The 138,527-nt window shown below is 43.6% G+C and overlaps 3 protein-coding genes across 3 annotated transcripts; all 3 read left to right on the top strand.

The window, feature by feature from the left end:
- The first annotated feature begins 3,799 nt into the window (after positions 1-3,799).
- MMP8 (matrix metallopeptidase 8) lies at positions 3,800-14,818 on the top strand. The gene is made up of 10 exons (XM_025465721.3): positions 3,800-4,022; positions 5,550-5,794; positions 6,432-6,580; positions 6,668-6,793; positions 9,231-9,392; positions 10,670-10,787; positions 11,528-11,661; positions 12,139-12,292; positions 12,964-13,067; positions 13,228-14,818. The coding sequence occupies exons 1-10, from the start codon at positions 3,888-3,890 to the stop codon at positions 13,329-13,331; spliced, it is 1,431 nt and encodes a 476-aa protein (XP_025321506.1). The 5' UTR covers positions 3,800-3,887; the 3' UTR covers positions 13,332-14,818.
- Positions 14,819-18,557: 3,739 nt separating this feature from the next.
- On the top strand, positions 18,558-31,721 carry MMP27 (matrix metallopeptidase 27). Its single transcript, XM_025465722.3, has 10 exons — positions 18,558-18,707; positions 19,535-19,773; positions 20,784-20,932; positions 21,025-21,153; positions 26,467-26,628; positions 26,808-26,928; positions 28,164-28,294; positions 29,305-29,464; positions 30,412-30,515; positions 31,459-31,721. Exons 1-10 carry the CDS (start codon positions 18,606-18,608, stop codon positions 31,698-31,700), a joined length of 1,539 nt encoding a protein of 512 aa, XP_025321507.1. The 5' UTR covers positions 18,558-18,605; the 3' UTR covers positions 31,701-31,721.
- A 42,098-nt stretch (positions 31,722-73,819) lies between these two features.
- MMP20 (matrix metallopeptidase 20) lies at positions 73,820-121,312 on the top strand. The gene is made up of 10 exons (XM_025465723.3): positions 73,820-73,945; positions 81,233-81,480; positions 84,676-84,824; positions 86,498-86,623; positions 87,390-87,551; positions 89,866-90,007; positions 99,923-100,059; positions 101,432-101,588; positions 120,166-120,269; positions 121,212-121,312. The coding sequence occupies exons 1-10, from the start codon at positions 73,820-73,822 to the stop codon at positions 121,310-121,312; spliced, it is 1,452 nt and encodes a 483-aa protein (XP_025321508.1).
- Positions 121,313-138,527: the final 17,215 nt, after the last annotated feature.

Raw genomic sequence — 138,527 nt, forward strand, 5'->3', positions numbered from 1 at the left:
GCGCACACGTGCAGTTCCCCCAGCAGCGTTCGGCCAGCCCTGCTGCTGCTGTGATTTTACCGAGACCACCGGTGCTCTGCCCAGGGGTGTCTGACTCACCCAAGTGTGTCCGGTTGCACTGAGTGCCGGGCACGGAGGGAAATGGCATGGAAGCGATTTCATCACCCAGTGGCTTAACTGTGAACACTTCCCTTTCTGGAAAAGAAAAGCCTTCCTAGCACACTAACTCCACTCGCAGGACAGACAATGGCCTCCCCGCAGGAGGTCACCATACTGGAGGCCCACACCAGCTCTCTGCCACCCTGTGTCCTCTACCTTCCTGATGATGCTGAGCGAGCGAGGGAGGGAGGTGCTGGCGTGTCGGCGGGGGGCGGGGGGGGGCTGCAGGGGAAGATGAGGCTCAGAACATCCGAGGTGAGCTGCTAAAAGTCGCACAAGCAGGAAGTGGGAGAATTAAAGCTTGAGCCCAGTTAGTATCATTCCAAGTGCAGTATTCTTGCCCCTTTCAACACAAATGACCCCAACAATGATCCTGTTAATGCGATCAGTGTGTCAACCTCCATCCTGCTCACCAGCATTCACAAATGCACATGGACAGGAATCCTGCCTTTGTTCACGTGAACCCGATGAGCCACGTGCCCCTGGGCTTAGGGCACCCTGCCTCCTCTGCTGGGTCCCGGTCCCCATTAGCAAACTGACTCCCCCTCCCAGATCCCAGCACACGTTGATGCGTCCAGGCGGCTTCCCTGTGACCTACGCGCATCCCAGCTGGCTGAACACCAACCCCCCTTTCTTTAATGAAAGAGAAAACCAACTAAATTTCGCAATTAGTTTCATCTCTTTGGGCCTAAATAGCAAAACTGAGACATTAAAACACAACTTGCCATCTCTGCTGTGGGCAGCACTTCAGATCATTGGACAATGTTGCTGCCAGAGGGGCTTGGCGTTAGGGAAACGGATCCTGCCTTATCCAAAACTCCTGTTCCGTGGAGCAAAGCCTTCATTTTTAATACATCATTTGCTTTTTTTCCCCCCTCTAGTAACTTGACTCAAAAGGCCAATAGCCCCCAAGTTCACACTAAGGTTTAAATGACTGGAGGTCGATCCTTTCCCTGTAGGAGGTTTTCACAGGGGAGAGGGCCTAAGGGACCGCTGGGCTCCAGGCGTCAGCAGGAGTGAGACAGGGACACCAAGTGGGCACGTGGCAGCCAGGCATAAAGAAAACAGAAGCTGCAGGCACTGGAAACCCATGTGTCCCTCTCCGCCCCTCGCTGGGGCTCCAGGAGCACAGGTGACCTGTGGTTTCAGTGTCCGAGGATAGCACAGGGGTTCCACAGGTCCAGACGCAGCCACACGCTCCCCTCAGGCAATCTGTGCCACCTGCCAGCACGCAAAGTGTCTGTGTGCCCAGGCCGCCCTCATGACCGAGGCTCACAGCCCTACTCTCCTTACCCATCTCATCGCTCCCTTGCCCCCTCACCTCTGGCAAGCCCTCGTCCTCCATATGTGAGTCTTGCTTGTTTTGATTTTTTGATTTTTTCGACTCTACACAAAAGTGAAGTCATGGTGTTCGCCTCTCTCTGTTGGACTGACGTCTCTTAAATGCGAGGCCCTCCGCATCCAGCCACGTTGTCACAATGGCGAGGTCTCACTCTTGTTGTGGCTCTGTAGTATCCTTGTGCACACTCCATATCTTCCTTACCACCTCTGGATGGGTGCAGGTGGCTTCCAGCCCTCGCAGTAAACCCATGCTGCAGTAAACGTCTGCAAGTGGTCTTGTTGTTCCTCGTTGGTCAATACCCAGAAGTGGATTACTGGAGCACATGGTACTTCTGTTTTCATTCATTTCATTCATTCAAGTTGTATTTAACACAAAATTACACAGACACCACCAGGTTTGGATCCTTGTCTAAATCACTTATATTACATTCAGGAGAAAGTACCTTCATGAACCTTGTGCATAAACCAATGTGTCATCTCCATAGGCTAGACCAATGTTAAGGCATTCTTATTCGGTAAAAAAAAAGATTTTCTCACTAAAGACCTAATGTGGAGGAAGCCACAGCCTGATTAAGTTGTGCCCCAGGGATGGTTGGCATGATCATGACCTCAGGACAGCTTGAACAGCCTGGGGGTGGGCAGCTTGCCCGTGCATACAAGGAATGCATTGTCACATCTCTGCATATCCACATTCTATTTCCCCTCCAAGGTCCAGCTCAATGTCGGCCTCCTCCATGTGGCCTTCCTTGATTGTGCCTCCCTCCACCATTGCTTTTTCCTCCACACTGCTGTAGCATTTCATCTACTGCTATTAACTTATCTCTAATAAGCTAATACCCATCACAGCACCTGGCACGTGGTAGGTGGCAGCGAATGTTTGTGTGAATGCAGGAATCTATGTCATGAATATTAATCTACTGCCCAGATATGCTCTAACCCTAGACATGTTTTTTGGGGGGATTTTTACAAAGCTTGTGAGAAACCTTAAGAGGGACCTGAAGTCTTTACCATAGCATCTCAAACAAAAACATTACTTACATACTAACACGTCCTGGATCACACACATTGATGCAAACATTTATACGCAAAATACCTGTCCTTGCAGAATATATAAATACACATAAGTGAGCACATACAAATATATACATCGTGACCTCATCTCACACACATAGAGTCAGAATAGGTGAAACAGGTGACATGATTTTAGAACATGCCTCTGGGCCCCTGGCCTGTATGGTCACCTGGTCTGTAAACCCTCTCCCGAGGCCTTTTCCCCGGGGGCACATACACCACCTCTCATTCCTCCTCTGTGAGCACCAGCCAGGGTCCCTGCTCCACCATGGGAGGGTTTAATGTGGCCAGATGGAGTAGCCATCAGCTCAGGCTCTCTGGGACCGAATCCTAGCCTCCCCCCACCACTCAGCATGTGACTTGCACAAATCCTCTTACTTCCCTGGATTTTATTTCATTTGCAAAATGCAGAAACACTAGCATCCTGCCATAATATATGTACAGCGTGGATGTTGGGGACATAATAAATAATAATTAATAATTAATAATAATAAATATTAGATTTTTTTATAATAAATTTATTTTTTATTGGTGTTCACTTTGCCAACATACAGCATAACACCCAGTGCTCATCCCCTCAAGTGCCCCCCCTCAGTGCCCGTCACCCATTCACCCCCACCCCCTGCCCTCCTCCCCTTAAATATTAGATTGTTATTATCAGTGTCAGCATTGCTGTCTTCCTCCTTCCCATTGCAGCCTGTGCAATCTGGATTTTCTCTACTACACTGATTACACAGTACATAGGTTTCTCTACTACACTGATGCCAAAACCACATCCTCCAGAAGCTGCTCTAGGACCCCTATGCTAACCCTGCATGGCGACCACAGTCCCAGGCACACAGTCCTCCCAGCAAGGGTGGCTAAGTACAGTTCTCCTCCAAACGGGCTCTGTGGTACCAGGATAATGACGCTAACCCAACAAGGTGCCTGCATGAGCTAATACAGCCTCTGCACCTTCCCACCTAGAAAATGCAAACCCACAGCCAAGTGCTGGTTATTACCCTCTGGAGCAATTCCCCAAGTCTTCTCCTACATCAGACAGCTTTGCAAAAGTAAATCTCTAACCAAAATCCTAAGAGCAAAGAATAGCAAATTGCACTATTTTTTTCTGTCGAAAGATCCCCCGCCCCCTGTTGAGGAATACTAAATCACATTAGAACATCGCAACAGTGTCAGAGCGTAAATAACCTGCGTTACTTCACATTCCTGATGTGTGGCAATTGTTCAAGACATGGCTTTTATAAGGGGTCAGAAGAGAGAGCCGTGAGTGACACAGGACCCGGCAACCCTGAGGGACCCAGGAGAGGAAGGCCAGGATGGCAGCGTTTGCAGATAAGGCCACGTTGGACCTGAGGAAGCTCCCACTTCTGCTCCTGCTCTGCGTGCAGCTCTCACACACCTTTCCAGTTCGAGGGGAGTCCCCAGAAGAGAAGAGCACACGAGTTGTTCAGGTAAACCCACCCGCCAGCAGGTGGTGGTTGACGTGCTGGTTCTTACGAAACTGTGTGGGTTGTTTCTTCTTTTTAGTTAAATCAGCCTGAAAGGAGTTATATGGATGTTTAGTTTGGGCTCAAACATCAGGAGTCCAGAGGGTTCCTCGCTGGGCTCTTTGAACTCTGGGAAGATACTGCTGTCGAGCTGCCCCCAGCCAGGGATCCCGTTCAGAAGGAATGGTCTTAATTATAAAAGTAGGGGATTTTCTTTCTGACTCACCTAAGATTTTCCTCAGCCATTATAGGCACCCCAGTCACCATGTCTGGTGCCATCTCTATGGACTTGTCCTGAAGCCAGAAATCTCAGGTGGACCAGAGACCACAAGGACAGGAGATTAGAAGGAACTAGAAGTCAGTTTGTGATGCAGTGAGATTTCCTACATCTGATTATGTATATAAACGTTTATGAAGCAAAACCAACGGTTACTTTCCATTGTAGGAAAGTTGGACCAAATTTTGAAGAAGCACCAGAGAACGCTGTCAGAGAATTTGTTGCGCACAATTTCCTTAGCTTTGCAGTTATAGAAAAGTAGTATTCTTTTTGGTTTTTTTCCTTTTCCTTTCTTCTTACACATCCCCTACAGTGATCTACCCCTGGGCTAGAGGCTGGAGCCCCGTGAGCCTTGACTCTGTGCATGACTGAGCATTTGAGTCGTCCTCATGGCATTCCTGGGATCAGCTGTTATTATTCCCACTTTAGAGACCAAAGTGGATCTTAAATCAGTTAAATGACATGTCCAAAAATTCAGTTAATCTGTGGCAGAGCTGAGATTTGAACCCAAGCCTCTCTGAATCCAGTAAAAGCACAAAAGTGCTCTGTCTTGTGTCCCTTGCCAAGTGGAAGGTGTCCCTGGGCTGCTTAGGGTGAGAGAAGCCTCAGAACTGGTTTCCTCAGCAGCGTCAGTCCCTTCCAGAGGAGCTGTGGTGGGTAAATGGCTAATGTCAAGGATGGTGCTGTTACCCCAAACCCAGTTTGCAGTTCTTCTTGTGAAATTTTCAGTTCTCATTTAAGAAGCACCAGGGAGGTCTGGGATCTGAGTTGTCATCTTGGCAATTTCCTTCCATCTGTGCACACCCGTGTCTTAGGATGATTACATCTTCTCCACAGTATTGGAAAGATAGTTAAAAGAGAATTTTCATTGATGCAATTAATACCTCAAGAAATCAGTAGCCAGTGCTATTTATTTTTTATAAAAGGAGCCAGTCTCCCGACTGTGTACTAGCACTTTGCATGGGGACTTGGGCTTCATCCCTTATGAAATACCTGCTTTCATGTATAAACACTAACTGGAACACTGGATGTAAGGGGGCCGTTCTGGCCCATCGTCCCTGTTCCCTCAAAGTCGACCCCCAAATCCGTGTGTTTGCTCGTCTCTCAGGGTGTTAGTCTGTCAAAAGTCTGCAGTGACTTAGAGAGGATACAGAATGCCCAGAGAACTGCAGGAATCACCCAGCCAGTCCCCTCCCATATTTGTCTTTGCCCAGGACTACCTAGAAAAGTTCTACCAGTTACCCAGGAACAGATTCCAGTCTGAGAGGAAGAACAGCACCAGTGTGATTATGGAAAAGCTCAGAGAGATGCAGCGATTCTTTGGGTTGAACGAGACGGGGAAGCCCAATCAGGAGACCCTGGAGATGATGCAGAAGCCTCGCTGCGGAGTGCCCGACAGCGGTGATTTTATGTTAACCCCGGGGAACCCCAAGTGGAAACAAACTAACCTGACCTACAGGTGATGGCTCCTGGGACCCAGAATCTGACGGGGGTGTTTATGGAGCATGTGTGATGTGCCAGGCACAGTCCCAGGATGTGGGATGCAGGGGAGACAGGTGTCCCTGCCCTGAAGAGCCCAGAGTCTTGTGTGAAAGACCACAGACCCCAGAGGCCTCCTCACCCCACAGCCTGATAATTCTTGTCCTTCTCCAGCAATCTCAAAAGGATGATGGCAACATTAGGCTGCCTCTCTATGAATTCCATTAAGGACTCAAACGAGGCTCGCTCATTGCTGAAGAGACTATAGCCCCACCTCCCTGCATCTTAATGATGACAGTATGATCCCCAGTATCTGTTCAATACTCTGATTTGCTCAGTACTGAGCTTCACACATACTTAATCCCCACAACTACCCTATGAGAGGGCTACTATTTTATGATCATCTTATGAATAAAGAAATGTTTTAGATTTAAAGATAAGGAGTGAGCTGCCCAGAAGCCACATATGTCTGCAGCCCTGAGTCCCGCAACTGCTCGCAGACCCTCTCCAGGGGCAGCTCGGCATAGACCACTCACTCCTAAATGGAGAAGCTTGGTCTGCTGATGGGTGGCTCTTCTAAACCATAATGAATCCTTCTCCCGTTTTCTCATTTGAAGGATTATTAAGTACACCCCACAGTTGTCAGAGGCCAATGTGGAGACAGCTATTCAGAAAGCCTTTCAAGTATGGAGTAATGTATCACCCCTGACCTTCACCAAGGTCTCACAGGGAGAAGTGGACATCAGGATCTCTTTCGTCCAAGGAGGTGGGCTTGCAGCTGTGGTGCTCATACTTGCTTTCCCTGGCTGAGCTGAGACTCCACAGGCACCCCATGCAGACTGCTCTATTTCAGATCATGGTGACAATTCGCCATTTGACGGACCCAATGGAATCCTCGCTCATGCCTTTCAGCCGGGCCAAGGTATTGGAGGAGATGTTCACTTCGATGCAGAAGAAACATGGACCGAAAATTCTAGCAGTAAGTCAACCAAAGTCATGTCAACAGGCAGCTTCTAAATATGTGTTTCTCACATAAGAAACTCCCCTTGGACACACACACCCAAATTCTGCTAACATTTCAAACTCACACAAGCTGACCACTTTAAATTTTTGCTACCTCATAATACTAAGTCAATTCAGGTTTCAAAAAGTCCTAAGGCTAATTACTGACCGTGTTTTCCTAGGGCAGAAATTAGAAATCTACAGACTATGGCTAAATCCTGCCCGGTCCTGTTTGTATAAATAAAGTTTTATTGAAACAGCCACCTTTACTTGCTTCTGTATTGTCTATGGCTATTCTCACCATACAACAGCAGAGCTAAGTACTTGCTATGGAAACCACATGGCTCACGAAGCCTGAACTACTTACCATCTAAACCTTCACAGAAGAAGTTTGCTGACCACTACTTTTGGGTATATGTTTTTTTTAATATTCTGAAATTTCATGATGTATGGAGAAGGTCCTTATTTTTGAAAATTCAGAAATAATCAGGTTCATTTAGAAAACTATTCCACTTAGAAAACAGTCACCGTCCTTTTGGTCGAGTTATTTCATCTTCAGGGAGCTCTTTCTCGGTGGTTGCTCTTATGGGACAAACCACCCCTTTCAGGAGAAGACCTGAAGGGAAGAAATGGGGATGAGTAAGGAATATCCAGGCCAGGTGGAACTTCACAAGGCCACTGGGCAGCAATATACCACAGAACACTGTAGAAAACAAGAAAGGAAACTTTTATCTTTGCTTGGGATCTGCTCCTCCCACCATTTTCTCAACATATACATTGTGTTTATTTCACCCAAGTCCCTGTACTGGGAGCTGTGTGAACCCAAAGATAAATATCTCTCTCCACTACTTTGGATCTCTGTTCCCCTCCCCACTGGTCCATGTGGTCGTCACCTCTTACTTGAACTAAATGATCCAAATTCCCACCTGGACTGTCAACCTCCAATCTCTCCTACCTTGAAGTTTTCCCAGCATGCCAGCAAAATTTGCATTTGGAAAGTCCATCTCAGATTATGTTACCCTCTTGCTTAAAGTCCAAGTGTTACATTTCTGGACCCGTAACACTCAAATTCCTCTCCTTGGCATTCAAGGCTCTTGTTCGTTTGCAAACTCGTCTTAACACCTGTCTTCCTGTTTCACACTCAGAAGCCACATTGCACATTCACTGTTCCTACATCACACCATGTATTCCCAACCTCCCTACATTTGCTCACGTTACACCCCAAGTTCCTCCTTTCAAAATCTCTTTCTCTGCTCTGCCATATGCTTCCCCATCTTGACTTCCAGCAGAAATGGGGACTTTCTCCTCAGAATGCCAACAGCCTTTGTTTCTCTTTCTCTAACTGTTCTCCTCATTGTGCTGTGCCATTCACGTTGTTGGCGTACATCTCCCTCTCTCAACTGTGCTTCATGACAGAACCCCCAGAGCCCCTCACAACCTACTCCAGGCCCTCAAAAATGTCTTCTGAGATGTATTCAGGAATGCAAAAAATGCAAGGATGTGATGATCAAGAGAAAGGGTCTAGGAGCATGGATAGAATTTCATGAGGCTAATTATAAATAGGAAGTTGAATGCTCTCGTCTGAGCACAGGTCATGTCATCAACCTGGATTTGACCTCAGCTGTACCTCTTATCAGTTGTAAGACCTTTAAAGAGGTATCCAAAATCCATGGGCTTCAGTTCCTTTACTGTAAAAATATTTCTAATGATACTTCACACCAATGTTGTGAGGACTGAATAATATTACACTTCCCAGCATATAGAAAGTACTCTTTTTTGTTAAGGGGGGCATGTAAGAAAATGCATGGTGTGTTTATGGGATGACCAGAATGAGGCAAGTCAAGCCCTCAAGTGTCTGCTGGGCAAGGGAAGGTCCTTGGACCAGGCCAAGTTGTAAGGGCTCCATCTGACAGAAGTGTGAGCCTGGGAAGGGGGTTCCCAGCTGGGAAAAGCGCTGCTCCTGGAAGTTAAAGATGGCAGAAGGAGCAGGGTTTTTCTCTTTCAAACAAGGGGGAAGATGGAGAGTCCTTGAAGATGCTTTGAGAACTCAGAATCAAGAAGGAGCTGGTGCTGGCTGATGGGTGACCAGGGAGGGAATGCAAGTCCATTTGCATCTGAGGCTACGCACAGCCCGGCATGTTTCTTCTCTAACTACCTGTGTGCTGAGGCTCTACTCAAGGGGCTGAGGGCCTGGGAGGCTGGAGAGGGCTGTGGGGCATCCCAAGACCATGGCGGCCCTGTCATCCCTCCTCTCAGCCTGAGGTCCACACCCAGGGAAGGGAAAATGAAAAAGACATGTGTGGAAAATATGGTTTCTCCAGCACTGTTAGCTTGGAAGCTGCAGTCCTTGAGGTTCCACTGTCTCCACCCTTGGATCCACTTGAAGCCACTCACCATGCATGCTTGTGTTTCAGATTATAATTTGTTTCTTGTTGCTGCCCATGAAGTTGGCCATTCCTTGGGGCTCTCTCATTCCACTGACCCTGGTGCCTTGATGTATCCCAACTATGTTTTCCACGACCCCAGCACCTACACCCTCCCTCAAGATGACATCAATGGCATTCAGACCATCTACGGTAAGAGCGTGGGAAGAACCTTGAGTACATGGTGAGGTGTGGGCATATCTGGGATGTTCTTTGCAGTCTTGTCCATGGTAGTGGAAGTTGGAGGGTACCCAGAGGTCTGTCTGGGGTCTGTCAAAGGTGGCAGGTGCACACTACAGAGTAACACTCAGTGGGGACACCACTGAATTAGATGTACAGGTGACAACCACATAGAAGTGTCTTTAAAACATTCTGCTTCGTAGAAAAGAAACAAGATAATAATACATATTATACTGTGTTTAAATTACACAGTATTTGATTCCACAAATATCAGATGCATGTAGGCAAAGCAAGGCATGTCAAGAAACATGCTCAGCAGAAGATACATATTGCAGGTAATAGAACTGTTGTCTGTAGAGGAGGGAGGGGATGGGAATGGAGGGTGCAGGAAATGAACGTTTCTTAAAGATGTGGCTTATGCTCTTCAGGGAGGGAGATGGAGGCCTTGGCTCTGAGACAAGTAGGGACCATCATGTGTCCCCTCCCCCTGCCCTCCTGACCCCAAAGGCCGTAAGAACAGGGCACCCAAGAGAAGGTTGGAGCATCTCTAGGTCCCTGTGGAGGGAGGAGAATGGGGAGAGCACCACAGAACCAAGCATACCAGCACAACAACTCGGGGCTTCCTTATGACGATAGAACTTTCCAGAACAATGAGACTCACAGTAGCTTCCTCTCTTTCCTGACTCCTTTCACCCTGAAAAAACCTCCTTCCTTTTCCCTCCACATTTTACATTCTCTTAACTATTAGCCTAGCCATTCATTCAACAATGAAAAAACACATGAAGACGCAAATACCTACAGGAAAAAAAATTGCTAACATTTGGCTTAGATTTATGCTATAGGACAAAAGATGAACATTGGTTCCTTTCCTGAAGTTGGGAGTTGGTGAGACAGCTGGGAGTGGATACCAAGGGACAGAAATCCAGGAGGAACCAAGAAACGGGACAGGACAGAATTAGGATTTTAAAGTACAGGGAGGGGAGGAGGATGCACAGAATTCAAATTATTTTCTTTCACAACATAACCTGCACTTATCTCCAGAAATCACCTCTCTTATTTGAAATGATAATAATGAGGTTAAGAGAGTCTAAAACCTTGTGGGATCGTCTGATAGGAATTTTCGTCTTGCGAAAACCCTTCCCCTTCCTGGAAGAGCCCAGGTACTCCAGGAGTCACACTAGACTTAACCTTATAAAAAGATTTTCTTTCTTTTCTTTTCTTTCTTCTCTTTTTTTTTTTTTTTTTTTGAGGTCCTTCAAGCAACCCTGTCCAACCAACTGGACCAAGCACACCCACAACTTGTGACCCCAGACTGACATTTGATGCTATCGCCACACTCCGTGGAGAAATACTATTCTTTAAAGACAAGTATAAGATTGAACTATTTCTTCCTTTATCTTAATTTACTGGCATAACTTAGAACTGGATTCTAATCAAACCCCATATTACACATCACTCAGCTTTTCCTTCAAATTCTGGGCTTGTACACCTCATTGCAATAGATTGTGTTTTCTGGGTAACTCAAAACATCCAGGAAAATTTAAAAAACAAAAAAACCTCAAACACACATAAACATTCAGATGTAAGTGATAGCATAACAGACATGGGTCCAGCTGCTCGGGAATGCCACACACGGGTTTCCCAGACACAGAAACATCATCCAGTCCCACCCACATTCAGTCCAGTAAAAGAGACTATCCTGGGATAAGCTGCGGTGAGGGGGGTGAGTCATTTCACTGGTTGGATTTTTCAATTTTCCATTGGCCACTTGTGATTGTGTGATCGGGACCAGATCTACTCCTATTGCTTTTGCTGGAATATTCTAAAAGTCTCAGCATTTTGTAGGAATACCAGTGAGACTTGTCAGGGTGTGAGGAGGACAGGACAGACATAATCACAGAAGGTCACTCCTAGGACCTCCTCTAAAAACTGCCAAGTACCCAGCTTCACCATAGAGCCCTGGCTGCGTGTTGGCTATGATGCTCACAAGCGGTTCGGTGGCATTGTCCTACCGTCCCGGGGGTCTGGCCGGGTGGGCAGTGGTGCAGCACACAGAGGGGCCGCCCACTCACATGTCCTGTGTGCCCTTCTCCCTTTTGCTCTGCTAGGTACTTCTGGAGGAGGCACCCACAGCTGCCAAGAGTGGAACTCAACTTCATTTCTCTGTTCTGGCCATCCTTGCCTGACGGTATACAGGCGGCCTATGAGGATGTGGACAAGGACCTCGTTTTCCTGTTTAAAGGTAATTGCCTATGGTCCTCATCCTGTTTTAGTTGTCCCTGAAGCAAGGGGGAGACTTCCAGAGTGAGGGGAGGTGAGCCGAGGAGAGCATGTTAGTGCTGGCCAGACACGGCTTCCCTCCTCAGCCCTGTTGGCCCACCTACAGAATGAGAACACCTGTAGTGTTCCTCCACCCAGGTATGACAGCCTATGAGTCCCCACAGCTGGCATATCGTCTCTGCATAGGAGGCTCACAACATGAGATAGTCCCCCAGCTGTGGGGCCGGACATGCCTGGCTAAGAAGCAGGACTTGTTCAGGTGCTGGGACCGTGAGAGCTCTTCCAGCCCATGAACTGAACTTGACCACCATGGTCTTTTAAAGGCTCTTGTTCCATTGTTGTTTCTGTGGTGAATTTACACAAAGACTAAGAAGTGGTAGCATATCATGTCATAGGAACAGAAGAACCGTATCTGATCTGTGACCTGACTCGTTGGCAGGCAGCCAGTACTGGGCTCTGAGTGGCTATGATATCAAGCAAGGTTATCCCAAGGATATCTCAGACTACAGCTTCCCAAGCAGCGTCCAAGCCATCGATGCAGCTGTTTACTACAGGAGAAAAACCTACTTCTTTGTAAATGACCAAGTCTGGAGGTAAGGCAAACTACTATTTCAGCTGGAGATCGAAATGTATCTACAGACCACCAACACCCTGCCATGCGATGGCTTTAAGATACTCAGGAGATCTTTGGTGGGCATTCTTCTTGGCAAAATGCTCAGTGTTCCAATGGATTTTGAAAGTGTAATTTTATAAAATTTAAAAGCCTTCCCAATGGTACTGACAATTCTATGTCAGGAAATAGAACAAATCTTAATAACACACCAGGATGAAATGCAAAAAAAGTTAGGAGTTGAATTCTAACACACTCAAGAAAATGCTATTCAGGTAGTTTACAGAATGTGGTGCCACATGGAACTTATTATCTCAATATTCAGAGAGGGTGGGGGGCAGAGGGGAAGGGAGAGAGACTGACTATGTGCCCATTAAGGAAATCTTCAGAAAATAGAAACCCTTCCTTTGGAAAACAATTTGTGCTACCCATCAGATGCCTGTTTTAGTGTTGATGCTACCCACATATTTTATAAATAGAACATACCCTTACGTAGAGAAGTTCACCATCCTTAGGCCCAGGAAATAAGACGTTATGAAGACTGAATGAGGAAGTAGGTGTGAAGACACTTTGCAGAGTATATGCACTTTAAAGAAAACTATTGTCGCTATATACTATACTGGTTTTACAACATGGGACATTTTTTTTCATCAGATATGATAACCAAAGACAGTCCATGGAACCAGGTTACCCCAAAAGCATAGCAAGTATCTTTCCAGGAATAGAAAGCACAGTTGATGCAGTTTTCCAGCAGAATCGTGAGTAGAAAAAAAAACTAATAATAAATTTGTTTACATTTTTAAAATAGCACATTTGCATTTAAATGTTTTATTGGAACAGGCATGGGGTGTCGTCAGTTGAAAAATATCTGAGATTTACCAGCTGATTGAATACATTATTTTTTTTTTTTTTTCACAGACGTCTTCCTTTTCTTCAGCGGACCAAGATATTATGCATTTGATCTTGGTGCTCACGAGGTTATTAGGGTTGGTAGATCCAACAGATGGCTCAACTGTAGATAAAGCTGAATCAGAGTCACACATGTTGCATCCACTTTCTGCATGTGGAAGGAAAGCCTAGTTTGCATATCCATTTTCTTCTCTCCTGTTTATACTTTTCTCAACAATAAGTAATGTCATTTGTTCTCATTGTCTTCATTGGACCTGCCGTCAGTGAAAATACATTTGGAGCGTCCCATTGTCTCCAGGGCTGATTGAGTTCCTACGGATTCCATCTCAAGAGAGGAAATGAAGCCTTCCTTGTCACCTGACTATTCACTATTTCTTCACTTGCTTACCTAGCTTCTAAAATGCTCGTCTATAGCTAAGTCTTAAACATATCTTAAGCGAATCTGCTACATACAATTCAGCACTGGTTTTGGTGAGACTTAGAGACCATAAACAACATCAACAGCACCTCTTGCCTTTACTGAAAATGTGGTGCTATTTTCCACTCTTGAAAAAAAAATATCGTTGAACTATGTTGTGCCTTGAATTGTATCCCCCCAAGAAAGGTTGAGGTCCTAATCCTAGGTACTATGAATATACTCAATTTGGAAGTAGAGTCTTTGAAGATGCAATTAGTTAAAATGAGGTTCTACTGCAGGGTGGATGTAGGGACCAATGTCCTTGTAAGAAGAAGAACAACACAGACACGTAGTGGACATGTCTTTGTCCATGGGAATGATGGACAGACATGGGAATGATGCAACTACAAGCCAAGAATGGCCAGCAACCACCAGAAGCTAGAGAGGCAAGGAAGGTTCTTTCCTAGAACCTTCAGAGAAAAGAATTTTATCCTCCCAATGCCTTGGTTTTAGACTTGTGGCTTCCAGAACTGAGATAGAATAAACTGGGTTCTTTAAGCCACCAAGTCTATGATACTTCCTTATGGCAGCCCTTCCTTACGGTAGCCGGACATCTACCGGCGAATACAATATGTCTGCACTTAAGAAAACCAACACCAAATGACAAAATTGAACCCTCAATAAAGAGTATTGTCATCTTCCCCGAAAAGGGGCAAAAAGAGGAGGTACCACTTTCTCTTCTGTCTCTTCCCTGCTCTGTCCTCTTAGAGTCCAAGCAAATGTGTTGGTGTTTGGATCTGTTCCTTATTTCTTCTTTTCCAAGAATACTCAGGTGGGCACACTCTGCTCATAAGTGGAATTTACCACAAAAACAGTGCTGGGCACAAAATTCAATGAATCTCATTAAACTAAATAAACTAAGCTGAGATGTACACATTTGATAGTGGTTCTTTTCTGTCAGGAACCATAGGATTCTGAGACCATAATGACTAATACAAACATCAAAATCATTATAATGTCATATTTGCAGTTGTTAGAATATAATGCAGCTTATTATACATTAAATGAATTTTAAGATATATTTATTACTAACACATTCTATCTTCTTTTTCTGTCAGTTTTTAAATCTCACAGGTAATTAATTTAGTAATTTGGTACCTTACTTTGGTTCAACATTTATTAAATAAGTTCAAAATAAATAAATGACTGGCTTGTGATCTATAATTTCTTAAGACATTACCACATATTTCATACAAAGTATAAAAACAAATAGCAAGTTTCAGTATATTTGCAACCATTTATTTTCTTGTCAGAATTATAACATTGACATGAATTTTTAGGTACTATTTCCACTTATAAAATATTTTATAAATATTCAACTTCCTTTACAGATTCCTCAAATATGTTAGCATATTTTTTCTCAACTTATTTTATGAGGATAGGATATATTATCATTTCATTCATTCATTCATTTATTCAACAATAAATAATCACCTACCTTTCTCAGGTACTGTGCTAGGGAAAGTGAGAGATAAAAGTAATTCATTGCATCAGTCTAACAAGTGCAAAAGAATGTAAGAACAGAGTATTTCATTTTTTAACATTAGAGTCAATTTCAGACTATCATAATTTCAGAGACTTCTTATGTCCATTTTTACAAGCATGAAGATGGGAGATTCAGAACACCTGCTAGGTGTGCTAGCTAGTTATGCTAGGTTCTTGTCCCAAACCTCATGTATATACACATTTTTGAGATGAGAACTGAGTTCTTATTATTTCTTTAACTGTATTTCAGAGTCCTAGGATGTGAACACCAATGTAAAGTGAAACAAAGAATTCAAAAATTATTCCTTTTTTTTAAAGTTATCTTCTTAATGATATGCGGTATTTTCTGGCCATTACACTGAGGTTTTATATGAATACAAGAGCTCCAAGAATCTAGGCTTAGATCTTAAATAATGAGATTATTTTTATCTTAGGTTAAATTTCTTTGAAAGCAAAGCCTAAGTCCAGCCCTTGGTGCAGTTATTTGACTGGGGATGTGTTCCTGGGAAGCAAGAGTGGGGAGGCAGACAGAATGAGTTAGAGGGGAGAAAAGTCAATACAAGGGTGCTGTTGAGGCTTCTACAATGGGCAACCAGGGCTCGATGTCAGTTGCACCTCCTGAGAAGCCTACCCAACACTGTTCAATTGTTCAGATCTGGAAGGGACGGGAGGCTGACGCATTCAACCTTCAGTTCCCTCCTGCATAGGTTGGCTCTAGGATAATGCGCTGGGAAGGAAACAGAAAGCCAGAGGCATCTCCTACATTTTCCATGATGGGAGATTCAAATAATTGGAAATTGGGGAAGTCTTCTCTGGAGAAATTTAACAGCCCAAGAAAGAAGATTTATAGATACTGACAGGGTAGAAATGTCAACATGGTAGAGGTCACTAATGGTCTCATTAACACCTCCCCCCCCTCCGCCTTTGCTGTGATAAGACCCCAATTTCATTTGAGGTAGTAATACATCCAGCAAAAAGAATACATTTTGTGGTTTTTCTTATAGCTAGATGTGGCCAATGTTTAATTTCTTGCCAAAACGCATACAGACTATTATGTGGGCCTCTGGAAAGAGACTGGGAATTTCCTTTCTCTGCCATCCTCCTTTCTGCTGCCTGTAATGCTGATGCAACCATCAGAGCCTGAGCAGCCACTTGGAGACCACGAGGCATTGCACTGAGAAACCCTTGCAGCCAGGTGGATGTTACCCGCACCCTCAGGGGTGGAGAGTTGCCATACAAGCCCTGGGTTTCAATCTGTGCTTCCAAATGTGAGGGAGAAATAAGCTTTAATTTTATAAAGCAATTATCAAGTATTTTGAATACTCTGTTATACTCAACCAAATCTTATCCCAACTAATGCATCACATGAACATCTGGAACCTACCCTGCCTCTCTGAAGGGAAGGTCATCGGTTGGCAAGCCCTGTCCATGCTCACAGGGCTTCCAGTCAGCACTCTGGTCTCTCATTCTTAAATAGATTGCACAGCACAAAGTCTCCAAACATGTGAAAAAAATCTTCTAATGCAAGAAACTGGCACCCAGAAAGAAACTTTGAAGAAATAGAGACAATTCTGGGAGCAAAAGAAAATTTCAAGACAAACTTAAAAATAGTAAACATTCTCAAAAGATAAGACATATTCTATGTCCAAAAACCACTAACAAAATGCAAGAAAAGAAAAGAAATAAAGTATTCAGATAACTGAAAGAGCTCTTGGAAACTAAACAACTGGGAGGGGAAAATAATGTTGGCAGAAAGTAATAAAAGATATATCAGAAGCATGGAGGTTCAATCCACGAAGTCCAACAGATATGTATTCCATAAAGGGAAAGAGAAAATCAAGAGGAAAGAAATTATCAAAGAAACAACAGGAAAATTTTCTTGAAGTTTTCATAATGAAAGGGGCTGCTTACTGTCCAGCAATGTTAATGCAAAAAGAAAAAGAAAAAAGAAAAGAACATCACATCAGGATACACCATAACAAAATTTCAGAATATCTGCATAAAGAGAATATTTCCAGCATTTTTCAGAAGAAAACATATCAAGAATCAGAATTAAAGACTTCCCAGCAACAAGTCAGAGAACACTAAAAACCAATGGACTGTACTCACTTGAAGAGTGAACGTTAGGTATGTGAATTAGATGCCAACACGTTCTCATCTGCCTGAGATGGGAAGTGGCCTGTTTGGGGAAGGGAAGGAGACCTGGTCTGCTCAGCTGTTTCTGGGCTTCTCTATTCTGAGGGAGCTGGGCTATACAGCCAATGGTCTGCAGTGTCGGGAAGGCCTGCAGTTGTCAGGGCTGGCCTCTACCAGAAGGGAAACCCAACTGATGGGGGTGAGAAAAAGCCCAACCGTGCCTGCTCTTGAGAGAATATCCTACTGCGCCCACATTTTGAAGAAATGTCCTGCAGCTCAGAACTAACAGTGATAAAAAGGACTTTCATTTTCAAAAAAAAAAAAAAAAAAAAGACTTCCCAGCAACTAGATTCTAGAAAACAATGGAAGGGGGCCTCTAACATCTAACGTTCTAAAGAAAATTTATATCAGTCTGACATTCTAGAGACACACTCTCAATCAGGTGCCGGGATGGAATAAGGACATTCTTCGGCATGAAAATATCCAAAACATTCATTTTCCTCGCACCCTTCAGAGTGTCCGTTCCCATCTCCCTCAGCTGTGTACATGTACATGTGCTCTAGTTGGCCATATCCACAGCAGTTCATTTCTGCTGGGCTAACTGCTTCCTGTGCCCTCCCTCCCACACCCTCTGTGCTATCCAAATCCTACCTATTCTTCAAGACCCAGAGGAAGCCCCACCTGGCTGAAGCTACCGAGGCAACCCATCAGCTTTGGCTCTTCTCACACTCTGGAATCCTCAGTGTACATTTTGCCACTTGCCTTGGTTTTGTTTGGCATTAATTTCTGTACAAGTTTGAATTCCCCAACAAGATTGGAATGGCATCTTATCCATGCTTCAATTTATGGTGGCAGGCAAATAGCAGATGCCCAACAAACATGGGATGTTTATATTGGGGTAATTTGGGTAACCCCAAATGACTCCTGATTCAATTGTCTTTTCGTGATACCCTTCTATCCAAGATACTCTGGAGTTTCATTTAAAAAAATCACTTTATAAACTCTCAAGAATTTCAAAAATAAGAAAATCTCCAACTTTGCAAGGACAGCAGTAACTTGGAGGCTGACTTCCTATTATATATTCAGTTCAATAATGAACAGTGATTGTGTTTATTCAAACACTACAGATCATGATTGCAAAATCAAGTTAACCTAAGGGGAAAAAAAAGCATATCATGACACACTTCATGGCAAATGTTCTTTTCTGTTATTAATTAAATGATGATACAAGCCAATTCATGCCACGTCTTGCTCTTGTTTTCTAAATTCTGTGGAAACAGAAACAGGCTTCGACAGAAAAGAGAGAGGAATGAAGAGCCTTCTGCTTCAATTTTTTCTTTTTATAACGTTTTCATCTGCATTTCCTACAGAACAAAAGATGGACACTGAAGAAAACATGCAACTGGCACAGGTACTGTCTCAATACATGTTAATAATGACTATCAATGAAAATTAACTTTACTGATTGCCTTGGAACCTAAAATGGCAACAAATTCCTACAAAAGATTCCTGTACTTCCCCTTAGCTCTGAGGACACCAAGTAACCGAGTGTGGGGTGGAGGGTGAGTGGGGTGGAAACGGAGTACTTGCTGCCACTTCAAGCAATGGGTCCGAGTGAAGGCAGAGGCAGGAGAAAGGGGACATCCCTGGGAGAAATGGGGATCTCTCCATTTCTATATTTCTAAACATTTCTAAATCATTTGGGAATTTCTGTACCAGCCAGGAGGTCCTAGCTACAACCTTAGATCCTCTTACTCCTACATGCATGAAAAATACTTTGCCTTGAAGATTTCTTCTAAAAATCAGTCCAGTGAATTTGCCATATTTGGTTAAAATAATTAAATTTGCAAAATAAAAAAACACACATCTCTTCTAGAATTTGTTTCAAGGAAACATCAAAATGAAAGTAGCAGCAAAACTGTGTGAGATATGTGATCTTTAACATGTAGAAGCAGCTGATTGTCTTCTGTAAAGGTTTGGAGTTTTATGGGCTGTGTGGTGTAGATAATTTTGGTCACACAGTTCAGCTACTTCCTGGAAATGAAAAGGCAGGATGACTCTTCCTTTCTTCTTTCCTCCTCACTCCTTCCCTCCCCTGACTCCTGACTTCTTTCTCCACCACACCCACCCACCCCCACACACACACACTGCCAAAAAACATTTCAGGCAATTTTGTTTTGTCCTGAGATACAGATTTGTTGTCCTGTAGTCTGTACCCTTTTTTGTCTTTTTGGTCAGGCGTATCTCAACCAGTTCTACTCTCTTGAAATAGAAGGGAGTCATCTTGCCCAAAGCAAGAACAAGAGTCTCTTAGTTGGCAAAATTCGGGAAATGCAAGCATTTTTTGGATTGACAGTGACTGGACAACTGGACTCAAACACTCTTGAGATCATGAAGACACCCAGGTGTGGAGTCCCTGATGTGGGTCAGTATGGCTACACCCTTCCAGGGTGGAGAAAATACAACCTCACGTACAGGTAATGCTTCTGCACACTTATTTCCCCCTCATCCCAAACACAGGAACATGATCTCCAAGGAACAATAATAATAGTTTATTTTATAGAGCACTTCCCTGGTGCATGGCCCTTCACAGATCTCATTTATTCTATCCAGTCTTACCAGCGACTGGCTCTGGCCGATATGCTTTAATCTCTAGCCTCTGCCACTTGCATATATATTCAAGACAAGAAGCACTGTCAGATGGCAGCACAGGCAGATGGCTGAAGATATGGCTGGAGTATGCTCAAGTACAACCAGTTCATGTTAGCGACACTTCTGGGTCAGAGTCATCAAATTTCAGATGGACCCGGGGGTGAACTGGGGCCTTTGCTCCCAGGCACCTCAAGGAAAGGCTCATTGGCAGAAAGATGATGATGTGCGCTTCCGGCCTGAGTCAGTGGCCTTGACTGTTGCTCCCAAGCCCTACTGGCAGACACCGAAGGGTACTTCTCATAGCTCTTCCTTCACTTTATTGAGTCTTAGGAATTAAAAATAGCTTCAGCAAGATAGGGAATATAAACCAGAGGAAAATCTTTTCCTGAGTAACTAACTCTTTAAGGCTCTCAAGAGAGACTCTTAATACATGATGCATGTGTAAGACTGATTTCCACAAGCCATCTGAGAAAGCAGATCTCCATTCTATCGAGGATGCATTGATAATACATTCACGTACACAGCAAGCATGTACATGTGATTAATGCTCTCCTACTCAGAATATGATCTTAGGAAAGTCACTGAACCTCTTTGATTCCCATTTGTTAAAGTGAGGGGATATACTACCTGATCAGGAGGGCAGATGCAGGATTGGATCATACAGAATATGTAAAAGTGCTTGATTGAAATCGTAAGGTATTATACCAATGCAAGAATAGTAGGATACTAGAAGTTACTGCAGCACACAATTGATAAGAAACCATCTTCTTTTTGTCTGTGTGCCTACATGCATGTGTAACCCCCAAGTGATCTGGTTTTTTTAATTTTTTTTAAGAATTGTAAACTATACTCCAGATATGGCACGAGTGGATGTGGACAAGGCTATCCAGAATGGCCTAGAAGTGTGGAGTGGAGTTACTCCGCTGACATTCACCAAGATTTCCAAGGGGATTGCAGACATCATGATTGCCTTTAGGACCCGAGGTAAGATTTCCAGCAGAGATAAAAGAACAACTATTTCCATCTCAGGAGATATGAAGAGGCTGACCTTTTCCCTCCTGTGAACTGTATCTCAGTCCACGGCTGGTGTCCTCGTTATTTTGATGGCCCCTTGGGAGTCCTCGGCCATGCCTTTCCTCCTGGTCTGGGTTTGGGTGGAGACACTCACTTCGACGAAGATGAAGATTGGACAAAGGATGGAGCAGGTGAGCCCAGTTTTCTTCATGAAAAATTTTTATTATTCTAAGAAATCCCTGAAATAGCTTTGCAATGAGTTGCTTTTCATCTCCCAATTTCCCCACAGTTTGCCATATTCCAAGATGACATTGATGAAAGTGTTCAATCTATTCAGATAATTGTGCTTGTACAGGTCAGAGCCTTAACCACACAATACCCTCATGAAGGTGCTAATCCTTCTATGATCTGAGCATTCATTCATACACCCACAATGCCTGAAGGTCCACCATGTGCCTGGAACTGTGCAAGGCATTGGACAGACCACAGACTTATACTAGAAAAGTTCTAACCCTTCACGATCTTGTGTGATGTGAAGCCCAGACCACACCACACGCCCTACAAGGCAAAGTGTGCTATGTGTTGTACCAATGGTAAAAGTGTTCTGTGGCTTCAGGATTGAAGAAGACTCTAGGGAGGTGGTAATTCTGAGTTAGTGAATGAAGGGTGGTATGTGGGCTCATACCCATTGAAGGTTTATTTAAAGGCATGAACCTCCACTTCCAATACTTGCCCAATACTCCACTTCCAATATTTGGATAATCTTTATCCAACCTATTCCCTCAGACCAACTGAGTTGATCTTATTTCTTTTACTATGCCTGCCTGCACTAAAATAGGAAGTATTTTATTACTTTTCAAACAAAAACCAAAACTTTACTACTGTAAAAGTATGTGCATCCAACAAAGGAGCAGGCTCAGTAGACTCTCAGGTTCTCCCCACTCCATTTACTGTCCTTGACAACAGTCACTTTGGGTCTGGTGTCTGGTTTCCGGGGTCCCAGGAAAGCAGAGATTATGGCTCTCCTGATAGGTGATATATAAGATCACAGTTCAGTTCTGACTAAGTAACTCCAGATAGCCTGTGGGTCAGTTTCGTAGTTTTTGCAAATCAGCACATGATAGATGCTCTACAATTTTGGCAAATGAAGTCGATCAAAAATCCTTTACTCAGCATCCACCATGACCCAGGCTCTGTGATACAAACAGAGTACACAATAGTGTGCAAGACACAGATCTTGACCTTGAGGAGTTTACAGTCTAGGAGATACACACTCTCAAATGGCAATTAAAATCAGTAGACCAACAGTGGATAAATGTAGTAAATGTACAATGTAGTAAAGCAAGAAATTTAATCCAAATACAGAGGTCAGGGGAGAAAGTGATACCAAACCTGAGCCAAAGGCTAAGCAGGAACTCAGAAAACAAAGTGGAGTAGAGAATGTTCTGGATAGAATAGCCCAAACAACTCAAGTAGCAGGATTTTGGTGGAAATGGTGAATAGGAGCCAGACCACATAGGGTCTGAAATGCTAACATAAAGGTTAGAAGTCATTGAGATGAACTGAGTTTGAATTATCTTTTCAGAGTCACTTTTCCTTTCTTGTCCAAAAGCACACCCTGTGATACTGCCTGCCAGACAAGGGCATGAGCAAAGACCAGAACAGAAAAGCCTGAAGGCCATTCCATGTATGTTTTGTGCAAACATCATTGGACAAGGCTCCATCACAGGGGGCTCAGCCTTTTCCGTAGGATCTATAGGTTTCACTACAAGTCCTGGGACAGACTTTTCTATTTAGAAACCTACAGACTAGTGGGAGAGACAGAAAGATAAAAAGGTACTTTCTTTTTATTATTTAATTATACAAAATTGTAATTGCTTTTATTTAATTAGTTTGGAGGAATTTTTTATTTTTTATTTATTTTTAAAATTTCTAAATTTTTTATTTTTTAAAGATTTATTCGTTTACTTTATTTTATTTTTTAAATCTTATTTAAATTCAATTTGCCACCATATAGTATAACACCCAGTGTTCATCACAGTACATGCCTTCCTTAGTGCCTATCACCCAGTTACCCCATCCCCCCAACCACCTCCCCTTCTGCAACCTTTTGTTTGTTTTCCAGAGTTAGGAGTATCTCATGGCCTGTCTTCCTCTCTGATTTTTCCCCACTCAGTTTCCCTCCTTTCCCTTATAGTCCCTTTCATTATTTTATATTCCATATATGAGTGAAACCATTGTCCTTCTCCAATTGACTTATTTCACTCAGCATAATACCCTCCAGTACCATCCATGTTGAAGCAAATGGTGTGTATTCGTCCTTTCTGATGGCTGAGTAATATTCTATAGTATATATAGACCACATCTTCAAAAAGGCACTTTCACCATGCATGATGAGACTTCTAACATGGGTAAGTTCAGGGGACTATGCCTTGTGTAGAAGGTGCATCTAACCGGTCTTTCATCCAAACAAACACCTGGATATCCAGCAACCATTTTTTTTTTCTCATTAAACTTTTGTTTTAATGGGCCTCAAAATTCTGTGACAGATTTTTGGTCAAGTTGTTTCCATTAAAAAGTACTGACTTTAAAAACTAATAACTTAAAACTGCCACACAGGCACAAAAACAACAGCAAAAACAAGTGGTCCATAAAACATTCTCCTTTCCTTCTGAAGGTTTTACGATGCATTGTTATCATTAACCAGTCTTTACTATTAAACTTAAATGGCCAATTGACACACAGTTCTGAGACCGTTCTTCCACCACTGATTAAGACTGGGGTGGCAGGTATTGGGGATAATATTCACTTAGCCTTCTGAGCTTTCTGGGCAGGCTTGGTGACTTTGCCAGCTCCAGCTGCCTTCCAGTCCACTGCTTTGATGACACCCACAGCAACCGTCTGTCTCACATCACAAACAGCAAAACAGCCCAGAGGAGGATAGTCAGAGAAGCTCTCAACACACATAGGTTTGCCAGGAACCATATCAGCAATGGCAGCATCCCTAGATTTCAAGAACTTGGGACCATCTTCCAGCTTTTTTCCAGAACGACGATCTATCTTCTCCTTCAGCTCAGCAAGCTTGCAAGCCATGAGCTGTGACAATCCAGCACAGGTGTGTATCCAGCACTGATTTGGCCTAGATGGTTCAGGATACTCACCTGAGCCGTGAAGCCAGCTGCTTCCATTGGTGGGTCATTTTTGCTGTCACCAGACACGTTGCCATGACGAACATCTTTGACAGATACGTTCTTGACATTGAAGCCCACATTGACCCCAGGAAGAGCCTCACTCAAAGCCTCAGGGTGCATTTCAACAGACTTTACTTCAGGTGTAACATTGACTGTGGCAAAGGTGACCACCATGCCAGGCTTAAGAACACCAGTCTCCACTTGACCCACTGGGACAGTACCAATTTTGTAGACGTCCTGGAGAGGCAGACGCAAGGGCTTATCAGTTGGACGAGTTGGTGGCAGACTGCAATCCAGAGCTTCAAGCAGTGTGGTTCCACTGGCATTCCCAGCTTTACAGGTGACTTTCCATCCCTTGAACCAAGGCACGTTAGCACTTGGCTCCAGAATGTTGTCACCATTCCAACCAGAAATTGGCACAAAAGCTACTGTGTCAGGGTTGTAGCCAATTTTCTTAATGTAGGTGCTGACTTCCTTAACGATTTCCTAGTATCTCTTCTGGCTGTAGGGTGGTTCAGTGGAATCCATTTTGTTGACACCAACAATTAGTTGTTTTACACCCAGTGTGTAAGCCAGAAGAGCATGCTCACGGGTCTGCCCATTCTTGAAGATACCTGCTTCAAATTCACCAACACCAGCAGCAACAATCAGGACAGCACAGTCAGCCTGAGATGTGTCTGTAACCATGTTTTTGATAAAGCCTCTGTGTCCTGGGGCATCAATGATGGTCACATAATACTTGCTGGTCTTGAATTTCCACAGGGAGATATCAATGGTGATACCAGTTCACATTCAGCTTTCAGTTTATCCAAGACCCAGGCATACTTGAAGGAGCCTTTTCCCATCTCAGCAGCCTCCTTCTCAAATTTTTCAATAGTTCTTTTGTTGATCCCACCACATTTGTAGATCAGATGGCCGGTAGTGGTAGACTTTCTCGAATCTACGTGTCCAATGACGATGCTGTTGATGTGAGTCTTTTCATTTCCCATTTTGGTTTAGGGCTAGCGGCGGTTTTCACACCTGTGTTCTGGCAGCAAACCCACTGCGAAAAAGCTCCAGCAACCATTTTTAAGCCCCCACTACTGATAGACCGTTCAGTGGTCACCAGAAATAAAAGGTGGCTAAGACACAGTCCCTGAAAAGATGCATCACTTCATAAAATAAATAGTCAGTGCCATCCCTTATGTGCTATGACAGAATTAAACACTGAGACTATGGAAATGCAGAAAGGAATTTAACTCAATGAGGATAGGAATTGGGTGAAAGTGGGGGTAAGAGAGGCCTCAAGAAGGAGATGATTCTAGAAGGATTTCCTGAGCAACAAGAGGGAGAGCTCAGCAAACAGGGGGTGGCAGAGATAATATTCTGGGTAAATAGTATGGAGGTAGTAAGACATAGAGATTAGAAGGAACATGGCACAGATGAGACATGCAAATGATTCAGAATGGTTGGTTCATGAAATATGAAAATAAAATATGAGTCTGGAAAAAAGGCAGGGACTAGATCATGGAGGGCTATAGTAAGTAAGGTGTTTGGACTTGATCCTACAGCCAGTGGAGAACTTTTGAAGGATACAAGTAGGAGAGACATGATCGTGTACAGTACATCCCAGCAACAACCAAAAACTGGCTTCTATTTTTTTTAATAATATCCATTTCTCACACACCTCTTTCCTGCCATTTGCTTGATCTGGATCATAGTTTTTCATGATATGACTAATGCCTATTACTAGTGTTGAAATATTTCCCAGATAAATGATGGTGCATAGAAGAATTATCCACTGTATGGCAAGACTTTCCATCTGACCCCTTAGTTACTTCTTTTTTTTTTTTTTTACAAATTTTTAAAAATTAAAAAAAATTTTTTTTTTATTTATTTATGATAGTCACCCAGAGAGAGAGAGAGAGGCAGAGACACAGGCAGAGGGAGAAGCAGGCTCCATGCACCGGGAGCCCGACGTGGGATTCGATCCCGGGTCTCCAGGATCACGCCCTGGGCCAAAGGCAGGCGCCAAACTGCTGCGCCACCCAGGGATCCCAATTTTTTAAAATTTTTTATTTATTTATGATAGTCACAGAGAGAGAGAGAGAGAGGCAGAGACACAGGCAGAGGGAGAAGCAGGCTCCATGCCCTGGGAGCCCGACGTGGGATTCGATCTCGATCCTGGGTCTCCAGGATCGCGCCCTGGGCCAAAGGCAGGCGCTAAACCGCTGCGTCACCCAGGGATCCCCCCTTAGTTACTTCTAATCTCAGATGCAACTGTTCTCCTTTTGATTGACCAACATACCCTTATTTTTTTCTGTTTTTGTTAAGGATTCAACTTATTTCTCGTGGCTGCTCATGAATTTGGTCATGCACTGGGACTCTCTCACTCCAATGATCAAACAGCTTTGATGTTTCCAAATTATGTCTCCCTGGATCCTAACAAATACCCACTTTCTCAGGACGATATTAATGGAATCCAATCTATCTATGGTAAGCAACATCATAAATCTGAATATATGTGAACTAAATAGGAAACTTTCCAGAAAGGAAGTGAAAAAAAAATTTCTTGAAATAGCACCATGAAGAAAATATCCCCTTGGGTAAGATCCTTCTGTAGGTATTTCCACATGCCTTCTTAATTCACTGTGATATTTCTTTTCTCATCAAAGGGAGTCTACCTACGGCATCTGCTAAGCCAAAGGAATCCACTATACTCCATGCCTGTGACCCTGATTTGACTTTTGATGCTATCACCACTTTCCGCAGAGAAGTAATGTTCTTTAAAGGCAGGTAAACCCATTCCCTTAAACACCTCAACTTCCTATGAATATTCTTCTCTTCAAGATATCTGGAGATAAATAAGGAGGAAATTCACAGGGATAGTGAGAATGTGTCCCATCTCATTTTCATTTTATAACTGCCCGCACTCCTTGAATGTTTTACTACGTGTATATATCTCTTTCTCGTTTGATAAATTAATTTTTAAATGTTCTTAACCAAATTTTTTAACTGCTATTGGATAAGAAGGTGAGTAGAGTCACTTTCAGTGACTTCTTTGCTAGAATAACACACCAATCCCAGTGGTGCTGGATCTGACCTATACCATTTCAGGAACCAACTGTTAAATTTTGGGGAATTTTGTAAACCACTTCACAACACTTCTGTAGCTTGAAACTGGCCATGGTTGGAGTATTTACACCCTGGAAAATCAGCAAATGATAAAAATTAGGTCTTTTTCCTACCTACAGAGCCAGTTGTTAAACATGTATGAGCCGGCCATTCCATAACATTGCATCAACAAAGTGTTAGCTGTGGTGGGAACTCTCTTCTCCACCGTGTATAACTTACTGGACTTAAGTTGCAACATGATGTGTCAGTTGAGTATACCATACTATATTTTCAGAAAAAGTATTGGGACACAGACCATCTCACAAGCATACGGGGCACGAGAAAAGGATATTTGAAATCAGTCTCCTTCCACCCACAGTCTATCCAGCACTTGGATGACACGCTATCACTGCCATGCTCCACACAGCAGAGGCTGAGGCTACTTATCAGGGACATCAGAGTGGGGTTGCAAGCATGGAAAGGAAATGGAAAAAAAAGGACTTTTTGGGTCTCATTCATAGACTCAGAACTTTACATCCAGAGAGGGAAATCTGAGAAAATATGTTAGCATGCAATGATAACTTTATTCTAGCAAACATCAGCTCAAAAAGTTTTCTTAGATGTGTTACCTTGGAATTTTGAGTATTGCTGATTTGGCCAAAATGAGGCCACTGTGCACTCAGCTATGGGTAGGTTGCTACTCTAAGTTCGCAGGAGGGTGGACACAAAGGCATGTCCTGACCTTGGTAGTCCAAAGGCTAGGACTGGACTCACAACCATGTAAATTTGTTGAGGAAAATTGTGTGAATGTTCTAACTTATTTGAGGAGACTGCTAATCAACTAAACAAAATGCAAGGTTTACAGTGTTTTCACTGCAATATAGGCTGTTTGTGAAAGTGTCTTTTGTTTCACACAGACACGTATGGAGGATCTATTATGACATCACTGATGTTGAATTTGAACTGATCTCTTCATTCTGGCCCTCTCTGCCAGCCGATATTCAAGCTGCATATGAGAACCCCAAAGATAAGATGCTAGTGTTTAAAGGTAATTTTTTTCCATCTCAATTTCTCTTCTGTCTCTGGATGTCTAAATTGGTTGGTGAGTATTTTGGGGCAAGGAACATAATATTCATGCGTGGGCCTGATGGAGAGTGCTTCTGCCCTGACTGTGGGTTCCTATCATAAAGAAAAAGTATCCAGGGATTCTTTAGCTGTGAAGACAAATATCATTCCAACTGCATGGGAGCTAAAAGAAACCTGCATGGTAAAAACTAAAAAACTATCTTTTTTCTGCCAATTAAAGGGAACCCATCTGTCTTTTATATTCTCTTTTTACTAGGGTTGATTCAACAAATAAAAATACAAAATGCCTTAAATTTCAGATAAAATGCATAATTTTTAGCATAAGTATGTTCCTTGAAATATTTTAAATATACTTACACCAAAAATAGTCATTATTTATTTGAAATTCAAATTTAACTGGAATCTTACATTTAACTTGGCAATACTACTTTTTATATAGATTTCATCACATTACTTGCCTTTGAGAATACTTGGGGGCTGGGGGATCCCTGGGTGGCTCAGTGGTTTAGCTCCTGCCTTCGGCCCAGGACGTGATCCTAGAGTCCTGGGCTCAAGTCCCACATCGGGCTCTCTGCATGGAGCCTGCTTCTCCCTCTGCCTGTGTCTCTGCCTCTGTGTGTGTGTGTGTGTGTGTCTCATGAATAAATAAAATCTTTTAAAAAAAGAGAGAGAATACTTGGGGGCTGAAATCTAGGAGAACATTTACAAACATAGTTGACTATTTTGTCAGAGTTAGAGAAATAATCCACTGAAACCAATTGACATGCACACTAGTGAGCATGCTCACTATTAACAGTGTATGTTGTTGGTGTCATTGTAATGATAAAACCAGTTAAAGAAGGCAGTAAGAATAAATGGGGACATAAGATTACTAAGTCCTGAGAGATGAGGTATCTATTTTCAAATTTCTTAAGACATCTCTTTTTCCCTCTAGGAAATAGATCAGAAGATAATCACTTTTTCTCTTCTTAGATGACAACTTCTGGATGATCAGAGGATATGCTGTCTTGCCAGATTTTCCCAAACCCATCCGTACACTTGGCTTTCCAAGAAGCGTGAAGAAAATTGATGCAGCTGTCTGTGACCACAGCACTAGAAAAACCTACTTCTTTGTGGGCATTTGGTGCTGGAGGTAAGTTTGCAGACAATCAACCTCTTCACTATATTCTGCATCACTTTAACATGGACAGAAATAGAATTAACATATAGTCCTCTTAAAGTCAATTATGTTGAAGCCCATCTCGGGTAGATGACATGCACCAAACAAAAGAATGTTTCAGGGAGTCCAAAGACCTTTCTCTAACATACAGATAAGATAAAATAATAAAGCTGGTGACGCCAACCAAATTGCTAATAACACAAACGTATCTGTTCAAAATCTGCAAAAGCTCCAAGCTGAACTCTTACTTTGTTTGTTTGTTTTTAATTTCAGTGTGCCTATCATACAGTGCAATGTTAGTTTCAGGTGTACAATGTAGTGACTCAACACTTCCTTACATCGCCCTGTGCTTATAAGGACAGGTACATGTCTTCATCCCTATCCCCTGTTCCTCCCACCCCCCACCCACCTCCCCTCTGGTGACCAGCAGTGTGTTCTCTGTAGTTTATAGGGTCTGTTTTGTGAGCCCGTACTCTGATTTGATACTCCCTCAAAATAGCATCAATCTGACTAATGATGTGGCTTTTTCCCCTCATCATTTCTTATTTTCAAGATCCTACAAATATTTCAGCCAAACATAAACTTTGACATGTTTTTCATTATTTTTAAAGCAATTTATTTGAGAGAGAGAGAGAGAATACAAGCAGGGAGAGGCAGAGGGAGAAGCAGACTCCCCACTGAGCAGGGAGCCCGATGTGGGACTCCATTCCAGGACCCTGAGATCATGACCTGAGCCAAATACAGACACTTAATGGACAGCCACCCAGGTGCTCCTGTTTTTCATTATTGATCAAATTAGTTTTCTTCTACTAGGGCTACTTTTTCTCCACATCCCTATTTGACTCCAAGTGGGGCAGTGGAAGGATTAAGCTTCCCCAAAACAAAGATCCCTTGGGAACTTTTCCAATCCCTGCATCCAGGTATGATGAAGTGACCCAAACCATGGACAAAGGGTACCCACGGAGGGTGGTGAAGTACTTCCCGGGAGTTGGTCTCCGAGTCGATGCTGCTTTCCAGCATAAAGGTGAGCATCAATGCTAACCCTGTAGGATACTTGCAAGACTTTCCTGGTCAGGAAAGAAGACAGCACAGAAATATAAATGCTTCCATTTTCATGTGATTCTACTATTCTCAAGTACCTGTAATAATATACTCTAGCCAGGCAGGCATTCTCACAAACTGAATTAGTAAGTCCTGAATTATTTATTCTGTTATACCATTTCAAGTATGTGCAAAAAGTACCAAAATTAATTTTGCTTATCATTGATCCAAGAGAGCCCCTAAAAGTGTGAAAACTGACCAAGCACATGAACTGGAGAGTGACTTGCCAACTATTATGTGTGTAGCTTACTCTGCACTTGGGGATTGTGTGAGAAATTACAAATTCTTCAGAGTTTCTGAGGCAGATGTCAGATTGTGGGTAAGAAACAGGAATCTCCACTTCAGAGGAATCTCAGGCAGTTTAATGAACCAACGCAACTACCGCATCTTCAGACTTGGACCACGGATGACAACCCAGGACATGGACTAAGCAGGAGTCTAAGAAGCTCTCTGCGTGACACACCATCTTTCAGGGCGGTGAAATCTCACACAAAACCTTAACACCTGAAACACACAGAGCAGAACAATGTGAGGAACATGAGGATGTAGAGCCCACCCCCAGGGCTGCTTCTCCCCCTTGCTAAGACACTGTTTTGAAACCTAGTTTGAGAGCCTCTGGCCTGAACCACAGTCTGGCTAGAAGGTGGTAAGCCCCTTGACATTCATGGTCACACTGTGGCTTCTTCTTTGGGGAAATAAAAATAACAATATTTCTCATGTGACAGTAGTAAAGTGTATGTAGATAACACACAAGTTTCTCTTCTCTCCATAATGTTCAATTATGTTATTCTATATGCATATAATTAACAAGTGTCGAATCATGATAGAGTTGTGCAAGTTAATTAATGGTGATTCTCTTTCTCTAGGATTCTTCTATTTCTTCCGTGGATCAAAGCAATTTGAATATGACCTTAAGGCAAAGAACATCACCAGAATAATGAAAATTAATACCTGGTTTCGGTGTAAAGAACCATTAAATGTATCATCTGATTTTAGTATCAGTGAGGAAGTCCACTCAGGAGGAGTAGAGACATTTTATCATAAGAATTTAAACTTGCTTATTTTCAATATTGTTCATGTGCTGAAAAAAATCTATAGTTATCAATAAAATTCAGAGACCGAAAGTAAACCCCCAGAGGTCTTTTAATCTGAACTCTGCTTCAAAATGTAATAGAACTATTCTTACACATAAACTGCCAGTCCTGGTTCTAGATTATCTTTGGAAAAAGAGTCCATGGATATACTGAGCTATCTGATTCTTTTTACAGGAAGTTATGATATACAAGCAAAACTCTTGCTATACTTTAACCCTGTTTTATGCTTCGTGAACTTGAAGAAGTAAGTCATGTGTCTTATAACAACTAAATACTGCAGGCATTCATTAAACCACTCGGTAGCATCCTATTTTGTCTGGACCTTTGCAGTGGGAGAGACTCAATAAACCGCATCCCTCATGCTCTGAACCCACTGAGAAATAATGAACAGTTGGGAGAGCAAAATGCCACCATTCTACTGATACAAGTTATATTATGGAATGTACCTGTGGGCAAGCTAGTTTCCTAATATCATATTCTAGAATAAGACATACTTACACACAGTCATGGGAAGAACTGGAAAGAACCAGGTGTCCACAAAGAATGTGAGCTTTCTATAGGCTGCATGGAGCCCAAAAAGAGAGAAAGAGGGTGGAGCTACCCATTTTCTGCTCCCAAATTGACCAATCAAGGAATTTATCTCACCTGCCAAAGAGGAGCGAGAGCCTAGGGAGATGCAACAGGTGTTACACAACAGGTGCTCCCCCAACAGTTAGGAAACCAGGAGGAGGAGGAAAGTAGGGTCCCTCCAATCTCCCAAGCATAGACCAGTGCATTTAACCATCCTTAGAGAGTTTAAGATCAGATTTTATACACTGATCTCATATACAAGAAATGAAGACTTTTCTCCCTGTGTTTGAAATATTTGAGTCACCTGAGCTGAAACCTATAGCTAAAAAGTTCCTGTCCTCTTTGTTACACCGAGTTTATTTGTTGAGTTTATAAACTCTTAATGGTTAGATTGTAACTTCCACCATCAAATCTAAAACCTTAGTAAGCTCTTCATGACTTTGCTGACCCAAAGCATGGGAGGTTGTCAATGGAACTTGATTCTGATGAGGTGATAGATTAAACAGGTGTCAGCTGATGGAAAATATACATAAAACATCTCAGGAACATATACATAAAAAAATCTATAATCACATTCCACACCTTAAGTTCATTGTTCCCAGATTCCTATTAAAAAGGATATAGAAAAGAGTTATTGCTTTTTTGAAATAGAAAGTAAATTTTAAGTACAGCTTAATACCTAGAGTATAGTAGATTGTAGGTTAGTCTTTATAAAAATTAATGCTGAAATAATAAAATATCCATATACACACACACAAAGAACCTCACATGGTTCACAAAAATTAACTCAAAATGAGGCTTAGACCTCAAGTAGAAGGATCAAAAACATAAAACCTCTAAAAGAAAATATTTTTAAAAATTTTGTGGCCTTAAATTAAGCAGAGATTTTGAGAAAGGACATAAAAGGCACAAACCATAAAACACTGATTAATTAAATTTAACCAATACTGAAAACATTTGTTCTTCCAAAAAATATTAAAATAATGAAAAGTCAAGCCACACATGGGGAGAAAGTATTTTCAAAACATATTTCTGATAAAGGACTTGTATCCTGAATACAGAAAGAATTTTTATAACCCAAAAAAGATGATGACAAACAGCTTAATTTTTTTTAATGGCCAAAATATTTTCTGAGTAACAAATACGGAAAGAAATGCTCCACAGCACTACATACCATACCCAACAGAAAGGTTCAAATGAAAACACCAAATGCTGAGAAGAGGTAGTAACTGGAACTCTCTTGCAGTGAGAATTAAAAATCATGTAGCTCCTTTGGAAAACAGTTGGGCTAATCCTTAAATATTAAACATTTGCTTACCATGTGACCTACGACCCCACTCCTAAATACTTACCAGAGAAAAATGAGGATGCGCTCATGCAAATGGTTGTATATAAACATTCATGATCACTTTATTTATGACAGCTGAGGCTGGAAACCACCTGAATGTCTATCAATCAGTAAATGTATAAAGTGTGGTGCATTCATCCAGACGGCAGAAAACTACACGTGCAACAACATAGAAGACTCTTTAAAGCATTTGGTAAGTGAAAGAAGCCAGACACAGAAGACTACACATCACATGACTCCCTTTATATCAAAAATTGGAAAAGCCAAAAGTAAAATGGTAGAAAGCAGATCACTGCTTGCCAGTGAAGAGATGAACGCAAAGGGATGCAAGGCATGGAGATGTTCTGTGTCATGATCATGGTGGTGGAGACACTACTGAGTGTATTTAAGACCGTGTAAAAGTAGTGAATTGTATTACGTGTTAACTGTACTTCAGGATCCCTGATTTATAAGAGCGATGCAGCATTGCACTTATTGGACTCCCAACTGCTGATCAGGCTTATTTCGTTTCCTTGCATCTGTTCTCAGTTCTGCAGCATAAATGCCTGTGACATTGTAATCTGGGGAGCATCTGAAACTGCACTCAGATCTGCTTATGGGCAGTTACTTTCTCTTTGATTTTCAAAAGAAATATTGATCCATAGGAGAGGACAAGGATTATAAAAATAATCCTATTTTAAACCAATGCACAGTTTTCTGAGGAATACATGTTGAGTATTAGAGCTATATTAGACATTTATAAGCATAACCTAGATGTCATAGGATATTACTCAGCCTTTGAAAATTAAGTAAACTTGATTTCCAAAATTTTTCAGTGATTGTAAGACCCTTAACTGAGCAACTGGGGGGAAACCATTCTAATTCTCAGTGTCCCTTAGCCAACCTCCCAGCCCCTGCTTCTCTGTCTCCCCCCCCCACACACACACACACACTGCTTTGCCTCCTATGATGAACCCATATTCCTATTTTGTTTTTTGTTTTTTTTTGATGCACAACAGCAAAAATGTAACTTTGTTTTATTGTAACTTAAAGGTGGTGTGCCTCCCCTTTCTTGGAAAAAAAGCTTAAGAAGCTATGTCTTTTGGGGCACCTGGGTGGCTCAGTGGTTGAGCATTTGCCTTTGGCTCAGGGCATGATCCCAGAGTCCTGGAATCAAGTCCTGCATCAGGCTCCTCACGGGGAGCTTGCTTCTCCCTCTGCCTGTGTCTCTGCCTCTCTCTGTGTCTCTCATGAATAAATAAATAAAATAAAATAAGAAGATATGTCTTTCTCCTAGAGAAGAGCACCAGAATACACATTCACCTTCCTTCCTGAAGAAAGTATTTTAATTTCCCTCTGTAGCTTGGAGGCTGGGCAAGATTATGGGCTCTAGCGCCAAGCCGCTTAAGCCTGTGGTCCAAATCTTCCACCTGTTCGCTATGGGACTTTGGGCAAGTTCCTGAGCTTATGTACCTCGGTTTCTCCATTTCTCAGTGCCTGACAGGCATGAGCCAGCATTATTTAATTAGGTGAGTTGAATGATTTCTCCCAAAGTACAAACAATTGGAAAAACAAGAACCCAGTCTCAGAGTTTCTCAAAATTGAAATAAACTATGAGCCAATTCTTTCCCAGCTGTGCCACTCACTTCCTGGAAACAAATTAACTGGAACACTAGATTCTGCTCCAGTTTGCTGAGTCCTGACAGTTTGCTCAAGGGTCGTGATCAGGTCTGGAAACAAAGAAACAACTTCAAAAGCAAGCATGAAGAAGACTGTCAACAATAGTTTTTCATTTTGGAATGTAAGCCACCTACAGAACAGAAGTGAATTCGCCTGGCGAGAAGGTACTGGAACTTCCTCTTGCTGAGGACAACTCACCACAACATTCCTGTTTGTCAGAGTGGGATGTTCTCTCCCCACTCACCTGAGTGCTCACTTCTTCAAAAGGGAAACATAACAGGTTTTTTGCTCTTGGTCTTGAAGATCATTTAAACACATTACATATCTTCAAGCTGAAATTCAGTGCCCTGTTTGTCTTCAGCTATAAAGAGTCTTAGAGGGATCCCTGGGTGGCGCAGCGGTTTGGCGCCTGCCTTTGGCCCAGGGCGCGATCCTGGAGACCCGGGATCGAATCCCACATCGGGCTCCCGGTGCATGGAGCCTGCTTCTCCCTCTGCCTGTGTCTCTGCCTCATTCTCTCTCTCTCTCTCTCTCTCTGTGACTATCACAAATAAATAAAAAATTAAAAAAAATATTTAAAGAGTCTTAGAAAGGAAGTTCAGTAGCTAAAAAATACCTTTAACATATTTAAATTGGTCACAGAATCATAAATGTTAAGTCTATAGTCATGCACAATCTAGATACCACTATGCACCTGCAGTTTCCACAGGGAGATAAGAATACAGCTCTTCTAAATATGAATCACTTAAAATGTGATTTCCAGATGAGATCAGGAAAACACAAAGGGAATAGTCAAGACTGAATTTAAGACTTCCTTAAAGAGACAAGTTTCCAGAATAGAGGAATATTTCTGTCTGGCCACTCTGAATAGTTTCATGCAGCTTTTATTGCTTAATTGACCACAAAGTCAGATTTGGTTTTAATCTTGAGATTTAGTAAACTACTTTTGTCTATTTATTTCTGAGCTATAGTGTTCAATTTTGCTATTATTAAATTGTACAAGGTTTATTTTCAAGCTGGTTTTATTTATTTATTTATTTGGGCAAACTGGGTTCAGAATTTCAGATTTCTGAACTACTTTCAAAACTTAGAAAGAATCAAATAGGGAGAATTTCAAGTGGGCAAATTCAGGAAGATGATATGGAAGGTACAGGAATCTAAAACCCTCTGGAAATATGCTGCCAGGGATTTTAAGGAATCACATATGAAAATGCATCATAAATTATAAAGAATGTGATCTTCTCAGGAGTCTTATGTTAGAGAATCTGTTGAGATGGATTGCGTTCAAGATGGCACCTTGTTATTTTTCACATAACACTGACCCAATAGGAAAATCATGAATTAGTCCCATTTATTCGACATCTATTTATTCAATGTCTGCTGTAAGTCAGATGCATGGTGTGTTGAGGCATATGCTTCCACTGAACAAACATTTACTGAGTGCCCACTGGTTGCCTCGCACCGATGTAAGAGCCAAGGACAGCAAAGCCCCTTGCCTCATGGGCACCACATTCCAGTCAAGGCAGGGAAACCACAAATAAACCAAAAATTGTAAATATGTCAAGCATGATCCATGCTCTGAGATAAATGATTGGGTTGTGTCCCTGCTGGGCTGGAACAGGGTGGTGGGTGCCACCCCTGCAGGCTCAACCTGTGTCAGGGTGCGGGGTGCATTCATCCCACAGCTCCCTCCCTCCCGAGGCAGCATCTCTAGTGCTGGCTGTCTCTTCAGGGCTTCAGCTTCTGCTCCCGCTGGGCAATACAGTCCTTCCCTAGCGTCTGGGTTGTCCGTTGTCCCCTCTGGCTTCTCCGCCTCTTCCATCGCCCGTAGAATTAATTTGCTGCATTAAATCTCCCTGTTTCAAATACTCAATGATTTTTGTTTTTTCATTGACACATAACTAATACCTTAAGTTGTGACACAGCTGGGGTGTGGGGATGAATCACATAGAGCTTTTAGTGAAGATCTAAGCCCTAAAATCTGACAGAGCTGAGCAAGCAAACCGTATCTCCAGGGAAGAGTGCTCCAGGAGGAACAGTTCTGAGCCAAGGCCCTGAGGCTGAGTTAAAGAACAGTGAGGAGGCTCCTGTGATCTGGGAGAAACTAGGGGAATAGACGAAGGTGGAGAAGCAGTGAGGAGACAATTAGGTAAGGCCCCATAGGTCATTATATAGACTCGAGATTCTAAAGAGATTTGAGAAGAGAAGCAATGTAATTATTATCTGACTCTCATTTTAGAAGAATCCCTCCGGCTGCTCCAAGACTGTAAACTACAGGAGCCCAGAGCAGAGACAGGTGTGCCTGGAGGCTGCTCCGACCCGGATGATGGCAGGGACGGGAGAAGTAGCCGAAGGTGTGTTCTGTAGGGGGCATGGCCGGATTTGCTCCCGACTGCACGTGTGCAGGTGAGGTCAAGATGGGAGGCGAGGGTAACCCATCACCTCTCCCGGACGGAGGCAGGATGAAGTCTGCCTTCGCTGGGGCAACCAAGCCCGAGGAGGAACAGCCTTGAGCAGAGAATCCAGGTGGCTCCGCAGGTCTGCAGTCCGAGGGGAGCCTGCCAGTGGGCCATAAACCCTGTCACCTGTGGAGACCCAGGACCGGATTAGGTCGCTGGGGCGCTGACCCAGAGAGAGGCAACAAGAAACCGAAAACCGACCCCTAGTCCTGAGCCGATGGCAGATGAACGGTGCTGGGCATCTTGGCTGTGAGGCACCCGCTCCAAGGCTCGTGGGCACCTGGTCTTGTGGGCGTCGGCCCCCCAGGAGGTGTGCCTAAGCCCACTCCTCCACCCTGCATGGCTCAGCACGGCTCGTGGCCACTGGCGGACCCTCGCTGTCACATGTGGGCTCATCCGTACCTGGGGACGGGCACGAGTCCCAGCTTCCCAGATCTGAGCAAAGCACAACTCTCCAAAGCTGTGAAGTTGGCTGTGTCAACCTCGGATGTCATGGTTTTATTTAGTAAATCCAAGAAAATATCAATACATTTTTTGTTATGTGGAAAAATTTACAAAGTGAGCAAACTTCCATCACACTGTCTTGAGAACTATTGTCCATGATGTCCAGAATGTGCATCGCGTCCTGGCTGAATGGTCTGCAAGCCAAAATTCTGGCCTTGGGGGCTGCTGAGACTTTGTCCTAATAAGTCTTATAAATATAAGTATTATAAACTTTATTGACATTTTTTCTCTTTCTATAAGAATGGAACTTGCTTTAAGAAACAACAAAAAGAATCTATTCAAGAATTTAGGATTAGGTGCGCCTGGGTGGCTCAGAGGTTGAGCGCCTGCCTTCGGCTCAGGTCGTGATCCCAGGGTCCTGGGATTGAGTCCCGCATGGGGCTCCCTGCTCTGTGGGGAGCCTGCTTCTCCCTCTGCCTCTCTCTGTGTGTTTCTCATGAATAAACAAATAAGGTCTTTAAAAACAAAAGAATTTAGGATTAGAGTCATCATTTCTTTAAAAAAAAAAAATTCATCATTTTCCATTCCAATCATTGCAGCAAATTAGAAAAACAGCCCGCTTTCAGGCCTGCCTGATGGCAAGAACGGGACGTTATCAGAACCAAGTGCCTGCCCACATGAGGGTGATGGGTGTCTCATCATCAACCCAAAATGCTGTTATTTTTAAGCTCTTTATTTCATGGATGTGTATCTCAAGCCAGTTCTTTTTTTTTAAGATTTTATTTATTTATTCATCAGAAACACAGAAAGAGAGAAACCAAAACATAGGCAGAGAAGCAAGCTCCCTGCAGGGAGCTCGACGTGGGACTCAATCCCAGAACTTCAGGCTCATGCCCTGAGCCAAAGGCAGATGCTCAACCATCAAGCTACCCGGGCGTCCCTCTTTTTTTAAAAAAAAAAAAAAAAAAAAGATTTTATTTATTTATTTGAGAGAAAGAGAGCATGAACGGGGGTGGCGGGGCAAAGGGGGAGTGAGAGAGAATCTGAAGCAGACTCTGCACTCAGCATAGAGCCCTATAGAAGTGTCAATCCCACGACCCTGAGATCATGACCTGAGCCCAAACCAGGAGTCAGATGCCAAGCTGACTGAGCCCCCCAGGCACCCCTGAAGCCTTCAATAAGGATTCTGTAAATGATCATAATAGTGACGATTCACCAAACACAATGTGCTATGTGCTTTATGGTATCTCTTTTATCCTGTAGGAGTGGATATTGTTGTGTTTTACAAATGAAGAAATGAAGCTCTGAGGCCTTAGCTTTCCCACCCAGGCCCCCATGTCCCAGCTCCTGCATCCACACCTGCCCTCCCTTCACAGGCACAAGTGCTCTAGCATCCTGTGATGCCCGGGACCCACACCAGCGCGAGCTCCCTGGACAGACATGCTGGCCTGTGCAACTGTGAGAGCCTGACTCTCCTACCCACCCCACACTTGGAGCAGCCGCCAGCACACTCTATCGCAATAGGCTTCCTGGCTTTTCTGCAACACATTTCACCAAAGTCCTATTTCACAAGTGCTGTGGTTTCTTTTCTCAATATGCGTAAGGAAACAGAAGAAGCATGGTACATTCCCTGTTAAGCAATCTGACAACACAGGAGTGACACACAACAGTAACCTGGGGGCACCTGTGCATGAAGACCGCCCTCAGAGTGTCAGAGAGAGTGGGGGCCCGACTGCATGGCAGCTGTTGGCCTCTCAGCCTAGGAACCTCCCCCTTATCTCACAATAGCAAAAATAGCTACAAAGAGTGGCTTGCAGACTATTTGCATTGAACTCCATACACAAAGAATGACAACTGTGACATTAGAAGTTAGTATTTCACTAAGTATGTCCACATCCGTGATCTCATTTGGTTCTCAGGATCCCCCTGAGGGGTAGGGAGAAAATGCTGCTGGGGATACATCCACTTTACAAAGATAAAGATACATGATGAGTTGCTTTAAACGTGGGATTCATGTTCACATACCTGGCTGGTGGTGCTCTTCTTACACGCGGGCTGTGCCCTCGGAGGGGCTGCCACCCCTGCTGAGCCCCACCCCCTCCCTCTGTGTCTGCAGCCCCTACCTTTCTATAAGGCTACCAATCCCGCCATCAGGGACCCACCCTCATGATCTAATCTAACCCAAATACCTCCCAAAGGCCCCCTCCCAGTCCTATCACACTGGGGATTGGGATTCCAACACACATATTTGGCAGGGGGTGTGGGACACAGACATTTATTTGGTCCGCTCCACAATTGGAACGACTGTGGGCACCTTTCACCAATGATCAGGCTCCTCTCTGCTGGTCTAATTACATCAGTCTCTCAGTAGGCTGGGACTAGAGACCCTGCCTTTCCAGCAGCGCCAGACGACGCTGGTCCAGCCCGCCTTTGAGCAGCGCTGAACTCCTGGAACAGTGGTTTCCAAATGCCAATGTGGACTGGGAATCCCTGGAGGGCCTCTTAGGACAGAGTGTGGTTCTCGCCCTGAGGCTTTCGGGTGCAGCACATCTCCTCTCTGCTGGAGCCTCATTTGTCATTTCTAATGCATTTCCAGGTGATGTTGATACAGTGGGTCCCAAGACTGAGCTCTGAAAACTCCACAGTGGCTACAGCAGTGAAGATGATAGCACAGGAACCAACACCAAGGACAGGGGAGGACAGTAGAGATGGCACTGAGTTCTCCCCGGGCCCACCTCTTATTCATGCCCCACAACGACCTCTGTCAGGGCCGCATGTTGCAAGCCCATGGAGGTGCATGTGTGTGCTGCCCTGAGGGCGGGAAGGCTTGTCTGATCGTCCCTGGAAGGGTGCACACACGGCCCCTCTGGCAGCAGCGAGCGCAGCCGGCCGGCACAGGAGAACCCTCCAGCTAAGTGCCCTGTGACCACCCTCCAGGGCTGGGGCTGAGGCTCCCGCGTGCAGACAGATGGAGTGCAGTAGCTGGGTACCCACAAAGGCCACCCCTTGTCACTGAGTCACTCAGAACGCAGCTTCTTGCAGACCATCTGGAGTAGCTTGCAGCATTCCTTGGTTTCCTGGTGCCTTCTGGGTCCCAAACACCTGCTCCACCTTCCAGCAGCTCCTGCCCCTTTGACTTTGGTGAGTCTGGCTCTGTGCGCACAGCTGCAGGATGTGGAGTAGGGCAGCCCACGGCCCTTTCCAACCCGAGGGCCCCACTTGAGTGCCATGTGTCTCCCGCATGGAGTCAGCTTGTCATTCACTTGGGCCTCGTCATAAGAGACCATACAGTCCCCAAAGACAGCAGGCCACAGCCCTGGCCGGCCCCCGGGTTTGGAGCACTGGACCAACAACTAAAGCTAGTTGTGAAATATCTCTCCCAGAAAGGACCAACATCATTTGGACTCTGAGGGCTCAGAAACGTGTTTGAAGCATCAGGACCCTCATTACATCAGTGTCCCATACTACTTGAAAAGGAGCTTGCTCACAAGAACAGCTGGAGGACAGAGACAGAAGGTTCCTCTCGGTGATGGGTGACTAGCTGTGAGGCTGCTTGATTCCTCCTGCCCAAGGACGGCTGCCAGGCTCACCTCCTCTGTCTTCACCCCCAGCTTCTGTGTCACAGCCTGGGAGGAGGACCAGCCAACAGCCAGTCCCAGCCAGCTCTGCAGGGACTGGGCCCTTACTGACCAGGCCGAGCCTACCAGGGCAAGTCAACACCTTGGTTCTGGAGCTTGATTGCACCCAGTTGGGACCTTCTCATCTCCACGGCATTGATCAGGAAGGAAAGACCAGGTTCAGCCAGCGAGAGAACATTCAAACCAAGGGCCAGAAGAGAATGAAGCCAGACGGCAGGACCAGGCATTCTGAGATCACCGCTCGAGGCACAGACCTGTTCACTGTCTCTGAGCCTCATTTATTCCCTCCTACCCAAGTGAGCAGTGGGTCAAGGCTGCTTTTCACAATTTTTTTTTAATTTTTTTTTTTATTTATTTATGATAGTCACAGAGAGAGAGAGGCGCAGAGACACAGGCAGAGGGAGAAGCAGGCTCCATGCACCGGGAGCCCGACGTGGGATTCGACTCCGGGTCTCCAGGATCGCGCCCTGGGCCAAAGGCAGGCGCCAAACCGCTGCGCCACCCAGGGATCCCTTTTCACAATTTTCTGAATGTAAATCTCTGAATCTTCAGTATTATTTAAACATCCCCAATGCGCCACCTAGGGAGAACTTCAGTGAGCTGAGGATGTTCTCTTCCATCTACGCTACAGGGTCTGGGGTCTGACCCCGGCCTAATAAAGGAGGAAATGCAAACACGTGTCTCTGATTTCAACCTTCACGTGACTCACTGATGGAACTTGATAAAATGTGGATTCTGATGCGAGATGGCATGGGTGGGGCTTGAGATTCTCTGAACAATCCAAATGAAAAGGATCTGCTCCTCCTGAGCTGGTGTTGTAGATGACACAACACATGACAAAGTACCAAAAAGCACAGGATAATTTCTAAAACATTTTCCATTCTTACATAAGGCACAAACCCAGAAATTACAATTAAGAAAATAAAAATTTGACAAAATAAAAATTTTAATGTTTTCATGCCAAGAAGTCTACAAACAGGGAAAAAATAGAAAAAAAAAATGCATATAGGAAGGGATTGTTTCCTTTTTTAATGTAGAAAGCTCTTTTTAACATCAGTAAGAAAATGATAACCAGCTCAGTAGGAAGAGTCCAATGATAGTAGTAATCATGACCGGTGAGGAGGGTTTACGTACGAGCCTCTGCTCAATCTCACTCATAATTAAAGAAATGAGATTAAAAAAAAAAGCATTGCAGTACTTTTTTTTTTTTTGCCTTCAGATCATCAAAGTTATTTGTTTGCTTTTAATGTCATAATATATAACGCTGATAAGAGTATAGGATAAAGTGTGTTCTCATGTCCTGCTAGTACAGGTGTAAGCTACTACAAGGTAATTGAAGGGCTATTAAAATACCTCTTTTGGGGCAGCCCAAGTGGCTCAGCGGTTTAGCACCGCCCCCAGGGCGTGATCCTGGAGACCCGGGATAGAGTCCCACATCAGGTTCCCTGCATGGAGCCTGCTTCTCCCTCTGCCTGTGTCTCTGCCTCTCTCTCCTCTCTGTGTATTTAAATAAATAATAAAAAAATCTTTTTTAAAAAATACTTCTTTTGACTCAGTCAATACGACTTTATCCGAAGGCTGTATTTTCCCATGTACACAAAGTTAAATATCCACAGAAAATCATTGCAGCATTGTTTTTCATTGTAAATTATTAGAAATAACTGATTGAATGTAAATAAAGGACTGCTTGAATTGTTATACACCCACACAACTAAATACAATGTAACCATTAAAAAGAATAACATAGGGATTATTTTTTGATGAAGTATACTTGACACACAATGACACATTAGTTGCAGGTGTACAACTAAGTTCATTATACATGAAGCTGTGCTCACCACAAGTGTGGCACCACCTGTCACCACATCACACCTTCATGGTATCACTGACTCTATTCCCTGTGCTGTACCTTTATTCTTGTGACTTATCCATCCCATAACTAAAGCCTGACCCCCCACGCTCCTCGATCCACTTTGCCCATCCTCCATCCCTTTCCCTTCCACCACTGTCCATCTATTTTCTGCATTGATGGGTCTATTTCCACTTTTGTTTGTTTGTTTTGTTTTTGAGATTATACTCATAAGTGAAATCATATGGTATTTGACTTATTTTGCTTAGCATAATATCCTCTATGTCCATCCATGTCATTGTAAATGGCAAGATCTCATTCTTTCTGATGGCTGAGTAATATTCCATTGTGTGTATGTATATATATATATATATATATATATATATATATATATATATATATCACATCTTCCTTATCCATTCATCTGTCAAAAGACATCTGGGCTGAATCCATAGTTTGGATATTGTAGATAATGCAGCAGTAAACACAGGGGTGCATGTATCTCTTCAAATTAGTGTTTTTATGTTCTTTGGGTAAATGCTCAGTAGTGGAATTACTGGATCACATGGTATTTCTTTTTTTAATTTTTTGAGGGGACTCCATACTGTTTTCCACAGTGGCTGCACCAGTTTGCAGTCCCATCAACAGTGCACAAAGTTTCCTTTTTCTCCACATCCTCGCCAACACTTGTTATCTCTTGTCTATTTGATACATACTAGGCATTCTGACAGGTGTGAGGTGATATTTCATCATAGTTTTGATTTATATTTCCCTGATGATGAGTGATGTTGAGCATCTTTTCCTGTGTCTGTTGGCCATCTGTATGTCTTCTTTGGAGAAATGTCTCTTCAGGTCCTCTGCCCATTATTAAATCAGATTAGTTGGTTTTCTAGTGTTGAGTTATTTATATATTTTGTATATTAAACCTTTATTTGTAAATGTCTTCTCTCATTAAGTAGGATGACTTTTCATCGTGTTGATGGTTTCTTTTGCTGTGCAAAGGCTTTTTATTTTGGTGTAGTCTCAATAGTTTATTTTTGCTTTTGTTTCTCTTGCCTGAGGAGGCATATTCAGAAAATGTCTCTAAGACCAATGTCAAAGAGGTCTGCCTACATTTTCTTCTAAGATTTTTATGGTTTCAAATCTTACACTCAGGTCTTTAATCCAAATAATCCATTATTTTGTATATGGTATACAAAAGTGGTCCAGTCTCATTCTTTTGTATGTAGCTGTCCAAGAAGCATTTATTGGAAAGACTGTATTTTCTCCATTGGATATTCTTGCTTCCCTTGTCATAGCTTAATTGACCATAAAAGTAGATTTTATTTCTGGGCTCACTATTCTGTTCTATTGATCTATGTGTCTATTTTTGTGCCAGTACCATACTGCTTTCATTATTATAGCTTTGTAGCATATTTTGAATCTGGGATTGTGATACCTTCCAACTTTGTTCATCTTTCTCAAGATTGCTTTGACTATCTGGGGTGTCTTGAAATTCCATATAATTTGAGGATTATTTTTCCTCATCCTGTGAAAAATAGTATTGGTATTTTAATAGGGATTGCACTGAATCTATAGGTTGCTTTGGGTAGTGTGGACCTTTTAACAATATTCTTCCAAACCATGGGCCTGGTGCATCTTTCCATTCATTTGTGTTGTCTTCTATTTCTTTCATCAGTGTTTTATAGTTTTCAGACTATAGTTCTTTCACTTCTTTGGTTAAGTTTATTCCTAGGTATTTTATTCTTTTTGATGCTATTGTAGATGGGACTGTTTTCTTCTCTTTCTACTACTTTGCTTTACTTACTAGTATATAGAAATGTAACAGATTTCTATGTATTCTGTATATTTGTATCCTGTGACTTAACTGATTTTTTACTTCAGATAGGTTTTTGGTGGAGTCTTTAAGGTTTTGTTTGTATAGTATCATGTCTTCTGCAAATAGTGAGTTTCACTTCTTCCTTACCAACTTGAATGCCTTTTACTTCTTTTTCTCATTTGATTTCTGTGGCCATAAATATTATTGGTATCAAAAAGATCTCTAAGAACTTCATCAAAATTAAAAATGTTCTCAATGGTGAAAGACACCTTCCAAACTTTGGAAGAAAATATCTGCAAACCACGTATCTGACAAAAGCTTCATTTAAAAAATCCAATTAGAAAATGGGCAAAAAAAGACTGTGGAAGGAGCCTTGGTGTCCATCGAAAGATGAATGGATAAAGAAGATGTGGTTTATGTAAACAATGGAATATTACTCAGCCATTAGAAACGACAAATACCCACCATTTGCTTCAACGTGGATGGAACTGGAGGGTATTATGCTGAGTGAAATGAGTCAATCAGAGAAGGACAAACATTATATGGTCTCATTCATTTGGGGAATATAAATAATAGTGAAAGGGAATATAAGGGAAGGGAGAAGAAATGGGTAGGAAATATCAGAAAGGGAGACATAACATAAAGACTCCTAACTCTGGGAAACGAACAAGGGGTGGTGGAAGGGGAGGAGGGCGGGGGGTGGGGGTGAATGGGTGATGGGCACTGAGGGGGGCACTTGACGGGATGAGCACTGGGTGTTATTCTGTATGTTGGTAAATTGAACACCAATAAAAAATAAATTTATTATTAAAAAAAATAAAGCTCAAAAAAAAGAAAATGGGCAAAAAACATGAAAAGAAAATTTACAAGAGATATAAAGAGAGCAAATAAGCATGAGGTATTCAATGTAGGTATTCAATGTAGACATTAGGAAAATGCAAATTAAGGCCATAAGAAATATCACTACATGTCTATCAGAACAGCTAAAATGAAAAATAGTGGCAATACATAATTCTAGCAGTACAGGAAAATGGATCTCTCATATATTGCTGGTAGGAATGTAAACTGGTACAGTTGGAAATTAGTTTGGCAGTTTTCTTTTTGATTTTTTAAAAAATTTTTCATATATTTATTCATGAGAGACACAGAGAGAGAGGGAGAGACATAGGTAGAGGGAGAAGCAGGCTCCCCACAGGAAGCCTGATGTGGGACTCGATCCCCAGACCAGGATTATGCCCTGAGCTGAAGGCAGACACTCAACCCCTAAGCCACCCAGGCGTTCCAAGCAGTTTTCCTTTTTAAAAGAAATATACACTTATATGCCCCAGCAATTGCACTCTTGGGCATTTATACCAGAGAAATGAAAAGTTTTATTCACAGGAACTAGTCAATGACCCACTAGTTGTGGCTCCTTTACTTTTAAAAATTTTTTATTTTAAAATAAAAAGATATAATTGATATATAACATTATGTTCATTTCAGGTATACAACATAACAATTTGATGTTTGTAAATTCTGTGAAATGGTCACCACAATAAATCTAGTTTACATCCATCACCATGTATAGTTATAATGTCTTTCTTGTAATGCAGACTTTTAAGAATTACTCTCATAGCAACATTCAAATACACAATATAGTTTTACTAACTGTAGTCACCATGGTACATTATATTCCTGTGACTTATTTATTTTATAACCGGAAGTTTGTAACAGTTGACCACCTTCACTCGTTTTGCCCATGCCCTGTCCCTGCCTCTGGCAACCACCAATCTGTTCTCTGTCACTCTAAGCTCCAGTGTTTGTTCTGTTTAGATTCCATGTGTAAGTGATAAAGCAGCTTTATTCATAATAGCCAAAAGCTGAACACAATGTAAATGTCCCTCAATAGATGAACAGCTAAGCAAACTGTGGTACATCCATATATGGAACACTTCTCATCAATTACAAGGAGAAAACTATTAAAAGACAAAACAACTCTTGGATGGATCTCAAGACTTTATACTAAGTGGAAAAAACGCCAATCTAAAAAAGTCACAATAATAACATTTATATAATATTCTCTAAATGACAGAATTATGAAGATGGAAAACAGATAACTGGTGGCCAGGTCACGGGATGGTGAGAGGCTGGAGGGAAGGGGCAGGTGTACAGATGTACTGGTGTACTGACAGGTGTACAAGTGTACGCACAAAAGGGTAAGCCAGGGAAATCCTTGTGGTAAAGGACTAGCTCCTCTCTGCTTGCACTGGTGGTTGCACAAGTCTCCACAGGTGATAAAATGACAGAGCAATATACAAACATTGCACCAGCATCATTTCCCGGCTGCAATATTGTGTTATGACTTCATAAGATGTAATCAGGGAAAATAGAGGAAAGTTACCTAGGTCCTCTCTGAACTATCTTTGCAACTTCGTGATCATTTTTAAATAAAAGGGTTTTTTAATGCTAATTTTTAAAAATTTAATATTTAATATTTGATTTGTGTGTTGCCCCCAAAAAGTCTTAAAGACACTAAGGGAAAAAAAAGGTAAGTTCAAGAAAAATATATAAAATTATATGCTTCACTTATTTTTTTCTTTTAGAAAGGCTAAGTTGTATATATGCTTATGTACCTATAGAAATTTCTTCAGTGATGGTCAAGAGATTGATAGCAGAGGCTGCCCCTAGGAAGGAGCAAGCTGGGGAGGACTCCAAGGAGGAGATGCTTTCTTTCTTTTTTTTTTTTTTTTTTAAGATTTTATTCATTTTTTCATGAGAGAGAGAGAGAGAATGAGGCAGAGGGAGAAGCAGGCTCCATGCAAGGAGCCCCATATGGGACTCGATCCCAGGGCCCCAGGATCACACCCTGGGCTTAAACTCTGAGCCACCCAGGCGTCCCGGAAGAGATGCTTTCAAAGGTCCATTAGTAATCACACACAGACCACAGGCAGAAGTGGGACAATCAGAGCTCATGGCCACTGACAGTAAGAACTCAATAAATGGTCATTGCTGTCATCTCTTCTATCTGTTGTGAGAAAAAATAAAGTGTTTATGGTAACAGGGAACTAAGTGATTTGTATTCACCCTCCTACTGAAAACCAGGATACGTGAGTTTTAGAATGCTCTTAGTCCATCAGATATGTGGTAGAGGACATCCCTGGAGACATATGTAGATGACTCCACTGTCAACAAACCAAACATGGCCAGCCCAGGCGGGTCAGGCAGACATGTGACCTGGGGCATGTGTACTATTTAGGAAATGATTGAGATGGTGAGAAATTGGAAAGAACTCCCAGAGGAGGCATTCAGATGCAAATGCTTCCAGGATGCAGCCTGGGCCAAACCCACCCCCTCTGGGTCCTGCCACCCCCTGGTAGCACCTGTCCCTGTCCACTTGCTGAGGCATCCAGTCCACTGGAGCCACATCCACTCACTAGAGAGTTCTTGGTGCTGACCTGACACTCACCTTTGATGGCTTCTCTGTATTAACCCCTATTCTGAGCATTTCCTCTACAAGGAGGACTAGTTGGCCTGGTTTGAGTGGGTCTGAGAGGGTTTGCTGGTGTCCCTGAGAACCAGTTCCCACAGGAAGCTCTCAGAGCCACCAGCAGGTGGGTGAAGGGGCTCAGGGTCGTGTTGGGCACAGTGGGGTCAGATGCAGCCTCTGTCACGTCCCAGCTCTAGGATCCTGGGAAGAAATTTCATCTCTGCATGTCCTCACATTCAAACTGAAGGTAGTAAGAACACCAAGTTTGCGGGTCTGCTGTGAGGATTGATTGTGGAACCGTGTAAAATGCCAAGTAGATATCAAATAAATGACATCTTCTGCTGGAAAATCATTGTCTAGACGTTATTTGGGGCTAAATGGCTTAACCTTGGAATTTTATGACCAGTGGAAATCAGCAAACTTTCAGGAGGGATTTCACAGCCAAGGAGCGAAGGTGATGCTTCCCGCCTTGCCAGCCCAGCAGGTGTTTCCGCATACTGTCACCAGATGGCAGTGGCCTCCCAGAGTGTGTGAGCTGGGAGGACGGAGGATACCCGCAGCCTACCTCCATGTTACAAATCAGGCCCCAAGCCACACCAGATAATAGGGTAGCCCCTCACTCAGTGGCTGGGGCGTTCAGGGTCCCCTCCTGATGTTTCAGGGGTGAGGGGAGGATGGTGCAGACGAGCAGCTCACAACTTCTTCCATAAAGGCCCTCCCTCCGCTCCCGTGAGTCTGCCCCTGCTGCGGAACCTTTGCCTCCTCTCCTGCCTTCCTAGACCCTCACCCCCCAGGAACCTGTGCAGCTCACCCCGTGATACACCAGCTTACTGGCCCCTGTGTCCACATTGAGGTCCAGGTGAGCAGGGACTGCTTTCTGCCCCCCAGGACTCTATGCTTAAGAGTGGTGCCTGCTACAGAATCACTAACATTGGCTCCACAAATATTTTTCAGATGAAAGGTAAATGGAGACCCGAGTTCTCAGAAGTTGCTCATCCAGCAGCTGAAACAACATCCTGGCTTCTCTTCAAGAAAGCAAATCCAAAAAAAAAGAAAAAAAGAAAACAAATCCAGACTCGAGCAAAGGAGACTTGGTCCATGCAGCCTGGGTAGTATGCTGGCAGTGACTCCTGGCTGTGAACGTCACATCTCACTCCTGCCTCTCCCTGAGCCTTCAGGACAATGGCGAGGTTAAGAAAGCCCCCTGAGATCAAGGGGACGTCAGGACCCCTTCCCATGCTTGTCAATAATGAGGCTGTGAACAGAGTCCTTCCACAGAGCAGCGATCACCAGAGGCCACTTTTCCTCCATGGGGTTTTCACGTGTGCCTCATTGTCCTGTAGGTGCTCCAAATGCAGTTGACTCCCTGTACACAGCACTTGCTCACAGCCCAGCCATGGGACTCCGGCCAGCGCTTCCCGGGGACTCCCCGCAAGCCTGGGCAAGTGTTCCTCCCATCCAGTCCCGTCTTGGCCCTGTCTTCCCAGGGCCAATGCAATAGGCCAGTTGATGAAACTCACAGCCCTGACCTTGACCTTCTGCTCAGAACCTTCTGGGCCGTTTCCAGGCCTGTCCCCCAGCCCTGAAGCCTTCTGTGCCCCTGCCCCTCTATGCAGACTGACCCTCTCCAGACCGTACTGCGTGCCACGGAGGCATCTCTGCCAGTGTCAGGTTCTATTTTGTGCGGTGGATTGTTCACTAGACCAGAAGGACTTGGAGGACAGCATCTCATCTTACTCTTTAGTGAGAGTCTTTTTTATACCCAACACCGAGAAATCAACCTGGAATGTTTCCCCACTATCTACTGAGTAAATTCAAAGCCTCTTGCCATGTCACTCAAGGTCCCCAGCACATCCTCTGAGTACTCAGCGACTCAAGCCCTGTGTACTATTGTTTACTGAACGGTGTTTAATGAGGCTCCCCCTCCTTTAAATAATCACAGTGGATGTGCAAACTTCACTTTACTTTCACAAATGAGATCAGAGTGTTGGCCGATTCTCCTAACTCCTATTAATGTAAATAATTCTATTTTATTTTATTTTATTTTATTTTATTTTATTTTATTTTATTTTATTTATTGAGGGAGAGAGAGAGGCAGAGACACAGGCAGAGGGAGAAGCAGGCTCCATGCAGGAAGCCCGATGCTGGACTCGATCCCGCGTCTCCAGGATCACACCCCGGGCTGCAGGCCGCACTAAACCGCTGCGCCATCGGGGCTGCCCAATAATTCTTAAATGTCCATCTTTCATGTAAGAATATTGAGCATTGCACAGAGTGTGGTAGACACAGTATTGTGCCCTGCTGCTCAACCTGTTTTTATTTACATGAATTTTACAAGAATAAGGTAGTTGATCTGCTGGGTGACCACAGAACTGTGTAATGATGTGCTTGTAGCTGACAATGTTGTACACTTAAAAGTTTATTAAAAAGTAGCTTGCATGTTGTGAGATTTTTGCCACAATTAAAAAAGAGCCAGGAAAAAAAAAAAAAAAGAATAAAAGAGAGTGGAGGAAGAGCATGCCAGGACCGAGTAGGTGGGGAGCACCAGACTCCCTGCGTCAGACCTCAACTCGAGGCTCCCATCTGTGCCTCATAGCTTTCACTCACCCCAGTTCTGTTACATGTGAACAATGCCACACATCCCATCTTCACCCTAGATGCTAGAGGAAGAATAAATGATTTTTTATAAAATTTTATAGATTTTTAAATAAAATTTATAAAATTATTCACTGAGATAATATTGGGAGAAATATATTCTATAAATCAACATTTTAATTATTATCTGAGCAAATTTATGACTTGTACTCATCTCAGAAGCATACTATAACCTAGGACCACTCTGAGAAGGTCTTGTCAACACTGCAGAACTCTGTTATTGGATTCCGACCCCATCACTCATTTCAGGGGAAACTGTGCTCCCTCAGAAAAATGTAATTTCCGCGGCTGTGTTACTCTCCATCGAGGCTGGGTTTTCTCTGCACTGTGAGCATTTATCAGAGTGAAGATGGAGTCCAGCGCATTTTATCCTGGGAAAGAGATACTCAGCACTTACATCCAGACTAGAAACAGGAAAGAGGCAGATCCCCACTTACGGATTTCAAAGTCCCAGATGCTGAGGATTCTGAGCATTTTCACGGTGTCACTCTGGCCCCACACTAAAGGGGCCTCTGACATCAAATCAACCCAGACTTCACGCGGGATCCATGTAGGTTCCACTCACGAATGCGGACACTGCCACGCTCCGGGTGGGAGGCAGGTGGAGGTCACTCAGGTGCGTATCCCTCGGGCCGCAGCGTCTCTTTGCTAAGCAAGGGCAGGCACCGTTATTATTTAGTGCGTTCTGCTTCTCACTGTGCTTAACAAAGGCAATCTGGGGACGTTTGTAACACAATTAAAATACAGCTACTGGTAGGTTTTATGCTCTCTGTGAACATAAGTGAAAGTCAAGCACATGGAAAATTTATTGTGTTACAAAATAATGCTTTGTATATTTTCATTTGTCACCATGTATTTTTTTCTTTTCTTCTTTGGTTGCTCCACTGACTCTGGTAGTCATTTAATATCATGTTGTTTAGCCTGCACGCCTTTGTATGTTTTCCAGTTTTTTTTCTTGTGATTTATTTCTAGTTTCCTACGGTTGTGTTCGGAAAATGTACAGCACCTTCTAGTATAAGCTATTTATTCCAGGAAGAAGGAAGCTTGCATTTATACATCAATTTTGAGGGATGGATACGTCTGTCTGAGATGCAGTAGCAGACATGAGAAGACAGCCAGCAAGCTCTTGGCCAAAGGCACTGGGCAGGGCCACCAGCCTAGCTCCACCCACTCAACTTTTCAGAGGTGATTCCTGCTGACTCCTCCTATTCCAGAGTTGTTCCCTTACTGGTAACCAGTACAGCCAGGTTTCTCTGAGAGACACTAGGAGGCAAAGAGGAAAGAAACTAGGACATCTCTCTTGTTCCCGGGTGCAAGTACCGGAGGACCTGCATGGGGGACCCTGAGCCCTTAGGAAGACGGGTGGAAGGGCTAAGGGACTCAGCGCTGGGTGGGGTGCCCCAGGGAGAGGAGCAGGAGCATCAGGAGCTGCCTGGCCAGACACAATAAGGTCAACGTGATGACTGTGGATCAACCCCAAAACCGGCACTTAGCCCCTGTCAGCACGCCAGCAGGATGCCTCTAAGTGCTTACTGGAGCTCTTCTACATGTATATTTTCCTGCTCCAACACATACTTAACGCAGACGTCGGGTTGTGGTAAGGGGCCTCTCTCAGGACTATTTACCTGCACCAAGCCGTGATGCTCATGTGCACAAACCTCTACTTATTTGGTCCCATTTGAAGGATTAAAAAAAAAACACCTCTTACTGACTCTCCCACTATAATTTTCCCTGTTCTTTCTGGTTAAGAAAGAAAAGGAAGCTTGTAGAGTAGTTACACTCACTCCAAAAACTACAATAAAAAAAGCCAGAGGTCCCTCCCCTGCTGGAAATTCAAGAACCTCTTTTTCAGAAAATGTGTAAAGGATCACTGTACAGAAAAGAATCAACATGGCAGGCCCGAACAGCATCCTTAAAAGTTTCTGCTTGTGAGGTTGGCCATTGACTGGCTTCTAGAAATACAGATTTTGGAAGGGTTCCCACCAATAATGGCTAAGAAAGGCTCACTGTACTCAGACTGTTTGTACAAATAATATGGCTTATGCTGAACACCTGCTTTCCTTCTGGGAGTCTGGGATTAGAAAACACACCCAGCAGAGGTGGACAGAGGGGGCGAGTCACCGGCTTTTTAAAGAGTTTTCCTGGTCGACAACTCTTTACACATATTGTCACAACCTGTTGCAAGCAGGTCTATGTGACCCCACTGGAAAGGACCCTAGGAAATATGCACGGCTTTCCCTGGACCTGGCCCCTTCCACCTTTGCCCTCTGCTGATTTTTCTCTGTATGCCTCACAGTAATAAATCACAGCCATGGTGGTGATTCTATATGGAGCCCCATCCATGGTCCTGAGGCTCATGGAGCCAGGGGTGGACACTGGGAATCCTTCCACTCAGCCTCCTCTGCTTTGCTATGCTCTAGAGCCACGATCGTGGTTGTGAAACCGAATATACTTGAGCTAAGAATCTGTGGCTTAAATAGAAGATTTGAACTCCAAACATCAACTAGGGAGTTGATCTATTTCTTGCACATGTGAGGAAACATGATAAACTTCTTGTAGTCATTGTAGTAGTAGTATTTTGCCCTGGAAAAGCATCATTTAGTGTATGAGCTGATCCTGTACTCAAGAAAAGAAACTTGCTGTGTAAGTTAAGTGCTAGTTGACACAAATGATCCTCTTCCAAGTAGAATCACCTCAAAACTACAAATCCAAGGATACTCCTTGCTTATTTATTTTTTATTTTTTAGGCCCTGCATTTAGAAAACCTTGGCTTTTAGAGAGGCATTTAGAAAACCTTGGACTTAAAAGGGATCTCAAGGGCCCCCATCTTCTCCTATCCGTGTAGAAATGCTCTAGAATATTCCTATTGGGTATTGCTTGAGCACTTTACTTACACCCAGGGCTTCTAGGATTTTCCCTCCAAAGTTCCCTAAGGAAATAATTCTTATTGACAAAGAAGTAGTTACAGGTGTAGTACAAACCGGATCCACAAATATAAATACCTCTAAACGTGCTTGGTTTTGCTTAAAAATCCATCTGAGTCTGGCTTTCTATTTTACTGTATGTCTCTATTTGCTTAACATGAAAATGTTATAGATCCAGGCATCACCTGGCACATGTATTGCTGTGAAGATAGTCATCACATTTCAATAAGCACAGTCTGAAATATAATACATTTTTATGTGACTTTCTTCCTAATTACAAAATGCATAAAAGCACAATGTAAAAGGACCACATGACCTACATAACCTACTCCGGCCCTCATGATAACTGCTTCTAATATTCAAGTGTGTGCCTTGGACATTTTTTAAAGAAAAAAAAAAACAACAATTGTAATATCGAGTGACACATTCTAGTTGCATAAGAAAGAGACAGAGACAGGGAGAGAGGGAGAGAGAGAGAGAAAGGGAGAGAAAGAGAATTATAATTTCAATAGAAAAAAAACTTTAGTTTGACTGAAAGACCTGGAGATGAGACAGAAAATTAGGTATAATAACCGTGTTTCCATTTTAAAACATACCTTTCCAGTAAGGATCCAAAAGCTTTAGATACTATATGGCAAAGACTGAGTCCAGAGCATTGAAAAAAGGATGTCTGCGCCTTTATTCCCCCAGATGCTTTGTTAATGTAAGGTTAGGCCCCTCTGCAGCCTCTAGTTAGCCTCTCCACTGCTGTCAGCAGAATCACTGCACAGAGTAAGAACAGTGTTGGGGATTTATTTTCCAGTTATGTACATAGGTCTTTCTAAGAGAACTGGGTCTCATAAGAAAGACAATTGTGCTTGTACAACTATTAAACTCTGCGGTTGGCCAAATAGAAGACCTTGTAGGGTTTCCAGGGCCTGAAAGAAGTGAATGTTATATACACACATACACACACAGAGAGACGAGAGAGGGTAGAACCATGGGGAGGAACAAAGTCCTACTGAACAGTAACCTCTCACCAGACCTCTCAATTAAGGACTGGAATTTACTCCAAAGACTGGAAACCTGGGGATGCCTGGGTGGCTTAGCGGTTGAGCGTCTGGCGTTGGCTCAGGTCATAATCCTGGAGTTCTGGGATCGAGTCCTGCATCAGGCTCCTGCAAGGAGCCTGCTTCTCCTTCTGTCTCTCTCTGTGTCATTCATGAAGGCTAAATAAATCTTAAAAAAAAAAAAAAAAAAAGGGATGAGCCCTGGGTGTTATGCTATATGTTGGCAAATCGAATTCCAAAAAACTATATATTAAATAAAAAAAGACTGGAAACTTGGAAATGGTGACAGTGCCCTACAAGAAGTCCACTCTCTGTCTACTCCTGGTTCTGCTGTTCAACAGCTGGTTTCTCTAAGCCTGTTTTCCTATCAGTAAAGTGGGTATAGCAATGTTCACCTAGAGGAACTAAAGTTATTATATTTTATAATGCCCGGAATGTAACAAGTATTTCATACACAATAGCTCAGAGAACTGTTCTGCTGGTAAAAATAAATAAATAAATAAATAAATAAATAAATAAATAAATAAATAAATAAATAAATAAAATGTACTTTGTAATCTATACGGTTATCTGGGAATGGGAAGAGGCCAAACCTTTCTGGAATGCTACTCTGTAGAACTCGGGATTACAGTTAATAAGGTCTCCACTGACCAAGGAAGGAAAACAAATTTCAGCTGAAGGAACCTCTCCAATCAGTGAGGAGCTGCTGTCTGGAGTTGCTGCCTTGTGAAAAAAATCCTGAAAGACTCAGAAAGAAAGAGTTTTGTGAGAAATCAGTTCTGTCTTCCAATGGTTCACAAGGGGAAAGGATTACAGGATTCATGCCTGGTCCTGCAGTCCCAGATCATCTAAAGGAGTATGTATGTTAGACCTCCAGCCCGCCTGGGCACTTATCGAAAGGCTCCTGCTGGCACTCTCGCTCCTGATCTGCAACTGCTCCACTTAGTTTTGCAGAAGTTTTCATGAATGGATAACAGCAATTATAAACATCAGGCTTGTAAGGTGTATATGCTTCATGATAAACCCACAATATCCCAACCTTTTCAAGTTTTCCCAAATGTATAATCCCAATCCCTTATTTATACTCCCTCTTTACTCATATCACAATTCTTTATTCAATCAACAGCTTAGGTTTTTTGATTATGTAAATATCAAAAATAGTTTACTATGATTAAGTTTCCATTTATGTACTGTTGTTCCTAAAAAGTTTTCCCCAAAAGTTAGTTATTGCTATATTTCTCATTGCTTAGTTTTCTATGTACTCATTCCAAGTTTTTTCAAATGCTCCAGTTGATTCAATGTGTGCATATTGATAATTATGCAACTCAGGCAGCCCAGGTGGCTCAGCGGTTTAGCTCTGCCTTCAGTACAGGGCCTGATCCTGGAGACCCAGGATCGAGTCCTGCGTCAGGCTCCCTGCATGGAGCCTCTTCTCCCTCTGCCTGTGTCTCTGCTTCTCTCTCTCTCTCTCTCTCTCATGAATAAATAAAATCTTAAAAAAAAAGATAATTATGCAACTCAATACTATCCAACCATTTAATTTAACTCTATTTTTCCTCTCTGAGGATGAAGCTGCCCACCCTGATCCAGTAGGTCTCTAGACTTGATGCTCATCTATTTATTTAAACTATTTAAACTTCCTTTCATTTCTCTTCTATATTATCTCCTCTGACTCCCAGATAGCATGTCTTTCTCTTTCTTTACCCCATCAATTCACTGAACCATATTCTCCAGTAACTTCCTGAGACAGAATACATGGAAAAGTGATTTTTTGACTTTTTGATTTGTGTCTTGATTGATAGATTGATCAGGTATAAAAACCTAAGTTAAAGTTATTTTTCCTCAGAATTTTGAAGACATTTCTCCACCCTCTTCTAGAGTCCAGTAATCTAGCCATTTGAATTCTAATCCTTTCATTGTGAATCTGTCTTTTCTATCTTTATCTGTTACTCTGAATCTCAAAGTAATATACCTTTATGTGGATCTTTTTGCATTCATTGTTTCTGGGTATCTGGTAGACCCTTTCAGTCCTAAAACTCTCTGCCAAAAAAGAAATAAAAAATAAAAAAATAAAATAAAATAAAATAAAACTCTCTGCCTTCACAAAAGAGAAAATTCCCTTTATTATTTATCTGCTAATTTCTTCCTCTCTCTGTTCTTAGTTTTCTCTTTCTAGAACTCTTTTTGGTTAGATGTTAGTTCTTCTGACTTGATCTCCAATTTTCTTATTTTTTAACTCTAATTTTCTTACCTCTTCATATTTTTATATTATTTTCTGGACAATATCCTTCACTTTACTTCTTACTTGTATTTTTTTTAAATTTCATATATTTATTCATGAGACACACAGAGAGAAAGAGAGGCAGAGACATAGGCAGAGGGAGAAGCAGGCTCCATGCAGGGAGCCTGATGTGGGACTCCATCCCAGGTCTCCAGGATCAGGCCCTGGGCCGAAGGCAGCACTAAACCGCTGAGCCACCCGGGCTGCCCCTCACTTGTATTTTTAATAAAATTAGCCAATTTGTTTGTATCAGTCAGGTTGTTTAGTTGCAAGCATAAGAAGCAAATTCGGGCTAGTTGAACAGAAGGGGAATGTGTTAAAACATGTGGAGTAGCTTATGGAATATATGACTTGAAGGCTACAATAACCAAGAAACCTAAATATCTCCCAGAATTTGTTTCATAAAGATGCTACCTCACCATAACTGGACACAGTCACCATACCTTGCACTTCCAAGGACACTCCCACTGGATACTGATGCTGTCACTAGAATTTCTTCCAATCTACCCTGGTAGCTGGAAGTAACCACAACTGCCAGACCCACCAAAATGAATGTTTAGCCCCCGAGTCCTCCTGTCCTAGTATGGAAAAATGAATTATGCCCTAGTTGTTGTCAAATGCTTGGAATTTTCAATTTCAACACTGGAGGCTGATCTGACCTCATAAGTAGAGAATCTCTAAACATAGGATAAGAGTTTAGATACTGGATGATCACAAAAGATGAAAATGTCCAAAGAAGTCCACTCCTTTATCTTCCTTACACCAGTATTCACCCTTCTTCTACACTACACTTCTAAAGCAAATTGTCCTAAAAGATAACGTACGTAACTCACTATCCTTTATCCAACTGAAAACATGTTCACCCTTTGTCCTAACATTTAAAAAAAATAGTCAACCCAAAGTCTTATTATTATTTGTTGCTTTCATTCCAAGGCCAGGATCTCTGAGTGATGTCCGTTCTCCTCTGGTCATGCAATGGTCCCATTTTTCATTCAATATCTTTTAATCTATAGATAAATGTGTAAAGATAACCATAACAAACAAATATAAAGTGGTGACAGAGGAGAAGAAGGGAAAGAAGACCATAAATTCAACTCTCTAGGATACATAGTAAAATAAAATACTGGTGCATCCTTACTTCTGCAAATGACTCCAAAGCTTGTGATAGGCTGAAGAATGGCTCCCAGAGATAGATCCACATCCTAATCCATGAAACTTAAATATGTTGCCTTACTTAGAAAAAGAGGCTTTGTGGATGCAACTAAATTAAGGATTTTTGAGGGGCGCCTGGGTGGCTCAGATGGTTAAGTGTCTGCCTTTGGCTTAGGTCATGATCTTGGGGTCCTGGGATCAAGCCCCATGTCGGGCTCCCTGCTGCCCACCCCCCACTGCCCACTCATGCTCTCTCTCTCTCTCTCTCTCTCTCAAATGAGTAAATGAAAAAATCTTTTTAAAAAAATTAAGGATTTTGAGACATTATCCTGTGTTATCAGTGCAAACACTAAACCTACTCACAATTATCTTAATAAAAGAGACAGAAAACCATTTGACACAGCAGAGAGGAGAAGTCACTGTGACCATGGAGACGGAGTGGAATGATGCAGTAAGAAGCCAAGGGACTTTGAGGTCTTTGCCTGGCCTGCTGATGCCTCTTCCTGAATCTTCTCTTCTTAATACGTTAACTTTCTTGACCTCTTCCTTGTATGATGTGCTTTGAGTGCCTCTTATTTTCTGATTCCCATCTGTGGAGTTTCCATTTATGGTCATTCTAAAATGGGGATTCAAGAACTAGTCACAATGGTTCAGGTGTGTTCTGATCAGAGCTGAGACAGGGAATTATCTGGGCCAGCGCTTCATTTGCAGGATGACCATCCAATCCCACAATACACGCAAGGCAGGGATCTCAAGCCCCAGACAGCTGATCACTCTACTTCTAGGCAGTGCCTATTCAGAAGCATACAGTCAATCAAAGAAATCTAGGAATTCCTACTCCTCACTGCAGCTCCCACAAAAGCAGGCTATTACCGCCAATTCCACTGTTTAGGATCAAGTCTTGTTGCATAATTTTTTAACTACAAAATTGATGAAAGTGGCAGTGTATTATGTTCCATTTGTCCATTTTACCTTACTTACATTTTTTTAATTCATCTGTTTTCCTCCTCAGTTCAAGCCACCAAGTTCTCTGGTGGGTTATTGCTCATCCAGCTATTAGAGTCCCACTGCTTCCAGTTTTTCTCACCAGGGCCAGAGTAAGCCCTCCAAAATACAATTAATGAGGCCGTTCCTATCCCAAGACCTTTAGGTAGTTCTCCATCACTCTTGCCTTCTTAATAGGACTTGCAAGGCCCCACATGACAAAAGCATATATACTGCTTCATCTTCATCCCTCACCTGCCCAGCCTTGTGTCTGATGAGTGAGCCATGCCAAACATTGACAGGCTTGCCCGAACATGGCCCTGTTCTCTTCCACCTTCAGGCCTTTGCTCTTGCTCTTCTGTTTTCCTAGGACCCTCTCCATCTACCATTCTGTCCTCTTTACCTGGCCTTCTCCTTGGCAAGCTTTAAGACCCCAGATAGCTCCCTCCTCCAGGAAGCCTTCCTGACTCCCACTGCTAAAGTTTCCCCTCCCATTCCCCTCCCTCAGCATAGTAACTAGTACTTGTGCCATCATATGTATCATAACTCTTTCTCAAGACACCAGGCCAGGAAGTCCATAACCAAATAATGAGAGTTGATACAATCCATATACCTTAAAAAAAATCAGTCGGATACCCAGCAATACACTGTGTTGACCTTTAGAATCCTTTGGCCTTGAAGAATAGAGAAGAACAGCCCCCCTTTAGTATGTCTGAGAACAGGACAAAATGAGTAAGGGGGGAAACCTAGAAATGTGATGGGAAAGAAGGAAGACAAAAACAATAATGTTGATGTAGAGTTTGCTTGCAAACAGTGGTATTTGCAGATCCCAGGAACTGAGTCACCAGCACTTCAGCCACCCACGAACGCTACAATCTGGAGTGGTCTGGCCTGTTTTAGTACCCTGTCATCAGCTCTAAGTCCACATCCCGATGATGGGTGTTGGCCTGAGCAGAAGACCAGAAAGAGAGGAAACAGGGCTGTGTCCTATTTCTGGAAAGGAAGCAGTGTTGTTGAGAGAGTGAAGGAGTGTGTATTCATGCATTTAGAGGACTACACAAAGAGGTAATGAAACGAAGAAAAATCTCAGTCCCCAAAATCCCCATTAAGGAAAGCACTGCATTTGTCCTGGAATAAACGTCTTACTCAAAGCTGAGAATGCCTCACATCCTTAGGTATATACTCTAGAAACATGAACCAATTGGGAAGTTGTTCTGTATCATAGAGAAGTGAGAGGTTTAAAGTTCCCTTCAGAGAAAGAAGGAGAGGTTTCAGAGAATCCCCAGAAGCAGCAAGAAAAGGAAGAATCGAAGAGAGTGGAAGTATCAGATGGTTAAACCATCACCAAAAAAAGGCTGAAATAAAATATTATTTATTCATGACTTTACAACTGGAAATTTGTGCCCTTTAATTCTGGACAGCATAGGGAATATAGTCAATAATATGGTAATAATGTTGTTTGGTGATAGAAAGTGACCATGCACATCACAGTGAGCACCAAGTACTGTGCAGAATTGTCGAATCTATATATTGTGCACCTGAAATAATAAGACAATGCATCTTAATTATACTTCCGTTCTTAAAGAAGAAAAAAGTATAACTTATTAAAAAAAAAAAAAAACCTGGACCTCCATGTGTCCTTCCTTTCCTGGATATTTTAAAAGAAAACTATAGGGTCAGCATTGTTTGCAGAAGTTTAAACGCAGGTTTCTGTAGAGACATTGGAGATCTTCTTGGTCCTGTGATTCTATGACATTTCATGGAATCAAGAGCATGATTACACCTGAAGAGCTATAATAAAAACAAACGCTAGGTTTAATTACCACATCCAAAAGTGCCTGCTTCGTCTCTTTTGCTGCTGTTTCTTATATTTTTCACCTAAACTGCTTCAAACTGCAAATTAGCATTTTAAAAAAGATCCTGGGTTCTCTGGGGCGGCGGGTGGGGGGGGGTAAATATTTCTGAATTCAGAACATGATTCTGGTTCCAAGTCCATATTTTTGCTGCTGCTATACTTTGACAGAAGGATAATTTGCTAACCTTCTCTCTGCCGTTTGCATTGATCTCACGGGGATGGGAATGTTAAGGTGAGGGAAATGTGATTTCTGCTTTTAGCAAACTCCTAATCTTGTTTGGGGAACAGAAATATGATAAATAACCCAAGTTAAAGGAGGTACATACTGAAATAGAGTTATGTGGAAACACTACTTATAAGAAACTTTTATTTAAGACTTGGAAAAATATGTGCACTGCAAATCTTAAGCCTCGTCTTCTGTGGTGCTAATATATCCTATTATCCTTCCTATCAAATCATGACTATAGCTACAGCCTTGCGGAGAGAAACAACGGAACCACGATGATAGACAATGATGCCACATGAGAGGAAGAAGGCTCCAAGCCCCAAGCTGGAGCATCACTCCATAAAGGGAACCCGTCTGCTAATCAGATTATTTTTCAGGGGAAGCCAGTGTGTGGCCTCACATTAAGAAGGTCAAACAGGAAAAAAAAAAAAAAAAAAAAAGAAGGTCAAACAGGGTTAGAAGACACAAAATACCCCAGAAAGAGTCCCATAGGGAGGTACAGCTCACCATGACCACCACCATTTTATCTGGATGAAATCGGGCAGAGATAAACATCAAGAGTAGAGAAAGAAGTCTTAAGAGGGCCATCTGCCCTTCGTCAGGCTGGCTCGTGGAAGAGCAGGGCGCTGGCACCATGACCACGTCCAGGAGAGCAGCCCAGCCAGGCACTGTACCCTCAGACCTGGAGTGGGGCTGGGGCGGCGAGGAGCACACGCAACAACTTCCTTCCGTTCCCTGTGGGCTCCAATTGCTCAGGAATGCACAGTTTTAACCAGAGCCAGGATTCTATTCCTGATACTAAAACAAAAGAAGAAGGTAAATACAAACAGGAAACGTAAAGCAGTTAAGGTTGAAAGCGTTGGCAGGGTCAAAACCCCTCAGTGTTTATCCCTCACCTCATCTCCAAGATGAAGTTCAAGCCCTGGGTGGGGTGCACAAGACTCCTGGTGATCCGGGCCGCCAGCCTCTCCCGCCCGTGTCCTGCCATTCCACCTGCCCTTTCTGCTGCGAGAACTCTGGCTTGTCACGTTCTTGCACAAACCAGACCACCCGACACCATCCTTTCCTCAGGCCGGTTCATGCTGCCCATCCCAACACGCACAGCAAGACTCCCCTGACTTCTGCCATCACTCGCGACATGACATCCCATGCCTGCCCCTGACTCCCATTCTGTGACTGCCCTATCTGTAGGGGCGTCTCTCGGACCAGCCACCGAGCTCCTGAAGAGTGGAGCTGGTCCTGTTTCTGCCATATCGCTGGTGCCAGGCAGGTGGCCATTTGTCAAGTGCGTGAGTGACTGTGACATCTGTCTACTTCAGGCAGCAATTCTTCCATCTTTTGCTGGCAGAAACCTCCTAATCATTGTTCCAGGGAAGATAGGGAGGACCAAGAGAAAGGGAAAAAAGTGAGCCACGTGTCCTCAAAGACAATGCTTCTTAACTGTGGAGTGGTGGGAAAGGAAGAGGGGAAGGAAAGATACATTTGGGATATGTTTAAAAGTTTGGGAAGGAAAAATCAGGAAAAGAAAGGGAAGAAAAACAGAATATTCTTATAACCTCTCATTACCCTGTATGTGTGTGTTAGCAGTTCTAAGCTGTTTGAAGGCATCCAAATCAAAAGGGGAGTTAAATTGGGAGGCTTTGACAGATAAATCATATCTTAGGATTATAGTAATTATTATCTATGATATTAAATTATAATTGTATGTTGTATATGAACATAATATATGATGGTATGTAATATATAATATATGTAAAGCTATATAATAACAGCAGACACTATCCAGCACTTTCTACGCTCCAGGCAAAGTGCCAAGCATCGACGTATACCATTGCCTTCAATCGCTCCAACTCCATGTAGTGGGGTCACTATGAAATATCCTATTTCATAGTGAAGAAACTAGAGCTTAGAGGAGTTCACTTGCCCAGGACCACACAGCTGTCGTGCCTACTTGCCTTGTGTAGATATGAACAGTCAGAGAAATCTATAACTTAGTAACTGAGATTTCCCATCATGGTGCATAAATAGACCTGTCCAAAGAGTAGGTGTTCCAAAAAGAGCTTGCCAGGACTCCTGCTTTTTTACAAAAACATCACTTGTGTCTCAAACAGACTAACAGCGCCTTCCCAAAATGGAATGTTGCCCCCGTTTAGAATTGGGTTAATTGTAAGTGAATCGTAACAAGGGAATGGTTTCCTTTGAATCTGTCCCAATATGGGACAGTGCTTATAAATTAAGGAAAGTGCTTATAAAACAAAATTGAGATTTTATGTAACTATTTCGTGGGTCTGGAGAAAGCATTTATTTACAGAAGTACTTTGGGATTGCAGAATAGAGAGATCTGTGGCTCTGTCCTCATAGACATTAAAATAAAATTACTTGAGAAGCTGGGTGAATACAAAGTACATTTGTAATTGCTGTGGACACTGGACAGAAAGGTCTGTGTTTGGGAATCCCTATGACGGTGCAGTCCAGGACAGTGACACTTTATGCTACTTCTTTGCAATCACTGCTACTCCCATGGCACTTTACCCACCACTTTGCTTACCCAAAAATACAAGTCTTCATATCCAATGACTTCCCAATTCTACCAGAATCCTCTCTCTGAAGGGGTTTATGTGACTGCATTTACAGAATTTCAATATCCATTTTTTCCATCCTTGGGACAGAAGCATTAAGCATCAGTAATGGGCCCTGAGGAGCGATGAGGCTGGAATAGGGTTATTTTAAGTCATTATTGTCAAGTTTATTTTAAGTTCATTCACAGCATGAGTTTTGCAGCCACCATAGGACCTAGTTGTCCTTGTCTTCCTTGCACTCTGCTCTTTCTCAGGTGACATAGGGTCCAGTTGACTGACAGCCTCCAGCATTCTGCTTCCGGAGCAGAAGGACGTGCTCTGCTCCTCCGACTGCAGACAGAAGGACCTGCTGCTGCCGCTAGCCTGCCCTGGAGCTTGTGCAAGGATTGGGTTGCGCCCCGGGCTGGCAAGCCTCCCACACCATCCCTGGAGCTCCGTGAAACCTAGAGAATCCTTAATCACCCCAGTCACACTCCATGCTCATGCAGCCCAATCCACCCAACCCTGTGCTCATATATTGGTGGATGCTGTGGCACAGCGTCCGGATGCCCCTATCAACCAAGGGGTGGATTGCCTCCCCCAGACATCGGGAGCACAGCAGTCATTCATCCTTTCCTCAACTCCTTCAACTCACGAGATGTCCATCCCCTGAAGCCACGTCCCCTTCCCAGGGAAGACTGCACCCATGCCTGGGACAGCCCCAAGGGCCCTGTCAGCTGCAGAGCTGCCCCCTGGGGAAGGGGGGACACTGTCCTGAGACTCTCAAGACAGTCTCCCCTCCCCCGCCCCAGGCTCTCCTCCCCTGCATTTCCCCATGTGGTGACCCCAGCAACTTCTCTACGCTAATGCCCATCTCCGGGTCCACTTCCACGGATGCCCAGTCTGTGACAATACACAAGTCATGGGTACCACGAAAATCAAATATTTCCATTCAAACCACATTACGTTTGAACTTTTTCTCAAATGTAGAGAAATGACTATGTGATATTCTTAAATACCAACTTTTCATCCTTCTTCCACTTTTACCAAGTGATTTGTTCTTTCATTCAACAAATGGGTTGATTTATCCAACAAATATATTTTGTGAATCTATTGGATGTTCTGCCTCAACAAGCACATTTGCTGGACGTCAGCTTTCATGAGCATGGGGCACAGTGGAAGGGGACAGACAAATCATCCAGCAGCGCCAGCGAATTAGGCCACAGGCGCAGAGGTGATGGTTAGCCACATCCAGAGAGACAGGCAGGCGAGATCGACATGCCCCAGGGAACCCTTCCGTAGAGAGCATGAAATAGGAAAGGCAGAGCAGCATGGGAGCTCCTGGCAGGACTCACGGGTGACGTGGAGTTTAGGACGGATGCAGCGAAGGCCGCAGGGAGGGAGGCCAGTGAAGTGAGGCCAGGACAGGAATGCCATGCAAAGCACAATGGGCATTTTCTTACAGGTCTGTGGAGCCCTTGAAAGTTAGGTACAGAGTAGCATGACTCTATTTCATGCTTAAAATGTTACCTTGGTAACAGGACAGAGTTTGAGTCAGAAAGTTGCGAGACTAATGCAGGGAAACAGGTCAAGAGGGAGTGTTAGTGACCCAAGGGTGAAGTGAAGGAGGAGAAAGGAGGCGAGGAGGACAGGAAGCTGTTTAGATCATCGTTTTTTATGATTTTTTTAAATATTTACTTTTCAAGAAGCTTCAAACTTACAGAGAAGCTGCAAGAACAGTAAAAGAACTCTTACCCTGTGATCTCATTCCGATTCTATTGACTTGTGCCAGTAATGTCCTTTTATCCAAGGATCCATGTGGCACCAAGTTGTCTCATTCCTCTGTTTTTTCTCAACCCAAGGCAGCTCCTGTCCTTCCTTCACTGTCATGACCTTGACGTTGTTTAAAAATTATAGCCATTATTTCATAGAAAGTCTCTCAGTTTGGGTTTGCCTGAAGCATCCTTGTGAACAGGCTCAGGTTACATATTTCTGGCCAGAGTGTTACAGAAACTTTGTTCTTTTCTTCGCCACCTATTGGGTGGCCCATGGTGTCTATTTATCCCATTCCAGGTGGTGGTAGCTTCTCCCCTTGGTACTTTGTGTGATGGCACCTGTAACTCTGTAAAAATCCCTTTCTTCACCTGCTCTCACCTGTTAGCTTCAGCAATCCCCTGATGTTTCTTGCCTCCATCAGTGCTAAGATGGCTTCCAACGTTCCTATGGAAACTTTCCTTCCATGGTTTCTAAAGTCATCATTCTTTTTGTGCCTGTTTATTAGTTGAAAGGAAGAGCTTTCTCTTCTCTCCACTATGTGTGTGTGTGTTTATATCAGGATAGACTCACGGGCTCCTATTTCATTTAGGACTAATACCCTTTGCTATCCTTCTGTGTTTTGAGGCTGACAGTGTCCCAGACTCAGCTGGAGGAGGCTCTACCACACTGCCTTGGGTCTTTTGGCATGTTTCCATCTCCGCGTTACACGGCACCACAAGATGTTCTAGGTTCTTCTTTTAATTTCCATCCTCAGCTCTAGAATCTGCCATTTCCAAGAAGTCCTAGTTCCTCTTTGTGGAGGTGGTTTTGGAAACCAAAATCTGGGTGCAAGGTGTGTGTATTGTTCCTGGAGTATCCCTGCTCCAGGCCCTTCACCTCTTAGTGGACATGGACTTGCATCCCACTGTCCACCTGCAGCCACAGGTCACAGCCAACACAGAACCCTTGAGTTCCCCAGCTCACAAATTCACAGCTTCTCTGGTCCCCCATATCTTGGCAAAAATTCACAAATGATATCCACTGAGTGCTGGGTATGAGTCCAACACAGTTCTGAAAGCTTCATATGCCCTAACTTTTAATCCTCACAACATGCCTGTTAAGGGATGCATTGTGATTGTCATTCCCATTTTGCAGATGAAAAGATTGAGGCATAGAGGTCTACATCTCAGAACCTGTCTGTGACCCACTCCTGCCCCTTCAGCCCACCTCAGAGGTTACCCGGTTGCAGAGGTCACAGGCAATCCCCATCTCCTTTGGAGGGCATGCTCTGGTCACAGGTGCATACCTAACCCATGTGGGACAGTCTGGATGCTCTTGGGAATGAATGTCTTGAAAGCAACTTCAGTGAGGACAGGGGTGAATGGATAAACAGCCCAGCTCACCCTCCCAGGGGACAGTTCTGAAGAGTCTGCCACGCACCAGGCCTCAGAGGGTCCTTCGTGCGCTAGAGGCCCAAACGCCCACAGTGGTAACCTTGTCATTAATGTACCCGTTACTGGCTTTTGTCCTTTTTCTAAACAATGACCCAGGGAGCTCCTCCTCCTACTCCGGGGGTCACTGCACCCAGATGGTTGTCTTGGAGACCACTCGCACAGGAGACGGTGAGTGCACTGCCCAAAGTTACACAGGTACCTAGCGATGGAGTTAGAGTCTAAACCCAGGCTGACTGCCCCAGACTGCAGCACAAAATCACCAGGCTGTCCTGCATCCCGTTCACCACTTCTCAGACAGAATAGGATTCATTCTGACTCCTCTACCGCACACGCCGCATTCTCGCCATCTGTCAGCCCTATGACCTCCACGCACCCTAGCCTGGACAACTGTTGCCCATCATAGTCTGAGTCAGTGGTCCTCATACCAAGGCATGTATCAGAATCTCCTGCAAGCTTTTTGAAACACGGGTTGCTGGACCCCTATCACCAGGGTTTCTAATTCAGTAGGTCTAGAGTGGGGCCAGGAATATACAAACTCCCAAGTGACGTGGATGCATCTGTTCCAGGGGCCACAGCTTGAGAACCACCAGGCTAATGACCACCACCTTTTGCCTGCACACGGAGCAGCCCACCTGGTGTCCCTGCTTCCACCCTGGGCCAGACCCACCCCTTCAGGCCCATTAGAGCCGATGGCACATCTACTTGAAAACCCCGCGGTGCCTCTCCCTCTCTACTGGGATGACCCTGAGGGCACTCGGACTCCCTAAGATGGCAATCCTCACACTCACCCTGCCCCAGCCACCCCACTCCAGCCTCTGCCCCAGACACCAGGCTCCTTCCCAAGTCAGGTCCTTTGTATCCACTATTTCCTCTGCCCGGAGCATCCTTCCCCCTAAATACTAACGAGATAGCATTTTCAGCACATTCAGATCCCTGCTTCTATGCTCGCTTCCCGCTTCTTTTCCTGCACCCACAACAGTCCTGGCCCATGCAGAGGACACTCCACTCCATTTTTGGACATTTGTAAAAGAAAATTAAGGAGGGGGAAGTGGTGAGAGGGTGGTGGAGTTAGAGTGTGTCTTGCCTTCAAGACGGCTCGGTGTTTACATGTAGATAAAACCTAGAGGGAGACTGGAGACGTCAAAAGGAACCGCTGGCAGCCACCCACTTGCAGAAACTGCTGACTTGTGCCCTGAAATACACGTCTAATTTAGTGAAGTGGCTCACTAGAGCTGCTGGGCAGGTGGAATGTGCTCTGATGGACCTAAGACACCCCTCCTTCCCCGTGTGCAGTGGTAAACACATTTCCATTCAACCTCAAGTGCTCACGTCAGTGATCATGGCATTACAGCCTGGGATTTTATACCAACAAACAACTGCTAACTACATGGACATGTTTGTCTTCCATGGTTCATGATGCAGGGCACACATGCCATCAGCCCCCTGGCTGGGCCTTCCATATTCCTCCTTGGTAACCCCTCACCCCCGCTCCTACACACCACCCATCTATGCTGTGCTTCTTTCCAGGGCAGCCCTTCTTCCGATGCAGACCTGGCGCTGCCACTCAGACAAGAAACCCTCTCCTGGCTTCCCGTCATGTACTGCCAACGTCCAGATGCCGTAGCCCCCCACACAGTGCCTTGCTCAGGCACTCCTCACCCTTTGAACAAACTCAGCAAGTCCTCAGAAGCCTCTGTCACTCCGTGGTGGCTCCCATGGGGCAGACTCGGTCTGAGCTGCTCTGCTCACCATGCACCTTCTGTGTCTTGCCTACCACGATTGCACTCTGAGCCCTGGAGCCTCATCTCACTCCTGCGCCTCCATCTCCAGTGTGGGTCCTGGCCTGTGCCTTCCATTCTCATCAACAGAACTGCGGATGGGAAGGATCCTCCAACAGACAGGTCTCTGCCCATCTTTTCTGCCCCATCTCCTGACACTGCCCCCATGTCACCCTGGGTGTGAAAATACCTTCAGCTTCCTAGAGCAGGTGCTCCTTGACATCTCATCCCTCGATCCCCTTAGCTCCAACCTCCTTCATCCCCATCACCCTGACCACTGTCCTTTCCCCTGACCTACCCTGCTGGGGGGTCTGTAGTGGGACCGAAAGGCCACCCTGAGCCTCTGTCCCCCACCCTTCCCATCCTCAGAAGCCCAGGCAGACTGAGTTTCCATCTTCTGTTCTCCTTTGGACCTAAAGATTATTCTACTAAGTACACTGCAGGGTACTTGGAGTGTACAGCCGGGTCTCTCTCAGGGGCTCTAAGACCCTAACAGGCAGGAACAAGTTTCTGTTTACTGCTTGTGCATCCAGCACTGAGCCCAGAACCAGTGTGCCTTGTAAATGCAGGTGCTTTTCATCCATGGCTGACAAAGAAACAAGCAAAATGCACAGCCAAGTTGATCGCACACACCTTCTGTTTGTGCAAATGCAAACTAGATGTAAAAAGTATGTGGAGAGATGTTCAAATTTCCACTTACTGTTTTTATTTATTTTTTAAAGATTTTATTTATTTATTCATGAGAGACACAGAGAGAGAGCCAGAGACATAGGCAGAGGGAGAAGCAGGCTCCATGCAGGGAACCCGATGTGGGGCTGATCCCAGGATCATGACCTGAGCCAAAGGTAGACGCTCAACCACTGAGCTACCCAGGAATCCCTCCACTTACCATTTTTAAAACATTAGGTGGCATTAAAGGAAAGTTCACCAGAAGTGTGAAGTAAAAAGTCTGAGCACCTGACCCCAAGGGTTCCAGTCCTGTGGTGGCTTTCCTTCCAACTTTCCTTCTTTTCTTTAGCAAACACAGCACCAAATCTACCCAATTCTGGAGTTTGCTCTTTTTATTTAAGATTGTCCATCCTAGTACTTTATGCCTTGCTATCTTATTTCTAATGACTTAATTATATAATATTGAGTTGTCATAACGTCTATAACCACTTCCTTTCTTTCAGACACTGAGCCGGCCTTCCACGTCTTTGTTGTACAACTAGACATAAAATAAACATTTCTGTTTCTCTTCTTTTTAATGACTTTCTTAGTGAAAATTCTTAGGGATGGACTATTACCCACATAGTACAGCCCCTCGCACGACTCTTGGTATGTGTGGCATGATTGCTTTCTGGAAGGATTCTAGCTGCTTGCAATGTGAAGTCTCATTTTTGTTACAGTCACTCTGTATTCATCTACGATCTTATTCCAGGTTCTCAGTCTGAGCTCCTGGGACGTGAGAACTGCCTCGTGTCTTCGCATATCCGGAGCCCGAAGAGTAATTAATGCTCAACAGAGGAATTCAATGTGAATTAATGAAATAAATGAATGTGAATGAATGAAATGGACTATGAATTTATTGAAAAAATGTACTGTCTATATGTTGAATAGTGCAATCTGTATTTTATATGTTTTTATTTGTATATATTATAATAATATATAAAATACATACATATATATATAAAATTTGAAAGAATCATCCAATCTAACTTGTCCATGTACACCCGGAACCCAAGCCAACAGGCAGAACCGCACGTAAGTCAAGCCGCCCTCAAGCGTCTCTATCTCGTAGTCAGTCTTCTGGAGGCAACTCCATAAACTTCTTCAATAGCTCATTTCAATGATAACGATGGCTAGATCAAAAGGCTATTTGTTTCCTTCTCTCTACTAAATAGATAGACCTGTTTTCTTCCTGCCCCTCCTTCTGCCCCTCCCTCCCAATCTACTGCAGCAGTAAGATTTTTCTCTAATCTTAATAAAAATTTGAAAACTTCAAAAGTCATAATATAATTATAAAATATTACATGAACTACAAGCTAAATAAATGAACAATTTTTAGAAGCCCACCGTTCAAAGCAGGGTGTATTTCCTGGAGGAGTCTGAAGGAAGTACAGAACCTGGGTGTGGGCTGAAGCTAGCTGCTGCCTAACTGCTAGAAGGTGGCCCCACTGTGAGGCATTTTCCCAGGCTGGGACTGGACTCCTTGGAAATCCAGAACTTCAATCCTTTATGAAAGCTAGATTACTAGAGATTAAAATGTAAAAACCAGAATAACAACTGGATTGTTTGCAATGAGAAAGAGCATCAGGGAGCTGCTCGGTCTGCTTAGCCATGTTCTGTGGGGCAAGACACAGCAGGAGAGCCAAGGAGCCCAACAGTCTGTGTGCCAGCCACACAGGTCCTGTGTGCCCCCGTGCAGCGCAGGGCATAGGCACAGGTGTGTGTGCTCCCCGTACTGCCAAGGGCACAGGATCTGAGCTCCAGTAGACCTGGGGCAGTGTATCAGAAAGCAAGAGAGAGAGAGAGAGAGAGGTCACTATGGAAATGACCTCAAATCTAGTTTAAGTGAGAAGGCTTTTATACATTTTATACATTTATACATTTTGTCTGCTTAGCAAGTATTTGTGATAAATTATATGCAACAAACTTCCTAAATGACATTCAAACAAGAAAAATGTCACCAGTAAAAGCACTGCTCTGATGGCAAGAGGAGCACTGAGTGCTCTCTGTGACTGGGATATTCTTGGCACTTTTGATACATTTTTTTCATTCATCCCATCCCCACAATGCTATCTGCTCAGCTAACACAGTGTTTTCCAACTTTTGCATGTTAGTGAAAACACAACCCTTGGGGCCCATTCCCAGGGCTTCTGATTCAGTGAGTCTGGGTTGGGCCTGAGAATTAGCATTTCCAACAAGTTCCAGGTTAACTGTGATGCCGCAGGGCCAGGAACTACACTTTGGGAATCACTGATCAAATCCATTCATCCATTCCAAAGGCACTTGCTCCAACCCGCCAGGAGCCTGGCACCAACGTGAAAAGATAAATCAAATGTGATTTTGCAGGAACTGGTGTCCACTGAACACTCTGCCGAGGCCTTCCTTACACCTTGATTTGCTCCTTTACAACAATCCAACAACGTGGGTATCTTCCCCCATATTTTACAGATGAAAATACCACAGCTGAATGAGATCAGGTGCCGTGCTCCAAGCGCACGGACAGGTGTCAGAGCTGGGATTTGAATCTATGTCTCCTGGATGCCAAGTGGCCATTGGATAGCACACTATCTGCTTCTCTGACAACACTGAGCTTACACACAGTATTGTTTTCAGTGTTTTGCAGAATAATAATAATTAAAAAAAACAACCCTGATGTCCAGAGAGGTTAAATAACCTGCCCAAGGTCACACAGCTAGGAAGTATCTTAAAACTGGATCTCACTTTGATGTCAAAGTGCTTTTCCCACCATATAAACCATTTTTCCACGCTGTCTCTAGATCAAGATCTATGTTAATTGGATCCAGGAGAAAGAATATGAACCCAGCTAATCAGAGTGCACAGAGAATGCATAGTTCTTCCAATGCTTCAACTAAGATGCATCTCGTGCATTCACTTATTCCAGGCTTTTCTGACAGCTGTCAGCCTGCTTTCTGCCCTAAGTCAGCACTGTGTAATGCAGTGTTTCCTTGATGATTCAGGATCCTGCATGCCCAGAACCATCCTTGGGAATAGTGTTCATTATTGGGAAATGCCCGAGTGGATGCAGGAGATGCAGGCAGCTGGATCAGATTTGGGGGGAGGGGCACAATTACCAAAGATGGATTAAACTCTATTTTGATCATTGACCTCTTCTGTCAGTGGAATGGAAAAAGGCCCCCGAGCTGAGACTCATCAAATGTTTCCATTAGATTGGGTTAAAATTAATCAGGTACACCCCAATTCATGCAAGCAGCTGACAAACTTCATGCAAACAGACTGTATCTCTGCCTCTGTGACTTGGTGAACTGCAGAGAATGAAGGTCTCCCTGACTCCCGTGCACTGTCCTGTTACCCCGTCATCAGGGAAAGAAATGAGCTGTATAATTACCTTTTGAGACATGATTCATCCTTGCTCCAAGGGTGCAGACCTGTTTGATGCTATAAAAGCAGCTCCAGGCCAGAGTGCAAATGCGCAGTGTCTGCCTCACCCCAGGCTGATATAAGCACGAGGCGCCCCGAGGAGATGACGGTGCTCCCCATGTGCGGCCTGGCTCTGCTGCTCGGCGCAGCCCTCGAGTTCTGCACTGCGGCCCCCTCCGTCTCTGCAGCCGCCCCCAGGACGACCCAGAACAAGTACCACCTCGCACAGGTTTGTAAATCTTTACACAATTCCCTCTTCCTCCTCCTGCCCTGGAAAACCTACGAGGGTGTAAGGAGAAATCAAGGGAAAATCTGTTACTGTTTTAAGGTCATCTCACAAATGCCCTGGAGCCCAGGAGAGGCTCCATCCTGGAGGTTTAAGGTCCATGTCTGGTGCACTAGGGGCCCTTGTGGCCTGACCAAATAAACAAGTAGCTGGGCAGCTTGTTCCATAAAGAAGCTGAAACAGCTTGCACAAATACATGCAAGACAAAAAGATAAGGAATTTGAGGAGTAATGTCGGAATAAGGCCAAAAAAATAAAACCTGAGGTGTAAGTGCCGCACACACAGGATAGGTTGTAAACGTAGTGCTCAGCTTCCTGGCGGTCACAGCAGAAAGATTTTCTGTGTTCACGCAATAGCAAACAGCTCCAGTGTTGAGTGCAAATGAGATCAAAATCCAAAGTGAACAAGGTTTGTCCTGGGTGCCTATCTGCTCCTCACAAGAGAGCCTGTCCTCTCTAAAGCATGTTCCCAAGTACCTTGCTTACATACTTTCCTCTTTGAAGATCTTTCTGAACTGGTTGGAAAGGTTGGAAATAATTCACGCTAGAATTTTTGCAACGATTATGTGACTCAAAATGATTCAACATCTATTAGCTCCCAAGTGAGTTTTGCACTGAAAGGAAAAAGGCAATCGGTAATCTAAGGAGACATCCCTAGGTGCACTTGACTGGTTCCATCGGTAGAGTGTGCGACTTGATGTCGGGGTTGTGGGTTCAAGCCCCGTGTGGAGTGTAGGGATTACTTTAAAATCTTGGAGGAAAAACTGTCTAACGATGGAACTCAACATTAGTGAGCAGTGTGCAGATGAGATGTTTTTTGGGCCAGGGCCTGTCTCTCAATCATCTGTCAGATGTGAGCGCGTCTATGATTGCCAGCCTAGCCGCCACAATGCTTTCCCACCTGTCAAGCTACACTGGGCAGTGCTTCGGTGGTTGCACTGCAGAGCTGATTTGCACGCACTCACACTGACTGTTTGCACGACCCATTGATTCTGATGAGTCAGCCCCCACCATGCCTGTCATTAAACATTTTAATATCAACCCTGCTTATAATCAAGGTAGCAGATGCCGAGAAGAGAACTGCTAAACTGCACTTCCTTTGATTTGAGGCCATTGTTAGATAAACTAAATTCAAGATAATGTATCTCAGAATTCCGAGGTATATTTCAAACCGTGTTTCGATGGTATCATGTTGTAGTTTGGGGTCCTGTCTCCCCACCTATAATTATCCATCTGCTAGCATCATGCCGTTCTGATTGAGAAACTACAGTCTTTGTGACCTCTGGAAGGAGGGTCATGCTGAGGCCAGAATCCATGCGAGAGAGCCGAAGACCGTGATTCTAGTCCCAGTCCGGACAAACGATAGTCATCAGGCTAAACCAGCCATGCATATTCACCTACATGTCATTCACTGCTCCTGTCCCACAGTGGTGGAGTCCCGCAGCACTGCAAATACTACCGCCCTTCACAGGGAAAAGTAGCTGGCCCCCGAGCAGTCTATGCACGCATAAGACCAGAAGGTCTCAGGAAAGGATATGCTTGCTAGGAGTATTCAGGAAGAATGAAGTAGCCTTGGAATGCCGAGGATCCCTTACTACTTCTGCTCCAAAGTAAGTTTGCCCTTCTTGGGCTCCCTCACCACTTAACTCACAGAAAGACCTTCAACCAAGGGCCAGGGAAACATGAGAAAGGCACCTGCTCCTGCAACAGCCCCAGCCACCAGCTCTGCCAGGAAAAAGGCATCCTCTTTGGCAGGCTAGAGTGATCTGGGAAAACCTCTAAAGTGAGTCCCAGGGACTAGAAAGAATTAACATCCCACCCTGTGGTTTATAGAAATACAGCAGCCCCCTCCCCCATCTGCTTCACATCGTTTCAGTTAAACACAGTCATTCCTGGTGGGAAAGTGGATGGTTCTCCTTCTAACATATCAGAAGGTTCTTTAGTAGCTTCACCCACTTCAGGCACCTGCCACATCACAGCACCCACTTGGTTCCCCTGTCACATCACAGCACCCACATCATGCATTTGCCACATCATAGTGCCCACATCATCACCTCATATCATCACAAGAAGTGTGAGTACAGTAAGATTTTTTGAGAGAGCCCACATTCACATAACTTTCATCACAGTACATTGTTATAGTTGTTCTATGTTATTATTAGTTATTGTTGCTAATCTCTCACTGTGCAATTAATTTATAATTAAGCTTTACGGTACGTACATATAGGAAAAAAACAGTGTTTACAGGGTTCAGTACTATCTGCAGTTTCAGGCACCCACTGGGAGCTTTGGATCATATTCTCTGTGAATAAGGGGGCTTCTATATGTAACCACCTTACAACACAACCAATGAAGCCATATGAAAGTATGCAGTTTAAGTTCATCCGTTCAATGATTATTTACTGACAGCTGATGGTGTGCTCTGTGCCAGAGTCTGTTCTAAAAACTGGAGAAACGTCAATGAACAAAACAAGTCAAACCCTGTTCTTGGGGCACTTACATGGGGATAATGGAGGTGTGAGAGGGGAAGGTGCTGGGAGGAGATAGTCAATCAACAAGCACCCGAGATTATTTCAAAGTGATAAGTGATATTGGGAAAAATGAGCCAGGATGATAGTGACTGGGACAACGCGGGCCGGGGGAGGGGGGTTCACCCAAGTAGTTCAGGAAGGCTTCTCTGTGGAAGTGATATTCAAAGTGAACCTAAACTGTAAGAAAGACCCAGTTGCATGACCCTGAGGGGCAAGGAGCCTGGCTGTTTGTCAGGCTGGTGGTGGGAGCTGGGAGAACATGCATGGAGACTGGCTGGGTTCCGTAGCCAGGTGGCCAGTGGACCAGGGGGCCCGCGAGCCAGGGTCAGGATAATCAGCTTCCACATGGCTCCCTTCTTTCCAGGGAGAACAGACCGTTTCTTGCATCTACAAACATGAAACAGGCAAAATTTCTAAATGCCATATGCTTCCTCCCAAACTCACTAGCACAATAATCTACACTTAAAAAGATGAGCAGATTTTTAGTTTACGTACTTAATGTCCACTTGTGTTCTTTAAATTCTGTTTTTCTGATGAGCATAAAGGCTTTGAAAATGATAACTAATAAAACACTTAGTCTTAAATCAGAGTCTTATTCTATTTTTATTTGCCTTTAAAAACCAGTAATATAAATACAATATTTAAAACAACATATAGGGACACCTGGGTGACTCAGCGATTGAACGTCTGCCTTTGGCTCAGGGCTTGATCCCAGGGTCCCAGAATCAAGTCCCACATCAGGATCCCTCCCACATCCCTCCCTCTGCCTATATCTCTGCTTCTCTTTCTGTGTCTCTCATGAATAGATAAATAAAATCTTTTTAAAAAATGAAAATAAATAAAACAACATATAACACCTTGTTAAACTGTCCTTAAAAATCATGTAAACTTTCATCATCACATTATTATAAACTTGTTATTAAAGATAAAGATTAAAATTGAAAGCTTCCAAATACAGACTGTTAAATCTAGAAGTTTTTACTACCATTTTACTTTCTGTGCATGAAAAGATTTTTAAATTATTATGTTTGGTTCCTAACTTTGTCGCTGATTATGATTGCATGAGAAAAGTTTTATTTTTATGCTATTTTCATAAACATCACCTTAAAGAATTACAAATATTCCAGAATATAAGTAAGGTATAATTTATTTAATTGCTTCCTTTGCTGGATCCATAGATTATTTCCACATGAACAGTGTTGCTGTGAATGCCTCTGTACACCAGCCTGAGCTAAAGGATATTTTTTTCAGCACAGATTTCCAGAGGAGGAATTAGTATGTGAAAGGGTGTAACACATTTAAAATATGCCAGCCACTCAAACATTTTCACACTGAGGACCTTCCTGGATCCTGCGCTGGTATGGTCAGTAGAACAAATGCCAACCTCGTGTTGTAGATGAGAGCCCTGAAAACATGTGAAGGGCATTGCCTGAGCTTGTTAGAAGCTAGGATTCCTCACACAGCATCCCAGTCCTCATGATTCCCTCTCTGGGGCTCAGCAAAAACAGAAGGAAATGTTGAAGAAACGCTTTCTTGGACTTCACCTTGTTTTGAAGCACACTTGACTCAGTTTAAGTTCTTAATTCTCAAGAAGGATGCCAGGAACACACACTGGATGAAGAGCTGTTGCTGAGGAGCTGGGCCAGTAGCTGAGACTAACCCCCTGGGCCTCCATTATTTCACTATCTCAAACCCAAGAGCCAACCCTAACACCCTGTAATTTTAAGAACCAAGGAGTGGGAAAGGTGGAGAGCAAATAGGATGACTCTGGGGGGACCTAAAACCCTTGACCCCCAAGGCCAACAGGGCCAGGCATTGAGCCAACACTACCCAAGTGTTAGAATGAACACAAATGCAATTCTCAGTGCTCATCAAAGTGCCTCCCTGAGTGTCTTGAGTCTGGAAAGATGCTACAAGCTTGTCAAAAACGTAGGCAAGAAAGTTCCCAAATAACTTGGGCTCTTAATACTCAGAACATCTGATGAGTCTTCAAAGAAGAAAAAGAAAATACTCATATTTTCCCTGAAAGAGAGGAGCCCAAATATTAACGGAGCATGTACTCCAAGTCCAGAACCATGGCAGGTACTGTTTTAATCCTCTCTTTTCTGGCCAGACTGAAACCTTTCAGCTGTAGGTCTAACATCTTCTGCATGTTTTAAAGAAAAAAAAAATTTATTGTAGAATTATATATGTTCACAGCAGGAAAATTATAAAACGTAAGTAACAAGAAAAGGATCATCCTCAGTTCCATCACTGAGATAAAACCACTACTCATCCCTTCATCTGTGTTTCTCAAAACACCTTGCTCTGACTCCAGGCTGAGACCGGGGTGAGGAATGCTGAGGATCGTAACCTGCCTGTATCTAAAATATTGATGTTTTATTCATCGTGGATTTTTCTGCATTAAGTTTTTTAGTGTTGCATTAAATATTATTCTTTCCGATTACTGAGTTTTTGAGGATCCTCCCTTCCTCATTCCAGTCCGCGTGCATGAGTATTCATCTGTGTGCGTATCCGTATGCACACACTTTGTTCACACATGGCTTATCCTGTAGGAATAGTTGTAACTTCTTTCTGCTTAATAGGTCATGAGCATCTTCTCTTACGTGACCATATTTTGTAAACCAAAACACAGAAACTACCAAGGGGACAGAATTTTTTGAAACTCAAACTGTCTCAGGAAGTACAGAGCAATCTGTTCCGCACAGAGCTTATGTCTGAAAAAGCATAATTCAGACCTGGTGTGAGTGTCATGCTATCACAGCATTAATTTGAGCAAAGACAAAAGGCTCCAAGAATCGTCATCTCACAAAAAAACACCAGAAACAAGAATGCTTACAATGGCATACCCAGAGATGGGAATGAGCCACCCTCAGGGCCACGGCTGTTTCCCAGAACTCTTCACCCAGGCTCCGTGCTACCCCCCCACCCCTCCTCCTGGGTCCTCATCCCATGAAGATTCTCACAAGGAACCACCACCAGGGAAGTGAGGTTCCCCTGCCAGCCAGGCAGGAGCTGAGGATCGGTTGGCCCCCAGGATGCATACGGAGCACCTTGTCCACACAAGCCAGTGCATCTTTTCTTTTACCTTTTTACTGAGAAACTGCAATCCACGTTCACAGCAGAAAATTTTGGGATGTAGGAAAGGATGAAAAATAAATCGTCACCCATACTGTTAGAACCAGAGGTAAAGGGTGGCCCCGGGGGGCTCAGCAGCTTAGCGCCACCTTCAGCCCAGGGCCTGATCCTGGAGACCCCGATCGAGTCCCACATCAGGATCCTGCTTCTCCCTCTGCCTATGTCTCTGCCTCTCTCTGTGTCTCTCATGAATAAATAAATAAAATACTTAAAATATATATATTATAATCTGTATAAAGACTTCACCTCCACTTTTCTCAGTATATTGTCATTATATTGAGTGCATTACTGCATGCCATTAAATATTTTCCAAAAATGTAATCCTAGAGGCCTAGTATCACTTCATATGAATCTATAATAATCTATCCAACAAACCCCCTATTGTTAGACATTAAGTTGTTTCAATGTTTTATTATTTTTGTATATAAATTTGTACACATAACATAAATCATACACACAATTTATATAGAATATAAATATGGCTAATGTGATAAATATTTACATACAGTAAATAAATTCTTCCTATATAATACATAAACATAAAATTTTATATGAAGTAAAATATACACGTAAATCTTTTGCTGCTCTGTGCTTCCCTGAAATCAGGTGGGTAGTTGAAATCCCTGTGCCAACCACAGGCTCTGGCCAGGCACTTGTAGGACTCTCACTCCACCCAGGAAGTCCTAGAAAAGTCTTGAATGATCAGTTTAGAGGTTTTAAGCCTTAATGTGCCAAAAAGCCTATAATCTATGGGTAACTGTACTTGCCCCAAGGGACAAAAGGCCAGTCCTGGAAACATGTGCTGCAGGACAGGTCAAGCCCATGCACTGGACACCAAATGATGTAAGACCAGCAGGGAGATAGAAGGGCTGTGTGCCCTTGAACCAGATGAGAGGCTGACACTCAAGCCTCTGAGCCTTAAAAACATGTCAATCTGGGGATCCCTGGGTGGCGCAGCGGTTTAGCGCCTGCCTTTGGCCCAGGGCGCGATCCTGGAGACCCGGGATCGAATCCCACGTCGGGCTCCCGGTGCATAGAGCCTGCTTCTCCCTCTGCCTGTGTCTCTCTCTCTCTCTCTCTCTCTCTCTCTCTGTGTGTGTGTGACTATCATAAATAAATTTAAAAAAAAACATGTCAATCTTGCACAACGTACAATGAAAACATGGTACCAAGGACTGCCTTCTAGGGAAATAGAATAGTCTTGGTTTTGCAAATTGGGTGAAGATTTCAATGACAAATAAGTGACCTGTGGGGAAAATGTCCACATTATTTTCCTCCCATTATTTTTTCCTCTTAAAATAACAAGACCTCATAGGAAAACTATAAAATGCAAGTGAGTAAAGAGACTACAATCCCCACTTCCCAGACATAACAATTGTTAATAATGCGACATGTACCTGTCAAAGCTTTATCTGTGCAAATATATCTAATATTTCTCACAGATGGGAATATACTGTCCATGCTGTTTTTAACTTGTCGAGAATATTGTCCCTTTCTAACCTGAGCTTGAGTCTCTCCTGGAGACCGTATCGCAGACATGTCAGCCTGCCTCTCCGTTCCAGGCATATCTTGACAAGTATTACACAAGCAAGGCAGGGCCCCAGGTCGGCGAGATGGGGGCACCAGGAGGCAGAGCCCTGATCAAGAAGATCAAGGAGCTGCAAGCCTTCTTCGGCCTCCGCATCACTGGCAAGCTGGACCGGCCCACGATGGACATGATCAAGAGGCCCCGCTGCGGAGTTCCCGACGTGGCAAACTATCGCCTCTTCCCAGGTGAACCCAAATGGAAAAAAAATACTTTGACATACAGGTAATGAGATGGAGTCTTTCCAAAGTCAGAGAGAAATCCCCCTCTCTCCTTTTCTTATCTTTTAGAAATTCCTTCCTTCCTTCCAATCTGTGTAAAAATCCCGACTCATCACAATCATTAGGAAGCAATTTTATGGCTAACGTTTAGACAGTGACATTGGAGGACTCACTACAAAACACCATCTCAGGATTACCATAATGGCCAGCCATTTCGGGCTTTACAAATAATGTTATTAATCAGAGAGACAACACACTTGTCTTTAAAGAAAAATAACCTAGTTTAGGATTAATAGCCTGACAGTACCAACCTGTTTTCTTAAAACAAGTTCCTCCTCAATCAGAAGGAAACAATAAAGTTCACCTATTAACAAAGTAACTTTTTTATTAATTCCAAAAATTATTTATTGATGATTTATTAAATGCCTACTATAGACATTCAATTTTGGAGATACAAAAGTGAGTAGATCTCCTCCCCCGACCCTCACAGTCCCTGTTGGGAGACACACAAGCAAACAGATCATCGAGTCCTCAAGTGACAAGTGTGAGCTCTCAGGTCTAAGCAGAAAACTGTGGTTGCACCTGGAGGGAGGGCAGGGATCCATTCCTGGGCCAGCAGGCCTCCTTCCTGGAGGACCCCCTGTCCGCCTGAATGCCTGAGCTGGGTTTGGAGGCCAGGGACACTGTTGCATGGGCTTTGCACCTGCTGGACAGATGTGGCATTGCAAGAGGGCGGCCCACGCTTGCATTCTTGCACCAGGCCTGGCTAACTGGAGCGTTTTTCCCAGGACAGGTGGAGTCCGGGCAGATAGAGGTGTGCTGGGGGGTGGCCCAGTGGGCGGGTGCCACCCTGGGCCGCAGAGAGCCACTCCAGGCTTCCACCAGATTTTGTTCTTAGGATAAGCAAATCTGGCTGAGAGCGGGGTACAGGGCGAGGCCGGACCGCTTAGTCCCCGAAGGGCTGTTCTGGAGCTGCCCCCTCACGCTCACAGAAGTCTCCTTAACGCTCTCTGGAATTTTGCAGCTTGTTGTTAACTGCCCTAGAATCCCGCAAGCTGTCGGTAAACAGAGCCATTATTAGAAATTAAGCTATAAAACCTGCAATGAAATAAATTATATTTCTACACAAATTGCTAAATATTACATTGTGTATGCTAGATAGAACTAGAAATGTGATCAAACGTTGCTACCTGTTCACCACGCCACACGTTACTACCATCGGCGTTCATGAGGTCATTGGTGCAGTTTTATCCGCACCATGGATGTGCTGCCGCTTGTCTCTTCCCAACTGTACACACAGGGCTGGCAGGTTGGTGGCTTGAAACTCTCGCCAGTGAGAGTGTTTCCAGCACGGACATCAGCCAAGCCCTCGAATGAGAGGTTAGGGCTCAGCAGTTCGTCCCCAGTCCCGGTGGCCCAAGGGAGGGCAGCAGGGCAGAGCCACAGAGGCTGCCCATTGGTGGCTACGAGCCCGGGTCCAGATGGTGGCACTCTGAACACAGTTATCACCCTGCTTACACCCAAGAAAGCGACAAAAATCTAAATATTTGGGGAAGAAGCGCCCCACGTGGAGTTGAACAGGAAACATATATAAACCCATGAAGTCTTCCCATCATTTTCTTAAACTGTCTTACAGAATGTGAGTATGCACAGCAAAGACCAGGGCCGTCCACCCAGCTGATCTGAGACTCAGAGAAGTATACTGTTGTGATACTACTCCCTAGACGGGCCCCCCAAGCCCCTCAGCACACTCCCACTGCCCACCTGCTCCCTCCCAGGCAGACCCCAGCCCCAGAAAGCCCTAGAGGCCACTTGGCACCCGATGCAGACACTGGACCTCAGGATAACTTCCTCTAACAGAACCGGAGGATTGCAACAGACTGTGGCTTAGTGCTGTGTGCAGACGTCTGGGGTCAGAGAGGGCATGACACGCACAGCACGGTCATATCTCACGGCCATTGTAAGGACGGACTTGCTGGGGCCCATGTCTACACGGGGCACATGCTCAGAGTATTTGTGGTTACCGCCCCCCTCCCCTCTATGTCCCCCCTGCCCCCGCTGCACTGCCCAATCTCCACCTGCGTGAAAGATCCTCGAGTTCCTCCATCCACCGCCGAGGTCACTGCTAGCCATGCCCTCCATAGGACCTGGTCCCTTCCCCGGTGACTGGTGGTTGAGACAGCACCACCTCTATCGCAGTAATCCGGGTACCTGGTACCTGCCGCGGTGCAGGTCTGCGGGGCAGCCCGCACATTTATTTACGCAGCTTCTCAGGTAGTTCTCACAGGCGCTAGCTGGACCGCCACTCAGGAGGCTTTAAAAACCACTGGCTTTTATTCAGAGTCCATCCGTTTAGGAAGAGTTTGCTAAGCACCTACCATGTACACAGGATGAGGAGCCGGAGAGACAAAGGATATAGGGCAGGGGCTGCTCCCCAGGTCGGCTCCAGCAGGACCCCTCGCTCTGCACCCAGGTTGTGCTCCGAGCTCAAGGTCCCCCCCAGCAAGGTTCCGGGGTCAGTTTCCTTCCCCTGCCCCCTCCTTTCCTTGCAGTCTGGGACTCCCAGCCCCTGGGCTCAGGGCAGCACGTCCGCAACACCAACTGGCTCCACCCACGGTTTGTCCAGAAAGCTCTACACTGTTCTGCCTCTAGGTGTCATTGTCACCCAGGACTTCAGGACAGACTCAAGCCTTAGCGTCCAAGCTTAAAGCTTCCTCTTTAAGATAGGCATTATCTTAACAAACATCCCCCACTGGGGACGTCGCGATGGCCTTTGAATAAGAATGTGCAAAACCTCACAACTCACTGTTTTTTACATAGAAAATTTTCAGTCCCTTTTGGGGAAAAAGAGGTTTTCCCTTCTCAGTTAAACCGTTTTAGGGGAAATGGGTTCTTGTGAAATGATACTGGGTTATCATCTTTACAATTCAGGCTGATCTAAGAACAATGAGAGCCAAACCGCTTCTGCAGCAGGTGATCTCAACTCTTTCACTTCCTCCTTGACCTTCCCGGTTATTCTGCATGTTCCAGTAACTCAACACATAGGAAAGCAAACCAAGATTTCCTATTTGGGAGAAAAGTGCCTACATTGTAGATTCACATCTAACCCTTCGATTTTTAGTACCACCTCAATGTAAGGCTTGCCTTCTTCACTAGGAGCACTCGCCGAAAGGAAAATATGTTCCTTCTGTTTTCGCAGAATTTCCAAATACACATCCTCCATGAGTCCTGCTGAGGTGGACAAAGCGGTGGAGATGGCCTTGCAGGCCTGGGGCAGCGCTGTGCCTCTGAGCTTCATCCGCGTGAACTCGGGAGAAGCGGACATTATGATATCTTTTGAAACCGGAGGTACTGTGGTGCATCTTGGATCTTGCCTTCTTAATCCACAGGAGACATGTTCCAACATATCTTCCTTTCCAACATTTAGTGCAAGGGATCCACTCGATCTTCTTCCACACATGGTGTGAAGGGCAGAGGCCAAGGTCATGGTCAAGTCATGCTTGTGTCTGGCCAGAAAATAGGGCCAGGGAAGTCCTAGACCAGGTGGCAGAGTGGGCTCAGCTCTCCCTGTTCTGCTGCCTCATCAGAGACAGTCTGTCCTGTTTAGCCTCCCCGTTGGCTGGGAGGCCACCCGACCCCTCGCCCCATGGTCACCACTACACCCCCCCTTCCATATTCACCAAGAATCTCCCACCTTGAGTCCCCAGTGAAGGAAACCCCCACCGGAGCTCTGACCACCTCCTCAGCAGCGGTCAGCACAACGGTGCTGCCGTCTCACCCACAGCCTCTGGAGCCTGCAGGCCTGCTGCACCTTGCCCTCGTCTCAGCCTGGTAACTGGGCACAGGGCCTGGTGGTCTGCACAGAGCCCTTTCCAGGGCCACCTGTCGAAGGAGCAGATAAAGGGAGAGCCACAAAATTCGTTTGCTTTCTCAGCTTCCACGAAGCGGAGGTGAGCAAGTGCTCCCTCCCCAGACACCACGTGGAAGGGCCCCTGTCTCCATGCTGAGTTCAGCCTCACATCCTGGGAGGTACATGGCCGAAGCCAGGAGACAGGAAGTGATGCAGGTCCCGAGTGTGAAACCTTCAGAGGGGGCCCTGGGCGTGACCTCCTGCACAAGGGGGTCACCCTGGGGAAGGGGCAGGCTGGTGTGGTTCAAGGCAGCTTTGGCGGCTGGGACGCTAACGCTCCCCTGATCTTGCCAATGTGTACCCTCTCCCCACAGCACAGCCTGAGTGGGCGCGGAGCTGCCGGGAACAGGGTCCACAGGGCCCACCCGGAACCCTGGCACCCGGTGCACCAGGCCCTGTGAGAGACCGTGAAATACGGCTTCTGCAACATGCCTCGCTTTGTTCCTCCTCCTTTTTTATTGTAATAACCTGTTAATTAACAGGTTAGTTATAATCACCTGTTAGTTAAATATAAGTAAATATATTTTATATTTTATATACACTTATGTAAATATAAGTAAAACAAAAACATATAAAGCTCTAAAAGTTATGATTGTAGACACCTTTATTGCTTGCTTGTGTTTTACAAGGAAAGCATGTTGAAATTACAGAGGAACTCTCTCTCCTTTTGGACACCTCCTTACATTGTCTGGTGGAAAGAGACAGAAAACACATCTGCTCGATGTGCTGTCTTCACTGAATCAGCCTACACACTTGCACCCCAACCAGTAGGTCTTGCTCCCTACTTCTTTTGTAATCTGCAGTGTGGGCACAATCCATGGAGTGCCAGGAGTCAGCCGATAGACACTGCAACAAAAACAGTCACAAAAGAACATTTTTTTAATTTTTAATGTTAACTATCTTTGAAATGACAAATATCCCTCTTCATTTATCAATGGACGATTGCTTATTGACATGTGAACTTCTTATAAAAAATAAATATTGGAAAGTAAATCTATTTGTATGGGAAGTGTCAACACTGTTAACAAAGAGGTGTCCACTCCCTGTAATGTGAGGATGCCTTAAACTTGCCAGGCCTAACTGCTGTTGGCGTTTCTGCCCGCCTGTCTAGATCACGGGGATTCCTACCCATTCGACGGACCCCGAGGGACTCTCGCCCATGCGTTTGCACCTGGAGAAGGCCTGGGAGGGGATACCCATTTCGACAATGCTGAGAAGTGGACTATGGGAATGAATGGTATATATGCACAATTCACCATAACCTGGAAAATATTGTACCTTCTTCGGGGCCATCACCATGACACCCTGAGGTTCAACGTCCCAAGCCACCCGTTAACTAGGGAGGCTGGCTAGGAAAAACAAGTAAGCCAAAAATCCAAAAGGGAAAAGCACCCCCCCCACCCCCTGTGCTGTAGACTTGTCTGAGCTCTGGTTCGTGCAAATGGTACAGAGGAGCTGAGAGGCCTCCTCCACATGGCCCTCTGTCCTTTAACTATGCAGCATTTATTGTCTCTTACTCATTGGTGGAATAGGCTATGTTCAGAGACGACCCCAGGGAATCCGTGCTGTCTCAAGCAGTGTGATGGGAATGGGTGTTAAAGCTTCAGAATACCCCGGACGTCTTGAGTGTGTGTGAATGATGGGGGTAGCGTGTACCAGCAGGGATCTGGTGAAGCATCTATGGCCAGACCTGGATCTCGTTGCCCCTGGTAGCTCCCATCAGGCCCCTGTATCTACCAACCAAACATCACTGACAAGGAACAAAATGGATTGATTTACACTTTCAACCTTCCCCACTTCAAGGTCCTTCTAGCCAAGGGGGAAAGTGCCAGAGTCACGTCACCAAAGCTCACTACCAGATAACCTACCAACCTTTGATAAACTGGTTATGAGAAGAAAACAAGTTTACTAGGATTTGGGCATAAATTATCCTGTAAAGACAGAAAACATTGAAAACAAAACCCCATGTTGATGCTGTCTTTTTTCTGTGTCCTTCTGCATAGGTTTCAATTTATTCACCGTTGCTGCTCACGAATTTGGCCATGCACTGGGCCTGGCCCATTCCACAGACCCATCAGCGCTGATGTACCCAACGTATAAGTACCAGCATCCCTACGGATTCCACCTGCCCAAGGATGATGTGAAAGGGATCCAGGCATTGTACGGTATAGTCACTACCCTCCTTTGGCTACTAGCCCGGAAAGCCACAGGCATTCGGTCTCCAATTTAGAGAAAGTATACATTGCCAGGAGTTACTTGCACAGGTAAAGAGGAAGCTGGGGACTGCGGTCTCACCTGTGCCCTTTTAGGAAGAGCTTTTTCACCTGACATGACTACAGCTTTCTTTTGTAAGATGCACAATTAAATTGTGCATCTTTCCTCCAGGGCATGCTGGTCCCTCACCAGCCATAGAAAATGAAATCATTTGCCTGGGGTTTTGGTGGGGTTTTTTTGTTTTGTTTTGTTTGTTTGTTTGTTTGTTTGTTGAGTATGGGTCAGAATTTAGATCCTGGAAGAAGATGGGTATATTTTGTAGTTTCTATATTGTTCTGACCCACCTGCAGATAATTGACCTTATCATCCTAAAAAAAGCAAGGGTGATGCTAATACCTACACTGCTAGGTGCACAGACAGCCTGCACTCAACTACTTGGATTTGTGTGAGTCACCCTCTCACCTGGCCTGACGACCGGCCTGTTTGGCGTGATCAAGTGTTTTCCTCCCTGAAGAGCTGAGAAAGTTGAGGCTCAGAGACCAACTATCCCAAGAATCAAATTGTCTTAGGAGTTATCGTTCTTTCAAAGGTAACGAAGGATTATTGGGAGCTCTGTATCCTGCCTTCCTTAGCACCCTGACAGACCCATGAAGTCCTGGGTGAGAGGGGATCTTGGAGCACTCCTAGATCTTGACACTTTTGCTTTCATGGATAAAAGGCAGACAACTCTAGGAAACGGACCTTCTCCAAAGGTCGGGGAATGGCTCCTCTGCCTTCGCCCGGCGGAGGCTCTGGCGTCCGGTCAGTCCCTGCGCGCCTGGCGGTGCAGCATCCGTGCAACATCGGTGCAGCATCATCGGTGCAGCATCCGTGCAGCATCCGTGCAGCATCCGTGCAGCATCCGTGCAGCATCGAGCACGCGCTTCTGCAGAGTGCTCCTCCGCGCGGGAGACAAATCTCATCCAAAGAACTATTCAGCCAACTCTGCCCACCTCAGGGCCGCGGGCGCGGGCCGCCGCGGGTTGGGTCCTCCTGCCTGAGTGTCTCCATTGTGGGAACCTGGCTCGGAACACCGAGGGCCAGGGGCTCGACTCCAAGGAAAGCAATCCCTGGCTCCACCGAGAAGGACTGAGCCCAAATGTTTGCCTGCCCCCCTAGATCCGTCTGCTCCGACCATCTCCAGCGTCTGATGGCCACCGTCATGGGGCCAGGGACTGAAGCACATATTTTGATGTGGCCACTTTTGCACAGGGGAACGAAGTGCACAGACGTGCTTCTGTATCACCAGGGAGCGTGCACATCACTCACCCCTGGCCACCCTGCTGCCTCTGACCCTTCGTAGACGACTTGGCACATAGTAAAGGTTCAAAGACTGGCAGCCCATTTCTGCGCTGACCACCTTCCAGAGCCTCGCCCCATTGCTGAGCCTTCTGCACTCCGGCTCTTCTCCAACTCTCACACCCCTGGCCCTTCCCTGTTCCTCCCTTCCTCCCTGCCCCTCACCCCTGGTCACCACAGATGTACTCTGCTCCAGAGCAGGGACCTGCAGGGGCCAATGGCTCAGGCAGCACCAGCAGTGTTCTGTAGACAGCAGACAGTCCTCAGGAGCACGGACTAGGATGACAACTCGCTGGCAGCTCTCCCAGGGCCTGGCTGCTCTACAGAAGGATCCAGCAGGGGGTGCCTTTAATAGCAGGTGCCTGCAGTGTACCTCCTGGCCCAAGAACTCACTCAGGGTTTCCTGGGCACCTGATAAAAGGCTGATCAGTCCAGGATGCCCAGAAATAGATGAAAATGATACGAAATACACAAGGAAGTTATTGAGAACAAAGAATTCAATTACCAAGGAATAATCAGTGGCAACTTCTTAAAAAATCTTTAATTTAGAGCACTTGCAGCTGTCAAGGAAGCTATGTGTGGTAACAAAATAATGGATCCCTTTTTTTTTTTAACATTTACTACATGCCAAGCACTCTACCGAGTGCTTCACAGATGTGATTTCTCACCAAAGCCCTCTGAGGCAGGGACTGTCCTGGCCCCCTCCCATTTCACAAAGGAAGAAACAGAGGCTTGCAGAGGCTGGATGATGTTCCTGCTTATGGTACAACTGCAGGACTAGCAAAGCTGGATTTGAACATGGGTCTGCCTGCCATGGACAGCCATGCACCTTACCGCCTGTCTCATGCAGTCCAAGGGGGTTGCTAGAGCAGTGGACAGACTCTAAGAGTCCCGGTACGATGTTGACCAAGTCACTTTGAATCCTAGGACCCCGGAAAACACTCCTGGGAAAGCCCACCGTGCCCCACGCACCACCCCAAAGTCCATCCATCCCCGACCTCTGTGACTCCAGCTCATCCTTTGATGCTGTGACAATGCTGGGAAAGGAGCTCCTGCTCTTCAGAGACCGGTAAGCCTAGGATGAGGCACTAAGTCTTCCCAAGCCTCAGCCCTTCACATCCCTCTAGAGGTCCTTGCTGCTGCCACGTGTGAGGAGCATGCAGAAACACCGTCGTGTGGGCAGTAGAGTGGGAGGCAGGGTCTCTGCGGAGACACAGAACTGCCAAACCACTATTTGTCGGGCAGCTACCATGCTCTTGGCAATGGACACAGTATTTTTCCATACACATCAAGTACTTATTCTAAATACAAAGGAGAGATTAGAATCCCCAATTTACGGATGCAGATAGAAGCTCAATGAGAACAATGAGAATCTCAGGTGCTTTCCTGAGGTAACAGTTTCACTAAGTGGCTGAGTTACACCAGCCCAGGCTTATCTGATGGCTGTCTGTCTTGTTCATCACTGTATCCCTAGTAAGAGTACACAGTATATACCCAATAAATATTAGGTAATAGGGATTGGATAGATAGATGGACAGACAGATGGATGGATGGATGGATGGTCAGAGGTATGCATAGATGGGTAGGTAATTTCAAAGCCACTGCTCTGCTGAAACCCCTCTTTCTCAAGGTCCCTTGACTTTTCAACCCAATGAGCTGTCAGCACAGGGGAGGGAGGAATATTGATAGGTGTTGGCTATCCTGTACAGCTCCTGAAGAATACCCTGAGGTTTGAGCACCTAATACTATCATTTTAGGAACGTTTCTTTTGGGATGATTAATGGAAGTTTTAGTAGTTCTGTGAGTTATAAAGGATGGCAAGGTGAAGTTGGTATTTAAACATAATGGCATAGGAGGGGTACCTGGGTGGTGTAGTTGGTTAAGCGTCTACCTCTTGGTTTTGGCTCAGGTTGTGATCTCAGGGTCCTGGGATTGAGGCCCAAGTTGGGCTCTGCATTCAGCAGGGAGTCTGCTTGAGCTTCTCTCTGCCCCTCCCCCGGCTCATGTACTCTACCTATATAAAAAATTTTTTAATTAAAAAATAAATAAATTTAATGGCATATGATATTGAGTAATTCATAATGTTGAGAAAGCTAGGATCTTTAATGACAACACTGTATGAATAGCTGTGTTTACAGCTGTGTGAGTTGATCAGCGGGAGTACTGGTTGATCTTTATTAGTATTTTTACTGTCATGACATCATTCAGGGAAATTAAATAGAAATAAATTCAAGATGAGTGTAATAAGGAAAGAACAGAAATATAATTTGATTAAGTCTTTCAGGTTTGAAATTAATGTTGAAGTTTTCATTCGAAGACAAGAAATGGTTTTTGGTGATACATTTCCTACTTGAAGTATGTCTAATTGACAACAATGTTATTTTTTTTGAATGACTGATAAATGGTGAGAGGTGGTGAGTAGTCATTGGAAAAACTCCAAGGAGGTTAGAAAATTCACACAAGGGTGAAGGAGAATTAAATTTTAAGTTTCATGTTCTAAGGTTTTGTTCAAGTGCTGGAATGGAAGCATTACGGCAAATCATTCATTTTAGGTCATGTGTGAAAGCCAAATTGGGCAGATTTACCAGTCATAGTTAGATAAAGTACAATTAGTGGGATGAGATCATGAGTAAGGTCAAATATGCAGATGGTTGGAAATCTCATGCATCAACATCCGATAGCTCCTTTTCTACTGGCACTCTGGGCTCCCAGGGAGCATTAGGGCCATGTCCATGACACTGACGGCTGTGATCACTTCTTTTCTTGGAGGAAAAGACCTACCAACACTCACCCCCAGTCCTCCTTTTACTGGGGACAGAATTCGTTCACAGGAGAATAGTCAGAGGTAGCTCAGGAATAGCATGGCTGAATGCTTTTTATCCCTTTTCTTCATTGGAAGAGTGGTTATTGAGCCCAACTGGAGGGCCAAGCACTACCGTAGTGGCTGGAGATCTAAAGGACCAGTACTCACCCTGTCTTTGCACACCTCAGTTACATAAGGGAGTGAGACATTCAAAAACACTGCCATGATCTCGTGTACTCACAGGACTTTTTTGTCTCCCCGTTGTGGGTAGAGGGGGTGAGCTCTCTGATGTCTCTCCTTATAAGGGTACTAATCACATCAGACCAGGGATCCCCCCGCAGGGCTTCAGATAACCCTGGCTACCCCACTGCTCCTGTCTGACTATCACCATCCCATCTCCTTGGGCATTAGGCTTCAATTTATGAATCTGGTAGAGACACAGATGTTCAGCCCATAACAGAGTAATCACATTTTTAGATATGCATTTCCCTCCAGATTTTTTTCTGTATAGAAAGATATAGTCTAAGTACAGGAGGGGATCAGGGATATGCACAAAGATGGGATTTTAATTAGATATGCTGATTTGTAAACTATTTTCACTCAGCAATATCTCATTTTTCCATATCGGTGAGGTTTTTTTTTTTTTGTCATCTTCATTGTATATATGAGCAGATACATCGTCACATATTCAACCAATGCTGTACTTTTAAGCCTGTAAATTGTTTCTAATTTTTTAAAATTAGGAAATCTTCAACAGTGGTTGGGCATCCACTTCTCAGAAACAGATTAGAGTAGAGCTCAGAACCCAGGTTTTAGCCTGAGACTGAGTTGGTTTAAATTCTAGCCTTTTTTCTTGCTGAGCGGAGGGCCCCCAGCAAATAATGTGCCAAACACACAGTGAGCACTCAAACAGCAGACGCTACATTAAGGAATGAGAATCGGAAAATCTGTACAGTGGATTAAGGCTTAGAAACAACTTGAAATATTTATTATTATTTTTTTAATGATTTTTATTGAGACTTATTGATTATTGACTTTCTTTCTATTGTTACCAAAAAGTAAAACAGAACAGAATTGGTAGGCATTGACCCAGGAACCATAGGCAGGGCACAGAGCAGATGGAGCCTGGTGTGCAGGAGCCTCATAGAGGGGTGGTGGTGTCAGCTGATAGTCAGCCCAGACAGGGCAGGGAGCGCTGGTTCGGCAATGAAGAAGTGAGATGCAGGCTGCCCTACAGCACAGAGCTTACTCTTGTGGTAAATATCGGCGGTTGTAAGAGATGCAAAGGAAACCATGATGTCAAAGATACTATGCCCTTATGTATAATTATGACTGTTTTCTTTAAAAAGCAAAAAATGTTTAAAAACCCTCTAGTATCAAACTATGAGCATTTGGCAAAGGCTACTGGCTATTTGACCGGGTCATGGCTGCAGATGATGAGGATGGTAACAGTAGGAAGGGAGGCCAGGTTCAGGGGACCTTGAGAAATGAGAGGTCAGAGGAGGAGTAGGGGGAGGGAGGGAGCAAGGCTGCCGGCACAGGGACCTGTGTTCAGTCAGCCCGGTGGCCTCTGACCTGTCTGTGGCCTGGAGTGCAGTAGGGCAGGCAGTTCCAGAGGAGGAAGAGCCAGAGGCAGGTTGTGAGGAGAGCTCTCCTTTCAGCCCTGGGTCTGCCGCATGCACACCCCCATCCCCCTATTAGGACCAAGATGCTCTGATATCACAGGGGCTTCCTTGAGTGGGTACTTCCTATGATAAGCACTGTTTTCACACCTCACAAGGGCCCCATGAGGTTGGAATTACTGCTGCCTTTTCACAAGATGCTGAAAGGAAAAGTACCTTGTCCAAGGACATGGAGCTGGGAGGGCCGAAGCTGGGCCCTGGGGCCACAGGGTGACTGGCCAGCGCCCAAGCCTCCTGACCCCAAAACTGTGGTTGCCCTGCTCAGATCATCATGGGTTTTACCTAATTTAATTTTACCCATAAAATCAAGATTATCGCAATCAGCAATAGACCCCAGAAGTGTAAAAGCATTTTGCAGAAGGAATGAGTATCAAGCCTGATTGTCCAAATCCTTGTGTTGGAGAGAAGAAAGCTGCACCCCATCCATCTCAGCCCAGCAGAGGCCCCTCCTGAGGGTCTTCTGGCTCCTGGTCTAGAGCCGGTCGGGTCACTCAGAACACCTGAACCTGCACTGGAACTCCTAAGAGAAGCAGTGCTTTCTGACTTGCATGAACTCAAACTTTCTGACTGGTATGCATTTGAGTTTGTGGGGAAAGCAGGTGCTCCAGGCCCTCATCTGCCAGTCAGGCAAACAGCCACAAGGAGAAGACAGTTCTTAGATCATCGTGGTGTCTTAAAACTGTTGGATAGGCTGGTCCACGTTCTGTTTTATTCTCAAAATACCTGTCAGTCACTAACAGTCACATTTTGAAAGATGTTATACACCTTAGATTAGCCAGCAAAGGAGAGCATCTTTAAGGCTATGCAGGTAGGAGAGGAAGACAAGGATGAAGAGGGGCCTGAAGGAGCTGCCAGCAGGACTTGAAGGCTCGTTCAGTGCAAGAAACACTGCAAAAGAAGAATCAAAGATGGATAGGAAAATCAAGGCGATTTGCTGGGCACACACAAAAACTCAGTGTTAGATGTGCTGCATTCAAGACAATGACGATTCTAACAGGTCCTGTAGAAGCAGCCAGCGCTCAGGGGAGTACTCACAGCTGGAGGCTTCCACAGGCTGCACAACTTCTCACATGGAGGAGGCAGGTAGAGATCTGAAAATGAGCTCTAGTAGTAAGAGCTGGTATTTCATGATCACTTACAATGTGCTGTGTGCTGTGCTCAGCTTTCTTCACTTGCTCATTTCATCCACAGTGTCATTTCTCCATCTGGAATTTTAACCCACTTGACATCGGAGACAGAATCCCTCAATGGGGCCTCACATAAATCAAAGAAAAGAAGCTATTTTTTCGAAAATGACCAATAGTGCAAGGAATCCTGGGTGGCTTGGTCCATTCAGCATCTGACTCTTGATTTTGGCTCAGGTAGTGATCTCAGGGTTGTGGGATTGAGCCCTGTGTTGGGTCAGTGCTCCATGTGGAGGCTGCTTGGGATTTCCTCCCTCTCTCTCTGTCCCTCCTCCTGCTCATGCGTGCTCTATCTCACATAAATAAATGAATCTTCAAAGTAATCAATAGTGGGAAAGGATGCTGGGACCATCCAGTGGACTGAAGCAGTGGACAGACTGGCCATGACAATGTACGTGTGTCATGTCAGAGGAGCACTGAGGGAGGAATCCAGGTCCTGAAGAGCCAAAGAGCAAAAGGTAGGGAGTGGGAGGGAATGGTCTGTATAGACCATTCACCCGACAGTTGTGTTGTAACAAGGAGAAGGGGGGTTCAGATCAGAGCTACAGCAGGCAGCAAGGTCCAACAAGGACTTTTCAGAACTGGAAAATACCTGGACCTGGGAAAGACATGACAAGGGGCCAGTGGAGACACAGAAATGCATGGCACCGGGGGATGGAGGGACAGCAAATCAGTAACCCCTACTGCGGACAGAACTTTTGGAATCTGGCATTTTGCAGGGTCCACGGGCGGGAGTGAAGCCCACACAACTGAGGGGACCTCGTCCTCCGTCAGTCTCCCTGGGGACGTCTCTTCTGGCTGTAAGATTGCGTCACAAAAAGTCAACAAGCAGCACTGTATTGGCTCAGACTGAGTCTGGGTTATATATTAAGAATTCAGACAAACAGGCAGAAGGTGCGGTACAATCCCTGACTCATCGTTGTCTCTTCTGAGCTACCTCCTCCCGGCTAGGGTTGGGGGTTATGGCTTTACAGCTCACAGGTTATGGCTAATAAATAGGGATTCCCACAGCCTCCTCTGGCATGATTAATAGGGGCACTATGCATGGCTTTCACTATTTTTTTTATTTTAAAGATTTTATTTATTTATTCATGACAGACAGAGGGAGAGAGGCAGAGACAGGCCGAGGGAGAAGCAGGCTCCATGCAGGGAGCCTGATGTGGGACTTGATCCCAGGTCTCCAGGATCACACCCAGGGCTGAAGGTGGTGCTAAACCGCTAGGCCACCGGGGCTGCCCGGCTTTCACTATTTTTAAGCACTGCCTACACTTGGGATTTTAATTTCATAAGCTGTGTTTTTCTAGGGCTCCATGAGATGAATGATAACTGATTTCTTGGCCTCTAAAGCATTCTGACATAAGCAGCCTTGGTTAGTGAAATCTCCCAAAATGAGTGGCATGTCAGCCAAGGACGTGACCCTTTGTACCTCAGAGTTTCCAGTGACAAAAATATGTCAGAGAGGCAAACTCAGAAAGAAACCTAGCTCCATTGATAGACTTTAAGTTTTGCCAGTCACCAATCAATACATTTGTAGAGTGAAACATATCTTTTTACAAGATATATAAATTATTGTAAGAGTAGTCAAGAGCTTATAAGACACTTTCATATGTATTATCACAATTAATCCTTTAAAGTATGAGAACACATGTTATTAGTATTCTCACTTTTATTTGACAGAAGGAAATTGAGTCTCAAAAATTGAGTGACTCACCCGAGGTCACACATTCAATGATAAAACCAGGTTTCAAGCTCCCAGCAGAGCAATTGCACTGCAAGCATCAAAAACAAAAAGAAGAGAGACCCTTCTTCCCCCTGAAACCAGGGATCGGGATGAGAGAGAACAGATCAAGGAGAGTAAAGGGCTGAAGATGATGATGCATGAAGATCCCCACTCAGCTCAAGCTGAATCACCCTGACGGTCCAGCAAGAAGGAGGTGAAAGGCTTCTTACGTAGATGGCAGGGAAGAGAGGTGAGCACTACACATGACACAGGAAGAAGCAAGTGCAAGTCACGTTCCCAGGTGCACCAGGCACCATGTAAGCCAGAGGACAGAAACACAGATAATCCATGGCCCTGCCCCGGGTGAAGGCCACAAGTGAACAAATCTCAACCTTGAGTTAGCTGCTATTCTTTGGGAAAGAGGAACGAAAATCTCAGCGAACATGAAAATTGGTGATCTAATGAGTTGCTTTCACTCCCTGGTGCCCATTCATTGAGCCAACAAATATTTATAGAGCCCTGACTATATCCAGGCACAGTATTGGCTCCTGGGAGCACAGACAGCAACAGAACAACTAAATATATAAGCAGCAGATCCCTATTATCAATGGACACCATTGTTTTTTCCTCCTTACCAAAGATCAGATTATAGGCTATCAATAAAGTCTATCGATAAACCTATTTCCACAACCAGTTCCAACATGCCCCGCAGCTGCTCTCTTCCAATAAGTTCAGATTGTTTTTCTTTTAATCCATTTACAGATGCATTAGGTTACTATACTCGGGTTTTTTGGTCAATTTTAATTTATTATTGTAATCTGTAGCTCCAAATTGGTAAATCCTCTGGGTATATGTTCTGGTGTTTTGTTACCGACCATTAGGTACTGAAAATTTTCATAATTACAGATTCTTATGGAATTTGTGTTACTTTACATAAGTGATGGATAGTATTTATTTCTACCTAATGCTCATGGTTATACATTATAATACGTTATAATAATACATTATAATTATATACGTTATAATAACACTGTTTAAACCAGGGCTCCTTAACTTTGGCATTGCTAATATTTTAAGTCTGTGTTGGATTGGGTTGTCCCACACACTGGGGCATGTTTTATTGGCATCCCTGTTCTCCACCCATTGGAAGATAAGCAAAACAGTAACCAAATATTGCCAAGTGTCTCCAGGGCCATAAAATCACTCTTGGTTTAGAAGGACCACTCTACTTCCACTGAATCCTCATAATTCCTGCAATGTCTTAAATCAAGGTTTATTTAGGAAGGAATTTTAGATTCTACTACATGTGAAAGTTTCCAAAAGCATACTTTTCAGTTTGCAGCACTCTTAATTACATTTTACCACCTCTCCTACCGGGTCGTCGGGATGTCAGTGCTCTTAGTTAAGCCCAATGAAACATAGGGCTGAAGTTTGACTAGAGCCACCTGTTGGTTTTTAAATGAAAAATGAAAGAAAATAGTTCCCCGCTTTAGGGGCCCAAGGAGAAAGGGGCAGGAAGTCCGCTGTACCTCATCAGAGATGTGGTTCAGATAGAGCCTCCTCTGCCTGCCTTCCTCACTTCATGCATGCCGCTGCAATCCCCCAAAATGCGCCTCAGTGCCTGGGTCAACACTTAGCACAGTGGCGTGAACAGAGTAAGCATTTCAGAGTCATATACTGAATTAAGTGAAAAACACTTGCTTTTTTGGATTTCTCATCAGGTTCCCAATTAACCCATTATTACCAAAAACCAGATGAAAGGCTATGAACATGAAGCGTTTATCTGTTTTCATTACCCAGATCTGCTGGGTTCTCCAAACCTGGGCTCATGTCGTGGTGGCAGAGAGAAAGGGGAAGGTGGTCCCTCGCACCTTCAGAAAAGCCTAGATCTGACTGGACAGTTGGTCAAGTTGTGAACACAGGAAAGCAGAGATCACAAGGCTGGGGTTGAACAAGTAGATGAGATCAGGTGAAGATGAACATGGAGACAGGTGGAGTCCAAGCCGGCTCTGTCTGCCCCTAACCACCAGACGATGTTTGGGCCCACCAGCCTCCCTGAGCCTGTGTTTCATCTGTTAATACAAACATTCTAAAGAAGGCTGTGATGTGTAGGGCATGGGGCGAGGCAGCATGCCCAACACAGACGCCTGCCACCCTGTGTATCATGTATGGTGGGTGCCCAGTTAGCAGGTGGGTAAGGCCTACGTAAATAATCATGTTTCAAATGGACAGTATGGTCCATTGAAACTATGGCACTTCATGGATTAATCACTTTCCTATGCATCTCTCCTTGGGTCCTCAGAATGACCTCATGAGACAGGCTAGGTATCATTATTTGCATCTAAGAGATGATAAGCCTGATTTTAGAGATGCCAGTCAGAGTTAGAACTCAGGCCTACATCTTCTAAAGCACAATGTGCTTTAGGAAACATGAAGACACATCTCTCTCAATACAGCTCTTCTAAATTCATCATCAGCTGACACAGCCTCACCTGGGACACTGTCACCCAATCCCCAACAGCAGTGGAGTCTCCCTCCTGTAGGGTACGCTCTGTGTTCGCATCCTCAACTTGCCTCTGTAGCTCTGTAGTCCTAGCTGCTTCCTCGGTGTAGTCCTGTCTGCACTCTCAGACTGTAAGCTCCCTGAGGGCAGGGCCTGGGTCTTGTTCTGCGTCTCATCTCAACATCTGCTGCAGTCCTTGCTGAGAGCACCCTATAAATATTTGTTAAATTAACTGAACAGGAAAATGCAACATAAGATTTTGGAGTTCCTACACTAGCTATCCAGGAAATTAAATGTCAAAATTTATTACAGTTTCCCTGTCCACAAATAATTTTATGTATAGATTCTACTTTCTACAGAGTCAAGTAAACTATTCATATTTTATAAAAATTATTTTCACTTTCAAAATTCAAACTGGACCACATTTACATTGAATGTTTCAGCCCAATAGCCTTGTGATGCTGCCACAGTTTTATGGACATAATTTTGGGTGAGTGGATGGACGAGTGGCTAAAACTTGAGTTAGTTTGTGTGTATCAGATTTTCTGTTAACTAGCCATCCATTTCAAGGACATAAGCACCTTGGTAGATAAGCATTTAGGCAATATAATTGATCATCGGTAATGCTCTTGCTGGCTTTATTGGGAATAATTTACATATCCCAACTACAGTTTTGATTCAATTGTAATATTCATAATGTCCACCAGAATCATTTCATCTTTGTGAGATTTTAGTTTTTAAAAGATCAGAACAGGAAAAGGGCATCTGTATCCAGGGATACTTGGAAATGGAAGGTGCACAGCTTACATGTGTAAAACACCAGTGTTATCGCCTTGCTGTATCTTTCCATGTTTTGAACATCCTTAAGGAGATGAAGAAAGAGGATTGCAGATGTGCCAGAAGAACAAAAAGGGGAAAGAACTGTTAACTAGGGTCAAAAAATGATGTATTACCCTTAAAAGCAAGCAAAGGCAAGAGGCATTTAGAAATGGCCCCTGGAGTGTGGCTTGTAGAATACGTCGGTCCAAGTCCAGTCGGTCCAAGATCTGAATCACCTCTTGACCCTGCTGTCTTTTGTGGATTGCCCAACAGGATTTTCTGGCGCCGGCAGGTTCACCTGATGGCAGGGATCCGGCCCAGCACCATTACCAGCTCCTTTCCCCAGCTTATGTCCAACGTGGACGCAGCTTACGAAGTGGCTGAGAGGGGCACTGCGTACTTCTTCAAAGGTACCCTACTGATCCCCAGAGGAAAGGAATAGCAGGGTGCAGTGCCCAGTTCGGGTTTGGAACATCTAGTACTGTCAGCATGTGGTCCGGGATCACTGAGCGTGCTCCCATCACTCCTCCTCAGGATGGGCATGAAGTATCACTCTGTTGTACTAGAACAACGGCAGGAATGACAATGGCTCTCAAATGCTCTCAGAGCCAAAGCTTTACCCTAGAGAGGCTCCGTGCTAAGTCACAGGGCCCAGGGGGCTACAAAGCTGTCCCTGCCCCTCAGAGTGGCACGGCGTCCCCTACTGAGAGCCCCAAGTAAGCAGAACAAAGCCCTTGCTGCTCTGTCCTGCTCGGAAACAGCTGGGAGTAGAAAGACACATGTGAGGTCAGGAGGTGGGCACAGTGTCAGTCTCTGGCTCCAGCCCTTTACTATTAGAGTGATTGTGGAGAGTTCTCTAACATCTGAGCCTTCCTTTCCTCCTGTGAGAAGTGATTGTAGTAATGTCAACCTCACAGATGTGACAGTGGCTAGCCAATGGACGTGATCCAATAAGGAGTAATTGTCAATTTCAGCTTATTTTTCTTGATGCTGAGGGATGAAGGTCCCAGGCTAGTCCCAGCTTAAGAATCATAGCATTTGGGGATCCCTGAGTGGCCCAGCAGATAAGTGCCTGCCTTCAGCCCAGGGCGTGATCCTGGAGTCCCGGGATCGAGTCCCACATCGGGCTCCCGGCATGGAGCCTGCTTCTCCCTCTGCCTGTGTCTCTGCCTCTCTCTCTCTCTCTCTCTCTCTTTGTGTATGTCTTTCATGAATAAATAAATAAAATCTTAAAAAAAAAAAAAAAAAACTAGTTGAGGGGCAGCCTGGGTGGCTCAGCAGTTTAGTGCTGTCTTCAGCCCAGGGCGTGATCCTGGAGACCGAGAATCGAGGCCCACATCGGGCTTCCTGCATGGAGCCTGCTTCTCCCTCTGCCTGTGTCTCTGCCTCTCTCTCTCTCTCTCTTTCTCCCTCTCCCTCTCTCTCTCATGAATAAACAAATAAAATCTTTAAAAAAAAAAAAGAATCATAGCATTTGTGTGTCATGAGCTGCTTCTCTTTCATGAGACTGAAATGAGGTTATACACATGAGAAGTATCTTGAAAAAAATTAATGTGTTAAATTAAGACACAATGGTATCAAAATTATTGTTTTCCTAAGGCATCACTAGAGATTTTTGCCTCCAGAGTAGTTTTAATTGAATAAAAGCTTATATATTGGGCTATAGCCATGGCAAATATCCCATTAAGTACTGCCATTTGTGATCCTACTTAGAAATTCTCATGAATGAAGTGCATCATTAAGTGGTACAGAGGTTTTATAAACTTTAATTTCTGTTTTCAGGCCCCCACTACTGGATAACAAGAGGATTCCAAATGCAAGGTCCTCCTCGAACTATTTATGACTTTGGCTTCCCAAGGTATGTGCAGCGAATAGATGCTGCCGTCTATCTCAAGGATGTGCAGAAGACCCTTTTCTTTGTGGGAGATGAATACTACAGGTATGGCTTTTCTCCTTTTGATAGTCCAGATGTATTCAAAAGGAAGGAAAAATCGTTTTGCAGGAAAGAATGCAAAGCAAGTTTGCTATAGGCCCACTGGCTCCTCTTGGCTCCTGGGGTGCCTTTTACCCACAGTGGACATGGTCTCTAAGACATGAAACCACCTAAATAAGTGAAACATTCATTCAATAATCCCATTGTTTGTTCTCTGGCACATGAAACATCCTAGCCTTTCATGCACTTACTAACTGGATCCCCAGTGGCCTAACAGAGTGAATGCAGCATCCCCAAATACATGACTAGCCACAGGGATTGCCTGAGCACAGAACTGACTTGCTGTTATGTGGGTACCAATGCATCCCAAAATACTCTGTGATTTCGTGCAGAAAGGATGTGGTTATGACTGTGGGAATCTTTGAAGGAGAGCTCTGCCTAAAGGTAAAGCCCTTATTGCAAAGTCCTTTTATCTGACCCAGCACATGAAGACTCTTCTTACATGAAGTGGATCATACACAGTTGCCCTGCCCATCTTGCAGACCTGAGTAAGGTGCCCCCTGACATCCAATCTCTGCTCACCTCATCCCACCTCCTGGGTTCCTATCCTTAACTGGCTTATGTGAAAGGTGGGCAGGCTCTGCCTCTGCACACCTCCCCCCTACTCCCAGCTCTAACATCCATGGTGTTTGTTCATTGGAACTTCAGAAGAGAGAGGTAAAAACAAAACAGATTCTAAGTATTTGACTATGCAGAATACTTTAGGTCCATGATAGGATCTGGTTGGAAACAGGAAAGTACCCAACTTTGGTCTAAGAGTTTTCATTTTATGTGACTTATTTAAGCTTTTATTCGAATTTTAATTAAATTCCAGTGAGATAACATACAGTGCTATATTAGTTTCAGGTTTAGAATGTTGTGACTCAACACTTCCATACATCACCTGGTGCTCATCCTGACAGATGCACTCCTTCATTCCCATCTGTTTCTCCCATCCCCCCACCACCTCCCCTCTGGTGGTCATCAGTGTGTTCTCTGTAGTTCAGAGTCTGTTTCTGGATTTGTCTCTCTTTTCTTTTTTTTTCCCTTTGCTTATTTGTTTCTTAAATTCTACATATGAATGAAATCATATGATATTTGTTTATTTCACTTGGCATAATACTCTCTAGTTCCATCCATGTCATTGCAAATGGCAAGATTTCATTCTTTTTTATGGCTAATATTCCATTCTGTATACATCACATCTTCTTTATCCATTCATCTGCCAATGGACATCTGGGCTCTCTCCATAGTTTAGCTATTGTTGATAATGCTTCTATAAGCATCAGGGTGCATGTACCCCTTCAAATTCGTATTTTTGTATCCTTTGGGTAAATACCCAATAGGACAATTGCTGGATCGAGGGTAGCTCTATTTTTAACTTTCTGAGGAACCTCCAGACTGTTTTCCAGAGTGGCTGCACCAGTTTGCATTCCTGCCAACAGTGTAAGAGGGTTCTCCTTTGTCTACATCCTCTCCAATATTTGTTGTTTCCTGTCTTGTTAATTTTAGCCGATCTGACAGGTGTGAGGTGGGATCTCATTGTGGTTTTGATTTGCATTTCCCTGATGATGAGTGATAATGAGCTTTTCATGTGTCTACTGAGCATCTGGATGTCTTTTCTAGAAAAATGTTTCTTCATGTTTTCTGCCCATTTTTTATTGGATTGTTCATTTTGGGGGTATTGAGTTTTATAAATTCTTTATATATTTTGTACACCGACCCTTTATCAGTTGTTTGCAAATATCTTCTCCTATTCCATAGGTTACCTTTTAGTTTTGTTGATTGTTTAATTCTCTGTGTAGAAGTTTTTAATTTTGATGAAGTCCCAATAGTTATTTTTGCTTTTATTTTCCTTGCCTCAGGAGATATATCTAATAAGAAGTTGCTACAGCTGATGTCAAAAAGGTTACTGCCTGTGTTCTCCACTAGGACCTTGATGGTTTCCTGTCTCATAGTTAGATCTTACATTCATTTTGAATTTATTTTTGTGTATGTTGTAAGAAAGTGGTCCAGTTTCATCCTTTGCATGTGGATGTCCAGTTTCCCCAACACCATTGGTTGAAGAGATTTTTTTCATTGGATATTCTTTCCTGCTTTGTCGAAGGTTAGTTGACACACAGTTGTGGATTCATTTCTGGGTTTTCTACTCTATTCTATCGATCCGTGTCCATTTTTGTGCCAGTACCATTCTGGTTTGGTGATCACAGCTTTATAATATAACTTGAAGTCCAGAATTATGACACCTCCAGCTCTGCTTTTTTTTTTCAAGGTCAGTTTTGGGTCTATTGTGCTTCCATTTGTTTGTTCCAGTTCTGTAAAAACTGCTGTTGATATTTGGGTAGGGATTGCATTAATGTAGATTCCTTTGGGTAGTATAGACATTTTAACATTATTTGTTCTTCTAATCCATGAGCATGGAATGTCTTTCCATTTCTTTGTGTCTTCAATTTCTTTTATCAGTGTTTTATAGTTTTCAGAGTAAGGTCTTTCACTTTCTTGGTTAGGTAGATTCCTAGGTATCTTATTGCTTTTGGTGCTATTGAAAATGGTATGGGGGATCCCTGGGTGGCGCAGCGGTTTGGCGCCTGCCTTTGGCCCAGGGCGCGATCTTGGAGACCCAGGATCGAATCCCACATCGGGCTCCCGGTGCATGGAGTCTGCTTCTCCCTCTGCCTGTGTCTCTGCCTCTCTCTCTCTCTCTCTCTCTGTGACTATCATAAAAAAAAAAAAGAAAGAAAGAAAAAAGAAAATGGTATGGGTTCCTTAATCTCTCTTTCTGCTCCTTCATTATTGGTTTATAGAAATGCAACACATTTCTATACACTGATTTTTTTTTTTATCTTGCAACCTTACTGAATTCATTTATCAGTTCTAGCAGTTTTTTGGTGGAGTTTTGGGTTTTCTATATATAGCACCATGTTGTCTGCAAATAGTGGCAGTTTGACTTATTCCTTACCGATATGAATAAATTTTATTTCTTTTTGTTGTGTGATTGCTGAGGCTAGGACTTCCAGTACTATGTTAAATGACAGTGGTAAGGGGCACCTAGGTGACTCAGTCAGTTAAGCATCCAACTCTTGATTTTGGCTCAGGTCATGATTTCAAAGTCATGAGATCAAGCCCCTCATCAGGCTCCACACTCAACAGGGAGTCTGCTCAAGATTCTCTCACCCTCTTCTTCTGCCCCCTCCTCCAAAAATAAATAAATAAATAAAATATTTAATTAAAAAATCAGTGGTGAGAGTAGACATCCCTGTCATGTTTCTGACCATAAAGAAAAAGCTCTCAGTTTTTCCCCATTGGCTCTTTTGTAGCCTCTGCCTTTATGATGTTGAGGTATGTTCCATCTATCTCTACTTCCTTGAGGGTTTTTATCATGAATGATGTTATACTTTGTCAACACCTTTTCTGCATCTATTAGAATGATCATATGGATCTTATCCTTTCTTTTATTAATGTTATATATCACATTGATTGATTTAAGAATACTGATCCACCCTTGCAGCCCAGGAATAAATCCCACTTGATCATGGTGAATAATTTTTTAAATATATTGTGGATTCAGTTTGCTAGTATTTTATTGAGAATTTTTGCATCTATGTTCATCAAGGATATTGACCTGTAGCTTTCTTTTTTTAGTGGGGTCTTCATCTGGTTTGGTATTAGGATAATGCTAGCTTCCTAGAATGAATTTGGAAGTTTTCTTTCCTTTTCTATTTTTTAGAACAGTTTGTGAAGAAGGTATTAAGTCTTCTTTAAATATTTGAGAGAATTCCCCTGTGAAGCCATCAGGCCCTGGACTTTTGTTTGTTGGGAGTTTTTTGATTATTGATTCAATTTCTTTGTTGGTTATAAATCTGTTCAATTTTCCTATTTCTTCCTGTTTCAGTTTTGATAGTTTATATGTTTCTAGGAGTTTATCCATTTCTTCCAGGTTGTCCAATTTGTTGGCCTGTAGCTTTGCATAATATTCTCTTACAGTTGTTTGTATTTCTGTGGTTTCAGATTTTCTCTCTCCTCTCTCATTTGTGATTTTATTTATTTGGGTCCTTTGTATTTTTGGTAAGTCTGGATAGCAGTTTATTAATTTTTTCAAAGAACCTGCTCCCAGTTTCATTGATCTGTTCTTTTTTTTTTTTTTTTTTTAGTTTCTATATTATGTATTTCTTCTCTAATCTTCATTATTTCCCTCCTTCTGCTGGCTTCAGACTTCTTGCTGTTCTTTCTGCAGCTCCCATAGGTATAAGGTTAGGGTATGTATTTGAGATTTTTCTTGCTTCATGAGGAAGGCCTGTATTGCTATATACTGCCCTCTTAGGACTGCCTTTGCTGCATCCCAAAAGTTTTAGACCACTGTGTATTCATTTTCATTTGTTTCTGTGTAGTCTTTTATTTCTTCTTTGATTTTCTGATCAATGCATTCTTTCCTTAGTAGCATGTTGTTTAACGTCCCTGTATTTGTAGTCCTTCAAATTTTTTTCTTGTGGTTGACTTCAAGTTTCTTCATGTTGTGGTCTGATAATATGCAGGGTATGATGTCAGTCTTTTTGTACTCGTTGAGGGCTGGTTTGTGACCCAATATGTGATCTATTCTGGAGGATGTCCCATCTGCACTTGAGAAGAATGTGTATTCTGCTTTAAGATGAAATGCTCTCAGTGTGTGTGTTAAGTTTATCTTGTCCCATGTGTTATTCAAAGCGTTTGTTTCCTCATTGATTTTTTGCTTAGATGACCTGTACATTACCGGGAATCGGGGTTAAAGCTCTTACTCTTACTGTATTTTCATCAGTGAGTTTCTTTATGTTTGTCTTGAATTGTTTTATATATTCAGGTGCTCCCAATTTGGGGGCATAAATATTTATAATTGTTATATCTTCTTGTCAGGTTGTCCCCTTGATGATTATATAGTGCCTTTCTTCATCTCTTGTTACAGTCTTTGTTTTAAAATCTATTTGTCCAATATAAATATTGCTACCTTGGCTTTCTTTTGCATGATAGATGGTTCTCCATCCTCTCACTTTCAATCTGCAGATGTCTTTATGTCTAAAATGAGTCCCTTGTAGGCAGCATATAGATGAGTCTTATTTTTTTATCCATTTGATTGGAGTGTTTTGGGACGCCTGGGTGTCTCAGTAGTTGAGTGTCTGCCTTTGGGACAGGTTATGATCCTGAGGTCCTGGGATGGAGTCCCACATCAGATTCCACAGGGGGGGCCTGCTTCTCCCTCTGCCCATGACTCTGCCTCTCTGTGTGTGTGTCTTTCATGAATAAATAAATAAAATCTTTAAAAAAATGCTTGGAGCACTTATTCCATTTACATTCAAAGTAATTACTGATAAATATGTATTTAGTGCCATTTTATTTGTTTTGTAGTTATTTTTGGAGCTTTTCTCTGATCTTTTCACCACATAGCAGTCTGTATTAGGTTTGAACCCATTCTTTTGTCCTCTCCTCCCCACATTTTAGATACATGTGACTGTATTTTATATCCTTTTTTGTGAGTTTCTTGACTGATTATTTATAAAAACATTCATTTTTACTGCTTTTGTGTTTGCTGCCTTTATACCTTCACTTTTAGTGCCTCAAAGAGTCCCTTTCAATATTTCTTGAAGGGCTGGTTTAGTGATCACAAACACCTTTAGTTTTTGTTTGTCTGGGAAATTCTTCAACTCTCCTTCTATTCTGAATCATAGCTTTACAGGAATATCACCCATTTCCAATAGCCATTTCTATGGCATAAAAAAAATTTATAAATAAGCATGTGTGATCTTCTACCTGACTGATATCTTCTCCAATTTGGCACTGAGAGAACAGTATTACTGGAGAACATATCTATTTCATGAAATGGAAAATTTATTTTTTGGAAATGAATGCCAAACAAATGTAGATCCTGCTGATTCAGGCCACTGAGAGCCCTGGTAGCATTGCCCATATTATCATGTGGTGTCCTGACATGTCACTTCCAGTCCAATGATTAAACCACTAAGCCAGCTATTTTTCTTTCAGAGCTTCCTTTCTGAAACCCTGATGGTATTTATTAAGCCCCTAATATCTGCTGGGCAGATTCCCCCACGTCTTTCTTTAAAATAAAGTGGCTGTAATCACAGTGCTGACATACAGGAAGATAGGTTTTAAGAAACTCCCCTCCCACTGTGAGTTTTCAGAGAATGAGATTGAAAGATGCATGTATAAGCATGTGTGTGGGAGCGGGAAGACATTTATATTATGATTATTCAGTTAATTTCCTGAAGATTGCTCACAGCCTGACTCTCACTGGGGGAATTATCCACTCTCCCATTATTTCAGTTCTCCATTCATTGTCTGGTCTTTGGGCTAAGCTACTATTCACCAGCAAAGCATGCACCTCCAGCAAGGCAGAAGCGAGGCTTAGCAGCTAACACAAGAGACTTGATGAGAGGTTTTTAATCCTCTGTAAATGTAAGATTGAGGAGGGAGAGGGGCTCTGATTTTAATGAGGCCTGATTCCACCCCAAGAAAATCACAATGCACCTTTCCAACTAGGCTTTTGTGAGTGTCTATTAAGGAAAAGTCAGTAATCTGGATAAGACAGATTCATTAAAAAGTTGGTCTGGGGGATTAACTCAAATGTTAAAGACTCATTTTGGTATTAAGGGAAGGTATTAAGCACTTCTAAAATTAAATTTCTGAGGTTATTGGGAGGATTAAGTCAGTAACACATGTAGATACTAGCACTGAGCCTGGCACATAGTAGATGCTCAAATAGAGTAACTTTTCAGTAATTGTAGGAACTTAAATGGTAATCAAAAAATACCTGCTTACAAAGTTGTGATTATTAACAAATGATCATTTAAACCTCAATAATACTCTGAGCAGCAAAAGAGAGCAGAGAGCTGCTCAAAGGGAATTTCCTTTTTAAAGACCAAAGGCCCCAACACTGCACTGAAACTCCAACTTTTGGCAAAGCATAGACAATCCTCTCACCAATGAGGGTCCTCTGCCAAATGTACTGCAACACACTGTTCAGGCACTAAAGAATAAAACAACCTTGACCACAGCTTAGAAGTTCAGAAAAGGCTGTTTTTAGCCTCTCCATAGTGAACCCTGTCCCCGCAAACTCCATAACCCTCATAACCCTGTTTTAGCAGAGCCTCACATGTATGACATCTTCTTGTCACATGAAGCCATGTATTGGTTAGAAATTATGTTCAGCAGATAATAAGAGAGACCCAAAAGTAGCTGTGGCTGAAACACTTAAGGGTCTGTTTTTCTGTATATTAACATGTCTGAAGTTTAACAGACTTAACAGCTGACAAGGTGAGCTCATGGTCGCTAAGCCCCAAGTTCCTTCTAACATTTTGCTCTGCTGTTAACACGTAGATGCCTCTCTCACTCATGGTTGCCCTAAGACTCAAGGTGGCCAGTGACATCTGGTCACTACATCCTGTTCTAAACAGGAAGAAGGAGGAAATGGGAGGAAAAACCAAAGGAGACAAATGTTCTGTCAGTAAAGTACATGGTCATACTCAAAACTCACAAGGCCAGAGCCTCAAGTTATAGATCAAGAATTCAATTGACAGTGTGTGACTTATTTCCCTTAGTCATTCATCACATCCTTCTTCGGTCCTCAAGCTACATCAGGGTGTGACACAAATGATGTGCCAAGGTAAGAGAAGTCTCTGGACATGCTTGTTTCAGGGAGAGTATCCATGAACTCCCAAAGTGAGACCAGTTCTAGTGAATGATGTGCCATGAGAAAACTATTGAAGAGCTCCCCCCACTGAGGATGGGTGTTGGTGTGGGGTCAGATTGGTTCAGGCTGTAGGAGTGAGAGCCCATGTCAGTGTAGTAGTAACTCATAGGGAAGCAGCCACAGAGAAATACAGGGTGAAATCCAAAAGGGAGCTCTACCATGCTAATGCCACCACACACTTCATGATGTGCTGCTTAAACTTACCAACAAGGGCTTCTTCCCTATATGTCCATTTGGTTTTACTCCTTCCTTTCCTCTTCCTGGCAGGCCCAAATGATCCAACTAGTCTCTCTTTCTTTACATTACTTCCATTACCTTTGGCTAATTTCTCCCTATAGATATTCTCTCTTGCTGAGCAACAGCAGAGCAGAGGCTACTCTACGGAGTTCCTGGAGACTAGGGGTTCCAGAGACTCCATCATCCTTGGAGACAGTCAGTGTTTTCTGAATTTTGTGTAAAATGATATGCAGATCTACAGGCCCCAGCCCCTTTCCATCCTTAAGTCACTCTTTCTATGCAGACAGACTGGAGACATGATTAATGCAAAGCAGAACACATTCCCTCTTTCCTGGATGCCCCAAGTATACTGAAAATTGATCTGTTTATTTAAAGACTTTGTAGAGAAATAAGTAATAAGTAATAGAAATAAGATGGGTAGAGTTTAAAATCTTTTTTAATCTTAAATTTTTTAAACTGCGTTACCAAACTACCACTTTCAGTCTACATATATTGGGCATGATTATGTATCAGACTCTGTGCTAGGACCTTACCACTCAAGAGAGAGCACAGAGTTTGCTGCCTGAGAATGTGGGCGGGAGTAACAGAGTGTTCACCTCAACTCTCACAGCGATCATCAGGCAATCTGGATTACCTTTCTGTTTTGGTTTAATCATCTTCACAAGAGAAGCAGAAATAGCATCTCTTCATAGGGCTGTGGGAATGGGTGAGAAAACTGTGAGACACCCATCACACAATAAATAGTTCACACTGGGTGCTGTCCATGCCCTCCATAAGGCCTACAGCAGAGAGGATGTGTATAGGGAAATAATTAAGAGGCATCCAAGTACGATAGGTGACCTGAGAGAAGACTAGATGGAAATTGGGCCAAAGAAAAAACTAAATGGCCAACGCTAGTCAAGATGTCCAGAACGTACTCTTAGAGGAAGTGATGACTGCCCTTCATCTTGAGAAGGGAGCAGGAGTTTCCCAGGCAGGAAGCAGGAGGGTAGCGTGGCTTCCAGGCAGAGACAGCAGTGAAGCAAAGGCACTGGTGTATGAAATAACCTGCATACATGGGGAAGACCTCACATGGTTCAGCGTGATAACAGTGTGGATAAAATGGAGATGTGGCCCAAGGATAAGCAGGGTGTAGATGATGGAGACCTATACGTTTCTAGGGAGACCAGCATGAATTTATAGAAAAAGAGGGATATCTTTAAGTAGCCTAAATAAGGGAGTAACCCAGTAAGGTTTGTAAAATATTCCTCTGGCAGCAGTGTGCCTAGAGCAGAGGGGGATAAAATGGGAGGTCGGCTAAACCAGGGAGGCCAGAAAGCAGTGGGAAACATCAGAAAAGTACTCAAAGAAAATAACTCTCAACCAAGAATCCTACATTCAGCTAAACTATCTTAAAAATTGAGACCAAATAAGACATTACTAGATAGACAATATCTGAGAGAATCTGTTGCTAGCACACCTGCCTTACAAGAAATACAAAATAAAGTTATTCAGAATGAAGGCAAGTGGCCCTGGACAGTAATTTGAATCCACATAAAGAAAAACCAAAGAGCTCCAGTAAATGTAATTATGTAATCATGAAAGATAGTATAAGGATGTATTACCTCTCTTTCCTTCTCTTAACTAACTTTAAAATTAACTGTTTAAAATATATATTTATGTATGTAAAATTGTATTGTTTGGCCTATAACATTCAGAAACATAGTATATTTACCAATAACAGCACAGAAGAGCAGGGTGTGAAGAAAAGGAAAAATGTATTAAGCTAGGGAAATGATATCAAACAGTAACTCAAATTCACAGGAACAACAAAAGAAAATAGAAATGATACATAAGAAGGTTAATGTATTAAAATCTATAAATGTATACTTTCCTTTCTTCTCTCAGCTTTTTAAGAAGACATTAAATTGTATAAAATAGTAATTAGAACAATGTATGTTGGGGGTTTGTAACACATACAGATGTAATATATACAGCAACCATCAAAGGGAGGGCAAAGATATAGACTTTACAAGAGTAATGTTTCTGAATATCACTGGAATTAAGTTGTTATAAATCTGAAGCAGATTATGGAAGGTTAAGGTATCTGATAAACTCTAGCAACCACTAAGGAAATAACTTTTTTAAATATAGTGAAAAAATCATGGAAGTTTAAAATGGTACATTTGAAATTTTTCACTAATGCAAAAGAAAGCATTAAGGAGCAAAAAGGAACCAAAAAGACATGAGACATGTAAAAAACAAAAAAAGTAAAGTGACAGGTATAGATCCAATTATATCAAGAACATTAAAAGTGAATGGATTAAATAATATAATCAAACAGCAGATAAGAATGGACTAGATAAGAAAAAAAGGAAGACCCAACTTTATGCTGTCAATGTGAGACATCTTTTATATTCAAAGATACAGATAGATTGAAAGAAAAAGGATGGGAAAAGTATCTATTGTGCAAATACCAACCATAAGAAAGCCACAGTGGCTATGCTAATATTTAGCCAATATCAGGCAAAATAGACTTTAAAAAAGAAGGGGAGGGACACAGAAAGGGTTACTAGGGATTCAGAGGGACATTTTTTAGTGATAAAAGGGTCAATCTATCAAGAAGATAAAACAACCCAGCAACACCCCCGAAAATGCATGAAGAAAAAAAAAAAAACTGACAAAAATTAAGGAAGAAAACAAAAAACAACTGAATAATAATATTTGAAAACTTCAATACTTCACTTTTAGTAGTGAATAGAGCAACTACACAACAAGACCTATTAGGAACAGTAGCCATGAACAGCTCTGTAAACTAACGAGACCTAGCAGGTGTCTCTAGAACACCTCACACAATGGCAGAATGCACATTCTCCTCAAGTACTTATGGAACACAGTACGGAATAGGTGACACGTTAGGCCACCACACATGTCTCAGTAAATTAAAAACAATTGAAATAATACAAAATATCTTTTCTGATCACAATGATATAAAGCTAGATATTAATACGAGAGGGAAAACTGGAAAATGCACAAACATGTGGAAATCAGCATACTCTAAAACAACCAATGTGTCAAGGAGAAACTCACAAAAGAAATCTGAAAATACTTAAAGATGAATGAAGACAAGGACACAGTATTTAAGAACCTGGATGCAGTGCAAGCAGTACCCAAAGGGAAATCTATAGCTCTCAATGCTCATTAAAAAAGATCTCAAGTCAATAACTTGCCCTTCCACCTAAGACACTGTATAAAAAGAGCAAATGAAACCTAAAGCAAGTAGAAAGAAAGAAACAAAGATTATGGTGGAGATAAATGAAATAGAAAATATTATAAGCAATTTGAGAAAATCAACAAAACTAAGTTTGGTCCTTTGAAAAGATCAACAAAACTGACAGATTTCTCAGTGGATTGACCTAGTTAAAAAGAGAAGACTCAAATTATTAAAATCAGAAATGAAAAAGGGAACATTACTAGCAATCTTACAGACATTAAATGGATGATAAAGGAACACTATGAATAATTGTATGCCAGTAAATTTCATAACTGAGCTGAAATGACAAATTCCAAGGGAGACACAAAGTGATAAAGCTGAGTCAAGAAAAAATAGCCTGAATCAATCTATAAACAAGTAAAGAGATTTAATTCATAATCAAAAAAAAATTATGCACGAAGAAACCCCCAGGCCTACATGCTTCAGTAGTGAATTCTACCAAAACATTTAAAGAGCAATTAATGCCAATTTATCACATAATAATCTAAAAAATAGAAGAGGAGGGGCCATTCCCCAACTCATTGTGTGAGGGCAGCATTACCCAGACCAGCATCACAAGAAAATAAAACTTCAAAGCAATATCTTTTGTGAATACGGATGCGAAAATCCTCCAAAAATGCTAACAAATCAAATCCAGCAGGATATAAAAAGAATTGCACGCCATGACCAAGTAATATTTCTCCCAAGCATACAAAGTTGGTTTGACTTCTGAAAATCAATTAATGTAATACACAGTATCAACAGAATAAAAACCAAAAGCCATATGATCATCTCAATAAACACAGAAAAAGCATTTGACAAAATCCAACACTGTTGCAAAATAAAAACTACTAAATAAACTAGAAACAGAAGGACACTTTCTCAACCTGATAAAAGGTATCTACAAAAACCCACAGCTGATCTCATACTTGGTGGTGAAAGCCTGCATGCCTTCCCCCTAAATTCAGGAACAAGACAAAAATTTTCACTCTCCGATGCCTAGGTGGCTCAACAGTTGAGCATCTGCCTTTGGCTCAGGTTGTGATCCTGGAGTCCTGGGATCGAGTCCCACATTGGGCTCCCTGCCTAGAGCCTATGTCTCTGTATCTCTCTCTCTCTCTCTGTGTCTCTCATGAATAAATAAGTAAAATCTTTAAAAATAAAAAAATAAATGTCACCTCCTCTGAGACACCTTTAAAAAAAGTTCACTCTCACCACTTCTATTCAACATAATATTGAAAGTTCCAGCTAGAGCAATTAAGCAAGAATGAATAAGACAAAAGGCAGTCAGACTGGAAAGGAAGTAAATCTATTCCTATGTCACATGATCTTTTGTAAGGAAAGGCCTAAGGAATCCTCTAAAAAATTTGTTAGAACTAATAAGATTAAGATCAGCAAATATGCAGAGTGTGAGTTCAATATGCAAAAATCAGTTATATCTCCATACACTTCAACGAATAATCCAAAAATGAAGAAAACAATTCCACTTATAATAGTGTCAAGGAGAAAAATAATATTTAGAAATAAATTTAACGGAAGTGGAAAATTTATAGCCTGAAAACTACAAAACACTACTGAAAGAAATTAAACAATTAATCTAAATGGAAATATATCTCATGTCCATGGATTGGAAGCCTTAATATATTTTTTAAGATTTTATTTATTTATTTGAGAGAGAGCAAGAAAGAGCACAAGCAGTTGGGAGGAGCAGAGGGAGAGGGAGAAGCAGACTCCTGGCTGAGCAGGGAGCCCGATGCAAGACTCAATCCCAGGACCCGGAGATCATGACCTGAGCTGAAGGCAGATGCTTCACCAACTGAGCCAACCAGGCGCCCCAAGCCTTAATATTTTTTGAATGACAATACTCCCCCCAGTTAACCTATAGGACTCAACACAACCGCTATCAGAATACAACTGGTTTCTTTGTAGAAATTGACAAGCTAATCTTAAAATTCATATGGAAACTTACAGGATCCAAAATATCTTAAAAAAGAAGAACAAAGTTGGAGGACTCAGACTTACCAATTTCATTTTATTTTTTTTAAAGAATCTCTCTTTCTTTTTTTTTTTAAGATTTTATTTATTTATTCATGAGAGACACAGAGAGAGAGAGAGGCAGAGACACAGGCAGAGGGAGAAGCAGGCTCCATGCAGAGAGCCTGACGTGGGACTCAGTCCTGGGTCTCCAGGATCACGCCCTGGACTGAAGGCAGTGCTAAACCGCTGAGCCACCCGGGCTGCCCCAGACTTACCAATTTTAAAACTCACTATGAAGCAAGAGTAATCAAGACAGGATAATATGAACATGAGAATAGACATATAGATCAATGGAATAAAATAAACCCGTATATCTAGGCTCAGCCGATTTCTGAGAGATGCCAAGGCCGTTCAATGGGGAAGTGATACAATGACAAAGTACAGCACAAATAAAGGAATAAACAGGAGTTCCACTTGGTGCATGGGGAGTTTGCTATGTTGCTATGTTGGTGAAATCCAAGAAGGGAAATGTCCAGAAGAGAGTTCTCTATTCAGGTAGTAGGCTCAGAGAATTCTGAGCAATACAAATTTGCATTTTGTCACACAATCAGGTGGTAACTGAGGCCATCGACGTCTTTCACATTGTTACATGGTCTTGTTTCAAAATCCTCTAGGCAGGGTTCCTAACCTGCATCTGGGATGGCACATGGCAGCTTCTCATTCTCCCCCACCCCCATCCCTGACCTCTCTCCTCTGGTGTAGATCACAAAGGCCCCATCCTCCCTGAAAGCCATGTAATTCCTGGCTGGAAGTGGATTATGAATAAGGGACCTCCAGGTTTCCATTTCACTAGAAAGGTCTCCTTGAATAAACTTTCTGAAAACATGTATTTTAGATACCTTACCAGTAAATTCCTCCTTTTGCCATCCTTTCTCACATTTTCCTTCAGCCTCCTTTCACAGACACAACTTTCTATTCAGTACTTCAAAGGAGGCAGGATGGGGTCAGTTTTGCCAGTGATTTGTGATAGAAACCCTCATAATCGACACACCAGAAATTCCTAATAAATCTAAATTCAGAGCATAAGATTAAACAACATGCAGGCACTTTACCAAAATAGTGCCCAAGCCCTTAGATGACCAAGGTGGAGAGTAAGATAATAAATCTGAAAAAAAAAAAACACCTCACATCTATGGCACCATGACATTGCCAGTAAAGTTTAACTGCCAATAATGATTTCTATAATATCTATTCTCATTAATCAATATTCAATGATGAAATAGAAGCCCATAAAGGAAATAAACATAGTTACAGATCGATTGTTTTTACTTGGTATTTAGGATTCACAAACAAGATGTCAATCATGAGAGAATGCAAGCAAATGACATCACTTTTCAGCAAGTCCCTAGTAGGTAGTAGGTACACAATAAAATGCATTTATTTCCTTAACATTCTAATCCAGCTAGTATTTATTGATGTTTTATTATGTGTTAGGAATCCTGCTGAGTATATCCTCATATTCTGTCATCCTCCCATATGCCTTCTCAACAATCTTGAGAAGAATTCCTATCTCCATGAAACAGCTAAAAACATTGCATCTCAGAGAGCTTAGATCATTAGTTCGGGTCACTCAGCTAACGAGTGATCCTTCTGAGGCTGCACTTCACACCTTCCGAGTCCAGATGTGGAGGTCCTCACCATCCAGCACACATAGTCTTCTTCATTCTTTTCACCATGAATTTGCTGTTGACCAAAATACCCCACTCATGATTCTCACCCTGTCTTTTAACTTCCTTTTCTATTATCCTCCACAAAATCTGCAACAGAACAGTTGACATTCTCAATCCTAATCCCTTCTTGGCTGCATTCTCTGGACTCCCTGCACATTGTCCAGCCCTTCTCTCTCCACATCCTCTCAGCTTTACCTCTACTACAGAATGTTATCCAGGAGGTGTGTTTGAAGATTAGGTAAAGAGTAAACTCCTTGATGACTTAGGAGCTCAGATCGAATCACGAAGTTTACTCAAGCTCCTACTGGTCAGTTAATGGTTCTCAGTGCCCTGGATGTGTACATGTGCCAGGCCTGTGAGTGCATGTGTGCGTGCATGTGTGTGTATAAGTTGTCTCTCATCCTCATGAGCACTGTTTTCCAGATAAAGAAATCAGAGCTCAGAGTTTCCCCTGATCACAGAGCCAGGAGGTAACAGAGTCAGCTCAAACCCAGGGCCATCTGATTATACAGTGTGCTTTTAGCTCTACAGCAGAAATCCTCAAACACCTGTCCACAAGCCAAGGCCTAGACTATCACAAAGCTTCCACCAATCCACAGCAAAATAAGAACAGAACAATATTATAAATGTAGGGGGGTATATTCTGGGTCAGTATAAAGACACATTATTGGCAAGAACCATCTTTTATACTGAGATTGTGTCCTTTATGCCTTTTTGGTGATAAAGTTTCTTTCTTTGTGAAATGAAAATGAAAATAAGTGATAATTTTTTTGATGGTTTGGTGGTAATGTTCTTACTTGGTACCATGAAAAATAGGTAACTCCATGGTAACTTTGTAGGTCCCATGTACATAGTGCCTACCAAACAAGTCCAAATGAAATATTTCTATGTTATTATCTAATGCCAAAATGGTGATTTGTGTTTCAGATTGATACTTTGAAATAGATTTTGTTAGGAAGCAGTTACAGGACAAGAAAAGGGCAGAGAGGAAGCTAGCCAACAGGGCAAGGATCTGTTAAATACATAAGTGTTAGAAGAGTTGGAGAAAAGAAACAGTGATTTCATAATTTCCCTGAGGATTTTGCCCAAGTTTTTATAAATGTGATTGAGAATTAAAATTCCCAGCTAGATGTTACTTCTCTAAAATTTCTCCTTAAAATTTTTTGAAGATTTTATTTGTTTTAGAGATAGCATGGGTGCATGGGGGGAGAGCCAGGGGGGGAGACTCTCCAGCAGGCTCCCCATTAAGCAGGGGCCCTGATGCACTGTGGAGTCCATCTCATGATCCTGAGATCATGACCCAAGCTGAAATCGAGAGTCAGCCACTTAACCAACTGAGCCACCCAGGCACCCCATGAAACATATTTTATATATAATAGTATGACCTCCATTATCCTCTGAACAGGTATATATCATATTTTGGTGTCCCCCCCCCCGCCCACCTTAGTGAAATAAGCAGACAGATAAAAGAAAAAAATCTTTCTTCCGTAACTTTCTATTGGATTAATAGTCACTATTCTCTCTTTTAAATGCACTCTTGTATTTAAACTGTTTCTCTGTTCTCAAGAATAAAAAGATATTTCCTCTGTCCTTTGATTCCTTCCAGTCTTCCCCATCCAATTTAAACAGAATACAGGAGACCCTACTTGTAATAGTCTCCCTCCAGATAGTCTTTGTTCTGTCATCTGCTCGGAACTGAGAACATATTTTGCCATCAAACAATATAAATGGTGATTATGTTCTTAAAATCCCTCCTAAATGTTTGCTTAACATGCTCAAAGGTAAGGCGCAGTCTTAGTTTAGAAAGCTCAGCTTTGGATCTTCGGTGCCGTGCAGACAGAAGAGAGCAGAGACGTGAAAGTGAGGCCACCTTTCTCCCTGAGCAGCGGGCAGCACGAGACAAAGGCTGGGGTCCAGGCCTGGCTGTCCAATGCCCTGCCTGTGCTCTCGGCACCTGCAAGCAGCCTCGGCGTCACTCTGCCCTCTCACCTGCATCCCACCCACCAATATTGAAGGATTCTCTTCCTCACTCCCTCTGCCAGAGCCTCCGTTTGCTGTGTACAGCTGTCTTGGAGACCTGAGAGAAGAAAACAGCCTCATGATCAAAGATAAATATGTAAACAATTTTTAATATAGGACTCCAGATTTCAGGCTTTGGAAAGAAGTGAATGAAACATATCTGGAAAAAAAATAAGAAACAAGTCGGTCACGGGGAAGCCAATGTGCCCAGGCTACTCCTTGTTCTGTCCAGTTTGTCCCTGACTGCACTCCTGAGCCGTTGCAGTCACTGGGATGACACAGGTGCCCTGTCCCCACAACTGTCTTGGCCCTTCTGTGGACAAGGAAACACAGGAAGTGATCTCCATCTGTGTCTGCGCTACAGTGACCTGCACCGCAGTTTTCCCCTGAGCCCCTGCAAGGTTCACTGACCCTCCTGCCAAGGGCGTCAGGGACAGTCAGCGTACAGTCCCATCAACACTCCCCTGAGCAGCTCAACCCACTAGTCACGCTGGCCTGAATACTTGCTGCCCCATGTCCAGTCCTGCTTGCTCAGCGTCGAGGGACACCAGTCCCCAGGCTGCACGGTCATGGTCATGGCCACAGGAGAAGCATACATCAGAAGGTGGGTGTCGTCTGTGGCTGCAGGAAGCAGCTCGGAGCCCCAGGCACCAGCAGAAACTGTCTGAGCTTTTGGTGGGAAAAGAGTGGGGTGTCCCCCCAGAAATGTCCCTGATGAGGGCACTGTGCAGATGAAGAAGGAACCTGGTCATGCTTGAGACCAAGTCTGCCCAAGTGCCTACGTGCCGAGCTCACAGCCATCATGCTGATTCATGTGAGCCAGTCCTCTGTTCAAGGGGCAGCGCAGATCGCAAAGAGCTGTACAAGACATTCCTCGGGGTTATCATCACACAGTGGTTGCTGATCCAGAAAAAGAAACCTGATCTACTATTTGGTCAGTTATATAATCCTTCTGGGAAACAAAAGCATGTTTTAATTCAATTCATCTAATATAAAAGGCAGACGCTCAGTCATCAGAGACTTTCTTGCTACTTATCTATTGACCATTCACATGTGTGTTTATTCATTCATTGTGCATTTTTGTCCAATCCCTCCTCTACAGATGCTATGCAAGGGGCCCCTGAATAAGAGCCCTTGTGAAGGGCTTCCAATGGATTCTTGCATAATCCAAGCCCAGAAATTCTTTACATAGGAGGCAGGTGGGGGATAATTGCAACAGTAAATAAAGCAGTAAAAATATGTGTAGAGCTCCCTTTGAAAGGCAACATATCTTTTTTAATTATAGGAACATGTTGCTATAATATAGAGAACAATTCTAAGACTAATTCTAAGAATATATCTGTTCACAGACTATGTAGAGCAAATGAGCAGTCTTAGAATCTCAGGAACTTGAGAGAGAAGTGATAACTCTGTGTGCATGTATGTATGAGTGTGTGTGTGTGTGTGTGTGTGTGTGTCCATGTGTGTGGCACAGAGAGGTAGAGAGACACACAGATACGCATCTAAAGTAAGTCATAAGTAAGCCCTGGCTAATGATGCCTGACAAGCGCATTGTCACCTACAATTAATAAAAACCTCTCATTAACATTATTTGTGAAATAATACTTCTTCCAGCTATGATGAGCGAAAAAGGAAAATGGAGAAAGACTACCCGAAGAACACTGAAGAGGAGTTTTCGGGAGTTAACGGCCAGATAGATGCTGCAGTGGAACTAAATGGTGAGCATCTCCACCCAAAACTTCCTTTGTGGAAAAACCGTAACAAGACATCTGGGCTCTGCTTTCACATGACAGAAAGCAGGTTTGCAAATGGGGGCCCTTGGTCCTGAGTCCCTTATAAATGTAGCTAACCAGAGTGAGTCTAGAAAGAATGTAAAACCGTCTGCCATCGAGACTCTCTCTCTGTGAATAGAAAGTCTTAAGAAGTAGAGTGTGAGTCCCTAAGCCAGGTACGTCTTCAAGCCCACCCAGTCAACACTGCCTCTCTGCCCTTGAGAATGCACACACTGTCACACTGTCCACCTCCTAGAGCCTGTTCCCCACCCCATCACCTGATCCTGTACTATGATGCATTGCTGGGAAGGTTGAACCACACAGGGTAGGATAAATGTGACCAAATCTTGGAGGCCAGTCAACGCATCCTTCCTGAGCCTAGAGCACAGAGCTGGACTCTGTTCAGAAGTTCACAGATGATTCCAGACACATTCTCTGCGCTTGCAGAATGGCCACTAACCCTGGGAAAAGCCCCCTTCAGCAGAGATTACATTACTAGTCACCTTGACTATCTCTAATGTGGTACGGAGTGGTGCAACAGGCCTCACAGCCTCAGCGAGAGGCAAGCTGAGAAAGGAAAGATGAGAGCCAGTATCCACAGTGGAGATGGCACGGCAGGACTTCAGCGAGTTTGGGGGACAGGCTAGAGGTTTGGCTAGGGAGGAAGCAGGGTGACTTCCTGGAGGAGGGCAGAGGCACAAACATTCCCAGGCAAGTGCCCCTGGAAGAAAGGTGAGCAGTGACGGAGAAGCTAGGGGTGCCAGGTCATAAGGGTCTGCCAGAGCCATGCACAGGACTGCAGCTACGCCTGAGGCCACCTACAAATCCTCCATCTGCGGATCTGCAAGCCATTTCCAATAACAACATTTTCCACTTTGTCTCTTTTAGGCTACATTTACTTCTTTTCAGGACCCAAAGCGTACAAGTATGATACGGAGAAGGAAGATGTAGTCAGTGTGCTGAAATCTAGCTCCTGGATCGGCTGCTAAACAGAAGGGTCTCGTGTTTTCTGAGCAGTGAACACAACCGCAAGCAGCAGGTCCCGGGACCACAAGGACTAACGCAGAATGTAGGATAGGGCTTCTTCCCATGGCCTTGATCCTAAGGGGAACATAGAACTCATAAAAAATTATTATGCTTTTAAATTTTTATATGGTTGCAGATTCATAATTTTAATCTAAATGGGCAATTTCTATGTGGTCAGCATCACATAAAATCAGAATCAACACAATACTCTCTTCCATGAGACACCCACTGCTTTTTTTCCTTACCTAATATACGGAAGCAAATTGATAAATTTCGTTCTTATTGCCAAGAAGAGGCCTATTTGGTTTCTGATATCTATTCCTAATGTCTATTATAATTCTTTTTCATAGGAAATGTTATTAGCATACAAATTATAATCACTCCTTGCAAGCAGTGGCTTTCATGGCCTTTACATTCATTGTGATGACTGTAAATTTGTCCATCTTTACCTTGAACACATCACAAAATACTGTGTAAGTCTTGTTTCTCGTTGATGGCAGTTAACTGTGCTCACTGGTCTTTGAAGCAGCTCATAGCAGGCAAATCCACTCAAATGACTTTTCACACTAGGCAAGAGATGGACACTCTGCAACAGGAAACTTTTAACAAAAGCCAATAAAAAACGTTATATAAGAACAGTTCCTCATTTCTCTCTTTCAGTTAATATTTACTAGCTTCAATCCCACTTTATTTGGCAACAAACTCTATGTAGCTAGGGGAAACTCAAAACCCAAGATAGTATCCTGAGCATGCAGACCCAGAAGACTGTAACTTGCTCCATTTCCTGCTTCCTGACAATAAAATACCGCGGGCAAACCGCCTTCAACCTGGCAAAGTGAGTCTCTTCAGAGCACTTTTGCATTTAGGGGAGTCTCTCTAGTTTTTCTGACTTCATGCTGAGCCTTTTCTCTTTCTTATCTACTCCTCAGTATGGAAACCACAGCTGTTTGTCATTCTTATGACTTTTTTATCTTACCCTCTAGAATGTAAGGATCTAAAGGTTAAGTGAATCTAAAATTAGATGATAAATACATTTAGCATACTTCATAGGCCATAGTGTTCAACACACATTAGCTGTTCCTGCCACCATCATGACTGAACCCCTGTCATAGCGTGAAAATGGCGGGGCCATTCCTGGAGGTCTCTGTAGGCCTTCCACTTGGTTTCTGTTACCGAAAGTGACTATTTATAGCCCACCAGATGTTGTTAAATCTTTGACCATTGAAGACAAACTCCAGCATGCCTGCTTTCTAATGTCAACTTCCTTTTTGAGGAAGAAAAGTCACTTTTGCAAACAATCAGCAGAAGAGAAGTGCTTAATGGCAACAAGCAAGGAGGAAAAGCAGCCTGGTGCTTCCTCAAAGGTTAAAGACAGAGTTAGCATCTGAGCGAGCAGCTCCACTCTCAGGTGAGCGCCCGTAAGACGGACGCCACGCGCTGCAGCGTGGATGAAGCCTGCAAACAGCACGTTAACACATCCGACACGGAAGGCCACGTATTCTATGACTCTGTTTATATGAAACGTTCAGAATCAGAAAATCCATAGAAACAGAAAGCTGATGCGTGCCTGCCAGGGGCTGGAGGAGGGGCCGGGAATGACCGCTAAGGGGGGGGAGCGGGTTTCTTTGTGAGCTGATGACAATTGTCTCCAAGTGGCAATGGTGAGGGTTGCACAACTCTGTGAATATACTAAAAGCCATTGAACTGTACATTTTAAGTGGATAAATTGTATGTGACTACATCCCAATAAACCTGTTGTCTTAATAATAAGCAAGGAGATGCAGGCGGCCTGATGATCTCTGCAGGGTGCACAGGCTGGCCAGCTGGGTGGGAGCAGGGAGGCCTACACAGCAGTGAAGCACTATCCCCAAGACACCTGGTGCTGAGCACCACCAGCCAGAAGGGCCCGTGCAGTGTAGACACTTCACTAACTAGACGAATGTTACTGAAAGCAAAATAGCATGTGCTTTGAAGTCTGACTGGCTTCAACCCCCAGATCTGTTATTTTTAGCTGTGTGATGTTGGTCAGTTCCTTAATCTCTGTCTTGGTTTCCTCCTTTGTAAAATTAGAATAGGAATAGTTCTTATGTCCTAGAGATATTTAGAGGCTTAAGTATATAAGTCAAAATATACAAAGCCCTTTAGATAGTCCCTGGTGCCCTATAGGGACTCTGTACTTGCTGTTTTGAAGCATTTAGAAATAATTTTGTTTTGAGACATTTCAGAGAATGTGTATATATGTCCCTCAAGATAGCTGAAGACATGACGAGCTATTGGCACCACGAGGATTGATAACCAGCGACCTGGAAGTTTTCCTTTCCAAACTCCAAATGAAATCAATAATCAGATGCTATACTAACTGTTGTTACCTCCCATCCCCCCAAAATAATTCTTACAAATCATTATCCCTTTGTTGGGTAAGAGATACACAGTCATCTGTATTCCAGAAAGACAGTCCCTAAACCTGAAGAAACAGGGACTGTGTTTGTGTCAAAACTCAATTGGGATATTTATGTGCTCACCTGAAACAAGAATCTTGTGTAGAAATAATTTATATATATATATTTGTCACTTGGCTTCAGAGTAGTTCGGGGCAAACATGTTTTGTTAAGTAAGTTTTGAACACCATGTGGTTCAACCACTCCTCTTGAGAGCAAGAGTAAGCAGAACAGAGTTTTCTTTCTCATGACCTCTATCATTGTTCCATTGACCTCAGTGATAACTGTTTATGGACTGCCCAGAAGCTTCTGGAAAGCACCAGAGGGTCCAGGGAGGATGAGAGGATTCACCCAGGTGGGAGCTTCCTAAGAGCTCTGTACCAAGTTTTCTGTGGCAAGAACGAAGCTTGCTTGCCATTAGCCTAGAGTGAAATGGCAGACCCCGTCGTCCGTCAGGTCTCCCTTCTTTTCCATGTGGTCATTTGGAAATGCCTTAGACCCCCTTTCACATGGCAGATGGGAAACAAACTATGCAGGCTTTTATTTGGAATTGTGTTTGATATATATTTAAATTATCACAGCGCCTTCAAGTGCTTTTGTTTATATTATCCAGATGCTTTCTTTTTATTCTTATTTTTTCACCATTTCCTTCTATAGACAATGATATTGGAGGTTCTTTGTGAATATTCATAGCTAAATTACCCAATGGAGTGCCTTTTGAGAAGAAATGTATAATGCCCGTCAATATATTGGAGTTTCAGACTCCCATCCAGAGCATAGGAAAGTCCAAGCCAAAGATTTTCTGTATGTCTGCTCTATAGACTTGAGTAGAAGGATGAGAAAGAGCCTTTGCTCCTCTCATCTGCTGAGCCTATCCTCGATGCCATTCCCATCCCCCAGTGACCTGTCAGCGTGACCAGACTAAAGCACATCCTATTGTTCTCATCATGCCACAGTGCCTACCTTGCTCCTGTAACTGGAATAAGAACAGAACCAGGAAGATGGCTGGTGAATGACTGGTCATAGGAAATCAGTGAATGAGTCTGGGCTCTAAGGAGGATTCTTGTAATGCACACGTCCTTAGTCTCTCTGCCATTAATCCTTCCCTTTATTTTGGGACATCATTTTAAATGGTTGGGGATGAAATTAAACTTTTGTTGCATGCTGTCCTGACAAGAGTGGGAGGAGAGATCAGAAGAGAGAAGGACCAAAGGGGACTTCTCAGACCTCAGTCCTTCAGAGAGAGGGACTCAGTGAGAAAACATTTGCAAAGACCACTTGAGAAATGTAACATAAATCCATTTTAGATCATCCACAGTGGGAAGGGAGGAACGGAAGCCTGTCTGTGTAAGCAGCCAGCAATGTGTTTATCCTTGGAAAATCCCCAGCTTTTAAGGAAGGATAAACAATGTGAGCTATGGGGGATGGGCAGTAGATGTTTACAGCTGCGGGGTGGGGGGTGGGGGGTGGAGGGGCTGGGGCTTCCCAAGTCTGACTAGAGCCCGTCAAGTGAGCTGCAGGCTGCACAGTGGAGTACTACTTTTCCACACGGTAGACGGGTACCTGCATATGAACTGGCCATTTCTGGAAGTCAGTGGTTTTATCAGCAGTTTCTTTTGAAAGATTTCATCTCTTCCCTAAAATAGTTTATCTCCAAAAATAACCACTTCAGCCTTCCTGAAGGATCTGGCCACCCACCATCTCCACCCTCATGTCCACTCTTAATCCAGTGAGAAATATTCATTTTCATGAAGCGTTTCCTTTATGCTGGCACCAACGAGGCTCAGCTGCATTCCTATGTGAACTTCTGCCCCCAAGAAACACACACTCTGATGGGAGAGACAGTCAGTAGGCAAATGAATAAACAGATCTAGATATAATGAAAGACATCGAACATGCTTTGAAAAAAATAAAGCAGAGGAGGGGATAAAGTGTGTTGAGTGCCATTTTACTAAAGGTGTTTGGGGAGAGGACTTACTCAGCTGGGGATATTCACGCAGGGATGTGAGCAAAGGAAACGAGAGGCATGGAGGCACTAGGTTCAGGCTGAGGCCTCGAGGACAGAAGGGGCCAGGCATGTTGGAGGTGTAGCAGGATGGTCTGCAAGGCCAGAGGCAGTGAAGGAGATGGGGAAAGCCAGCCCAACTGCAGAGAGCCTTGCTGGCCCCCAAGAAGATCAGTTTTGGCTAATTAGACAAGCAAGGCTCTGAACAGGGGCATTACATGGCCTCAGTTATGTTTGGGAGAATCACTCCGGCTGCCAGCAAACATCTTGCTAGAGCAAGGGGTGCAAGGACGCCTTCTCCCAGGTAGAGATGGGGACGGCACTGACAAGGAAGCAGCAGCACAGATGCTAAGAAAGGTCAGGTGAACAAGATTTTTCCAGGTAAAACCAATAGGATTTGCTCCTAAAGAGTACGTTGGAATTAAAGCCGAGAATAAAAAATGGCCCTGAGGTTTCGGGGCTGAGGAGACAGGGTGAGAGCAGCATGCCATCTGGAATCAGCTGGTGTGAGCTGCCCATCCAATGGGCCAGGGGAGGGGCTGACCGTGTGGACAGACAAGGTCTCCTGAGTGCCAAGAGGAAGTGGAGCTGGAGGCAGCCCCTAGGGGTCATGGCCTTCCTGCTGCCCTCCATGACCCTGGGGAGCTCCACCCCCACAGACTGCCGTGGGAATTGGGCAAAAATGGATTCTACAAGGATGAGAAAGCAGGGGAAGTGACCTCAAGCAGTCTATAATCACATGTGCTGTTCCATTTACTAACCCATTCTCCTTCCCTCTTCAAGAACATGTTTTAATTCTCAGCAAGAGGCTTGGTTTTTCTTTTTTCTTGGTACAAAAATCAAAGCACAATCACAAAAGGAAACACAAAATCTTAAGGACTGCTCTCATGGAAGAAAATTATTGGTCACCTGGGAACATTAGTTGAAAACAATAAAAGATGTCCCAAGATTTTTAAATATCCGTTTGTTCCTACAGTGAAAACACCCTGTGTTGTCAGCAGACCATATAGAGATGGCAACTGGCAAGGTCTCTACCACATTTCGCAGTCTTTCCTGACTGAAAACCAGAGTTTCCGTGTCTCTACCACATGTCCTGGTCCCCAAATCAACGTTCGAGTCAACATTCATGCTGGGAACCCACTCAGCCCATCAGCGGAGCCTGTTGCTCTCCAACAGCCCCACACACTAGGGGCCGGGACAAATCCCAGCTAGGAATCTCTTTCCTGAATGACCTAGCATGGGCAGCCCAGCCTCTGCCTCAGTCTCCTCTCCCGGCACACAGGTTTCTAATGCTGCTTTGATCCCCACACAACTTGGTTGGTATCCCAGAATTGCATGCAACACTTGAGTTCCTCAAGCCTCACCACATACCAACGTGCTTGGAGACTCACAGTAACCCCGACAGGTGTTGCTACCTTCATGTCATAGGTAAGAAAAGGAATGCACATTAGCTTGTGCAGGAAGGACAATCAGTGCTGACCACCAAGTGAGCAGCATGGACCACACATGCTACAGGAGCCCAAATCACTTAGACGTGGCCAGAGGGAAGGAAAGAGAAAAGAAGGCTTGGAGTTTCCTTCCTACAGAAGAACAAGAAGCTCACATTTTTCACATTAGTACACCCAGTGGTTGGGCTTAACCAACAGGACCTACACCTTTCCAAAAGAAGTACAACTGCATCATCAATCTCTCAGCCCCTCCCTCTCTGCCCCTCTTTCTCTGTCAATTACAAGTTAGTCACAGAAACATGTGGATAAGTTTTGGCCTTGAGATAAGCCCAAACCTCCCCAAAAGCCTGAAAGCTGCACAGGTTACATGCATCCTAATGAAGGTCTCACCACACTGGGAGCCAGCTGAGGACTTGCCTTCTGTTATCACCAACAGGCGCTGAATTTTGAAGAATGATTATCTGCATACCAAAAAGACTAAATAGGTTTCTTTTATTTACTCCTTTGCTTTTTATCATCAGTTAAATAAAATGACTTTCCAAATCTTCAGTAGAACCTTGTACTATTCCTGGAATAAACCCCACTTACTCATGATACATTATCCTCTTTATATGTTGCAGGGTTTGTTTTGCTAACATTCTGTTTAAAATACTCACATCTGTGTACATGATGGGTTTCATCCGGAGATTTTCTTTTCTTGTGTTTGTCTGGTTTTGATATTTGGTTTATGGTGGTCTCACTAAATGAGTTAGGAGCTTGTCCATGACATGAAAGAGCTTATCTATCATCAATATTTTTTCCTTAAATGTTCAATAGAATTTACAGTGAAGCCACCTGGGCCTGGGGTTTCCTTTGGGGAAAGTTTTAATTACCAACTCCATTTCCTTAATTCTTTAATTTCTAGGGCTATTCAGATTTTCTGGCTTCCTAGTGTCCGTTTTAGAAATTATATGTTTCAAAGAAACGGTCCATTTCAGATAAGTTGTCCTTTGACTTACTATGTGATCTAATTTTTATAAATGTTCTCTGTGTGTTCAGACATAGGTTTGCAGTGTGAGGGCTGTTTCTGGACACCCTGCTCTCTAGAGCTGTCTCACTTATTTCCTCTGTGAGCTCCCACTTCCATGGGATTATCAGTTTCTGACAATGGGAAGGGCAAAGGCCCCCACCCTTGGCTTCCTTGCTGAGTTTAGAGACCGAGAAGGAGTTGAGGACCAGAGGGCAGAGAGGGTGCCCTGTGATGATGTCTGGGCTCAGCCCCCCTCATCTCTCATCCTCACCACCATCTTCGCCTGAGCATCATCTCAGAAATTCAGCATTAGGCTCTGTGGATTTGTGGGGGCTGCTGCTGTGTCTATAATGTTTCTACTGTCTAGTCTGGAGAGTAGTGAGAGAGGGGATCTTTCAGAGACTGGTCAGGCTGACTGTCTTGGTAGTGACTTCTTATCTGTGCTCACAGCCAGCATCAATTCCACATTAATTGTTGAGCATCTACTTGACCCGAGGATTATATCAGCAAACAAAACAAAAGCTCCTGCCCTTTGTGAGCTTCCATTGGACCCCAAGGCAGATAGGCAATACGCAGTGGACATAACAAGTGCTTAAGTTTATATAGTGTGTTAAGGGCACCTGGGAGCTCAGTAGGTGAAGCATCTATCTGCCTTTGGCTCAGGTCATGATCTCAGGGTCCTGGGATCCAGCCCCACATTCCATTCCCTGCTCAGCATGGAGTCTGCTTCTCCGTCTGCCCCTCCCCCAATATCTCTCAAATAAAAAAATTAAATCTTTTTAAAAAATATGTAGTGAGAAAAAAGATGATAAATTCTAAGAAAAAAAAATGAATTGTAGAGCAGTGTCAGTCAATCGGGGCTAGAGGCCTGGGGATAAAGCTTATAGTTTTAGGCCTGGTAAGCCAGGGAAAGTCTCACTAAGAAGGTACAAAAACCAATCAGCCAGATTCTACATTGTTTCTCACCAACAGAGAATTCCTTTCTACCATCTAGTTAACCCAATGGTTATGCTATAAAACCAAATTCCCAATCATTGATGCAACCAAGTGAAAATAAATTCTTGGCTATGGGCAAGTCCGGAAGAAAAACAAAACACAAAACCAGTAGAGAGAGAGAGAGAGAGAGAGAGAGAGGAAAAGCCAGAGGAACAGAGAGTAAGCAAAGCTAAAGTTCTGGTGTCACTTGGAATTGACTCAGGAAGCCAAGAAAGGATGGGCCCCATTGAGCAAACACGAGTGAGCTACTCAAGAAACACAGTTTACTTGACGCTTCGTCAAGGAATCTCAGGCTTCTTGGTGGAACCTTCAATATTACTAAGCTATAATTTCTTTAAAGGTAAAATCTTGACTCTCAAACAAACATGAAATGGACATGTGTCAAAGAATATGTTTATTTGACTAATGAATGGGGGACTAGTAAGAGATATTGGAGAATGTGCACGTGCAATTAGCAGTGCTGATATGATTGTGCTAACACGTGCAAAACTGGTTAATATCATAAGATATCATTTTTACTTCTTAATACTTTATCTCTATGGGACAATATGGCTTTGCATTTCTACGGACAAGAGTGTTTGTGTTACCGTGGACAGGAAGAACTTGCATCGTTGCTCGTTACCCTCCAGAGCTATCACACAGCCCCACCAGTCGGAGACCCTCAGATAAAGAAACAGCCCCGAATTCCCTGGACAATCAGCTAGACTGCGTGCAGGACTGCTTGCCCAAAAGAACACTCGGTCCTCTCTCTGTTTTTACCCATTTCCAAGTCCGATCATTATTCCTAAAATGTAAAATAAATAACAAAAATGAAATTCCCCATATGAGTTTGTGCTGTCTTAAAGAATTAATTCTTTGTCTCACTGACCCTGGGCTGACAGTCTGCTGTCCTATGTCCATCTTGGCTAAGAAGTCAGCGCTGCAACATCATGTGCATTCAATTAGCTGATGGGTAACGTTATTTGAAAAGTTAATTCTAATATTAGTTCCTAAGATTATGGTAGGACTTTGTATTCAATTTTTTTTTTATTTTCTGGAGGTTATTTTTACAAATAAAATCAATATATTTAAAGTGAAAATTAAGGGACTCCTGGGTGGCTCAGTGGTTGAGCATCTGCCTTTGGCTCAGGTTGTGACCCTGGGGTCCTGGGAAGAAACCCACATCAGGCTTCCTGCAGGGAGCCTGTTTCTCCTTCTGCCTGTGTCTCTGCCTCTCTCTGTGTCTCTCATGAATAAATAAAATCCTTAAAAAAAAAAGGAAAAAGAAAATGCTAGAAGAGTAAGGACCTGTTAATAATTATGAAAGGGTGGGGTTTCAATCCCATCCTGAAAGAAATATAGGATAAGGGTGGATGGGAAAGCAGGAGTGGGCCCCCCCAGAAAACAGGGGAGTTGGGCTAGAAAGATGGCACCAGCAGTAGTGTAGGAAAGGAAAGGAGCCCGTGTAGAAGATGTTCAGTGTAGCACAGAAAAGAATATCCCTCTGACAGCCATAGTGGATTGAAATAAAGAGCAAAATTTTTTCATAGGAAAAAGAATAAAATAACATGGAGTGTGTATATGTTATGCCAGGCGGTTTTGCCTCATCATTTTTTTAAATGAATCTTTTCAAGGAAAAGATCACTATAATCCCCATTTTACAGACAAGTACACAAATGAAACTCAAGAGATGAAGTGACCCAACCAGCTGAGGCCTCACCTGAATCTCTCGACTCTCCTCTGAGAGTATCAGTATTTTCTCCCACTGCTCCTCACAGAAGGCAGGACTGAAGGCGGCCCCAGGGAGCAGGTGTGTGGTGGAGACCCCTCCCAGCATTTAGTAAATGCTAAATAAATATTCATGACGCGGAGAGTACATTTACAAATAAACAGAGAACATACGCTGGGAAGAGAAGTGGCTTAAATAGGCAATAAAGCGAAAATGTTTTAAGTCTTTAAGAGAAATGAGAGACATTGTGACCGTTATATTAGGCTTACATCATGAAGGATCCTGAAAATCAAACTGAAGAGGTTGACTCTATTCAATAGTTTTAAAATGCAGTTTACAAAATGGGATTTTTTAAAAAATGGAGCTTCAGAGTAAAGGAAGTATTACCTAGTGGTTGGTTGGAAAGTTGTGGGGGTTGGGGAGTGCTTCCTGGTGAAATCTGAAACCAGTCCCTGGACACCAGGACAGGGAAGGGCTGCAGGGGACATGAGGGCAGGGGGGGACAGACCACAGGCAGCCCCGGGTGGGAGACAGGCAAGGAGCGCTTCCCTGCAGGCTCGTCCTGTCCCGGGTAACAGGAGCCCCGCACTCCACACCTGCCACACCTGTCCACTCTTTAAACATTGCAAACAACTGTAAAAAGTCTACTGAGTGGAGAATAAAAAACCATTGAGTTGAATTTCCCCAAATGAGAGTTTATTCTGATGCAGGTAATAGTGTCCTGACGGTGAAATTTCAGGGTCATACCAAGAAACTGTGCCTCGGGGCCTCACATCATGGGACCTGCCCTTGTCTATTTGGAGATGTCAGCCAATTCCTACCCAAGATTTAATTATTCTTCTAATGACAGAGCCCAAAATTCCAAAACATGACTACATGACTAACCTGGCCGTGCCGTGCCAAGAACTGTGGGTGGTAAGGCTCAAGAATTTGAGTACCAACAAGCACCAAACCACAGACCTATTACAATATGGTACAGACAGTCCCCAAGTTATAACTGGGTTGTATTTCAAAGCTTTGCCTGTTGGCTTTTTGGAACTCAGACTGCATCTCCCATGACAGCTATCTTAGAAACTAACAAAGACTAGGGTGCTATCGACCCACAAGTAGAATTGTTGAGTCATCAGCAAAGCACAGGTTTGGCTTTGACATCTACCCAAGCCCTCGTGGGAAGCAGTTGTCCTATGTGCAACGTCCCAGCCATGTGGGAGTTCCAGCGGGAGTGATCATTTTTACTGAGCATCTATGATGTTCCGGGTGTCATGTGAGTGCCTGACAGGTGTTTCCTCTGATCCTCAGGACAACTCACTGCAATGGTATCTCTGCTGTCTCTGTTCTCAGTTCAGTGAACCTACCCTGGGCATTTGGCTGAAAGGGGGCAGAGCCAGCAGCAAGCCCCTGATGGACACTCTCAGATGAGGAGGTCAGCAGGGCCCACAGGCAAACCCTGAGGAAGCACACCCTCCCCAGCTACCCTGAAGGGAGAGCTACTGTGAGTCCTGTGCAAAAGGGGAGCATTGCTCAGCCCTGGAAACACCTGCCGTGGGAAGGGAGCAGACGGGTCTATAGAATGCAGTTGGGGTGAAGAGATAGTCCAGGACCTGGGGGGAGGGAAGGATGGCAGGGTGGTGGGTGCCGCCAGAGCGAGGACTCTGATTTGGAGACCGTAGCGCCCTTGGCAGCAGTTGTCTGGTGTCCCTGCGCTCTCCCCAGAATAATACAGACCCCAAGGATTTGCATGGAAGAGTGGTTTCACACACTTCACCTTTCCCACAAGAGATTATTGCTATCTCTTCCTAGAACTCCGCCCTTTGTTCTCTGGCCCTGTTTGTTGATTCTGAGCGGTACTTTCTTCCCATCTTCCTCATTCCCCGTGCTGGTCTGTCCTCCCTCACCTCTGATGGGAATCCCTCTCCACATGCTGGGCGGGCTCTTTGATGAGCTGAGCCCACAGGCAGAAGGTGAAGCTGGGAAGGGTGCCCGAGCCCCCAGCTGTCTGACGACCTTCCCGTAGCCCGCAGGTGGAGCATGTAGACGCAGACCATTGACGCGGCCTTCTCAGGGCCTCTGGAGTCCCTCAAGGGGGAGAACCTGGGGGACAATGTGCCTCTTTGAGACCCAAGTGGACACTATTCTTTGCAGAAATCAACACAGCTATGTCCCCCCAGGGTGGGGAGAACCGGCACTTTAAAAGATCATCACAAAATGCTGGAGATGATTTTGCAGCTTGAGGGAGCTGCCCTCTTGCTCTCTGACGTCCCTGAGGCTACTGCGGGCAGCGTGCTATCATAATAAGGGGCTGTGTTTCCCCACAGGAAGGACCCAGATGACATCTGTCCACCCTCTCACCTCACTCACCAAATGATGAAGTTTAAACCATACACCCGCAGACTCCCAGGTTGTCAAAGTAGAGATGAAAAGCCAGATCCAGCCTCCACTCCCAGAATCCTTAAGCAGAAAGGTGAACATCAGGTGGGGGACTGTGGGCAGACAGGGGCCGTGGGCAGGTGGGGGGCTGCGGCAGCAGCAGGGGCTCACAGCCTTCAGACAGCCCTGTGATCAGCATGCTTCCTCCCACCTTTACCATATCTAATAAGCCTCAGTTTTCTCATTTGTATAATGGAAATAATAATTATAGCCTTTTTGATGTGAGAATTAAATGAGGTAATCTAGATCAAACACTTAACACAATGCCTAGTTTATAATAAGTAATAAATTGACAGTTGGTATAATAGTAAAGTGATTAATCATTATTTTTATTTCCTTTTAAAGACTGAGGACACGTCTCTTGTAGCGCTTTCCCTGTTGGTATCTAGCACTGGGTAACACGCACTCCAACCAAATCTCGGTCTGCTTTCTCCTATCACCGTGTGCCGGCAATTCTGAACAATATCGTTGAAGAAATATCCCTCCTACAGTATCTTGTTCCAGTGTGTGTTCTAAACAAATGCTGACATTGGATCTTTAAAATAGTATGTATGCTTCCAGTTGGCACGTGTTAGTTATTTATCTTTAGTAGATACAGCGTCCCACATAAAGGGGACTCTGGAGCCCAACAGTGAGCTCTGGACAATGGGGGGCTCAGCTATACACACTCCTCCTGAGAGTGGTTTTACAGAGCTTCATGCTCAGGCTGGCAAAACCCATGTCTCCCACACCTGCATTCAAAATGGTGGGAACATGGGATTATGAAGGCAAGAAAACAGAATTTGAGCTCCATCATTTCTGTCATCCCTGTGGCAACGTGGAAGTTTTATTTGTATTTAATTTTTTTTTTCAATAAAGACAAAAGGGAATATGCTAAAATTGATCCCAAAGAAACAGACATGGATGACAGTGTGATTTCTGAAATTGACATGAAATGGAATTTTTCACAACTCTGACAGTCTCCCCAAGCTCAGGATTTTTCCTAAGTATTTGTATAAGCATTGCTCCATGTGAAAGAAATTTTTCAAAATTAAAAAAATTAACAAAAAGTGTTCTTCAGTTAACTGTGAGTAAAGAAAGATTGACAAATTTTAACACGAATATGCAGGGATCAATCACAATAAAGGTCGGGCTCAGAAGCAAACATTGTAAAGTCAGTCATTACTGTGATAGGTTATTATGGGGGACATGAGGGTTTTATCCTTTTTTCAACATTAATAAAAATTTTCCCTTTTGTACTTGAATATTTTTTAAAGATATCTAGAAAATCCCCAAATATTTTGTAAAGATTTTAGTTTTTTAAGTAATCTCCACACTCCACATGGGGCTCAAACCCACAGCCCTGAGATCAAAAGTCGCACGCTCTATCGATGAGCCAGCTGGGTGTCCCTGATTTATTTTTTATTTGTTTTCCTGGCATGAATGTATAAAATATGTTCAGGAACTGAAAATTTCACTTTCTGGCTTTCTTTTCCAGTCAGTATTCTTATTCATTTCATTTCCTGATTGTGACTGAAAATGATTTGGTCACATAGAGAAAGAGTGTGAAAACATGACTTGCCCCATGGACCATGTGCGCTGGGCTGGCTCCCACCTGTCAGCCAAAGGGGAAGGGTGGAGCTGGTTTCAGAGCTGGAAACTAGTGGCCCAGGAGCTTTTGTTTGAACCACATGGTGATGGGCCACATGCTATTGTTACTCATTCATTCATTCATTCATTTAAATGAGATGAGACTTTAAAAATTAGGATTTTCAATGTAGTATTAAAAACTTCTGGGGAAACCAGGGTGGCTCAGTGGTTCAGTGTCTGCCTTTGGCTCAGAGCATGGTCCCAGGGCCCGGAATCGAGTCCCACATTGGGCTCCCTGCTCAGTAGGGAGTCTCCTTCTCCCTCTCCCTCTGCCCCTCCCCACATCATGCTCTCTCTCAATGAAAAAATCTTTAAAAAATAACAATTTTTCTTCCAATTTGCATGTATTTTTTTCAAATAGTTTCTAAGTTTTTGAAACAAAAATAATAAGTTTATTTGGACTGAACTACTTCATAAATAGGGCTGTTGGACATCTCCTTTGGTCTGAAAGATTACTAAGACCCAGAAAACCAGAAACAAGAAAGTTTTAAGACTTCTAAATTAACCCACTTCAGAGGTGAGAAGAGGCCCAGAGGAGTCCAGGAACCAGTCCAAGATGATAAAAGTGAAACTTGGATCAATGAGCATCTGATTCGGGCAGCCCCCGTGGCGCGGTTTAGCACCGCCTGCAGCCTGGGGTGTGATCCTGGAGACCCGGGATCGAGTCCCACATCGGGCTCCCTTCATGGAGCCTGCTTCTCCCTCTGCCTGTGTCTCTGCCTCTCTGTCTCTCATGAATAAATAAATAAATAAAATATTTTAAAAAATAAAAAAATAAAATGAGCATCTGATTCCAGAGTCCTTCCTTCTGTCACAGCCCCACTCGGTCAACACCAAGGAACCAGGACCAGACTTGGCCTCCACCTCAAGGCGTTCATAGACTCAGTTGTGAAGGCTACACGCACTCCGACCAAATCTCGGTATCTCCAGCATACCACCCCCATCATCTGTAACTCTCCTGGAACCTCCGTTCCCAGGTCCCCAGGGGAAAAGATGGTTTCTGCACCCCATCCCCATGTAAAGTAACTGTGCTTATAACTCATGGAAGCCTGATGTCAGCTCAGGCTAGTCTGTGACCAGACAGGGATGGAGGAAATTCAGAACAAAGGGGCCCCGTGAATATGAAACCCATGGTGGGGTTTCATAATAACCAAGGGGATCTTTCTGACTTGGGAGATTCTGACTCCAATGACCAGCCTAAGACATGATGCTGGAATTCCTTCCAAGGATTAAAATAAACATCAGAGTAATCTTTCTTGTACCAAAGTGACTGCAACTTCTTCAAAACAAACGAGAAAGCAGAGGAAAATCCTGACAGCAGAAACTGTGAATGTATCACTAAATGCCACACACGCAGAACAGTAGTGGCATGGTGTCTAATTTAATGGTGATTTACATTGAGAGGAAAAGAGGACAAAAATAAATAACATGCAAATCATCAAAAAACACCAGCTACTTTCACAGGCATTGCTGTAGTCCCCAGCACCTTCTCCTCCATCCGTGCTCAACAACCGTGAGAGGGGTAAATTGAATCAAATTATTGGACACAAAGCTAAATACCAGAGTGAATTTGAAAATTCTACCATGAGCTAAAACAAAACTCTCTAACTAGGACTCTTCTCTTTTAAAAAAAATCAACACCATTAGCAGGCAAATTTTATGGTCTATAAATTGTAGCTCAATAAAGCTGAGGCTTTTTTTTTTTTTAAGATTTTATTTGTTCGTGAGAGATAGAGAGGGGCAGAGACACAGGCAGAGAGAGGGGCATAGAGAGAGAAGCAGGCTCCATGCAGAGAGCCTGACGTGGGATCCTGGGTCTCCAGGATCACGCCCTGGGCCAAAGGCAGACGCCAAACCGCTGAGCCACCCAGGTGTCCCAATAAAGCTGGTTTAAAAAAAAACTATTAATATCTACAAGGCTCTTTTTTAAAAAATCACAGTTTAAAAAGTTTAAAAATCTCTCTTCATCTTGTAGAAATTACAATTTGTAGAGTGATTTTGTAGAAAATTACTCGTTTTCCCTTCACATTTCTTATGACAGTTTTAAACTCCTCCAAGACATATGAGTAACATGCATTCATTCATGAGCATGCTTACAAAATCCTCTAAAGTGCAGGAGAATTGAAAAGGCAGTTTGATGATTAAGAAGAGCATCGGTTTTGGTGTCAAACTCAGTCGAACGCTTGGCCTTACCTCTTACTGGAGAGTCACTTAAAAACTTTGAGCCTCACTTTCATCACCTGTGAGATAGAGAGGATGATGATCGTAACAGTGACAGCAGTTTCCAGAGCACTGCCAGGCGTCTGGGGCTGTTCAAATAAGTGACATGGGCTGTAGTAACCCTCACCTGCAGGGGATAGGCCCGAGACTCCCAGTCCACACCTGAAACCACAGGTAGGACCGAATCCTACGGATGGGGTGTTCCTCCTACACATACTTGCCCCTGATAAAGTTTAATTTGTAAATTAGGCTCAGGAGGAGATTGGCAGCCATAATTAATAGTCAAAGAGAACGACGGTAACAAGAACTAAATCAGGCACCTGCTGACTCTGCTGACTCCCAGCCCCGGTGGCAGAAGGATCACCCACTTCGGGCTGCAGTTGGCCCCAGGTGACAGGAAGTCCCTAGGGCGAGGGAGTCCCTACTGCTGTGCATCCCAGGTAGTCCTCACAACACACCCATAACTTAGGGACCAGGTCTATTTACATTTTGCAGGTGAGGAAGCCATGACTGAGGATCCCGGCACCTGGTTTACAGGTCACAGTCACACAGCCAGTCTCAGACACAGCGTGTGAACTCAGAAAATCTGTCATATTTGCAAAATGCTGCACTCCCAACTTCCTCATGGGGTTTCCATGAGTCAATAAATAAAACAGAGAAAGCTATAGAACATGGCCTGAAACGTGCAATAAATGTTAGCTTGCATCAATTGTTATAACATAAAAAGCAAAAATTTCCCCTTCTCTGTATCCCACTGCCCTCCTCTCCCCTAAAGCAACCACTATTGCACATGGTTTATATTTCAATGTGTATTTACTTCTGTAAATGGAATGTATGTAAATACCATATTGTTCAGCTACTTGCTTTTAACTCATATGTCTTTGGGCACATTTCAATGACAGTGGGTAAACATCATTTAATTTAGGATAAAGATGATGGTTTGATTCAGTGGGAAAGATGGATTATTTAATTCACAGTATTAGTACTACCAGTTATCTTTTCTTCCATACAGTTCTGTTCACCATACATTGGGTCCAGGAGCCTGGGGCACACAGAATGTCCCCTCCCAGGTGAACAACAAGCTCCTGCATCTTCTACCTCCTACCACGAAGAAATAAGAGTGACAATCTTTAGATTTTTGAGATAGCAGCTGTCCTTCTGACCTATTTGGAAGAATGACAAGTCTCCCAGATTTAAATAGGGTCAGATTTAAATAGAGGAATAATGTTATTACAGGTTCACACCTATACGACCTAACAAGACCCCAAAACAGAGTCCTGAGGCAGATCCCTGGGATT

The sequence above is a fragment of the Canis lupus genome, chromosome 5 (assembly GCF_003254725.2).
Source record: "Canis lupus dingo isolate Sandy chromosome 5, ASM325472v2, whole genome shotgun sequence".
Lineage (NCBI taxonomy): Eukaryota > Metazoa > Chordata > Mammalia > Carnivora > Canidae > Canis > Canis lupus.

Coding starts and splice junctions, on each gene's coding strand:
- MMP27 (XM_025465722.3), top strand. CDS start 18,606: ATGAAGAGCCTTCTGCTTCAATTTTTTCTTTTTATAACGTTTTCATCT. Junction 19,774..20,783: donor AAATACAACCTCACGTACAG/GTAATGCTTCTG, acceptor ATTTTTTTTAAG/AATTGTAAACTATACTCCAG. Junction 28,295..29,304: donor TAAGATGCTAGTGTTTAAAG/GTAATTTTTTTC, acceptor TTCTCTTCTTAG/ATGACAACTTCTGGATGATC.
- MMP8 (XM_025465721.3), top strand. CDS start 3,888: ATGGCAGCGTTTGCAGATAAGGCCACGTTGGACCTGAGGAAGCTCCCA. Junction 12,293..12,963: donor GTAAATGACCAAGTCTGGAG/GTAAGGCAAACT, acceptor TTTTTTCATCAG/ATATGATAACCAAAGACAGT. Junction 13,068..13,227: donor TGCAGTTTTCCAGCAGAATC/GTGAGTAGAAAA, acceptor TTTTTTTCACAG/ACGTCTTCCTTTTCTTCAGC.
- MMP20 (XM_025465723.3), top strand. CDS start 73,820: ATGACGGTGCTCCCCATGTGCGGCCTGGCTCTGCTGCTCGGCGCAGCC. Junction 86,624..87,389: donor GTGGACTATGGGAATGAATG/GTATATATGCAC, acceptor CCTTCTGCATAG/GTTTCAATTTATTCACCGTT. Junction 90,008..99,922: donor CTCCTGCTCTTCAGAGACCG/GTAAGCCTAGGA, acceptor ATTGCCCAACAG/GATTTTCTGGCGCCGGCAGG.